The 139253-nt window shown below is 53.5% G+C and overlaps 6 protein-coding genes across 12 annotated transcripts; 1 reads left to right on the plus strand and 5 right to left on the minus strand.

The window, feature by feature from the left end:
• Positions 1-5961: 5961 nt before the first annotated feature.
• TMEM81 (transmembrane protein 81) lies at positions 5962-6759 on the minus strand (the record flags this gene model as incomplete). The annotated part of the gene is made up of 1 exon (XM_084301948.1): positions 5962-6759. One exon carries the CDS (start codon positions 6757-6759, stop codon positions 5962-5964), a length of 798 nt encoding a protein of 265 aa, XP_084158074.1.
• Positions 6760-8234: 1475 nt separating this feature from the next.
• RBBP5 (RB binding protein 5, histone lysine methyltransferase complex subunit) lies at positions 8235-19779 on the minus strand. Of its 2 annotated transcripts, none has more exons than XM_084301979.1 (14): positions 19737-19779; positions 19121-19146; positions 18860-19032; positions 18275-18415; positions 17686-17848; positions 17107-17216; positions 16830-16949; positions 16405-16558; positions 16232-16303; positions 15562-15679; positions 14898-14967; positions 14000-14229; positions 13523-13717; positions 8235-10172 (listed from the first exon to the last, which is right to left on the minus strand). In XM_084301979.1, exons 1-14 carry the CDS (start codon positions 19753-19755, stop codon positions 10147-10149), a joined length of 1617 nt encoding a protein of 538 aa, XP_084158105.1. In that variant the 5' UTR covers positions 19756-19779; the 3' UTR covers positions 8235-10146. The 2 variants fall into 2 exon arrangements, with proteins under 2 accessions (XP_084158105.1, XP_084158104.1); XM_084301978.1 differs by having other exon boundaries at positions 8235-10175.
• A 1558-nt stretch (positions 19780-21337) lies between these two features.
• DSTYK (dual serine/threonine and tyrosine protein kinase) lies at positions 21338-46371 on the minus strand. Its single transcript, XM_084301701.1, has 13 exons — positions 46044-46371; positions 39513-39898; positions 33192-33855; positions 30630-30904; positions 30132-30215; positions 28735-28911; positions 28357-28486; positions 27931-28087; positions 27074-27206; positions 26294-26407; positions 25717-25831; positions 24570-24704; positions 21338-23680 (listed from the first exon to the last, which is right to left on the minus strand). Exons 1-13 carry the CDS (start codon positions 46291-46293, stop codon positions 23493-23495), a joined length of 2808 nt encoding a protein of 935 aa, XP_084157827.1. The 5' UTR covers positions 46294-46371; the 3' UTR covers positions 21338-23492.
• A 2467-nt stretch (positions 46372-48838) lies between these two features.
• Positions 48839-71124, plus strand: TMCC2 (transmembrane and coiled-coil domain family 2; the record flags this gene model as incomplete). Of its 6 annotated transcripts, none has more annotated exons than XM_084301769.1 (5): positions 48839-49000; positions 54204-54710; positions 69103-70040; positions 70211-70346; positions 70687-71124. In XM_084301769.1, 5 exons carry the CDS (start codon positions 48839-48841, stop codon positions 70996-70998), a joined length of 2055 nt encoding a protein of 684 aa, XP_084157895.1. In that variant the 3' UTR covers positions 70999-71124. The 6 variants fall into 6 exon arrangements, with proteins under 6 accessions (XP_084157895.1, XP_084157898.1, XP_084157897.1 ...); XM_084301771.1 differs by lacking the exons at positions 48839-49000; positions 54204-54710 and adding exons at positions 59600-59732; positions 61219-61334; XM_084301774.1 differs by lacking the exons at positions 48839-49000; positions 54204-54710 and adding exons at positions 60461-60477; positions 61891-61997.
• Positions 71125-81918: 10794 nt separating this feature from the next.
• NUAK2 (NUAK family kinase 2) lies at positions 81919-91946 on the minus strand (the record flags this gene model as incomplete). Its single annotated transcript, XM_084301949.1, has 7 exons — positions 81919-83054; positions 83153-83285; positions 83429-83548; positions 84592-84657; positions 85365-85516; positions 86577-86697; positions 91743-91946. The coding sequence occupies 7 exons, from the start codon at positions 91944-91946 to the stop codon at positions 81919-81921; spliced, it is 1932 nt and encodes a 643-aa protein (XP_084158075.1).
• A 9276-nt stretch (positions 91947-101222) lies between these two features.
• KLHDC8A (kelch domain containing 8A) lies at positions 101223-111142 on the minus strand. Its single transcript, XM_084301828.1, has 7 exons — positions 111038-111142; positions 106929-106995; positions 106350-106766; positions 104540-104704; positions 103043-103258; positions 102593-102694; positions 101223-102441 (listed from the first exon to the last, which is right to left on the minus strand). The coding sequence occupies exons 3-7, from the start codon at positions 106723-106725 to the stop codon at positions 102248-102250; spliced, it is 1053 nt and encodes a 350-aa protein (XP_084157954.1). The 5' UTR covers positions 106726-106766; positions 106929-106995; positions 111038-111142; the 3' UTR covers positions 101223-102247.
• Between the last annotated feature and the right edge of the window lie 28111 nt (positions 111143-139253).

Below are 139253 nucleotides of genomic sequence, written 5' to 3' on the forward strand. Positions count from 1 at the left end.
ACCTTTTTTATTTACAGGCTAAAACCCTATAAAACAGCTCACAAAAAAAAAAAAAAAAAAGGAAAGGAATACACTTTAAAGTAAAGCACTGCAGATCCAAGTCTCATTTTTGGAACAAAACCCGAAGGGCCTCTTTCAGCAAAAACACCGTAAATAACCCCAACTGTTCCCCCGAAGCTGTTTTGTAAGCTGCCAGCCCCAAGGATTTCCAAGGCTGTCGAGCGAGCACTGTTCCTGCCCAGCCCCAGGCAGACCCAGAGCCTCCTCCAGCACCAGCTCTCCCCCCAGCACCCCTGGGTGCAGCAGGACGGGTGCCCAGGAGCTGCTGTGAGCCCCGAGGGCTGTCAGGGGGATGGTGTAGAGCAGCCGCTTCTTTTCCAAGGAGCCCCAGCTGCCCCAGGTTGAGGTGCCTGATAACAAGCTGATCGCAGGGAGGACAGGACGAGGCCCCAGGAGGCCGGGCTCAGCTGTGCTCTGGCCCCTCGCAGGCTCCTGCCCCTCTGCCCCGTGCTGTGCAAAGCCAGGGGCGAGCTGCTCGGTGCCGGAGCCCCGTAATTAGCTCTGGGAGTCGGGCAGCAAAAGGGCTTTGTAAAGGGCAGGGAAGCGTCATCAAAGCACCCAGCAGGGAGCGGCCAGGACGGAGATGAATCGCTCCCCGCTCCGTCCTCTGCGAGGGCACTTCTGCTTTCTCGAGAGCCATCATTAAATGCCACCGTGCATCACAGGACTGAGCAGAGACGTGTCCTCCCTGGTGAGCAGGAGGGGCCTTTGGGAACACGAGCACGCCGTGCCGCAGCGATGCTGGGTGCAGGGTGCTGTGAGCACCACTGACACCCACCCGTCCCAGCTCTTCCCATGGAGCCAGAGCCACACGCTGTAACCCCACCACCAGCTGCGTTTAAGACCCACCACTGTTGTGTTTTTTGTTTTTTTTTTTTTTTTCTGTTTGTTTGTTTTTGTTTGTTTTGTTTGTTTTGTTTTGTTTTGTTTTGTTTTGTTTTTTTCTAGGAGCACCTGTGTATTTGCAGAAAGCCTCCCCACACGGCTTGCAGGTATTAAGGCAGCAGTCGCTGCGAGGACAGCCCCTGCTGCGGGATTTGGGCAAGCCCTGGCCCAGGAGAGGGGTTTTTGTAGACAGAAATACCAAGGGGAAATAGCTCGCTGCCTTTCTGTGACACCTGAAGTCCGAGAGCTGCATCCCAGCAGATCACCCGACTGCTGCAGGCAACCGCAGGGCCAGGCAGGAGGAGTGCCAGAGATCAGCGCGCAGAGAATGGGAGCCCAGGCACTGCCTCGGTGTAAAAGCAGCATATGGGGGTTGTTTTTCTCTTTGCTGCCATTCAAATTCCAGCAGTTAAGGCAATCTAGTTATTCAATTTAGATAAGCTTCAGTAGCTAACAGCAATTTAAACAGCTGCCTATGCCTCACCATTCTGTTATTACCTCCTCCTTTCCAAGTGCTAATTCCATTAGCAAATTGACTTCCTCCCTCACACAATCTGTCTGGCTTTAGTATGTACAATGCTAATTGCTTCCTAATACCTAGGACCATCAGCAGGCAGCAGAAGTTTGTACCACAAAAAAATCTCTGGCTGGGAACTGGCAGCAAGCAGTGTTGGGTTCGCATGCAGCCTCTGCAGTCCTCTCCTCCAGGTGAGGCAGGCAAACAATTGCTGAAATAAACGGTGGAGGACGAAGTTTGGGCACTGTATTACAAAGTCAGGGCAGGGAAAGACATTTTCCTACAGATCTGATGCTTACTTCGGGAAGAACAGATTTGGTGACTCAGAAAACGTGCAGAACACGGGAGGAGATGGGAACACATAGGGAGGAGGAGAGAGTGATGGTTCAAAGGGTCCTTGCTTCGGCTGCTTCCTCCCTGTCCATCTGAGCTCCCATTTCCCCTCTGTAACCTCTTACCCTGCAGCACAGCCTGCTCTCCCTCCCTTCCTCTCCATCCCCCAGCAGACCTGCTAAAGCAAACATTAGGAAAAACACTTCGGATTGTTGTAAAACTCAAAAGCTTACAGGGAAAGTACCACTTCAGGCAGCAGCCACATCAATAAGAGACCTCATTCCATCCTTTCTGATGCTGGAGCCTCGCTCTCCATCGCTGCCTTCCATCTTTAAATTAACTTGAAAAAATGCATTCATCTTTCCCGCTCCCCTTGGCAAAAAAAAAAAAAAAAAAAAAAAAAGGAAGGATGCAATAAAAAGACGAAGGACCCTTTGGGCTCCCACTCTGACCTCCTCAGCTAAGCAGGGAGAAAATGGCTTGTCCTGGACCTTTCATGTAATCTCTCTGCATTTCTAAAACACAGCTGCCCACAGGAGCAAGCCCTGCATTTGCATTACAAAGCACAAGGAGACCCTTCCAGATGGGTCAGCCTCTCTTTGTTGGTTTTAACCATCAGCTCCCAAACCCAGCACAAGCCTGTTCCTGCTAGCAGGGGGTTCTTCAGCACAGAGGGGTCCCCACAGCCTCCTCTCTCCTACCACGAGCATCCCCAGCTTACAAAGTTGTTACCCATTTCTTCCTATTTCGCGAGCAAACAGAGCTCTCTAAATCCTGTGCACAGAAGGTGCCTGCTGCAGTTTTTATTAACTGTTTGTGTTCTTGCCCAGCTCTATTTAAAAGGGTGCAAGGGTCCCTTTGCATATCTAGGGCTGTGCACCGTGGGCACCCACCACCAGGAAAGCCATCGACAGAGAGATCCGGACTGGATGAGCACAGCCAGGCACGCAGCAGGCTCCCCAGGGTGCCTGAGGCATGAGTGCACAGCGGGCAGCTTGCTGCTGCTGCTGCTTTGTACAGGTTTGGGAAAGAGAATTCCTTGGGGGTGAGAAGACGAGGCACCGAGAAGAGCCAAAATCCAGGTCTCACTTGTTAGAGCCAGCTCAAAGGGCGGTGTTAAATCTGGGCAAGAGGCTGAGTCAACGCATTTCACTCTGCTTAGCCTTGATTTTCTTAGCCTTCACTCTGCCTTGCCATGATTTTACTTCAGCTGATAAGAAATACATTTTAGGATAAAAGAAACCCTTTAACCTACAGCAGGTATCAACAGGGAAGTTTAACAGCAAATCAGTGCAAATCGCGGAGTTTGCTGTAATCATTTTTTCACGTTGATCTTATGAGCACGCTTGAGATACAAAGATAGGATTTCAGCTCTTATCCCCGCAGCAGAAAGAGGAAGCCAGTAAAAGCCCAACTACATGGACCTGGTCCCCAAATTAGGGAGATGTCGCTGAGCCTCGGAGCAGTGAATTCAGCAGGAGAGCCACCAGCTTCGGGGATGGGGGAGCTCTGCCAGGGAGGAGGAATTCTGCATTGAAAACCATGAATTAGTGAGTATCGAACGGACTCGTTGCAATCTGCTGCCCTTCTAACCAGGTCAAGGGGAAAGACATCTCCAGAGCCAGCTCACAGGAGGTCCTAGAGATAGTCCAGAGCACTGGAGACCACGTTACACTGGAAATGTACCAAGAGAAGTCTGCCCAAAAGCTTCCCCAAACATCTGCAACCCAGGTGGACTTTGTGGCAGGGGATGAGCAACACCACAAGGAAGAGAAGTGCAGCAAATCATGTTTAAATCCCTGCCTAGATGGACATCTACGAGTTACTGGAGATAAGGAAACACCCCCTAAAAAGCAGCAATTCCAAGGCATGCAAAGCACAGCATCAGCCCACGCTTCTCCAAGCTGCGTTTCAAAGAGCAGCAGCTACGGAGCTTAAAGCAGCCTGAGCCAGCTCCTGTCTAGGTCCTGGTTCTGTGCTTTGGCCATTCAATGAAAAAACACCTATACACCTAACCCTCAGCATGCCCAGCACAGCCCCAGCCCCTCTCACTGCCTGGGAAGGAACCTGGGCATCTGTTTGGTCTCTCTGCAGGGCTTTCTTTGACTGCTTGCTGCCACAGCGATGATGAATCCAGTTTCGTGCCCAGTGAGAACCAAGGAGCAGAAGCAGCCAGAGATGTGTGCCCACCACCAGCCACCCCTGATGGCCCAAAAAAAGCTTAGAGCTCCTTGTCAGGCGCATCGCTACAGCTTGCTGCAGGACACGGCTGCTGCAGAGCTCCTCGGCCACTCGTCTGGAGCATCAGCAAAAGCAGAGAAAGCCCAGAGGCAAAGCAGGGCTAACGGGAACAGATGGAGGCTGCTGCACAAAGGCAGCGAGCGGTCCTCGCAGAAGCAACACAAGAATGCTAAAAGACAGGGCCTGGAGAGGCACAGAAGGTGGAAGCAGGCTGACCACAGATGAGGACACCCACAGCGAGCTCGAGACTGGGAAATCCTGGAGTAGGGCTCAGAGGAAGCAGCGTGTGCTTCTGGTGAAGGACCAGAAGCAGAGGAAGGAGTTGCAGAGCCAGAAGGAACAGCGGAGCGAGGACAAAGCCAGCGCTGAGCACAGAAGAAACCAGAAGAAGGGGACCACGCATCTTCCCAAGGGCTCCCACGTGCCCCCCAGAGCCAGGCTGCTAGGAAAAGAGGCACCTCCTGTCCCTGCTGAACGGCTCCCTTCACGTTTACAGACTTCTGCAGCGCCTGTGCCCACCAAAGTCCTCCCACAGAAGCAGGGAGCTTGGCAGAGCTACAAACTGAGAACTCCAGCCCGATCGTGGGCTTGCTTCTCCGCTCAGACACAGCCAGGCAGCCCCGTGCTCTACAGCTCATTGTCTCAATAAACTTATTAGCTACTTAATCATACATGAAGACTTGGCTCACTGCATTTCAGCTTTTGTTCCTTATGCAGGAGGCTCTGCAAACAAGGCATTTCCTTGTATACCCAACTCTTTCTACATTAAAGCATTTTTTTTGTTCTGGCAGAAAGGAAAAAAAACAGTACACTTTGATCTTAAATATTAGAGCTGTATCATTATTTTCCACAGAATTGGAGGTACTACGCATTCCTGTACCTTAGCTCATGGAAAAAAGGAAACGGACTTGGTAAATATAGTTGTTTACTCTAAAATTGAGGCAGAAACTAGAAGCAGAAGGCACTTAATAGGTCCCTCTGTGGATTCTGCGACCAAGGGGGAACCAGTACTCCCTACTGAGTTGCTGCATGTTTTATACTTATTAGTCACCAGGACAAATGAAAGATCCACAAGCCCACTGAACTCTTCCCTCTCCTCCCCCTTTAAAGATTTTTAGGAGTGAGCTCAGCTCGGAGCTGTGATTAAAAACACCCCGTTACGTTCCCAAGCAGCCGTGCTCAAACTGAAGATTGGCTTCTGCTTCCTACTGCTCCCTGCCTCGCTGTTCTGAACTACAAAGGAGAGTGGAAGCTCCCAGCTCTCACTTGAAACTTGCTTCCTGAGCTTCAGCGGTGGGAGACAAACATCTGTAGAGGCAGCAGGCAGCGGTGGCTCACCTCGTCCCTGCACACCCAGCTCCCGAGGATGGAGTGCTTGGGTTTGATGGGGACAGCAGGCAGCCTGGAAACCACGTTTCTGAGCACAGCTGCTGCACCCTCGCTTCTTTGTGCCTCTTCCTGGAGAACACCACCTACCAAAAGCAGCCATCTGGGTCAGCCCGCATCGCCACAGCTCTGGGCAAGGCAGAAGAAACAACAAGGCAGAAGCAGGGTTCCAAGTTATCAGCTATAAAACAAACAAAGAAAGCAACTAGAGGTAAAATAAAGGCTGGTTAGAGGAGTGTCGGGCAGTTTTCTGTGGCTCAGTGCCCTCTTAACTTCTGTCTGGACCATTGCAGGGGTAAAGAACATCAGCCACCCTTTCACACCATGCAGGGAACAAGAGCCTTGCCCCACCTGGAGACACTGCCTGCACTCCACCACTAAGACCCACGCTCTGGTGCTAACTTACCAACTCTTTCATTAAGTTTCTCAGTCTGGTAACAGACAAACTGCCAAATTAACAAACCTCACCACGAAATGCTGCGTCGATACTAATATTGCTAGATTTATTACAATAAACAAGACAGAGAACAGCAATTGCCTTAAAACTCAGGTTGTGTCTCTGCATCACTTCTCCTCAAAGTCTTCTGCAAGGAGCGGAGAGCCACTCTCAGCAAGACAACTCCTACCACTCCGCTTCCAATTCCTACCAGGGATGTATAAAACGATTTTCTTTGCCAGAAGTGCTGCTGCACTTCTACGTTGGTGTTGTTTCCTTTGATTCCTTCCACCTCATTCGCTGCTAGCTGCTGCTCGTGAGTCAAGGACTTCTGGAAGTTCAGATCCACAAAGTCCTTTCGGATCACTCTCACCCCGAAGTAGACTCTCTTGATGACCCTGAACGTCTTCAGCATCCGCACATCGCAGCGGTACGTCCCCGCGTCCGACTCCCTGGTGGGGGAAAACTGCACGACAAAACCGGGGTTTTTGAAAGGTACAAAGAGGACGTCGTTCATGGTGATGAGCCCTGGGGCGAGCCTCCACGTGTAGGTATAGGCTCGGCTAACGAACTCGGCCGTGTCCGAGCTCAGGCAGCTGAAGTTGAACGGTTTGCCCACCGGGACGGTGAAATGGAGCAAACCACAGCCCCAGGTGGTGAGGCAGGGGGACCTGCGCATGGTGCAGTTCCTCCTCTCCCCGGCCGGGGTGATCTTGCACATCTCCTCCAGCTTGAAGCCCAGCCCACAGGTGACGCTGCAGGACGTGGCGTTCACGGCGACTTTAGCGACCACCGACTTCAGCTCTGCCGGGATGGTGACTCTTTGAAAGGAGACCACCAGTGGAAGGTAGAAAGCACAAGATAACACCCCAAGGGTGCACCAGCTCCCTAAGGCCTTCATGGCAGTTATCAGTCAGATGTGCTACTCTAAAGCTGCACAAATTCAGCAGTAAAAAAATAATGATAATAAAATAAATCACTCTCTGTAAGCCTCCGTACTCAGTGTTTCTGAAGTGCCACCAGCATCACCTTTAAGACCTAATCCTTCCATTAGGAGAAATCCTCTAACGAGACAAGCTTGAAGTGTAACACTGCTGAAGGTGCAGCACATCGCTGTGTCGGTCAGAAGGAATCTGAGTTCTGGTTCTCGTAATGGAGCAGCAGAACGTTTAAATTCACCTTATCTGGCAACTGGGATCTATTTGACAATTTAAAAAAGATGAAGTCCTCCCTCCTTAAGATTTTATGTGCTATTTTAATGAATTGCCACTCTATTGTTCCAGTTTAATTTTCTTATGAAGCTATAAAACAACAGAAGTACTCATTACTGGCACTTTTAAAGGAGCACTATTCAGTGTGAGGAAATCATGACTTAGGTAGCACCTGTGGTTTTATCACACATGCCTATCCCAAAAATCCAAGGCAATGCCCAAGCGACCAAGACCACGAAAACAAGATTTTGACTTCACTGCTATCACACTACCCAGGGATCAAAGGCCAGGTGACCAGGGCTGTATCACCGATGCCCTTCATCTCTACACAGGGCTCAGCAAAGCAATTCCGTGAGCTCACGTTCCCAGGTGACGATGTCACAGACGAGCTCTGCTTGGGATTCAACAGCACTGACCTCCGGGGATCTCCTGAGCCCCATCCGCTGGTCACGTACAGCCACTGACTCCAAAGAGCAGTCTCGGAGCCAAGATCTCCACATTCAATCTATGAATTTGTAAAACTGAAATCCCTTGTATGCTGTCATAGCTAGAGAGTGCATAAAGAGGAAACATCCCAACATAACTCACCAAGTATTCAAGCATCCCAAAAGAATAATGCACTACTAAAGTTCTCCTTGAAAAAAAAAGTCGAAGTTGTTTCTTTCGATGCAGTAATGAAACTATGGTCAAGCCAGTTCAATAATCAATTGCCTCTCTACCAGCAACTGAATTATGGATTACAGGAAGGGTTAGATCACCTTGTTCTTAAACAGCTTTGCTAATGAATACCCTTGCTTCTTTTTCTAAGACCACTTAATTTATTAAAATGATAACTTTTGAAGATCTAATCCAGTTATATTTCACATCCAGTTACCCCGGCTACACGCAGCACACTTTGTGCTCAGCCCCCCTTTCAGCACAGCTGTCTCATGTGCACTCAGGTGCACAGCGCTTTTTATTACATTAGAGATTTACTACTGCAACCAAATGCCCCATTAAAGAAAAAAGATAAAAGAAAAACTAAATTGAAACAAAAGGAACACAACACACCAGCTGTGGTGAAGGTACAATACATCTGCATTTGCACCAGAGCTGTGCTGTGGGGTTCCCAGCCACTGTCACAATATAAATGATCATGAAGCATGGAGAAGCCAAGACTTAACCATTGACTTTAGGAAATAAAACATACATCTTTATTTACAGACACAAAAACTAATATCACTATGTGCTACCAGCAAGCCAGTATCTGACACATACTGTACAAAACTACGCATACCAAAAAATAAAATAGAAGATGGAAGAAGATAAACCAAGGACATATACACTGTACAAAGAAGTTTTAACAGAAATGAAGGCTGGAGTCTGTGGCAAATAATAGGCTTTAAAATAATCTAGAGAACCATTGCCTATGCATCTTTGAAAGCTTGTGAGCTCAGCCACGCCACATACGGGTGGATTTGACATGACAGCGTTCTAGAAAAGATGTGAATCGTACTATAAGCAGAAAGAACAAAGAAAATTAATACTGTACACGTGGGAACAAATTTCATTAAGCAGACCACTGTACCAAAGCCGGAAATGAAAATACCAGTTTTAAAAAATCCTTCCGATTTAAAATGCCTCCTCTCTTCCCATGCTCGTATCTCACGCTATTACTGCACACTTCCGACCATAAATTAACACATCTCTTTATTACTCCTCTTCTTGGCTTTTAATGTCTGCAGTGTACTTTGAAAATTTAAATACATAGAGATATCTCAATAATTACATCTAGGGAAAAAAATGAAGTAATTGCATAGGAACCGTCAAAGTCACTACAAAACAAGGGGCATTAGGAATGAAAACTTTCTTTTAGCAAGCTGTTGGTCTAGTGCAGAAGGATCAGGCTGTAGGTACTGGATAGAGAAAGTGTCTCTTGCCATTCCCACAAAGAAAATATTACAAATGTCATTAAGAAATAAAAGGTTGAAGTACAGCTGGGAAGAAGCTCCGAGCATTCATCGTTTTTCTATTCTTGATCCAGAAATAGAAGAGAACTAAAACAAAAGATTGCTTTTAAAAATTCGAGTTCCATATGTTTTGTTTTTCATACAATCACATTGTTATTCATTTCATCTTTACGTCTTGGAAGGATTACTGAAAAAATACAGTTGCAGTTAGGATAAATATTGGCTCTGCTTCTTCTGTAACTGCTAGTATACACCAGCAAAGGAGGAAACCGATTGTTTCTGGTAGTACATCTTAAAGGAAAGAAACAGAATAAAAACATTTGCAAGGACGGAAAGGAACTGCCAACACAGCTCTTCATATTACAGTCTAGATGAAAGCATATAAACTGAGTATTTTATCTGCAGCTACTTTCCTTTGTTCCTTTTCCCAGAAGCAGAGTCATCCTTCATGTCTAAAATATCCACTCTATGAAGATTCATTTTTTGTGGACTTCAGAGGGTGTCTTGATTCTTCACTTTACATCTCTATCCACTTGAGATGAAATCAAACTTGGCACATAATCAGTAGCAGTGTTTCACTAAGCATGTCAGCACAGAAGACATCGCACTGAACTAACAGAAAAGCTAGGAAGGTAGTGCAGCTAGCAGAGAAGGACCTACAGCTCGCTGAAATGAGAATGAACAGCAGAGAAAGGGAAGTCTGTAGGATGCAAAGCCATATGGTATCAGGAATAAACACCATACACTTCAGGTATTCTTCAATCCAGGAACAAAAGAAATTACTTTTTAAAAAAAAAAGGTTGACAAGCTCTGGAGTGGCAACGTGTTGGGTACCAGCTCAGTTGAGAAATAGTGATATATGACAACACAAAGGCAGTCCAATTAAGTCTCTTTGCAAATCGCATGACCTGAGAGTCAGCATCTTACACTGTTCGATGAAGAGGCAATTAAGGAAGAATGAAGGCCATTTCCTCTTCAATATTCATTTCTTATAAAAGTCACTCCCTGAATCCATGAACAATCAGGCTGCTGCATTATAGTCAGTCCATTCTGACTGAGCATTTCATCTATTTTCCATATTATGGTGCCAATACAGGAAAGAACAGGGGAAGATAAGGAAGAATGTCTTCATAGCAATTCTGAGATTGCACCACCTGCTAAAGAGATCAAAGACAGGTGAAAAATAAATCATCAGGCTCAAACAGATGTGACCAGAAACCAGAGACCACCAAATGTTGCAAGCATTTCCAGACAAAAACAACAAAAAAAAAAAGAGAATAGGACTTTCTAGATAAAGTTATTCTTTCCAGAATTAGATACAATCAACAAGACAGTACCTATGACAAATTGAGATCTTCGGTATTTCTGCATTTGAGATCACATGCATAGGCATGGACAAGGTGGCTAAGAACCTCTGAGCTTTTATTCCACAGAGGCGCAAGCAAACTTACCTGGTAGAAAATTTTTGGATTCATCAATCCCAAAATCTCAAAGCAGAAACCCAACTGAAATGAACGTTTTACCCAATTTGGGGTTATATCAGAATGCTGCACGATTTTGTTCCAAGACCATAAAATAGATCAAGCTTCCCAGTTTGTCTTTACTGAAATCTGATTTTGACACATCTGCTTTAACACTAGGACATTTACTGCCAGGCTGCACAGCCCAGCCACAGAGACAGCCTGCAGCAGGCTCCAGGTCCCAGCCACGCAGCTTACAGAAGACACTGTATTACGGCAATTCAGACAACAGCTGCCAGAGAAAAACTGCTCATCGAGAGGCTGGTTTAGGGACTGATCACTTCCATCAGAAAGCAACAGCACAAGGAACTAGCGGAACTGACAGCTTCATGCAAGAGACCCAGAGAAGCCGGTCTGGCTCCAGCACTGCAAGCAGAAGGCCACTTCAGTTTGCAAGCACGCATTTGCAAGTGGTGAAACGTCAGCAGACACAAGAAAAATTAGCTGCCCAAAACAGAAGTTGTAAGCACAAGCCATAAAGAGAACAAAGGAAGACAGACATGAACTTCATGAGAATATGACTGAGCTTTGATCCAAGTGATGTTGTGTTTTGTTTTGTTTTTTTTTTTTTCAGTGGACTGTTACTTTCATCACACCTCATCCAGATGCTTCCAATACTAATTGGCGGGACCTACTGCATGACCTGTTTGGTCAATGGTACTGTACAAGGGAGCACAATAACAGATGCTACTGAGAGAGAAGTCCACCACAGCAATACTGATTATTTGCTATGATTATTTGCATCCGAAGCTCAGCAGCAATAACAAGTGAAAGTGCACAGTTGTCTCTTAAAGCAAGTCAGACTGTAAGTATTGCACAGAAAACTATAAGCAAAGCCACACAAAAATCCTCCCAAATATGATTTCCAATCATGTGCAAAAAACACACAGGTGCCTGTCCAGAATCTTGCTTCATTTGAAATATGGTAGAGGAAATGGGAGTGTTTTCCTACAGCTCTGTAGAGCAGATTGATGCAACAACGATTACAAGCTGCCAAGAAGAAAGCACACTGAGATCTGTCTACAATGATAGACCAAGCAAATTAGTAAAGAGTGATAAGAAAGTTACAGAAACATACACCTTGGGGAAAAAAAAAGGAAAAACATATCTGCTATTTAAACCATTTATCTGAAAGTGATTACACACGGTTCTCTGAAGTGCTTACACAGTTGCTTAAAAATGGACAAGTTAAGATACTCAGCTTTGTTTGTTTGTTTTTTGAAACAATTAACCACTGAAATTTGTTTGGGAAGCCACAATGTTAAGTTTCCAGTGCACAATCCTCTCTCTTTTATGTCTTTTTGCATATGGCTACGTTAATTAGCAGCGTGATAAAAGAAAACAATCAACAGGCTTGCTGATGAAGGGTTATACTCATCTGGTGTTCAGACTAGTCCTGTCCACCCAGCATGGCACAAACAGAGAAGTCAGGATGTTTAACAGATGCCAGCAGACATCTGAGAATCTGTATTGACCCAGACAACTCCCTGTGATTGTACTTCTAAGCACATTGGATTGCCCCTCATGACCTGAGAAATCGAGAGAGAACTGCCCTGCCTGGTAACCCTGACACTAGAAGCTAATCTGTGCTGCTCAGAAGGGCTAAGGATATTCTCGGCTATTTGTTTAATTTCTACATTTTGTAAGGTGCATTGTGAAAAGATTAAATAGAAGCCCAGAAAACATTCACCATGTTTTGCCACTTATAGACAGGTTTCTTTTATCACATCCCCTTTTTCTGCATATAGCAGTTACCAGTACTGGAATAAGCAACATAACAGGAGCAGAGCAGGAAGGACAATGAGCAAGGTGGGTAACATAGGACCAGCAGTGAGGGAAGGAAGGGGTTAAAAAACAAAAATCAAATCAACTCTGTGCAGTCTAAAATCCACAGCAGCAGCTGCTGAGTTCAAGGAAATGCAAAATTTGATATATCAATTATATCATATCTTTGAATCCCTTTACGTATCAGCCCTACGTTCTCTGTGGGACACACATCATTTAATCCAAACGTGTACTTCCTTTGCTACACCTGAGTGAACTTTTCCCAAACATGCTCAAGTAGCAAATGAGACAGATGGAAAACACTGTCACCAGCTGGGCCCTAACGAAGGTGACTGCAAGGCTTGTTCTAGAGTAAGCAACCAACAAAACACAATTTTAAAAAAATGTGGAAAGAGCCAACAAAACCTGTCCTCTATTACAGCATCTGTGCTTTCCGGGATTTAACTAAGGCTATTGCATATCTAGGTATAGAAAATTTTTATCTTAGGGTCCATTGATCAAACAGGCAATGCTCAGTCTTTTACTACACTCCTTTAAGCAACACTACACTTTGCCTAGTGGAAAGTCACAGGTGCGTATTTTGGCAGAAACCATAAACAACAATATTCTAGTTCAGATAGGAAATGGAAAACCCCAGTTACGAGGTCATTTAGCTGAGTCCCGGAGAAGAGGGAAATAAAACCTCTCCTAAGTCAACGGACAGTATTTCTAACCTTCAAAAAGTTTTTGATACCTGCTTCATTTCCTAGTTCTAATTACAGAACTTTTTTTTTTCATTATACCATCGATGGCACAAAACATCAATTTAAGCTTCTGAACCCTTCACTATTTACATTTTTGCTGTCAAAACCTACCCAGCCAAACTGAGCACAGTTATTGCAAATGTAAGAACTGAAAGAAGTTAATAACTAAATGACTAATGTCAAAGACACTTTACTTTTGAAACAGTGCTCCGTCTATTAAAAACCCTACATGTGCTTTATATTATGCAACACCACATGCATGGATATCAGTTTTACTGAAACTATTAAAAGCCCCTCTGCAAAAAGAAGTGTAAAATTTTGCCTATCCTTGACAGCAGCTAAACATTTAGTGAGCAGGTGCCATTTGGGAAGATAAAACGCTATGACTATATTAAGTCAGGGTCTGTACAAAGCAAGGCCACCAAGCAAGCAACGACGCTCACACTGGGTCCTTACCTGTCAAAGGCTGTCCCAGCTCCGCCTGCACTTTACCCTTCGCTGCTCCTTCCAGAGGTAAAGCACCTCTGTCCCCTTTGTAGAGTTTCGGTTTAAATGGAGAATCTTTGTCTTTACCTTTTGATCCTTTAGGCCTGCCTGCTTGCTTCTTCTTGGATTTACCATCTCCCTTCACACCCAGCAGCGGATGGACTTCTGTGGAAAGCAATGTGTTACCAAGAGGAGTCATCATTAGGACACTGAAATCAGACGTTAAATACAAACAACATTAAAAACTAGTTTCAGGATGCCTGTTCTCATTTCTAGTTTGCAAAACACCAGCACACTTTGTAAGTAGGTGGCCATTAATCATTGTTGTGAGAAGTAACTTCACAGAAAAGAAAATCAATGAGTGACCACCTAGTATTCTGTATAGGCAAAGCTAAAATCTATGTCAGATGCAAAATAGGCACTAAAACAATGGCAGCTTCTAATCACCATCATTAGGTACTCCTTGTAGTTCAATGTTGGTGGTTTTGGGCTTCTTCTTTGGTGCCTGAGGTCCATCGGAGGAGGACTGTCTCTTCTTCTCAGAACCTATTCCCTCATCGCTTAAAGAACTCTGAACAGCATCAGGGGGAGGCCCATAGGGGTTTTCTTCTGGATCTTCCACTTCAGGAGCAATGGGTAAGTAAAGCAGAGCCTTGGAGTCCTCCAGTTCTTCATCACTATGAAAGAAAAAAGTAGGCTGCCTTTTAAAATTAATGATCTTTGACATCTTCTCATTCACAAATCAAGCCCCGTCTCTGCAGGGAGCAGTCAGACAGCCACACTGTGTAGTTGAGCAAGGCATTCAGCAGCTTAAGAACTCTGTACAAATAGATACTTGATACCTTAACCAAAGACATTAAGGAGGAACATGGAAATGCTGCAAAGACAAGGCTTGTCATTCTTGGAGGGAGTGCATGCCACATGAGTGCCACAGTCATAGACTGCCTGGTTTCCTGTGCAAGACTGATGGTGATTAACAGGGGACTCTGGGACAGAGAACAGAAAAAAGACAACTCTTGACTGTCAGAGACGCACTCAGTATTAAAAAAAAATGAAGAACAAAGGAACACGGTTCATCTTGGTCTTATTTCTTTCATCTTCCTTGCCCAGAACAATTAACAACTGAAGCCTACACCTTGTTTGTGCTGTAACTACGTGAAATGTAGCAATCCATCCAAAGATGCACCTTAGCTTCTGCAAAGGGCTCTTTACACAAGTAACTCTTTCTATCTGATACAGGAAAGACACAGAAAACACAAGTATGTGGGGAGGGCTGTTATAGTATACAGGGAATACATTAGTGCTACATTTTATATTCATACTTTAAACAAAATTATTCTTTTACCTGCTACAGAAGGCAGCAATGGGATCTACACTAGTTACATCCACTTCTTCATCTTCTGCAGCATCAGCACCTAAGAATCAGGGAAAAAAAGAATTAAAGACAACAAGGAAAAGAACAAATTACTTAGAATTTGTTTTAATGCTTTGTTCCCACAAGCCAATGTTATGTTTTAATATTAGAAAGTCCTAGAGAAAGAGTAATCTAAAAGCGTGAAGTACTGCAAAGCCTGGTAACGAGGAGAGCTCTGCGGTGTGCTGGGAAGAATCCTTACTTCTTTCTATAGGTTAGCCTTTTCCAGTACACAACTTTTTGGCACCACCAAGCGGCCAAGTTGTGCTGCTACTGATTCAAATTCAGCATCGCTTCTGGTGAGAGCAAGCCCACACACCCACGGGTCAAAGGCTACTGCCTTCGACTGAAAACACAATGGAAAGGGGAGGCTTTGTTAAGCAAATATGGCACGGCAATTAGGAGGAATCACACTGATTGTCGATTTAGATACCTTCATTTATCCACTGCTGTTTGACTTTTACTACCCATGTACACTACTGTGACCACTAGTTTTAATTTTTATTATGATCATACATTTGGACTACAAATGATTTGATAATAACTGAACTGCTGACCACACCGTTGCTGCACAGGAACAAAGTTTAGGCATTACCTGTCTGTTCTGGTTCGCTCTTATCTTCATCTTCAATGTCAAACTCAGACTCTCTCTCTTCATATTCTACATTCTCGTCCAGTTCTTTGAAGTCAGGTGCAAAGGCACTCCAGTTTTCCTACACCACCACAAATTCAAGATGAATTTTACTTTACGCAACAGCAACCACAGCGAGGACTCGTGCACTTACAATCTCATACCACATTAAAATCCCCCAAGCCATGTGCAACATCACAGAAGTCATAGCTCTATCATATGCCAGATAGGAACTGCATGAATCAGCTCCTACTGAAAATATGACCACACTCCTTTGATATGGCAACGTATGTCATTATCCCTAAAACCAAAGTCGTATGTTAATACTAACCACTGCAGTTTTGACACACACACACTCACTCAGACTTCCTATACTTAACACATACAGAAGGACGCCATCCCCTGCACAAAATGTCCCTGTGACTTAACACAAAGCTTAACTAGTTCCGCAGTTGAAGTATATGCACCCTTCTCACATTCAACTCGATGGCAAACATCTTTCAAGTCAGGCAGGCGAAGCTAGGGAGCTTGCTGAACTGGGATTCAATAAAGGATTTCAACATGCAAATATTCAGTCTGCTAGGATGGAAACCAACCAAGGAATTCTCTTAAGGAAATAACCTGAAATGCTTACCACTTGATTCTGAGCCCATATGGATACAACGCCACTGGAAATAGAAGCTATGATCGGCCGGACAGGATGCCACTAGGTTGATGTGAAAGAGAAAAGAGGAGGAGCTTAATTGGTGAACAGAACTAAGAAAGCTTAGTTTGCAAAATAACCAGAAACTCAGCACTAGTTCTTACTGCTACATCCAAGAGCAGCTCTCCTCTGGTCCCATGAAGGATTTTCACTAGGTTTCCAATGCTTTTCTCCCAAATGTATAGAGCATGCTGTCGTGCCGAACCTGCTACTATATATTCGCCATCACCAGAGAAACAACACTTCTTCCATGGGGTCCTACATACAAAAGAAAAAATTCAAAGTAGGCAATTAAACAACAGCACAATACAGAGGACTGCTCTCCAGACCAAGACCTTATATCCTCCCATCCACAAATAACATTTACATTTCACATCAAATTGTGACTCACAGGATTCAAATAAACACACCTGTCCATTACACCAAACAAAATACTGAGTTACCCTTTGTGCAGATGCTCCCATTAGTACAGAACACACAAAACACAACCTTTTCAAGACAGGCTTTCACTCATTCTGCTGCCTCTTACCTGTTCACTAAATCCTGCAGCTTCTGCATCGGCTCAGGCTCCCCATCTCGTCCACAGGTTAAAATTTCACGGCCATCATACACCCTGATTATCCTGTCAGCTGTGTTTATCAAAAAGCAGCTGTAGGAAAGATTACACAGAACATGCATTGCATTAAAAAATAAGAAAATAAAGAGTCAGAATATGTTGCATGAAATAATTGTGGCAATTCTTAAGGCCTTGTATAGTCAGTAGCTTTCAGATCATCTTTAAAGATACCACTTGATAAATAACTCACCTTCCTTTCCGAGCAAATTCAATTGATTTAATAGCTGTAGTGTTGCTGGTGCCAGTTGTCACTCTGAAGGAAGCAACAAGATCCTGAGTGTCTGTTTTTAAGACCAAGATCTGAAGATGAAGGAAACAGAAGACAATCAGTGCCCTCATTATGACTCACCCCACTTTCGGTACCTTTCACATCTGCTGCTAACCCTGAAAACAGAAGCCTCAGCAATCTACACAGGAATAGCTGGGGCTCTGCAACTGTAGTTTTAGTTTCTACTATAGTTTCTGCGACACTTCTGCAACGTTAACATTGGTTTATTTACACTGGAAAAGGATCCAACAAATACAGTCAAAGACAACAGGAACACAAAGGTCTAACTCAAAGACTCTACAAAGACGCTACAGATCTTCAAAGATGAAATGTGACAGTGCAGATGATCGTGTCAACACCATATCGAATTATTCAAGACACATTGAGGAAGCCTTACTTGTACATTAAAGCAAAGAACGCAACCTAGAGACATCAAGCACCTTGATAAAGACAGGAAATAATCTAAGCTACTGCACCCAGTGCCTCTTGCTACAGTCTCACCTTCCCCTTGGCATTGCCCGTATAAATGTATTCCCCTCGCCTGTCAAAGGAGGCCACTACGTTGAGATCAGAATCGTCATCCACAGGCAGAACAACATGCTTGGAGTCTGACAGAGTCAGCATCACCGGCGCAGACTTCATGGGACAAACCAGAACTCTGTTTCTGCAAAGCAGAAAAGGAAGAGTTAATAGTTTGTTCTCCAAAACAGTTCTCACATTTAGAAGTATAAAAAAAAATCTCAATCTATGTTGAGCTACGTAGAATACATTTTCTCTAGTCTTACACCGCAAAATGACATTGAACTGGTATCTTATTTCCTTTCCTTTCTTTCTTTGGAAGCTTCTTTAAGTTTATAAAGTTAACTTATAAACTAGACATTTCTATGCACAGTTTTAAGAATCATTCTCACGTTTACTCTACTGCCTTCCTGATACTTTCATAATAAAAAGAGCCACAACAAATCCAATCACGTAAAGAAGACATGCTGAAAGCACTTACTTTGCAAAACACAGTGAAATATTTTAATAACTATTAATTTTACCCAAAGGAGAACATTCAAACTTTTTTTTTCTTTTCCACAGGACTTACTGGTCTCGAGGGTGGTACTGAACTTTCAAGATAGGCGAAGGAAACCGAAATCTCTGGTCACAGTCTCCAGAGAGCACATCCCACTGTGACACGATGTTGTCGGTTGAAGCACTCACTAATTTGTGACCATCTCGACTCCAGCTACAGTGACAAGAATGAATTCAAGTACAAGTTACTTCTCAAATGCATACAATGTGTCCACCAATAGTCACTTAAAATTATCAGACCTAATTATTGGGTTCAGCTATAAAAACGTTACTGTGAAAAACAACTTCTGAACTCTAAACAACCCCAAACTTAGCAGACATACTATATTCTCACGCTATTTTAAAGGGCTACATCCTAAAATGCAACTCTGTATCCCACAATGTTCTGTGTTTCAGTAGCTAACAGGAACAGCTGTCAAGAGCAGTCGGGCTCTCGCAGCACCTGGTCCCCAGCAAACACAGACACAGGCAAATTCTGACAAAAAGGAGAGCAGCCTCTCACACCTGGTGGCTCCTGAGGAGGTAGCTATTAGCTCAGAGAGCACTCAGCATGCAGTTACAGCATTCCTGGGGAAAAAAAACATCAGTCCTCTCTCACCACAAGGAGCAGACGGGGTGAATGTGGGCGCTGATGATCTTGGCGATGCCCCTGGTCAGGAAGTCCCAGATGACGATGCGCCCGTCGTTGCAGCCCACGGCGAGCAGCGTGCCCCAGCGGTTGAAGGTGCAGGTCAGGGCCATGCTGATACAGTCCAGCGTGCCATCGGCCTCCTGCGGGGAACAGGGTCAGGGTCTGCCCGAAAACCACTGGCAGCGGGATGGGGACAGGGACAAGGGGTGTAGGAGAGGGGGTGCTTACCTCGGGGTAGTTCTGCCCGAAGGATTCTGCAACGAAATGCGAAGACAGCACCGGAGTTGGAGAATCATTAGGGTTGGAGAAGCCCCCCAGGGTCACCTGCTCCAACCACCCCCTGCCACCACTGAGCCGTGTCCCCAAGCACCAGCCCCAACCTCTCCTGGAGCCCCCCCAGGGACGGGGACTCCCCCACCTCCCTGGACAACCCGTCCCAACGCCTGCCCGCTCTGTCTGAGCAGAAATGGCTCCTCATTGCCCACCTCAACCTCCCCTGGCACAGCTCCAGGCCGTTCCCTCTGCTCCTGTCCCTGGTTATCTGCGAGCAGAGGCCGACCCCCAGCTCCCCACCCCTCTCAGGGAGCTGCAGAGAGCCACGAGCCCTGCCCTGAGCCTCCCCCCCCCCCAGCCCACCCCCCTCAACCCCCTCACAGGACCCCAGCCCCTCCGCCACCCCCCCTCAGCCCCCCCTATCCTCAAGCTGAGGGGCCCAGAGCCGCTCACGGGGCTCCACCACCCCCCTGACGCCCTCCCGGTACCGGCGGGGACCCCCTTGGCCTTCCGGGACCCCCCGGCCCCGGGTCCCCCCCGCCCGGCCCGGCCCCGCCCCCCCCGGCCGCACCGAGCAGCTCCAGGTTCATCGCGGCGCCGTCCCGCTCCCTCCGTCCCCGTCCCCCAAGGACCCCTCCGGGGGCCTCCGCGCCTCGCTGTGCCGCCCACGCCGTTCGCCTGACGGCTCGCCGCTCCCTTCCTCCGCCGGATCCTCAGGTTCCTCTCCCTCCTTCTCCGCTCGGCTCCGGGAGGCTTCGACCGGAGGCAGCCGGGCGGCGGCGGCTCCGTTCCGCTCCGTTTGGCGGCGGCGGGGCGGGGGCGGCGCTCAGGCAGCGCGGCGGGCAGCCCGCTGGGGGAGCACGCACAAAGGTGCCGGGCGGGCGCCGAGGCCGCGGCCCGAAGGTTCCGGGGGGCGCCGCTGGCGGCTCAGGGAGGGGGTGGGGGGGGTGAAAGGCGCGGCTTCCCCGCGGGTATAGCAGCAGGAAATAAAAATTAAAAAATATTTAGTAAAAACACGACGGTTTCGGCCGGTCTGATGGTTATTGTGCTTTTTTTTTTTTTTTTTTTTCCCACACGCAGTCGGCTCGTTGCGTTTCCCTCACGTTTTCCTGTCCCCGTCAGGGGCGGGCCGCACAAACACAAAACAAAACGCGAAGTCAAATAAAACAAACACGAAATAAAACACGAAACAAAACACAAAATAAAACGCAAAACGAAGGCCCGGCCCCGCGCCCGCCGCTGTCACGGCCCCAGGGAGCTGCGAGCCCCGAGCAGGGCCCTGGGACATGATGGGGGGGGGGTCTGTAGCGAGCCCTTAGGGGCAGTAATTAACCCTCCTAATTAAGGTGTTTGGGCCTTCGGGTTCTGCAGATGCGGTGCTACAACGCTGCCACGGCCCTCCCAGTACCACCCAGTGTCCCCAGCTCCCCCTGAAAGCCCCCCAGTGCCCCCCCGCCCCATGCCCTCCCTCATTTTTTGGGGTTTTCTCCCCGCTCACCTCTCCCCGCTTTGCGTCTGCAAGGGAAGGCTGAGCAGGGGGCTGGGGAATCCCAAATGTGGAGGCAGTCCCAGCACCTTTCCCTCTGTACTTACACCTGGCTCCTGCCTCCTCGCCCACCTGGAGCTGTACACCTCACAGTCGCTTTTGTAAACACAGCGGTTTTGTTATATTTTCCCCCAAATCTTCAGCCTGAGCTCCCCTTTAAGCAGGGCAGGCCCCCAGGCAGGGAGTTACTGCTCACAGCAGTCAGCCCCAGGTGCTGGCAGTTTTAGCCCTGGTTTACAACCCCCCAGTTTGTTCCCATACACCGCAGCAGCCTGGTGAGGCAGGGATACGATGGACAAGGCCTCAGTGACAGGTACCCTTTCACAGCCTCATTTTAAAACATATTTTAACAAACATCTCCAGCAGACAAAGCTATAAAGGTAGCCTTGTCTGGGAGAAGAGAACCTGCTCAGCTCACTGCACAAGGTGAACAGGACTTGGGCTTGGTCCCACTTCCCCATCTTGTCATGCAACTGCACACCAGGATGGGATCGGAGAATGTTCAAGTTGTCATGAGCTTTGTTTTCCTTGCTGTAAGTGAGGGCAGTGGGAAAATAGTGATTTGAAGGATAAACAGAACATGTGAAGCCTCTCAACTTCTTTTGAGCCAGGAAGAACTTTATACCCAAGGGAAAAAAAAAAAAAAGTGCAGAGGAGCAGCAGTGCTAAGTCTAAGTAAACCTGCTGGTTGGTGATGCTGGACATGCAACAAGACAAACCAAATGGAAACAAGACATCAACGTAGCTACAAACACACAAAAAAATGCATCAGATAAGTGCCTGGAGATAGTACATTGGAAAAGCTATACAAGACGTTTCTGGAATTGCATATACAGAGGTTTAAATTTTATTCATACATTTATTATTTACATAAGCTATCTCTATTAACCGCAAGAGACTGACGTCGACTCTCCTAGTTGTAGGTAAGGTTACTAACCACCACACACAGTAAAAGAGTTAATACTATTAGTGTCATTGGTGGCATGGACGTGCACCAAGGCAGTGAAATGCCTCGCAATTCTACTTCGGAAAAGTATTTGTTCTTCTGCGCATGTGGTTCTTGGTCGCTGCACCTTGGGCTGGGGCAGCTGGAGAAGCTGTAGCTGTACAGAACCGCCCTGGTAATGCCATCCCAGACCAGAAAAATGCCCACACATGCAGGTAAGTAAAAAATGTTTATATATATATAAAAAAAAAGCATTAATTCTGTTTATTGCACAAAGAAGGGAAGATTTAAACTAAACTAATACTGCAGGGTTATGTATCCCTTTCCTTTGCTCAAGCTGTTTAACAGGCAGATTATCAGTTGTATTTTTGCTGTGTACTAGACAATAAATTCCAGCAACAGGGTGCAGGAATTCCACATGCCTACACTATTCTGGATGCAGCACGTTAGCTTTCCTGGGAAACAAAGCCACTGGTGACTATCCCCTGCAGCTGGGAAGAACGGTAAGCTTAGGGAGAACTTGCCAACTCACTATTTCCTCACGTAGTAAACAAGGTGCAGTTTCTATTTCAGCCTCCACCCCACAGGTATGTTGCCCTAGAAATGCAAAAGACAAGGGGCAAGGATATTTTCAAGAGAAGCCCTCTTCGTAAGGGCACCAGGATCATCCCAACCCATACCTTCCTTGCAAGGATTTCCCTCCCCCCATTTTTTCTTTTCAATACAGCCAAATTAGAGATCCCAGAGTGAAGCAATCAAATCAATGGACATGGCCACAATACACAGCTACTGAAGAATGAATGACCTGTTTTCCCTCGACTATGCTCTCACCAAGCACGTGAATTTAAAAAAGCTGAAGAAACCTTATTTTAAAAATACATCTGTCGTAGCTAGCACAATTTAAAACTGTTACTGCCTTCACAACGAATTCAAAGCCCAAATTTAATTAAAATGAATTGGCATTTCCCCCATGGACAGTCATTATATGTAATGACTTTATGTTTCTCTATTACAATATGTAATCTCTGAGCAGTCTTCCATTTTACCAGAAGACTGTAAAAAAGAAAGGTCAGGTTTCTTCAGATATTTAAATAACGGTTATGAAGCAAAACTACCAGAAAAGAGCTTGTTTACAGAACTCAGGGGTGAAGGGTACACAAGAGATAAATAGCTTATAACTTGGGGTATTTTAACTGCAGTGGAACAGTACATAATCCCCCTTAGGTAAAACATGGAAGCTTTGCTCCTGTCAATGTAAACATTTGGAGTGTTGCAAGAAGCTAATACAGATAGACACTCTTAGCTTCTAAACACCTTCAAGCCTAAAGCCTCTTTTTTTTTTTTTTCCACTCTGACTGCACTGTAATTGGTGCCAATCTAAGTGATTGGGATAGTTCCGTGTTGACTGAAGGCCACCTAGGGCCGTCAGTTAATGGGAAGAGAGCTTTTACTTTACTGAGTAAAGACTGTCATGATCAGCTCGGAGCAACACAGATGCTACCCAAACACACGAGATGCTTTTCTTTGACTGGTGTTTGTGTGGGATTGGCAAAAACCCCTTTCAGTTCAAGGGAGTGGATTTTCTATTTTACTTGTGCCACTCCGTAGTAAAAGCTGCAGCGGGGTAACTAGCATCATTAGGGTGTCCCAGGGAGATTTCTCTGGCCTCTGTTCAAGATGAAACATGCCCAGAGTCGCACCTCTACAAGCAACCTTTTGGTTGCTATTACCTGTCCCACTCATGTTAGCCACAAAAAGCTGCATCTGAAGAAGCCATCTGCAGAGTTAGGGGTTCAGAATTCTCCCATAACCAAGAATTCTTCTGTGCTTCCTTTTCAAGTAGAGTCATCCAACCCTTTATTTGGGTGCTCAGAGCTTGACTTGCAGAGCCTGTCCATGATCCCCTGCAGCATAGGTTGAACAATCCCCAAGAGAGGGCGCTGGGAGGAATCTCCATCCCAACAGGCTTCCATCAGCTGCCAGCACTCCTCATCGAACACAGGAAGGCGCTCTGGGCGAACTCCTGCAAAAGGGAGAGGCACCCAGTTACCATCAACAAGGATAGAAAACTGTCTGATGATGTTCATTTCTTTGGTGCAGGTTGAAAAGCTCCTCTTCACTATTTGGAAACAAAATGAGTACTCTCCCCAGCTAAAAAAATAAAATAAAATAGTACTTTTGGGAGCAAGTTCATCATGGGAACAAGCAATGAGTGCAGTGTACTTGGCCTTCTGACCAAACACAAGATTCACTCATCTGAGTTAATCTTTCTCACATGAGAAGGGGAGAGATTATACGGACAGCAACTAAGGACACGAAGCAGTAAAGCGTTCTGACATCACCTTGCAGCATGAAGGATTAAGCTACCTCAAAACACAGTACCCAGCTAACCCTACAGCAGCCTGATGCGAAACTAAGTTTATATTTTGGGGAACAACCATCAGCCTTTAACTCAACATGCAGCCCACCACTGCCAGCTTCCTGGATGCTGCACATTAAGCACTTGAACGTACAGATCACCACGGCCTCCAGGAGCTGTGAGGGATTAAAGCATTCTTGAGGGGATCAGGCCATGCTTGGCTGATTCTGGGATCCAGTTTACATCATAAGCATTGTACTGCTGTGCGGGGGTTAGTTTAGGTGGTGTGTTAGCACAGCTCCTGTGACACTATGGTGAGGAGGTAGTTAAAAGAAAGCCTGCTCCTTACATCCCTGCTGATTTCAGCTAGGTTTTCGGTAGAACGTTTCCAAGATATAAATAAATTTCAATTTTTAGATAGTCAATGAAAGAATACAACTTGTATTTTTACCTTTCAGTTAACAAGAGGATAAAAATTTAATTTCCTCACCTCCCCTCAAGTTTTACACAAGCACCATGTCACCCAACAGAGTTCAACATAAGCCATTTATACCTCTTCTAACGTTGTTCCAGAGGTGATCTTTGCTCGCACATCTCTCAAAAGCTTCTGGTAACTTCACATGTCCCGAACAAATGTACCAAAACAGAATGCCAAATGCATAAACATCCACTGAGTTATCGTATTTTCCTGGGACAAATAAATATATCTGATCAGCAGGGCAAAAAAAAATATCTTCATCACTGGAAACCGAGCAAAACCACTTCAGTGTTCCACATCCTCAGATTAAAACCACAACTTCATTGCCAGAAGGCAGGACTTGTATGAAGCCTAGCAGCATAACAGGAGTTACTGCTAAAAGCGGAGGGATGAAACGAAGACCTTCCCTTCTCAGAGAATTTGTACACTTAACGTGTACCAGCAGCTCCCCAGCTGAGGCTCATAGACCTAACAACAGCCTCTCAATCCAGAAGTTTGGCAGGTACTGGTTTATAGCAAGGTCACCCACTGAATAAGAAAAGATTGAGCACAGTAAGTGCGTAAGGGCTAAGCCCATACTCACGTCTTTGTAAGATCAAGATCTAGGCTGCTAGTCACAAGTATTTCATTGTTAGTGCTGAGAACCACTTGAATAATGTTTTCTAGGTTAACACAAATAGGATTGCTTCAGTTTGGTTGCAATTTTGTCAAAGCAAGGAAACCATCTCAGGCCAGAAGGACTCTGTTGAACCTGAGGTGGACCTTTAAGTGCTACTGCAGGATGCTTGCATAGGAAACTTTCAATTTTAGAGAAAGTGCCTGCCAGAAGCACAACACAGTGAATGTAAACATATGCTACATGTTCACAACAGCTCAGAAACCCTTTACTCAGCAGCTATACAAAAACCAGAGGATCCTTTCTGAGGTATTAACCTGTGAAAGCCAAATATTTCCACCTAATAACTACTAATTTTCCAACTGTAAGAGTTTTGATCACTTCAGCAAAGCTTCTGAATCCAACAGGTCTCTCCTCTTTCAAGTAAACAAAGATTTAAGACTTAAAAAACAGAAAAACAATACATATTATGCATTGTAAGCAGTCTTCTGACCCATTTTTAAATAATTTTTCCCTTCATAAGCAAGTTAACGTCTTCGTTTAAAGTAATGGCCTGCAAAATACAAGCCAAAGAATGACAGTAGTGGATTAAATCCACACGCATACCTGTAAAAAGTTCAGGAGCCATGTGAATAGGTGTGCCTACAATACTGCCAGACATCATAGCTTCTGGTTTGCAGAACCCCAAGTCAGTGATTTTGGCTCGATTCTTTTTGTCAAGCTGTAGAAGAATTCATACAAAGGCAACTGATAATCATACTTCCCAGCAGTATCACTGCTTTTTAACATTACAGTTTTAAGCTATGTCTGTCTGAAGGGTTGAGCATTTGTTCTCAAGGAAGCTTCTCTGATTGCTCGGCTGCTCATTGACACTTTCCTAGCTAAGCTCAGCAACAAAACATGTCTTCACTCGTCTTCTACAGAGGGTGTGGTCTGGGCTTAATAAGGCTAGGAACCAGAAGCCTTACTTGTAGCTCAAGCTCTCTACCTTCAAGAAGAGACTCCACTGTTCCTTTTCCCCTAGGCTGACTGAAATTGAGCTAGACCAGTTGCTGCTAACGATAAAATCTTTCAATTCGTGATATATGAATAATGCTATTACTTCATTTATAGCATGCTCCTCCCTCCCACTTAAAGGGCCTCATAAGACTTCTGGATTAGTCAGATCAAAAGTTTTCCTTACCAAGACATTTTTAAGTTTGATATCCCGGTGCACAAGTCCCTGACTGTGAAGATAACGGATTCCTTCAACCACATCCAAGGCAATCTGTAATCGTGTTTCTAATTCTAGCCCAGCCTGGAAAAATAAACACAGACAATTTCTACAAGTGGAAGTCACTTTTGCTTACTCTTATTTATCAAGAAGACATCAAAATCCAACTCCTAACTCTTGCAAGACCATCCTCCCAAAAAAATTCACCAGGCAACAGAAGCAAGGGGAGCTACTCCTATTTTCCCAATGCACTGGTTTTACCAGGTTGAGAGGTGGTGGTCTTGCTTATTACCTTTTAACAACAATAAGCATGCTGCTGTAGCCACAGCACACTTGAGGAGTTTACAAACCTTCAGGAAACAGAAGAGCTTAGTGAAGCCCAAGGAACAGGGAGACAGGAAGGCCAAGAGCAAAGCCACATGACTTCTGACATTGCAGCAATACAAGATGTTCCAGCACACGGACTGAGGCCAAGGAATATATACCACTGCATCAATGAAGTCTAGTTCTGATGCTGTGTACAGCCCCAGAACACCCCAGAAAAAAAAATAAAAATATCTGCATAATAAAAAATCCATAACCCTGCATTTAGCATACAGAATTTTCCCCTTCAGAAGAGGGACGTGGCAGACAGAACCACACCTCTTGCTTCCTCCCTTCAACACAGCCAGTTTCACAGATGAACAGATATTTAAGATTTTTTTTTTTAATGTATATATTAAAATGCACACACACACAGACTGCTGTTACCTTCAGTCCTGTATAGAGGTCTCTGTGCAGTCGTTCCATTATCAATAGGACGGCGATGCTGGAACCTCCTCCATAGCCATAATCTATCACAGAACCATGGAGATGTACGAGCCGCTCGTGTGACTGTAGAGACCTGTAACAAGTCCAGCACAGAAAGGTGGGTGTTTTCATCTCCTCTCCAGCCCCAAGCCTCATCTTCTAAAGGAAAAGCACCCAGTAGCTGCAACTTCAGTACAACAAGAGGACGATCCACCTAGACCAATGCTATCCCCGTGCCACGTGTGTAATCACAGCACCCGCAGCTCTGATGACCGTAACAGTATAGTACCATCTGATCTAATCAGATTCAAGAAAGCCTATTAAAGCTTGCAGTACCAAAGAAACACTATTATTTCAGCTGCCTCTACTGCAGCACCCGCCTGCAGCAATTTGACTGAAGACTAAGGCAGTTTCTGTAGTGCAGACCCATCATTTTATTTTGTGACCTTAGAGAAGACAAAGATTGGAAAAAGAACACCAGAAATCCAGGGAGAAAGAACTGTTTGCTATCAAACTCCACTAATTCTAATTTAATCTGAAAACCAGCGAGCATTGGAACAGTATAGATACCAGAGAATCAGATTAGGACAGGAAAGAGCTTGCCTGCCCACCGCTCTGTGCCTGTTACATTTTGCAATGACACCAGCAAACTGTCTTGCCTCTGCTAGAAACTGCGGCTTGGCATTTCACGAGGTCAATTCACTGAGTGTGGAGTAGAAATACAGCAAGCAAGGCTCTGCCTACGCAAATAATGTTTGTTTGCAGCAGTGAATGTAAGGACATCTGTATGGAATGAGAAAAGCACTTACAACACGCACCTCATATAGTGAAACTCAAGTGCAAGGTCATTCCAGTGCTTCTCATCTGGAGGAACAACAGATTTCAGTGCACAAGGGAAATGCCCTCCCCAGCTGTCACACAGATAGACCACGCCGTACTGTCCTCGGCCCAGCTCACGGCCCAGCTTTGGTTTGCCTGGAAGGCACAACAGCCACGTAATCAGAAATTAAAATGTGTTTATTCCTTCGTGTTCTACGAGAGGTACACAGGCAGGCTGGCAGCCTGCAGCTTTTCACAGGCTAGCAGCTGCACAGCTCAAGGTACTCAGTATGTGTCAGATGGAGGCTCGCTGAAGTGGTTTAGTGCAAAGCAAAACATCCCTCCCACCCGTTTACACCCACTGACTGCTTCAGAACTAGGAGGGCGTAGAAGGGAACGCTGAGAACATCAAGCAGAGCGCTCACCGTGTAACAGCACATCCTGGAGGGATCTGCTCTCCAGAGAGAGTCGTGCTAGCCGAGGAGCGTGATCTTTCCGCACCTTCAGCCACAGGTCTTCTGTTTTCTCCAGCCTGCCAGAATGGCCATCTTCTAGCTGTAAGAGGTATCACACACAGCTGTCATCCTGCCTGATCCAAACCCCTAGTGGTATAAGAAGGCTGAGGATCCTACTTAAAACATCCCTCGTTTAAAAATAGGATCTTGTATTAGGGCACTTGCTCTAGCACTGCTACCGAGAGAACAGCAGTGTTAACTGCACAAACTGCTCTTCCAGCTATTAAAAATCCTCTAAGAGCATCAATGTGCAAAACAAGATCTCCATCTTAACAGCCCCTCACTCACCTGTCGCAGGGAAGCTGCAAAAGCCTCGTGGGAACTGTTTAGCCTGGTTCGAAACTGGCTGCAAATGCTCTTGGCTAACTTGGATGCGCTGAGGCTCTCGATAGCATCCTGGGCAACTTTCCTCTTCCAGTCGCTGGTGATGGCAGGGGGGCTGACCCACGTAATCCGCTGGATTATCTAGTAAAAAAAAAAAACAAACAAAAAAACCCTGTAACAATACCAGCATTTGCACACAGAATTAGGTTAGATAGTTACCTTGCAGTGACTGATTTAGAGATGTTGATCAGAGTATCGTTGCGTGCATACAATACATAAGAGATCTGATCTTTCTAAATATCTCCTCTGCCCATCCTTACAAGCCAGTCACCCTTTCAAATCTGACCAGGAGGGCATGGAGTTACACAGCCACCACCTGGGCAGCCTCAGTTGTGGTACAGGGCAAGGGCTGGATCAGTCCCAGCAAGGGGGGAACTTGATCAGGCTACAGAAATATCTGGAGCCATAATGGAATAAATGCCCCTGAACAAAGGGATCTTAAGGAAGACAGTTCTGAACTGCTTCAAAGCTCACAGCAGAACAGGCTGCTTTCAGCTTGTAAGCACACGCAGTAAGCCAGAGCCTCGGGAAGAAAGATGTTCCTCAAATGGAGGAAGCTGCAGTGACGCAGCTCTGTGGATGGACACAGTGGTGTGGAAGTCCTAGGTGCTGGTATGCATCACTTCCCTTAAATTGCTGGGTGATTAAGCTGCCCTTCTCCGCCCTATATTAGAAGCCACAAAAATCCTGCTCCTTCACACCCAGTCTGGATCCTTCCCTGTGCCACTGAAGGAATCTGAAGGTTTGTTACTACTCAGTCCACGCTGCACCTATTTGGGAGAAAACCCACATTCCTCTCAGCCATCCATACAGAAAACTCAGGAGGGGGAAGGCCATGTAGGTCATCAACAGCTCTTAGAGCAAGAACTTCAGAAAGATGGGTATTTAAACAGACAAATTTAAAGCAAAGACCTGAGAAGTCTGGTCTGATCTGGAGGGAGAAGAGTGAATTGAACTGAATCGAGAAGCATTACAAAACAAATGAAAAATGCAAGAAACCCTCAAACGCAAGCAATTATCTGAAATATAAACAGCAAAAAGTCTCAAAATACTCTTCTTTTTCCTTTGCTGTTTCAGAACCAAAGGAAGAAACATTAAAGGGGTATTTGCTTTAAATTAAATATTAGCATTCCCAGGAATAAAACTATACACACAGCCTTAGTGCAAAGCAAGAAAGCAACAGCTTTGCAATGCATGTGCCCAAAGCCTAGGTTTAGAGGAAACACATGAGCATTCAAATATTTTTTGCACTAAGAAATTCACTAAGCTGACACCTACCAGAAGTAATCACATGTGCATACCTGTTTGATCTGTTCCCACAGCATCCTGGTTACTGTTGAGCCAGAGTGGAATGTGACTTCAACGTGATAGGCAGCATTCAGAATCTGGAAAGCAGGGGAAAGATGAAAGTATGGGAATTTTGCGAGCTACACGCACTATAATACTTGCTACACCCTCCAAAAAAAGAGAAAATACGCTATATGGAGCACTCCACGATTCACTTAGCTCAATTCATTTATTTTTATTAAGCTCATAGGTGTTTCTAGGCTGTGATTTGTTCCCTTTACACCGATTTAGGAAGGGTAAGTGCTAGGCCTGCAAGTGAAAATTTAAGAATAAAACCATTCCCAAGTTTTAGCACCTCCCTTAATGACACCAGTCCCCCACACACCACAAAGCTGTGTTTCTCTAATGTCACTCAGCATCTACATTTCCACCCACTCTTGCTACATCAGGATTAAAAAAAAAAAAAAAAAAGCCTACTCTAGCATTCCAGATAGCCATCTGAGCCACCGTACCTGTTTGAGATAATTGCTTGTGATGTGTACAGAAACATCCTTCGACTTCTCCAAATTCCTTGCAGGATGCACTGAGACCTCCCAAGACTCCTCCAGGCTCTTCAGACATCTCTCCAGAGTCCCTACAAAGCTCTCTCGGAGATAGTCCACTGAACTAATCAACTTGTTGGCAACTGCTTGGTTTAACCGAGAAATAATCAGTTCCTGAATTTGCTTAATACAACACTTTATGTCCTTGGAACTAACAGGTTCCCCATTCTCAGGAATTATGATATCTGCACAGAAGAAAAGAAAAGAGGAATCTTTTGTAATCAGCACATTGCCATTACAGCATTGGCTACTGGAAGCTGCTGTGAACGCTTTGCAAAAGAGCAGCACAGCACCACTCCAGACAGCTGCTCCAAAGGCTTTTTTGCTATTTTGGTCCTTCAGAGGCTCATTGTTTGCTTTAAACTCAGATATAACCTGAAGCAAGCAACATTTAGCTCATACAAAGAAGCCTATGAGCAACAGAAGAACCCACAGAGCAGCTGTTTGCAGAGGATTGAAGTTTGTCAGTCTGCCTGTCTACTGCCACAGCGCCAGTTTTACACGTGGCCCCCAAACCGATCCTACAGATCTTCCTTCAGTTCACTCTGCTGTGCCAGAACACACAAAAGCATCAGAGTAACTTCAAGAATGCACTTATGCTTACTCCGTTTTCAAGGAAGCTAAAAATCAAATCTGACCACGATGAAAAGAAAGTGTTGTGATGTTTGCTCCCGTTCCTTGGGGTTTGAATGTGCAGGATGCTGCAACGCCTGACGGGCTCCATCCGAGCGTTCTGCAGCCACTCCACCTTCACAGTGGTACAGTGAGAACAAGGCAAGCCTCACCTCGGAAATGAGAGGGCAGTTACAGAAGCACAATGCTGGTTTTCTATCTAAAAAATAACAGGTCAGGAAATTCTTCCAAGCCACGCCACAATCCATAAGCACTGCTGGATGTCGGATGTTATGAAGAAAGAGACACCAGCTGAGCTGGTTACCCAATTTCTTTTTTTCCTGGAACCTTGAGAAGGTTGATTATCACTTGGTATTTTTAAACAAACAGAGCAAATCACTGATTGTGCCTTGCAACCAGTCTGAACAGAACCAGATTACTACGAGGAGCTGCAGATCTTGCCTTTGGATTTTGCCCAACAACAGTTCTAGCCGACTTCAAACAAACGCAGCGATCGGCAGATGGCATTAGCTCCTCAAAATAACACCTTCCTCCTTTTAGGATATTACTCCAAATGGAGCGTAGCATCTTGTTGGCTCTCAGGAAGTGATTTTTCTTGTTTCATTGGTGTGTATAAACAAATATGTACGCAGGTGTTTTGGCCTGTGCTGTCCCATTCTGTAAATACAGAAACCTGAACTCGGGCACAGCAGTGCCCCAGCTCTGTATGGGTGAGTGTCTCTTCTAGTGAGACAGACAAAGTACCAGGAATGATTATTACCCCTGTGATAATGGAGTAATGGCAGCCCTAAACAGGTAGAATTGACACACACTGACTGTACCCTTAACACGTGCTAGTTGGTTTTTTTTTTTTTGTCTCTCCTAGCACACAAATTGGTGTCAGGATTGAAAGCAGCTCTTTATGAGGAACACATTTTCCAAGGGCACTACAAAAAAAAAACATTTCAAGAAACAGGGAAGATCTCATCGATTTCCCACCTGCAGAAGCAAAAAGATCCAGATGCTAACCTGCAGGATTAATCATAATTCACCATTTCTCTCGCCTCTCCCTCCCAGGACATAGCATTATGGTTTGAAATTCAGGGAAAATAGGGCAAGACAAAATTATCTACAATTTTGACCTCTCGCACCACAGAGAATAATAGATGGCACGTCACCCCTCACACACCTAACACCCTTACAAATCCTTCCAGCTTTTGTGTTCCTAGAAATACCAGTACTAAACGATGCAGTGAGAACCCCCACATTTCCCAGAACCACACACCAAATGGCACGTACAGGCCTCAGGAGCACACTATGTTGATTTATTTTTTTTTTTTTAAATAAACTTTTACCTACCCAAAAGGGTTTCATCTTAGCAGGTTCTATACTCAGAAGTCTAATGCAAATCTCTCCCGAAGAAAATCGAGCAAAAACCACAAGTCAAGTCTTCTCTGCTAGAGCTAAACTTTTTTTCCTTAGGACAGGTTTATTTCCAAGTCCCAGCACACTTGCTGAAGTGAAGTTAAGACTTACTTTCTTCTTCTGCAGAACAGGGAATTAAAACAGAGAAGCAAAATACCCTACCCAAAACCATGCAGCGAGCTAGAAGGGGGAAAATCCATCTGATTTATAAGAAACCAAGACCTCATATTTTGAGACCTCAAATTTAAGGACAGTGCTTTCTAGCCAGTAGGTACTGCAGAACTAATCCCTTTGTGTATCAGTTCTGAGCTGGCTGGCAGAGCCACCTGCCTAGACAACCACTCAACCATCCCTTAGCAGACTGCAACCATCACCCATGGTCTCCCTCAAAGCCCCTAACCACTTTGTTCCAGTCACCCTCCGGCCAGTAGTTACCTTTGAATTCCATATTAGCAGCATCTTCCAAGAGCTCCTCTTTCATATTACTGAGAGTCTCTATGATCATGTCCTTCATCTCCTCTTGTTTGCGGTTGGCAATGTTCATCAGAGACTCATAGAGCTCGTTCTCCTTCTTGCGGGTGTACTCCAGCCTCTTGGGGGTGATTTGCAGGTCCCGCTGCATGTCGAAGGCCTGATTGATGAAGATGTTGAGGCAGCGGCAGTGCACCTCGTTCAAGCTGGTGGCTGCTTCCACGAGATGCTTCTGAAGCACCTGCCTGGAAAAAGTGCTGAGGAGACGGAGCTTCTCAAACTGCTCCACCAACATGCTTTGGGCATCGGCGTCAGGACTGGGCGCCCCGCAGCTGCAGTGGTTGGTGCTCAGGTACTCCAGGTCCATCAGCTGGCAGTAGAGGGAGGACTTTTCGCTGTCAGTTTTTCTGGGAGAGATCAGCTCCACCCCTGACTCCGGCACCTTGAAGAAGAAAATGGGCAACGAGAACTTCTCTTTGATCTCGCGCAGTTCGTTCTCGTCGGAAGACGAAAGCTCAGCCTCGCTGATGGCAAAGATGACCACGAGCAAGACCTGGTTCATGTACTCTCCCAGGGTGGCTTCAGCAGACTGCAATCCGCGACACGGGGCTACCACAACGTCCACTTCCTAACAAGCAAGAAGGTAAAAAAACAGTTTGGTACAGATCCTTTTTAACAGTAACAGAGGCAAGAGTGCACTGCAATTCATTCTCAAAGCTCAAAATACGCTCACACCCTTTAGAACAGTTACGGGGTCTCACACACAGCAGCACGCCTTAGCACACAGCCTACCTGTAAGGCTGAGGACAGCCCAGTGGCAGAGATGCAGCCAGGAGTTAATCAGTGCCCACTGACTCCAAAACTCTTATTTTGCACCAAGCGCCCTTAAAGTTTGGCCTAGCTCAGAACAAAAACTTAGAAACGGTTTCCCAGGGAGGTGCTGTCAGAGAATTGCTGTTGTTCTGTGGTTTATGCCTGCCCCATTTTGCAGCAACCTCTCTGAATAAATACTCTTAACCTCCCATTGATGTTTACCTGATCTGCAGCTTGTTGAGATGTTCGTGCTGTCAGTTTTCAGCGTAGCAGACAGCACTACACCACCCACCACTGCCACCACCACCCTCTTCCAAAGAGATCCCAGCCAAAGGACTGGGAGGAGGAACACATGGTTGTGACAAGCTGAGCTGTGACATTCTGCAAATCCAGCCAAAGCCGACGATTTTATTCATTTATTCTCTTACTACCCAGAGTTTTGCTTTCCTGCTGACACTAATTCTTAGCGATCCTACTCAAAAAGCACACTTTTAAGACCGCTCCTCTCTCTTACAAGCCAGGAGATGGTAATCACCCTTGGGTATGTGAGAACAGCGTTGGCATTTCATGCATCACTTCACTAAAATAACGAAAGCGAGTGTTGAAGGCTTTGAACTGAAGACAAACCGAAGTCCCCAGCTCCCAACGAGGGGCTGTAATTAAGCCTTCTTCAATCATTTCTCCCTAGAGCTACTTAAATGCCTTGACCACAAGTACGAGCTGCTCCCCCAGATAGCAGGAAGTCATTAGTGCCACGGGACTGAGCTGCAGCAGGGGCTGTGCAGCCTGCAATGCTCCCCGGGCCGGTGACTCAACGCCAGCGCCTGTAAACAAAGGAGGAAGCCAGCGCTGTCTCTAGGAGACAGGGAGAAAACCAACAGAGAACAGAGTGCAGAGCAACTGGTCCTTCTGTTGCCATAGAGGCCTCTCCTGGCTTTTCCAGGGAACGCTAGCAGCTCTTCTTCCCCCGCCTTTATTTTTCTGTCGATGTCCTGCAGAAGTTCTGACACCGGTGCAGCTGCTGGGGATGGGGTCTGTACGGGGACTACCTGTGAATCACAGCGGATTCCTGAAATTCCCCAGCTGGTTCTCACAAGGTCACGCACTGCGAACACGCTTCAACACTTCTGACATCGCTGTACGCATGGCATTGCTGTGAAGGAACCTCAGTCGTAGCTTCTTTAACTAAAAGGTCCTCTTTTCTATAAATACCGGAGCTTTCTACCTAGAAATCTGAGCACCAGGTACGCAAAGTCACAGCTCTTCCACTTCAAGCATGAAGTGGACTTGCGAGGCCAGGATGACCTCTGCCTCCCACATCCCCAACCCAAAAGTTAAAATCCAGAAGGAAGCAGGTCTCGAGCTCCAACACGAGGAGCCGAGTCCCACTGAAGCACCCCGGGACCACTGCAGTGTGCCATTTTTTAAGGTTAAGTCAGCAGCTAAGTTCTTGTTAACTCGTTTGGAAGTGAGGATTGTTTGCCACATCCCAACAGGAGCCTGTCCTGTTTCACTCAGCTTTGGGCAGCTTAATCAGTATTTAGTTAACTGAGGTGCTGAGAAGCGAACCCAATTGGGTCAGATTTCTACCCAAACACCTACCAGGTTATGATTGAAGGCCCAGCTCAGTCTTATTCCAAGGCAGTTGGCAGACCCTGCCTTGCAAGGACCAGCTGTGAATCACTGCAGCCAGGTGCTCTGCTTCTGTTCCATCGAGAGCTAATCTCACAGCCTGCCTTTTAACCCGAGAATCTAGGGGTATGTATTAGCATATATTTAGAAAATTTTAAGCTCCTCCCCCAGCTGATTTTATTTCATTTTACTCATTTATTGAGATCTTGCCAACTTCTTGTTTCCCTGGGGATTTTGGTCAGAAGGCAGGTAAGTAGCCTAGAGAACCACAGGTAAGCTGAGCGATACCTCCGGTCTCCAGCAGATACTGCTGCCCTTCACAGACCTACAAAGCTTGTGTTTTGGTTTTGTGCACTGACTGACCCCAATTTCATCAGGAAATTGTTCTACCTTTGCTGGAAGGGCCAGCCCAAGCTCTACACCCTCACCCAAGAGCCTGAGAAGCAATGTTCTTTTTTCTGACCACGAAATCTTCCCCTGGAAGACACCGCTACGCCAGCGAAACCAGAAGCGGAGCACAGATCTCACAAAGAAGGAAGAAATTTCATGCTGCTGGTGTTTTCAGTATCTTCTGCCCTCGGTTATTCCTGTGTAAATGGGCAGAGGAGGGACAACCCCAGGTTCTGGATGCTGGTACCCAGTAGGAGCATCTCAGCATGCCCCAAAGCACACCAGTGCTGCGTGGAGGGAAGAGCATCTCAGGCAGAACAGAAGCCTTTCAAGTTTCTATATCACTGCCACAGCCAATGTGTCAAAAATCTCCTCCTGGAGAGTATTTTAAGCAGGATGTACTTAAAAATAACTCCATAGGTATGTAACCACATTTCTTGCTGCTCGTAACAACTACTAATTAATACGACCTGAATCATTGCTACAGCACCTTCAGAAACACAACAATAAACTCCAACTTCATTTTCTGTCGCAGCTCACATAGCCAGCTTGCATTTCTTCACGCATTTTCCAACTCTGCCAGAGCAGCTGAAATTTCTTCTTTCCCTAAAAGCCCTGGCTAAAACTGTGAGTCCAAGGCTCAAAGTAGAACGAAGCACACAGCAAAACGAGGGCATGAAAAAGGAAGCTTTCAGCTCGGCTACCCTGCTCTGATTCAGCTGCACCATCCAGAGGAAAAGCACTGCCTCGCAGAAGTCTGTCTGGGCATCTAGGCACAACTGATAAGACTTAGGGAAAGAACCGACTTGTTTACTTCCACTGCAAATCTAATAATCTGTCTGGCTTGAGGGATTATTCCCCATGACTTAGATGCATTCCTGCACACAGCAATCCCCAAGGAACAGAGCAGCTTTGCCTGTGTTTTTCCTTCCCTGATCATTTACAAGAACAAAAAAACACAACTAAATTCACATACCTAATGGCACAAGCTACTGTTCTCCCAGCAGACAACCCAAGCAAAGGATTTTTTGGCTCCCTCCTCCTCACCTATTTCCGCAAACCAAGTTGTGATTAAGACATCCTCCAGTAGCACAAAACACGCATGGTCCCAGCCCAGGCATCGAGGGGTTATCAGACCAGCAGGGTGCTACACTCGCGTACTGTTTTTTACGTTGAACCCCATCACATTCCACACTTTTGCGATCGAATCCATATATATTTCAGTCCTGTTAACCTTTCCCCACTGGAGCAGTGGCTAAGGAGTTTAGATTTAGCAAGCAAGTGCCTGCCCCACGAAGCATGAGTCAGCACCGAGTGTCTGCACACAACCACAGCGTGCAGCCCAGGTGGCCGAGCCAGCCCGGGCAATTAAAGGCTTTTGGGAAGAGCTGTTTAGGCCTGAAGGGCTGCAGAGCATTCCCCAGATCCTACAGCCACTGAGGGCCCTTGAATGGTATCCCACTGCAGATAAGTGTTCCCATCACGCAGAATGATGGAGATTTCAAATGTCAAAAATCAAAGGCAGTACACAAACAGCATCCTCATCTCACACTGCCCACAGGGAAGGACCTGGAAACATTTAAAGACCAGCAAGACTGCTAGGTCTCCTTGCCCTCCCAACACCTAGAACATAAAGTTACCACGAAGCAGTACTATATTGTAAGCACTCTGCTATTGGGAAGAAAAAACAAAACACAAACCAGGAATTCGATGTGTCAGGTGGGGTAAAATTCAGATTTCTTTCCCTCCCTCTCTGCCCAAAAGGGTGCTGAGCTCCTCCAAGCTATCTGGTTTCTGGGCAAGGCTAAATCCTTGAGATCTGCACTGACCATCATGTTATTGTCAAGCACGCAACTGTTATTAGGCTACCAGCTTTGTTGCACAAGTTAATAAAAAGCAGAAGCTCCCTCGGAGTAGTTTTGCAGACAGAGTTTTGGATCATGTCCAACAAACCTCATCCGTGCCTGTTCCAGATATATGTTCCATTAATTACAGAAGCCGTGTCCATGACTAGCTGGTATTTTTAACTTTGTTGTCTTGGTGCATGCTAGGCAGAGCTAGAAAACACACATTAGCCAGAAGGGTGAAAGAGACACGGCTCTCAGCAGGACACCGGACCCAGTAACTTAACAAGAAGCTATCCCTAGCCCCATGAGCTGCTAAAATGCCTAAACCCTCCTAAAACCATTAAAAATATAGCTTTGTTATTCCTTTTTAGTCCCTAAAATTTATGTAAGGAATCCTTTGACTCAATCTGAGGCTAGCTGTGATTCACCCTCCCTCTCCTTTTAGTGGAAGAGCTTGTTATTTCACCAACCCTTTTCAAATTAATCTGAGTAGCTGTTTTCATCTAAACGTCCTAAATATAACCAGGGCCAGACAGAGAGATCTTTGTCGCTCATGAGAAATATAGATGTAAGGAGGGCTGTGAACAGCACTGTGGTTAAACTGGCCCATATGAAGCCATCTCAGTGAAATTAATGTAAAGGTAATACCCTTATGCAACAGCAGGGCAGGATTTTACATGCAGATCCAGAGCAGGCATTTACATTGCAGCACCAGATCTGGCGCTCTTCAGGAAGGTGGTGGATGCTGTGTACAGTCTGTAAACACGGCATTTCTGCTCTTTCAGTGGATATGGAAAGCCACAAACACCCTGCAACATAGCATTGACTTGGCTGCTGCCATTAGGGTAGGCTTAACTTCAGCTGCAGTCTGGGTTTGTAAAGCTTTACAAGCTGATGAAGACAGACCAAGTCTCCATTTTGTGCCTAATTACAATCACTTCTCAATTCAGATGCCCCAAAAAAATGTTACCTTGACATTTCACTCTTCAGCTATAGAGTTCATACTCTTACTTGTGTGAACACAGATCAGATTCCTTGCACAAGAACAACTTACTGGTAAGAATAAGTTACTGTGGATGTTTGACTGCCAGAGTACAATGCTCTGGGTTGTGTTACACTGCAACAAGACCTCAGTGTGAGATCTGAAATGCAAAGAAAGCTTATCGAAGCTATAAAAACAAATGAAATTCAACACTCATCTTTGAAGATATTTGCTAAGCACCAAATGACAATGCTTCCAGGACAGGAGCGTGGGTCACAAGTAAGTGAAAGGTGGCTGACAAAGCAACGTACCAGCAAGATCACACACACAGCCCTGAGAACAGACTCCCACCTCCTTCCTAACGCCTTCACCCTCGATTGACATCACAGCAGCAGCAGAGCCGCTCTCATGAAGTCAGCTCATTCTATCAGAAGCTGGAATTAAGCAGCTTTATCCTTACAAGCCCTTTAGGATGGAGATTAAAAAGACACCAGGCTTTCAGTTTTAGTTAAGTAGGAACATTCCTGTGCTTGAGAGTTGACACCACGAGTTTATTAGGGACATAATTTTGCGACACCTTAACGAATTCATTACCGCAGTGGTGCACAGACACCCAGTTACCTTTAGGAGTGAGTAGGGCAGCATGACCTCCAGCTCTGCTATCCGGTGAGCAGGATCCTCGCTGTCCCCACCAATTTCTAAGTCCTCCTCTGGTATCGTGTCCCACTGCCCCCGGTGGGCTGCCATCATATGGACCAGTTCGTACTGCTCAGGGAGAGCCAGACTGAGCCGCGTTTGCGTCCCATGCGTGAAACGGATCCGGCGCCTCTTACAGTTCTCCTCACTGCTGATCTTGGTGGTGGGGAGCAGCTTCTCCCCCAGCAGGATGTTGAGTAACTGGCACTTGGCGTTACAGTTCTGGCCCAGAATCAGAAGGCAAGGGTGCCAGCTCACGGTGCGCTGGAGGTGCTCTTCCTCGTGGCGAGGGAAGGAAATGAAGTTCTGCCCTGAAATTGAGGACAGACTGCATGAGAACGGGTTGGCTGAACAATAATTCTCCTATCTCTAAGGCAGCTGGATGCTACAGCACAGACATCGCTGCCCCACGGCAGGCCACGCAGCACCAAGGATTTGCCTAAGCACCCTGGAGCTCACGTCAGCAATTGAAGTGCTTTCACTGCATCGCCACGGCCGTCCGCAGCCGCCTGGTTCGCACCAAGTCAGGCCCATTTGTTACAGCTCCCCCCCGGTTATTTCACTAGAAAGTGTTTACACAGAGCTCTCTTAAGCAGCTGAGTGGAAGATTAACCCTAGGCCCTACAAGCCAAGAGGAAACAACTGTCCCGGCTGCAACCAAAGGGCTGATTTCACCCGGGGGGTGCAACAGCGTTTAACCTTGCTCCAGAGCTCAAGGAAGCCTGGAGGGGCCCTACAGCGACCTCTCCCCAAGTTTTTTTTTTACAGCAGGAATAAATGCACCAGCTATGAATTGGGAACAGCCCCAGCCACACTCACAAGGGGTACACGCTTCACGTCTAAGAGCATCCTCGACAAACTCATTGACCAAAGGCTGAGAACGGCGGCGTGACAGCAGCAGCACCTCCCTTCCAGCCTCAGGAAGAGGCACTCCTGAGAAACTAAAAGCTTCTGCCAGCGATCCCCCATGATGGAAACACAACCACGGCACCAAAAGAAGCTGTTGTGCCTTTCACCAGCCTGGCAGTGCTGAGCCCAAGGGAAGATGCTCTGCCAGCAGCCAGCAGGCTCTCGGCGCGGTCCGTAACACATGAAGCAGCAGCTTCCTCCCCCTGGCTGCGCTGCCAACCTCTCTCCTTCCCATCCCAGAGGACACAATCTATAGAGCTGATCTAAATCAGCTCCGTCGGCCAGATATTATCAGCTTCACAAACATCTGATCTGCAGAAGGGAACTGCTGAGCATCTCATCTGTCTGCTGCAGGGGAGCCAGAACTCCCCGCAGTCGCTCTCCTCACCCAGTTTCAATTTAGTCCACGATGCTGCAGCTCCCTGGGTTTGCCTTACTAGAGTAAGGCTGGAGAAAACACTCTCGGCATTGAATTTAGCTTCTGGGTTCTTTTAGAAGCGCTAAATACAGCTTTTCCCACGCTCAGGCATCTCAGCTGAAGCCTAAGCAGCTTGGCGTTACCTTACACACGGCCACGGAATAATTCTGGTAGTACAAAAAAAAATAAATAAATAAAAATAAAAGGATAGAAACAAATTCCCCATCTGCTGCCCTTCAGCACAGTTCCTGAGTACAAACCAGCCACTGTTCCACCGCAGAGCCCGTGCTTCCAGACCCCAAGGCAGATGGCACCCGGGAACGAAACACCAAATCCTAAAGCGGCCGCCAAGCCTGGGAGCTGCCTGCCAGGCACCAGGCAAGGCAGCGAGAACGGCACCGAGCAGCACCAGCAGGGATTTTGGGGAAAAGGTCCCATTTCACCGTGGTTATTAGAGTTCCATTCGTGAGTCACCTTCTGGCACCCAAAATTGTTTCAGCATCTCCAGGCCCAGGAAAACAAGGTCCTGATCCAGCAGGACACTCGCACCGCCGCTGAGCGAAGGGCAGGCAGCAGGCACTCCTTTGGGCAACGCTCCTTTATTTTAGCTAAAATAATTCAAACCAGGAGCAGCACCCCTTGGAGCTGCTTGTGTCTTAAAGCCAATTTCAGGCTTCTTCAGGATCTTACCCCAAGATTTGCCTCTCCTCCCAGCCGGAGGTCTGGAGGGAGGCGTGCTGTAGGAACCCCATCCCACGCAGGCACAGCCCCTGCACCTCAGCCCCACAACCTGATCCCATAAACCTGGAGACCCCCTGAGCCCTGCCTGGGGAATCCTGTCCCCCTGGCACACCAAAAAACCTCTGCAAAAGGTTCCGGGAGGCAGCGCTTCTTGGAGCTGCCTTCAGACAAGCCTTTCAACCTATGCGGCCACAGCAGAGGCCACAGCAAGTGGCTGAGGGGCAGGATCTGCCTGGCAGTGCACCAAGAAAGCAGCAAAAACCCAACTGGGGCACATTTAGACCTGCATCGGAGAGATCTCTTTGATCCAGTGACATCTGTTGGAACTGTGCTGGAAGCCAAGCTCGCCCTTCAGGTATCGAGCACAAAAAAGGAGATCTGAAAGGAGCTGTACAGGCCACGAAGTCCCCTTTATGGGGGCTTTTAACAAGGAACAAGCAGATTTCACCCTCTGCTCGTTCTGTACTTGCATATAAATGCCAACACAAGGTGCTTGGTGTCCAACAGCTCAGCTGAAATCACTGAGGCACAGGAGGGATGTAGGAACACCACCTCTTTCAGACACCTTCCTCACACACCACCTCCCTGCGATGGCCCCCACGGGACGAGCTGCCTGCAGTCGGTTTCGGCGAGGAGCTCAGGACAAGCTGGGGGAGAGCACAGCCCCCCGCGGCGCGGAGCAAACAAAGAGCAGATTCAGCACTCGGCTCTCCAGGAGACGCGGCGAGGTTCCCATCTGCGCCAGCACCTCCTGTCCGGAGCAGGGCTTTATCAAAGCCTTCCCTTGGTGCTGCGCTGCACCCGTGCATCGTACCATTGGGAGACATGTGATAAACACTTCAAACGACTGGCTGCAGGGGAGTCCTCAAGCGCGTGCATCCGATTAAAGCCCGTCGGATGAAAGGCAGCCTGTGCGAGAACAAGGAAGTCTCTCACCAAGGCTCGCCCCAGAATTCGGCCCAAGTCTCGGCAAAACAAGCTGAGGTTGGAGCTGCCCAACCTGCGGATGGCTGCAGGACACCGAAGATGTGCTTCGCTCACCCCCTTTTTAAGGAAAGCTGACTGTTTCCATCTCGTTTCTCCACCGTCTTTATTTGAGGAGTTTCTGCACGAGAACCCTCCCTGCCAGCCCTCCATGCAGCACCCAGGCCCAAAGCTCACCTCCTGTCCGGACCTGCCAGCACAACGGAAATCCTAACGAGCCTTTTGGGGAGCACAGGCAGAACCATCCCATTTTAACCCATTTTATCCCATTTTAACCCTTGCTCAGTACAGCACCAGGACGAGAACTCCTCCAAGCCCGTTGGTTAACGCACCCCCCCCTCCCAAAACACACGCGTGGAACCATCAGGTTACCAGGCCCAGGGTTCTCCCCCAGCACACACAGCCTAAAATAACACCACAGCCACTACCCAGAGTTCTGGAGATGCCGCAGTTACCTGGGCAAAAGGCACAGCTCAGATTACTTCCCAAAGTAAAGCAAGAAACGTCCAGAAAAAAACTCCTCGGGGCCCTAGGTCAAGGAGTTTCAACTGCTTCAAGCACAGAACAAACAAAAACACAGCTCGTACAAAGCATGGGTGCTGGTTATAGAAAAATACAGCTAGCACAAAGCACAGTTGCTGTTTTTTTCCCTTAGTACCTTTACATATAGTAAGAAAAAAAGTTATTGAATCCCTAATTAAGATTTGGTTCATCCTGACTCTGCAGAAAGCCCGTCAGCTAACAGCACCAAGAAGGAAACCAGGTGAAAACTCAAAAGGCAGCGGTCAGATCTGCCCAGGCTGAAGGCGCAAGGTTGGCACAGCACTTTAACAAAAACCACCACGCTATTCACGACAAAGCAGGCACTATTCTGTTCAGTGCCTCTCTTTCTGCAGCTCTTTGCTCCCTTGAAGTTATTTTCCCTCTCTTACCCTAAGGAAGATGCCCTGGTGCTAAGGCCACAGAGGAATCACCCGGTCAGTGACGCTCCAGCGTTGCCAGATATTGCTTGGCACCCTCCTCAGAGGGAGGTGGGCCACATCTGCTCCTTTCATCGCCCAGCTTCGCAGGTCCCTGGGGCTGTTCTCAGAGGGAGCAGCCCAGGCTGTGTTCAGGTTGCTCGACCTCTGTTGATTCAGAGGGCAGTTACGTTTCCAGGCTGCTCCAACAGCTTCGCAGGTGTCTCAAAAGCAGAATCTACACGTTTGTTTTGTTTCCAAGACATCGAGGTTTACTTTCGCAGTTTATTTTTCCACTTCAGCTGCAGGCAGGCAGTGTCCTGTCCGTTTCACTTCCCATTTCCAACTCGTTTCACAAACCATCAGCATCCACACCTCCACGCTCCGCAGCGCCCTGCCAGCAGGCTTGGGAACTGTTTTATCAAAACGCCTCTCACTTCGAAACCACTTGGAGGGCAGAGTCTAGGAAAATGAGTCTGGAGTCGGCACAAAACGGGCCTCTTAAACTCATTTCCCCATGTTGGAAAGGGGAAAAACGGTTGTTAACAGAGAAAATATCCCCTGAGTTTCAGAGAGTGGTGGAAATCACCAACTAAAACTGCCGAGAAACAAGAAGCTCCGTTCAGAGGTGGTTATTCGGGCACAAAGCCTGTATCAATGCTCTAGATTTCAAAGGTTTGTGTCTTTTCGTGCCTTTATAATGCACACACACACACGTAGAATCGCATTGGTTCAGTTATTTTGCTGGTGCCTCACTGCAGGCAGCCAGCCTCCACCCTTCACCAAGCCCTGCTCTTCATCCTCTCCCTCCTTCCACACTCCCCTGGGGTTTGCCACCTCGGCTTCCCACCTAACCCGGAGCACATTTATCACCTCGCTCCACACCCCCCTGGAGCATCTTGCCACTCAAATCCGCTGTTTTCAAGCCGATTTAAGTTTTATTTTGAAGGACGGTGAACGTTATACAACTTCTCCTGTCTGGAAGCCCAACCCAAGAGCCTACGCTGTTATTAGAGCTTGCATGAACGAGACCTAAAGCAGTCCGTGCCGCCTGAAGTACAAACTCAAACCAGGTCAAGGTGAGGATCTGAGAACTAGAAAGCCTCAAGCACCCTGTGGTAAGAAGAATGGGCAGGATACTTGGTGAAACGCATATCTATGTCAGGAAGATTTAATCAACGAGGCCTCCACACCTACAGAGCCCCACAAACAGACTTTGGGATGCAGCTGGTACGTGGCCAGCAGTGCTGGCCCAGAAGTACCCGAGCAGAAGAACACCTCCAGCTGGGTGCTGCCATTCCAACAGCGCCCAGACTAATAGAAAGCAAGCGAAACCCACCAGTTCCTGCTTCTTGGAAGTCACAGAAAGATGTAAACAAACAGCCCAGGTTTTTAGACTGCCATCCACCTCTGCTCCCAAAGTTCACGTGCAGCACTTCACTCCTTTCTGACACAGCCTGACAGAAGAGCTCAACAACACTCCAATTTTCAAGCCAGAATTGTAAGCATAAGACAAGCACAGACGAGTAGCCAGCAGAGATGACTCATGAACCATTTGGAAACGCATAAAGAAGATCTTTATATATATTTAATGTCACGCTCAGCTCTCCTCACAAGACAGTCTTATGGAATAGGAAGGACCTGTGCTCGGCAGGAGGCCTGCGAGCAGCAGCAATGTTTGTCAACAGCCCCAGATGAAGATCAAGAGGGTGAATGAATGCCCCCGATGACTGACGGCTGCCCACCCCGCACCGGGGACACCTCACCTTCCTCCCACCACCCCCACGCAGGCTCCAGCCCCCTCCTGTCCTCACCGAGGCTCCAAACTGCCCCCACAGCCCCTCTCACCTCCACCCCGATTCACCTCGCTTCCCTGCACGTGCTCTGATCCCACAGCCCCCCTCCGAACCCCAGAGCGCTGCCTGCAGCCCCTCAACGGCACCCTGCTATAGGGCTGCACCCCTCAGAGCCCACCTACGCCCCCACAGCACAACCAACCACCCCCTACTTGCCCCCTACCCCATAACCTAACAGCCCCCGAGCTCCCACATCCAACCGCACCCCTCAGACCCTACCTACACCCCCACAACACCCCCAGCCGTCCCCCATCCCACAGACCCCTCATCCCCAAAGCTGGCCCCCCTCAGAGACCCCCTCACCCCACACACCCCAAACCCCCAACCACACCCCTCAGAGCCCCCCTCACCCCCACAACCCTCCCAGCCGCCCCCCCACCCCACAGCCCCCTCACCCCCACCCCAACCACCCCCCTCAGGCCCCCCTCGCCCCCACCCCACACCCCCACCCCTCAGAGCCCCCTTTTTCCCCCGCACCCCCTCACCCCCCCACACCCCCACCTACACCCCCCCAGCCCCTCCCAACGCCCCCAAACCCCCCCCCATCCCCCTTCACCCACCCCAAACCCACCCCCGGCCCCCTCCTCACCCCCATCCCGGGCGGAGCCGTCCCCAAAAGCGGCGGTGACGGAGGAGGTGGGGGGGGGGGACCCTTCTCCGGTCGCGGCGGAGGCGAAGGGGTGCCCCTGGGAGTACTTGACGTCGCGGAAGAACTTCTTGGTCTCGCGCAGGTTGTGCTGCAGCCGCGCCAGGTGCCGGTTGTAGTGGCCGAAGGAGCGGCACAGCTCGCGGACCACCCCGCCGGGCCCCCGCCATGAAGGGGCGCCGTCGCCCTCCATGGCCCGCGGGTCCGCCCCGCTATCCCCTCCCCACCGCGGGCCGCGCTCGGCCCCCGCCACGCTGCTGCCGCCTCCTTCTCCTTCTCCTTCCTTTCTCCGCCTCACCGCCACCCCCCCCCCACCCCCTCCCCGCCTCCCCGACCCCCGCCGCCGCCGCCGCTTTGCTCCGCCGGGGCAGCGCCTGAGCGAGGAGGGCGGCGGGCGGCGCGGAACCTTTATCGGGGCGCCGCGGGGCAAAGGGGGGGAGGAGGGCGGGCGGACCCCGAGCGCGCAAAGCGTGCTGGGAGTTGTAGTTCGACGGTGCATAGGGGGCAGTGCGCCGCGCGGGGAGTGCCGGGAGTTGTAGGCTCGCTGCGCCGCCGCGGGGGGTTGTGGGAAGTGTAGTTCTGCGAGGGCCTCCCCTCGTGTCATGGCGGGATGCTTGAGGCCTCCCCCTATGGTGCTGACCCCGCTGGGGTTTGGGGAGGCGCTGTGAGGGCTGCGGAGCCCCGCGGTGAAGTGAGGGGCTCCCCTCAGCGCAACCCCTGTTGTCCCAGTGCCACTGTCCAGTTAAAGCAGTACAAAACCCGTGTTTTTATCCCCAAATGGAATAAAGCACTTGGAGGTCCTCGGTCCTCAGCTCCTGCCTCGCGGCCCCGCTTGGGTCACCCCACGAGCCCCGGGCCCTCTCGGGGGGTGCAGGGCCCTGAGGTGCTGCCCCGGCATCCTCCCCGGCCCGGAGAATCACAGAAACGGGGAATCACAGAAAGGGGGAATCACAGGAACGGAGAACCACAGAAACAGACAAGTCTTAGAACCATAGTGTCATAGAAACACAGAACCATAAAACCCCAGAACCATAAAACCCCAGAACCTCGGAACCATAGAATCACGGAACCGTGATTGTAGCACCACAGAACCACAGCAGCACAGCATCAGAGAACCAAGGAATCAGAGAACTAAGGAATCAGAGAACCAAGGAATCAGAGAGCCGGAACAGCACAGAGGCACAGATTCACAGCTCCGTAGATCCGTTGCTTGATGGAATCACAGCAGCACGGGATCCCAGCACGGCCGCTTGCTTGCAAAACCCCTCCTGTGCTGCTCCCCCGGCCTTTATTTCTTGTAGACAGCCAGGCGAGATGCCGTGGGAAGGCAGAGCGGGGAGCTGCCACACGGCCTGGCCTGTCCCAAAACTCTGCAGCTGGCTGGGCTGCTCGCTGCTGACCCCGAATGGGGCCCACAAGGATGGGGACACGGCTGGGGACACGTTGGGGACGTGGGTGGCAGCAGCAGGCTGGGCCCCAGCCTTGGGGCTGCACCAGGGCAGGGGCAAAGAAGCACCATGGGCAGGGCAGCCCCGGGCATGTTCAGTGCGGAGAGACGGGGAAAGAAAGAAAAAGAGGAAATTAGAATTAACTAATTCATTTAAAAATGAAAATCTGCCAGAAAATAAAAGCAATCAATTACAAAATAATTTAGAAGGTAAATTTAATGCCAGAAAATAGAGATACTAAATTAAAATAAGTTAATTTTAAAATAAAAACTGCCCCTACGTTGCTAAATGAAAAATAATTTAAAATTTTAAACAGAAATAAAAATATGAAATAAAAAACAACAACAACAACAACAATAATAATAATAATAATAAACGTAAAATAAAAATACTAAATTATAAAAAGAATTCATTTAAAAATAAAAAATCCAGAAAATAAAAATACTAGATTACAACGAATTGATTTGAAAATAGAAAACTGCCAAAGCGATATGAAATTAAATAAATATTTTTAAAATATAAACCACCAGAAGATAATAATAATAAAAAAAAAAACTTAAAAATTAGTAATTTATAAATGAAAACTCGCCGGAAAATAAAAATACTAAATTAAAAAGGACGAATTGATGGCTGAAAAATGAAAAAAAAAAAAATCCGGAAAACAAAAATTCTAAATTAAAAAAAAAAAAAAAAGAATAAATTTATTAATTTACAGGAAAAAAAAAAAAAAAAAGCCAGCAAATAAACCCACCACATGAAAAAAATGTGAATGACTTAATTACAAGACCTCTGACCTCCCCAAAGGCTCCCGCCCGCAGCCCCCAGTTCACCCCCGCTGCCCGCTCCCGGGACCGTGCCCCCCCCCCCTCCTTCCCTATTCCCCCCTCCCCTCCCCAACCCCTCTTCTCCCCCTCAGCCAATCCCCGCCCTTCTCCCCGCCCTCCTCGCCTTCCCATTGGCTGCGGCGGGTGCCGCTCAAGGCGGCGGCGGCGCCCGGTACCGGCGGCGGCGATGCCGGGGGGCGCGGGGCCGGCGCGGCGCGGGGCCGGCGGCCGGGCCGGGCCCGGCGGGGCGGCGGCGGCGGCAGCAGCGGCGGGCGGGGGGGGGGCGGCGCTGAGCCCTCGGGCCCCGCAGCGGCCTCCCGGCTGCCGCCGCCCCCCGCCGCCTCCTCCACCACCTCCACCACCGTCTCCGGTGGTGGTGGTGCTGCTGCGGCCGTAGGCACCGCCGCCGCCGCCGCCGCCGGTCGCTGAGGGGCTGTGGGGGGGTGTGTGTGGGGGGGGGGGCGGCATGAAGCGGTGCCGCTCGGACGAGCTGCGGCAGCCCGAGGAGGGGGCTGAAGGCACCGGGGAGCCGCCCGCTGCCGGGATGGAGCCCAAACCGGGGGAGGCGGCGGCCCCCGAGGTGGGGGGCGGAGGGGCTGTGGCCAGAGCCAAGCCCCCGGACCTCAAGGTGAGGGAGCGGGGGGCACCGGGGGGGCACCGGGGGGAGCGGGGGGGGAGGGCCCCGGGGGTCCTTTTGGGGGTAGCGGTTGTGGGGTGGGGGGGAGAAGGCGTGGTGGCACCCCCACGGTGCTGCTGGTGTCACCTTGGGGGTGCGGGGGTCACACCGGGGGAGGGGGGGGTCACACCGGGGGGGGGGGGTTTTGGGGTGAAGGTGTGGTTGGGGTGAGGGTGGTCCCGGGATGGGGATGGTCCTGGGATAAGGGTGCTTTTGGGATGGGGATGCTCATGGTTTCAGGATGCTTTTGGGATGAGGATGCTTTTGGGATGGGGATGCTCTTGGGATGCTCTTGGTTTGGGGATGTACCTGGGATAAGGATGCTTTTGGGATGGAGATCTTCATGGTTTGGGGATGCTCTTGGTTTGGGGACGCTTTTGGGATGAGGATGCTTTTGGGATGAGGATGCTCATGGTTTGGGGATGCATCTGGGATAAGGATGATTTTGGGATGGAGATCTTCATGGTTTGGGGATGCTCTTGGTTTCGGGATGCTCATGTTTTGGGGATGCTCATGGTTTAGGGATGCTCATGGTTTCAGGATGCTCTTGGTTTCGGGATGCTTTTGGGATGGGAATGCTCTTGGGATGCTCTTGGTTTGGGGATGCTCCTGGGATGAGGACAATCCCACAGCGATCACAGGGTGGAGATGTCCCTACAGGAATGATGCTTTGGGATGCTCCCACTCCCAGCAGGTCCCAGTTGGGACGCTTCCAGGACAGGGATGCTCCTTCTGTAGGGTGCCACCGGGGATGGACATGCCCCGGGGTGTGGGGCATCCATCCCCAGGTTGGGGATGCCTCACGGTCCGTTAGGATACACACGGGGCTCAGCACCACTGAGGCCATCACCCCGTTGCCACCCGACCCCAAAGAGCAGCGATCACAATAGGGCAGGGTGGGAGAGCTGGGGGGGACCCCGCTGTCACCACCAGCCCTGGGCAAGGGGGCTGCGGGCCCCCTTGGGGGTGTTCAGGGGGGGCTGCATCACCCCAGCAGGCTTTCCTGGGGTCCAGGAGAGGGTCACAGCACTGTCCCCATGCGGGGGGCCTGAGCAGACCCTAATAAATAACCCCTGGGTCTGGTTAATGAGGAAGGGGTCCGGGCAGCTGGTCGTGGCTGAAGTTTGGGCAGAAATTGCTCGGGGGGTTGGGACGGGAGCAACTCGAATCCTCAGCCCTTAAAAAGGTCCCTGTGGGGTGGATGGGTTTGCCCGCAGAGGTGAATTCCCCCGCTCGGACCCCGGGGGGGTGGCACTTCCAGGCTGGGGGTTCAAAAAAATTGGGAGAAAAGTGGGAAAATGGTTCTGGGCACCCAGAGGGAGCCTGGCACTCGGGAAAGGGACCCTGCTGGTGGGGCAGCCCCGCTTTGGCGAGGTCTTAGGGTCCCCTGTGCCAGGGAATCACACATCCTGAGGTGTTTGGTGTCACCTGGAGCTTTTTGGGGTGAAGAGCAGCTGGCTGTCACCGGGACGCCACCCGTGTCCCTTGGGTGGCGCATCCAGCCCCGGCCGGAGCTCAGCCTGCCAAAGTGCCATTGATTTTATCGATGCAGGGACGCTGCCCTGGTGGGGGTTTGCCCTCTTGATGCTCGCCGTTAACGCGTTGGCAGCTCGGCAATTAATTGCCCGAACCCTTAAAGTCGCTTTGCCGGGCACGGCGCGGGACAAATCGCAGCCCGGTGCCGCCCGCAGCCTCCGCGGGGGATCGGGGCGCTCGTCCCCGACCCCGCCACCACTGCGTCCCCTCCCGTCGCTGCAATCGGTGGCAGCTTGAGGAAGGAAACCATAATCAGAAGGATTTCCTGCCCCAAACCCCGCTGGAGCTGCTCTTCCCGTGCCGCATCCACCTTGGCAGGGGGTGCCTGGCCACAGCCTGGCCTCGTGCCCCGCACCGAGCCCCGCGAGCTCAGCTCCCAGCGGGCAGCCGGCGAGCGTCAGATGTCAACTTTGTTTTTTTTTAACGTTTAAGAACCTTTTTGAGCTGGTGACCCGGGGACAAAAGGCTGCTTTGTGTTGTCTCCGTCCCCAAACCCCAGCAAAGCCGCGGCAGCTTCGCTTTCCCCAGCCCCACATCCAGCTCCGTCGCGCTGAGAGCGAAGGCTCCATTAGGGGGAAAAAAAAAAAAAAAAAAAAAGAAAAAAAAAAAAACAACTTCTGGCAAAAGCAGATGCATGACACATAGTTCTGCTTAAAAATATGTTGGGTGGCAGCGATTTCTGTGCTCTGCAGCAGAGTGACTGGATCCATACAAAACACTGCAGAGGGAAGCAGCCCGGCCCCGCGGTGCCTCCCCGGAGCCGTTCCCTGCTCGGCCCCACTCCCACTTTTCCCCAAGCGTGGCCGAGCTGAGCGCTCTCCCTGGGTTTCCTCCTATTTTCCCACACGGTTTTCCAACTGCTCTGATGGGGCTGCAAGTTGAAGCCTGACAGCGTTTTTGCTAGTTTCACCCTCTCGATCTTCACGGCTCCGGCCTCTCCCTCCTTTAAACCCCAAACCCAAAAGAGCAGCAGGGACTCCAAGGAGCTGTCCTGAGCCCTTCTCCATCCCCGGGCCTGATCCAAGCCCATATAAATGGAAGAACAACTTCCCAGGGGCTTTCTGGAGCCTCTCCTGGAGCAGGGGACATGAAGGACACGGGGAGGTCCCACCCTGGGACGTGCAGCCCCTTCTGTGGGTGCAGAGGGTGCCCTGCCCCGAGCAGTGAGGCTGGGAGATGGTGGCTGGAGGGTCGGGGGGAAGCCTGAACCCCCCATTTCCTCGTGGCAGCTCCGTCCCACGGGCTGGGTTCATTTTTCTTGCCCCTTCCCGGGGCAGGATGCAGAGGACGCCGCCTCTGCATAAAGGTCGCCGGTCCCTATTCCGAACGCCGAGGTACATTTATATTTAATCCCTCGCCCGAACAATTTTCCCAGCGTATTTTGGTCTGAAAAGGACACTGCCAAGGTGAGCTGGGTCCCCTGTGGCTGGCGGAGCAGAGCTGCTGTCAAGCAGCTCGAGCAGCAGCAGCAGCAGCAGCGTGGTCACCGGAGCAGCTTCATCCAGCACCAGCTCACCCAAAACTCTCGGGGTGCAAGCAGGGACCCCACCGGGTCCCCCCTTTTCCACCCGGGGGGCTTCACGCTGAGCCCCCAGCCCCCGAGGAGAGCATCCTCCTGGGCAGAAGATGTTTGGCCGGGACCCCAGCACCTTCCCAGGGCTCGTTCCAGGCGAGGTGGAGGAGGGAAAGCTCCGGGTGCTGCCCCACGGCGGGGACCCTGCCCTGGTCCCCAGCCTGGCTGCGAGGTGCTGGTTCGAACGGCTCCCCCCGTGCCCTAAAATGCTGGGTGTTGGATGGTTTGGGGTGGTTCGGGGTGGTTTTCCAGCCCCTCCACAGTGCTTGCAGCGGGCTGCCAAGGCTTGGCTGGAGCCCCTGGGCTGTAAATAATTGTTAATAACACCAAGAGTTGAGCGGGATGGCACAGCGTGGGGCTGTGCCGGGAGGTGACGGCAACAACATCCCCTCCCTGCGCATCCGAAACCCAAAAACGACGGTCTGGGCATCGGGACAGGACCCAGCAAGAGCTGAAAAAAACATTTAGGGAGGAAACGGGGACGTTTCGGCACAGGGGGAGCATCAAGGGCAAAACCCAGCGGTCCCCCAGTGCAGGGGAGCAGCATCCTGGGATGAGCCTTCCCCCTGCCGTGCTGATGCTGTAGAAGAGCCCTCGTAGTAGGATTCTTTTTGGTTTCCTCCCCGTTTTCCCTAATGCAGGGCAGGGCAGGGGTCCTTGCTTCCCCCTTGCACCTCCCCAGGGGCTAACGGCACGCCCGGGGCCGCGCCGTAGCTTCGGTGCTGGGAATCCGGGGGTTTGGCGTTATTACCTACCTAAACGCTGCCTCTGTTTCCATAGAGACCCTATAAATAGCAGAAAATTTAAATCACAATTTCCCCGAGTAGCAGCAAGCCGACACCGTGGATTTCGCCTGTACTTCTGGGGGACAGCCGCAAGGATCAGGGTTTTCATTACGGGCGGGGAACGGCGGGATTAAGGGTTTTCCCCACAGCCTTTAGCACCACGGGGGCTCCGTGCTGCCCGTGGCACCCCAATTCCTTGGGAACATTGTGGCTGTGATGCCAGTTAGGCCCTTATGGGCTGGGACATCGGGGTTTTCATGCCTGGGGTGTTAGGGTGTGGGGTCCCTGCCGTACAGATGTGAAGTCCCGTGGGCACCCGCAGTTCCCGGAGCCTGTCCCAGACTCGTCCCCTTCTCGAGAAAGCAGGATTTTGCCAAATCTGCTGGGGCTGTTCCTGGCTCCCAGCTCGGAGCCTGCTGCAAGCTGGTTCTCAGGCACGAGTAAATGACGGCACCGCGATTCCAGGAACCAGCATCCCCAGGGACAGGTCCCAGCCGCACTGAATCAGGGCTGAAATGTCCCCGGACCGCAGCAGGGTCAGGATTGTCGGCCTCAAGGCTCGGGCGCTTTGCTTGGCACCGTCCCTGTTTTGGAGCTGAGAGCAGCGGAGCAGCCTCATGCCACGTTGTCTGCTGGTCCCTGGCTGGGAGCTGTGGTGTCACTGTTATACGGGTCTATGCTGGGCTGGGGGGCTGTGGAAAATCCCATTTCGGAGAGGAGCTGGCTCTTGGCAGCGTGTTGGTGGCCGAGGCTCTGAGGTTTCTTGACCAGTGGGTTTCTTGCTGAAGGAAATGCTGCTCTGCCCCTGCTGCCTCAGGTCGAGGTGTCTCAGAGGGACGTGCGGCTCTGCACGGGGCTTCCTGCAGCTCTTGGGGCCGCCAGCACCCGTCAGAGACCTTCCCCTGGTGCGGGTGATGCTGCTGGAGCCGTAGCCCTGAGCCGCGCCGAGCCACCTCACGTGTCCTCAGCCCTCGGTGCCACCAGCTGGGCGCTGATATCCGACAGCCACAGGTACCCTGGCGGCTCCCTTTGGGTGCGAGGGTCCCCAGCACCCTCCAGCAGCAATTTTACCCCCTCAGCATCCCATCCCATGGTGCTGGCACCGGCACCGTCCATCAGAGCCGTGCCGGGGACATCCCTGGGGGGACCATTTACCACTTGCCAGGGCATCTGTGCCATCAAACTGCCAGCCCTGGGAGCGAGGCGATGCCAGCCTTCGCGGGCAGTATGGGGGCATCATTTTCTTCTCTTCCCCTCGCAGAAAATCCAGCAGCTGTCCGAGGGCTCCATGTTCGGCCACGGCTTGAAGCACCTCTTCCACAGCCGGCGGCGCTCGCGCGAGCGGGAGCACCAGAGCTCGCAGGACTCGCTGCCGCCGCACTACGGGCTGTCGGACCACGAGTCCCCCGACGAGAAGGAGCGCTCCCCCGAGATGCACCGCGTCTCCTACGCCGTCTCCCTGCACGACCTCCCGGCTCGCCCCACCGCCTTCAACCGGGTGCTGCAGCAGATCCGCTCGCGCCCCTCCATCAAGCGCGGCACCAGCCTGCACAGCGGCAGCCGGCGGGCCAAAAGCGGCTCGCTCGAGCCCCAAAAAGGCAGCCCCCACCTCGTCCGAAAAGCCCCCCAGGACAGCAGCCTCACCGCCATCCTGCATCAGCACCAGGGCCGGCCCAGGTCCTCCTCCACCACCGACACTGCCATCCTCCTGGCCGAGAGCGGGGCCGTCTACCTGCTCACCGAGGACACCGAGAGCCTGGCCGATAAGGTAGGGCTGCTCCAGGGGGGGCTGGAGAGGGGCACGGGGTGGTGAAACGGTCCCTCGGGGCGCAGGGGGGTTGTGGAGGAGCCAGGGGTGGAGGCTGCTGGGGTCTGTGCCTCTCCCAGGGCTGGGGAAAGCAGGGATGTGCTGACACCCGCTCCCAGAGCGAGATTTGGGGGATGGAGGAGGCCGGGTAAGAGTGGGATCCTGTTAATGAATCCCACCTGAGGACTGAAGCCACGTGCAGCGCTGCTCCCGTTCCTCCACGCGCTCAGGTTTTCTCCTGGAAGAGCTGTGGCAGGATATCACAGATTTTTCACTGTGCTGTGGACAAATATTTCCCATTTGTGCCGCTCAGCTGTTGCTTTGAGGCGTGAGTCAGGAGGTGACTGCTGCCCTACTGCCTGGCAGACACGGGTTGGATCTGCTGCTAACCCAGAGAGGGCTCGGTGCGCAGAAACTGCTGCGGGGTGCTGGTGCTCAGCCCCGTGGCCCAGCCCGTGGATGGATTTTGAGAATGAAATTTGTGCTGGGAAGCACTCCCAGCACCCAGCCCCTGCTGTTAACCAGGACAGCGGGACACTCGTAAAGCCTCAGGCCACAGCCAGAACGAACCCAAGTTTGGACAGACGAGACAGCAGGGCCACCAGCTTGGTTATTCACCAAGAGGGGATGGAGATGAGCAAGGAAAAGCCAAGACACCGCCTCGGTTCTTGGCTCAGAAGGGATGGGGATGAGCAAGGCTGCGTTCAGAGCCGGTTATTTGATAGGGGCAGGGATGGGCGCAGGCAGAATGAAAGGAAAAGTGACCTTTGGGGACAAAACTGCCCGGTGGGGCTGCTGGTGCCCAGCAGAGGATTGCTCTGTGCCGGGCTGAGGCTGCAAATGGGTGCCCCCCCCCCCCCCCCGCTGTGATTGTTAAACCGCGCTGCGCATAGCTAACGGCGAGGCTGGTGTTTCCATCTCTCGTTTAGCCCTGTTAATTATGAAACAGCCGAGATTAGCACAGCCACACGGCGCGCTGAGGACAAGGTACGGGTGGCGGGAGGCGAACGGCACCCGCAGCAGTGCCGGGAGGGCAGGGGGCTGCTGCCAGGGGCTGGGCTGCCCCCGTGACGTCCCCTGCTGCTGCTCAGCCCTGCCAAAACGCGCTGGGTTTGGCGGTGCCACAAAAACCTGAGCCCAGCACTCAGAAATAAAGGATTGCAAGGATTCTCCGCTTCTTTTCTTAGTGTCTGCAGCTGGCGGGTGTCAGCCGTCTGCAGCCCCAGCAGCTGGCAACATCCACTTTTTATGATTTAAGCCCCAGCAGCGGATTGGCAAAGCTGTGGATCGGGGCAGGGACGTGGCCAGCTGGGCTCAGGCAGCCCCTGCCTGTGTTGTTGGGCGAGCTGCTGAGTTTTGGGGGGCTCAGCAGCACCAAAAGAGAGAGGGCAGCGGTAGCAGGTCACAGGAGGGAGGCGGCAGCATGCGGCTAAGATGCTTTGCACGGCCAGGAATAGCTCTGTAATAGGATGAAGGCGGCTGGGCAGAGCTCTGGGGTGCGCTAGCGGAGGGGGTGTCAGGTCCCGGGGAGCAGGGCTCGGGGCGATGCTTCCCCCGCGCCCCCCGAGGCTGCTCCTCTCCCCTTGGTGCTCAGTGCCCGAGAGGGAAATCTGACCCGGAGACTCCCGTTGCCCCGTGAGGTAATGGAAAGAGGCTGACCAGATCCTTTTTCTTTCTCTTTTCGCTCGGCTTTTTCTGCTCCGCCGCCTCGGGCTGCAGCTGACGCTGGCGGCTGGTGCCAGCGCCGGTCCCTGCGACAGCGGCGTGGGGCCGGGGGCACCTCCAGGACGTGGGAATCTGGCCCCAGAGGGGAGACACGTCACAGGAACCAGCTCTTTAGGTCCTCCTCCTCCTCATTTACAGACCGGGACCGCCTGCCCGTGTCCCAGCAGCCCCACTCCTCCCCGCTCCCTCTCCTCCAAGCTGTGCCAGCGCAGGGCCAGGTTCAGAAAACCCAAATTTCTTCCAGCTGGCCCCTGGCTTCTGCCCTGCGAGGAGCCCGGTCCTGCTGGTCCCCCTGTGGTTGCAGACGAAGTTTGGAGCCGGAGCAGCTCGCAGCAGGACCCACACCTTGGGGAGGGGGAGCAGAGCGGGTCCGGGACTGCTCACGGAGCAGCACAAAGCGCGCAATAAAGGGATGAATAATTAACTGCTTATGGCACAAAGAGTCGTAAGGAGAGAGGCAATGCTGGCGCCTTTGTGGAGCAGTGGAAAAAGAGCTATTTAGAGAAACAAGAGCTATGTGATATTCTCGTGCCATATTATTTTTCCAGGGCCCAAAGGAAGGCCGGCCTCCTGCCCGCTGCCCCCTCCGTCTGCCTCCTCCATCCCTCCGTGGGTACCGTGGCCAGAGAGGGTGCCAGAGAGGGTGCAGAGCCCACCGGCCTCACCTGGCCTTGGCCAAAATACTTCCCCTTCCTTCAGCTACAAATCCAGCAGCCACCGAGGTCCCGGGGCCCGCAGGAGCCTTGCAGGATGATTAAAGCGTTTGGCACTTGCACGCTATTGGAAATCAATCCCTGCGGGCAGGAGGAAAACCTTCCTGGGGCTTGGGAGGAAGCCCTCAGCTCTGCAAGGGCCGAACCAGCCCCTGCGTGCCCACAGGCACCTGCAGGGGGGACCTGGCAGCACCAAGGGCACCACGGCCCCATTTCACCCTTGGACTGGAAGCCGGAGCCCCAGGGGAGCGAGGGCCCTTGCGGAAAAGCCATTTTCCCCCAGAAACTTCATGCTGAATTTTCCATGACCGCCCGAGCGCGCTGGATTAATCCCTCGTGGAATTGCTCAGCCTCAGTTTTTGAGCAGCTCTCTCCTTTTCGTTTCGTTTTTCCCATTCGGCTCCTGCCGGCTTTGCTCTCCCCACCTTTTTGAGCTGGTTCCTCGCTGAGTCCCCATGGTCCCCACCAGCTCCCGTCCCCCCCCCCTGTGTCCTCCCCACCAGAGGGGACAAGGCTTTGCCTGGGGGGGACCCACGGAGGGGTGAGCGGCTGGGGGGGCACGGGGACAGGACCGCGGCACCATCTGGGTGCTCAGCGCCGGGTGCTGGTTCTGGCTGGGGCTCGGTGTAACTGGAGAGCTGTCCCGTGTGCCCCCACGCTGTCTGAGCCATCCCGTGCCCTGGCACAGCAGCCCGAGCAGTAACCGGAGCCACACGGGGCCGTACTCAGGCCCCCAAGAGAAGGGCTGGCACCGTCACCGTGCGCCACAGGCAGGGGACACGGCTGGGGACAAGGCTCCGCTTTGCGGGGCTGCCCCCACCTGCAGTGCACATCCTTGTGGCTGCCTCCAACCGTCCCCGTTGGGCACAAAAAGCAGCAGAGGTGAGGGTGGGATCAGAGGGAGGTGGCGGAGCTGTCCCCTGCCTCCTGCGGGCAGTGGCACACGGCTTGGGACCTGCGGCTCTGCGGCTTGGGGCTGCTTTGAGAACTGCAGCTGTGCCCTGCGTGCCCAGGGGTTGGGAATAGGATACAGGAGGACAGGATGGGACGGGACAGGACAGGACAGGACATTTCACTCAGAAGAGACCTTCAGATGTCACCTAGTCCATCTGCCTGACCTCCAAAGCCTGCCCTGGACCAGATTTTGCTCCCCACGGAGCCCCTCGGGTGTCCTGGGGGAGCCCTGCGGGGCGCACGGCTGGGTTTCCAGCTCCTCTGCTCCCCCAGGCGTTTTTGGGGTCCACCCTCGTGCCTCAGCTGGGATGTGCTGCTGGGTTTTTCATGCAAGGAGGTGACAATTTGCGGCCGCGGTGGCACACGTGGTGGTGGCAGCAGCAGCAGTGGGGCAAAGGGAGGCTGCGGGCGGCAACGGGGGCGTGCTGGAGAGCTGCCCCCTTATCTCACTAATCTCCTCCTGGTGACCCGCCAGCACCGGGCAGGCGGACAGGAGGTGATTACCACCGGGTTCAGCCACCGAGCCGGCAGCAGCGGCTGCGGGGCCCCCCCTTGGGCTCCGAGCCCCCCCCCTGGCAGCGGGGTCAGCAGCCGAGAGCTGGTGGGGTCAGAGCACCCCGGGGGAAACCACGGAGGGGCCGTGGGCATGGTGCTGCCGGGGAGCTGCGCGGAAGCCTGCGGGGCCTGCGGGATGGGGCACGGCCAGGTGAGCCCCCAAAAAAAACACAGGGGCAGCGGGGCTGGGAGGGGGCCAAGGGGGGAACCGGGGGCTGGATGGTGCCGTTAGAGGGCAGCGTTACCGCAGCAGCATGCGTGGTGACGGGTGGCACGCGGGTGTCTGTCCGTCCATCCGTCCGTCTGTCCGTCCTCGGTGTCCCCAGGGAAGTGACAGCACCAGCTGCCACCGCTGCCAGACACCCCCGAGCCCTCCCGGCGCGGATGCTTCCCCCGTGGGACAGCGGGGACACAGCGGGGGGCAATGGGGGGCTCCTCGTGTGTGTCCCGGCTTCAGGCTTGTGGCTGGAGCCTCGTGTGTCTATAGGGTGGGTGCTTTGGGGTGGGGGGGTCGGTCCTTGGAGCCCGATCCCCGGTGTCCTCAGAGGCACAGGATTCACCCCGCTCTCCTTAGGTGCCCTCTGTGTGCGTGGCCGTGTTGGGGTGAGGCCGGTTGGAGACCCCAGCGTCCCCTGAGCACCCACCCCGGGGGTTCCACTGGCTTGGGGACACAGAGGGGATTTTGGGGGGGCTCTGGGCGGCCCCAGCGGGCGAACAGCAGCCGGGTGCTGTCAGCCTTCGCCCCGCTGCTCGGGGCACTCAGGCAAAGTTCAGCTCCCCTTTGCTTGGCACCGACTGGGCTCCGCTGGCATCCCAGCGCCTTGGGTTTCAGGGCGGGGAGGGGACAGACGGCTCGCTCGCCTCCCACGGCTCCGGTTACCCAGAACTTGTCTCAGTCGACAACTGGGACAACTGGGACGGGCGGAGGGACGGCGGGGACCCTGCGCAGCCCAGCCTCGGGGGTGCTGAGCAGGAGATGCCGCGGTGCCAGGAGCTTGCTGCTAGGAAGCTGGGTTTGTTCCAGGGCGCTTCTGGAGTATCCTTTGTGCACGGGGATGGCACGGGTGGTGTGGCTCGGGCAGGGGGATGCTGCCGGGAGCTTTGGGTAGGGTTTCTCCTGGTTCCCTGCCTCAGTTTCCCCAGCTGGGAACGGGGCCAACGCTTCCGTGCGCACGGTGAAGTTCCTTGCGCCTCTTCAGGAGGATTTGGTGACAAAGGCAAGGCACGTCCTCCCTTCCCACCCAGACCCCGGGCAGGTTCTGGTGGTGCTAAAATCCCAAAGGAAGGAGCTGGAGGAGGCCAGCGGTGACTGCAGCAGGAGAAGGGGGAGCGGCGACGCCTCCGTGCGGCCCCACGAGTGCCGTGGCTCTCGGGAGGAGCTGCTGAGCTCCTCGGCAAACCAAGCCCCCGGAGCTGGACGTGGGCAAGTGCTGGCCCCCATGTCCCTGTCCCCACGTGCCACAGGGGAACAACAGTCCCTGCGTGGTGGCAGTGGGGGGGGGGGCTCGTCGCCTCCCTCCATCGGGCTGGCGCTTTGCGGAGCGGTTGGGGAAGAGCAGATAATAGCTGGGAAGACAAAGACACCCGGGATTGCTGCTTAATTAATTCAGGAGAAGGAGAATATCAGGCTCTCGTACTGATTCACCCCCTAGCAAAAGACATCGTGTTCCTCAGCCTTCTCTGACATATGGCTGTTGTTTCCAGCCCACCCCCGGCTCCTGCTCGCCGACAGGCAGGGGATGCCAAACGCACGCTGCCGCCTGCCCCGGGAGGCAGCTGGGGTGGGGAGGGGTGACCTGATGGGGCGGATGGGGTGGGCGAGGGTTTGTGTCCATCCCACGGCCTCTCAGAAGCAGCAGCTGGAGGCTGCGGTGGGGCCGGGAGCAGAACTGGGCTCCTGGAGGCTGAGTCAGGATGAGCAGAGCAGGGTCCTGCCTCCGGACTCTTCGCCCTGCTGCGTCCCCTTCTCCCTACCTCCACCCCCAAACCCTGCCCATATAAGCTGCTGCAAATCCCCCCCAGCAGCACGAGCACCAGCTCAGCCACCAGCAGCACCAACATCCAGCTGCAGCACGGGCTGGGGCTGCTGCTGCCACCTCTCACACCGCGGGACCCAACCGGAGAAGTGGCAGCACCACCCCTAGAGCTCCCGGGGTTCTTCCCTCCGGTAAAACAGCCAGAATTTTCCCCCAAAATTCTCCCGGCGCGGCCAGGACCCTAGTTGTGAGGGGTGATCCGAGCAGAGGAGCCCCTCGTGGTGACCACGCTGTGCTCAGCTGCTGTCCCCTGGGTGCCGAGGGCGGCGCGGCGAGGCAGCACACGGCGGTGCCGCTTGTGCTCGGCGCTGGGACTGGCCCCTGCGGCTCCCAGCCTGTTGCCTCTCCCCTCTTTGGGCTCCCTCCCCGCTCGCCAGCCCGTGCTGCCTGTTCTTGGCTGCTTCTCAGCCCTCGCCGAGCCTCCTCTGCAAGCGCACGGCGCGCCTTCCTCTGCCCCTTTCCGCTCCTTAACCGCAGCCATGGCAGAGGGAGAGCGAGCCCTTTGCAGGAGCGAGCAGGGCACCCTCATGCCCGAACCTCATCCTCCCGACTCCTGCCCTGGGAAGAGGATATTGCTCTTAAATTCCCTGCTGGGTGTCTTTGTAAGTACCCCCCCCCCGCTCTCCTTCCAGCCTCCGGGTGCCGGCGAGGCCCTCGGGGTGCGCAGGGGCAGGGGGCAGTGCCCGGGTGCTGGGTCAGGATGTGCGCGGGGCTGGCTGGCTCCTAGGGTCTTGTCACAAGCTTTCAGGTCCCATTTGGGGCAGGTCCCCCACTTTGGACTCCAAACACAGCGGGGGAAGCGAGGGTGAGGAAGAGTTTGGCTCCCGAGAATCCGCCTGCAGCTTGCCCAGCCCTGTCGCAGCCACCCCGCCGCACAGCTCGGCTGCTGCTTCTCCTTTGCTTTTGTCCTCGCTTCTCTGCTAAGCTCAGGCACAGCCAGCAAAGGCAGAGCCCGAGCCCCAAATTCGCCGTGTGTCGGTGCTGGGTGACCCGTCCGTGGGTTGAGGTGCTCGGGCAGGGCTGCGGTAGGCAGTCGGGGCTGGGTTCTGCACCACGCAGCCCCAGCAGGCACCAAACGCGCTGAGATTTTGTGGCGATCCAGGGATTTCCTTCGCACGGGAGCCGGGATTTATTTATTTCTGAATTTGCTGCTTGCAGGCAGGCCTGAAAAACCCTAGCTCCCACTTTCTAAGCAGCCGACTCAACCCTCCTCAGCAGAACCGGTGCTAAGGATGAAGGGGAGTCCGCCGCCGCCGGCGTCTCGGGTAATTTCCTTGCACATCTCCCCCCTTTTCCTTCTAGCTGGGGCTGTGCCGAGCCCCCCGGGGGTGACAGCCAGGCTGCCCGAGCTGTCCCAGGGCTGGAGGGTGCCGTGGGCTTCTCACCCGTGCAGGAGGGAGCCGTGCCTTGGGGATGGAGGTGCTGCAGCCCTGCCTCACCCGGCTTTGCGGGGCATTTATAGGTTGCGTTCCCACTGCTTCCATTATTTGCTGGCCCTCCCCATGCGCTGAGGAGCTGCACGCAGGTGGGTTCCTCTGAACCAGGGGGGCACAGCCCCGAGGAGCCCCCTCCTCCCCGACCGCAGTGCTTTAACCCAGGGAAAGGCGAAGTCCGGCACCGAGCAGCGAGGGGGTTTCCAGAGTTCCTCGTGCACCCGGGGATTTTTCCTGCCCTGCTGAGGCCACGGTAGAGCAATGGGAAGTGACCTCGGGCTGCTGTGCTAAAAGGAGAAGCGGCGTTAGGAGGTGTTGGAGCCGAAGATGACCGTGCCCCACTAATAGGAGATGTGTCACGTCCCCAGGCATCCGCTGCCCGGGGCTCGGCCCGGCTGCACGACCTGCCCTGGGGAGGGCAGATTCTTCCTCAGAAGAAGGGCTCGGCCCCCTATGGTAGGCACGGCTGGTTTCTGCTCCTGGGGGGTTCAATTTAGGGGGGGAATCGGCACTTCTCAGGGGTCTGTGGAACCCGCTGCCCCTCGGGCATGGTGCTGGCACACACGCAGCTTGCTCGTGCTGCCTCAACAAGACGCAGGGAGGAAGTTTTTCCTACGAAATCCATGGGGACAAACCTGAGAAATACGGGGGCTGCTGACGGTGCGGGGTGTAGGAAGCACCCATAGGGGTTTTGTGGCCTGCAGGGTCCCCCCCTTGTGTCCCCAGGCACTCGGCTGGCGTGGGGCTGCGTGTCCTGGGGCTGGGGCGTGGGGACCGAGCGGTCCCCTCCAGGGCCACTTCCCAACCTCGGGGCAGGAGCCCCGACCTGTTCAGGCAGACAGACACCCGCGGTGTCGCAGCGGGTCCCTCGGAGGGACCAAGGGGTTTAGCGGGGTGCTGAATTGTGCTTTGGCAGCCTCGCAGCACAGAGAGCTGTGGGCACGGTGCTGGTGCAGGAGGATGTGCTGAGGGTGGCTCCGGGAAACGCGTCCCTGCCCCTGTGCCCGTTTCCTCCTGTCGTGCCGCTCCCTTATCTGCAGCCACACGCGGTCCTGCAGCCCAGGAGCACCGGCAGCACACAGCCACCCTCCTCTCAGGCCTGCCAGAGCCCACGTCTGTACCCAGAGCACCTCAGAGGCGGCAGTGTGAGCTTCCAGGGCAGGGACAGACGCAGGGACAGCCCGAGAGATGACGGGAGGCGAGGCTGAGCCGTGCTGCGGGCTGTCTGCTCGCCTCGGCTGCGGGAGCAGCACGGCCTTCCCCATTAAACATGGATCTGGGTCATGATCAGCTCATCGCCCTGGTCCGTACAATTAAATGCATGGCTCGAAATCCTTCCCGAGCTCTTGTTGTCTTTATGCCTTTTTTTTTTTTGGAAAAAGAGCCTGACCGGAGAACCGCAGCTGAATCCTTGGCGCTTGGCGCTGCGGCCGTGCAGGTGCTCGGGTTGTGGCCGCAGGTGGTTGGAGGTCGCAGACAAGCCCAGCATCATCACGGTGCTCTCGGGGCTTTGGGCTGGCACAGGATAAGGCTCTGGGCTCGAATTCTGCTTCCTTCAACCGCTCGTATTCGGTCCTGGGAGCTGGGAACAGGCTCCAGGTCTCCTTCCTTGCCCAGGACTTTGGCTTTGGCCAGCACAAGCTCCACCGGCCCCAGCATAAAGCGGTGGCTGACGGGGGACTGCAGGCTGCCAGCAGCTGCTGCAGTACCCGAGCCTGCCACAGCCCTGCTCGCCTCTCAGCTGTGCCATTTAATACTGCTTTAATTGCACGTGGGGGAATCACGGCTGAGAGAAAGCCGAGGATCAAGTACCTGGAGCTGGCGAGCGGGCGGAACGGCTGCGCTCGGCGTTGCCTCCTCCCGTGGCAGCGGCTCCCACAGTCGGTGCAAGCTTCCCCGTCACTCCGAGCTGGCTGGTTCCTGGCTTTCTGTCTCCCAAACCCATTTGGTGGCTGTGTTTTTTTTTTTTGGTTTGGGCTACGGGAACCCTCCCGGGCTGCTGTATGGCTTTTGGCACAGCGCGAGGTGGCATTGCACCGGGGGCTGTGGTTGTGCCGTGTCTGCACGGCGCCTGTTTCACTGCACCCCCAGCACGTGCTGGGGTGCAGGCACTGTGCAAAAATTGCTTTGCTCCTGCAAAAACCTCCAAAAAGGGGGGCCCAGCACCAGGGTCCCCAGCACCACAGCCCCGGAGTGACTCCGGGAGGGGGGTGGTGGTGAGGTCCTGGTGTTTTTTTCCTGCCGTGCTAAAACTGGGGCTCTGGAAGCTGAGAGCGATTCCAAAACGTGGTGGGTTTCGTTCCAAAACATTTCCCAGCGTAAGCCCCCAGCCCCGAGCCTCCATTACCACGCAGAGCCAGCCCCGAGCGCGGTGGGTGCCCACGTTCAGCTGGGGACAGAGCCCCCAGGGAGAGCGGGGAGGGAGCGGAGAGCAAGCCCTGCGCTTGCAGGCAGCCGTGGGCGTTAAACAACGCAGGCAGAGAGCGCGGAGCTTGCGCTGCCCCCGTTCCCCCTGGAGACCCCCCCGCAGCGGGGCTCACCCCGGAGAGGTGAGGATCCCACAAGCTCGGCCTCGATCGGAGCCGGTGCTGGGCTGCAGGATGCAGCTGGTGGCTGCTCCCTGCTTTCTCTGCTGTATTTTTTCCCCCCTGGAATTTGGCTTTGTGTGCGTCTCAGCTGGGTTCTCCCCAGCCCCTCGCGTCCCGGGCTGTGACGGCGCAGATGGTGGCAGAGCGGCTCAGCACCCCGTGGCGGGGCACAGGCAGCGTGGTGGGGCTGGAGGCGGTGTGAAGCTCCCGCTGGGGAGGGGGGGGGGAGGATGGATGAGGGGTGTTTCTTGCGTTACAGCCCTGAGAGCTACAGTCGGTGAGAGCTGTAAACAGCTCGGGTGGATTTACTGAGTCGGCAAGCCCGCGGCACACAGCTCAGCCCCGATGCTGCGCTCGCTGCCCGCGCGCCTGCAAAGCTCGTGGGGCCACGGGGACGGCTCTGCCGGGGGGGCTGCAGCCCTGAAATCGGGCTGGGGGCTCCGACAGGGGCCGCAGCCCCCTCGTCCTCCCCGCTGCTGCCCCTAAACCCCGTGGCTGCCGCTGCTCCCGGCCATGGCAGCCCGCGCATCGCGGCCGGGCGCTGCGCCACGGCGGGGACGCGGCTGGAGAGCCCACGCCGAGTAGTCCTGGGGGACCTGACCCTGCCCGCCATGGAGGTAGGTCCTGAGGTCCTTTGGGTTGGAATAGCATCGCAGGGAGGGGGGCAGAGAGAAATTCAGGTTCTCTCGGTGGTTCTTTTCTGGTGCTGCCCGCAGGACCTGGACACGTGTCCGGGTGACCGGAGCCCAAGGTGCGATCTGTGCCGGAGCAGCAAGGGCAGGGTGGGGAGCTCTGCTGTCAGCTGAAATCCTTACCGTGCTGCTTCCCTGTAATTAAAAAATATTTTCAGGCTGGGAAATGTGCGGGGGCAGCTGCTGCCCTCCCCTTTGTGCAGCCAGGGCTGGTGCTGGCCAGCAGGCAGGGCGCAAGGGGTACAGGGCTGCCCACTTTGCTCTGTGCTGTGGGCTTGAGAGTGGGAAGTGTGAGTCAGGGCTCCTGCTTCTATTTTCAGCTCCTGGGCTGGGTAGCGTGGTGGGAATAGCGGCTCCGCTCCGGGAGGCAAAGGGCTGGGGGTGCACACGGGGATGGCACAGGCTGGGGACATCCCGAGCGTCCCCGTGCCGTGCTGGGCTGAGCGCGGTGCCGAACGCACGGGGAGGATCCCAAATTATGCTTGTAAAGTGCTTGGAGCCCCCCGAGGAAGATGGGGGGGCTGTAAGCATACGGAAAGCAGAATAGCCGGGAGCTCGAGGAAGCGTCTCAAGAGTTCTGTGCTCAACTTTGGACCAATTCTGCGATTTCTCAACACGGGTTTCGCTCCCTTCCAGCCCACGGGCGTGCCGGCTGACCCAGAGCCCCGCGCTGGGGACACAGCTGCAGCCCGGCCCCCAGAGCCCACGGGGCAGCTCCTGGCCCCGAGCTCCTCACCTGCCACCTGGGCTCTCTTCCACCAAACCCGCAGCGGCAAATAAAGCGGCATTGCGTAACTGTGCCCGCCTGTAGCCCTCCGAGCCCTGTTTGCTCAGCTTATTAGCCTGAGCCTTTCTGCATATCTCAGCTCTCCTGGGCTGAACTCTGGTGATAAGAAGCATTTTTCTTCCCGCGTCCTGCATTCCTCCTGCTTCCCACATCAGCCCCTGCTCTCCTCTCCGAGCGTGCCCGGAGACCGAGCGGGAGGAGCTGAACGCTTCCATCTCAGCGTGCCTACCAGAATGTTTTCTGCACGTAGGGAAAGTGTGGCTTTTGCTAATCCCCCCGGTAAATCCGCTGCACAGTCATTTGGGCTTGCTGGGATTTAGCCGGCACTGCCTGTTAATGCTGCAGAGGTCTGTGTTGGCTTTTTTTTTTTATTATTATTATTATTATTTTTGGTTGTTTTTGTTGCTTTCACAGCAAGAACCTGCTGGGGTTATCGGAGGATTTGCCCTCACACAGGGCAGAGCTTTCTGTGGTGCGTGGGGAAGGGATTTCACCCCGGCCACGTCAGCGCAGATGGGCAGCATCGGGGCCGTGCCGCTCACCGCCACCCTGCCCTCCCTTCCCCCCGTGCTCCCAAATACACTCCCACAAATAAATCCCAAAGAGTGGATTTGCAGGAGCTCAGCGCTGCACGAGGTCAGGCCCAGCTGGGGCAGTTGTGAGGAGGGGGCTCGGTGCTTCCCAAACCTTCCCCTGTTTCTCTGAACCCCCTGGGAAACGTCTGGGGTCTCCCCACCTCTCTCCAGCCGTGCCTTTTAAGCAATTTTCCTAATTAAGCAAATTGCAGGCAACCCAGGGAGCCTGGCAGCAGTGCTCTGGAGGTCCTTGCACCCCCCTGCAGCACCCCACGAACGAGGGCTCCTTCACCTCCCCGCCGTCACCGCTGCTTTGGTGCACAGCTCAGATCCCCACAGGTATCTCCCAAAAGCTCTGCTCGCCTGGCTCCTTCCAGCACCAGCTCCCCGGCACGGCTCGTGCTGTGGGCTTGTACCCGATGTGCCTCGTAAACGCATGGAAATAACAAATTCAGCTTCAGGATGAGTGGAACAGGAGGCTCTGCCACGATAACCCCGTGCGTCGTAGAGACGAAGCCTTCCTGGCTTCGTTGGCCCCCTTTGGGGTTCCCGTTTCGGCTTCTCCAGAGCCGCCTTCCTTTTCTAAGGGTGGTTTTGTTCTTTGTGTAAAAAAAAAAAAAAAGAAAAGCAATTTCCTGCCACTTCCAAGTTCTGCCCCTCGATAAGAAACAAAAGCGAAACCCTTCCGTGGGCTGCGGGGTGACCGAGGACAGCCAGGAACAGTCTGCAAAGCCTGCAGCTTTGCTGGGTGGGTGCTTTGGGTTTTTTTTCAGAAAATGCTGGTCCACCAGGGGTGAAGCCACTTGCAGCTCTGTCCCCGGAGCTCTGCGCAGGCTGGGGGCTGCTTGTCCTTCCCCTTTGCTCGCATCCTCCCTGCCCCAGTAGTTCAGTAACGGAGAGAGAAGAGGAGCAGAGGGGCTGGGGGGTGCCTGAGCTCCCTCCCTGCCCAGCTGCGAGGCTCAAACCATCGCAATAAGACCCCTGCATGAAGCACCAACGTCCCGGTGGTCCCCAGCAAGTGCAAGCCCTGCCTCATTTCCACCCTACACACTCCCCAGAGCCACGGAGGCAGGCAGAGCCGCCTCGCAGACCCGCTGAGCAGCGAGGGAGGAGGAGACGCAGCAGCAACGGGAGGGAAAAAACATTTTCAGTGCTTCTCCGAGCCCTGCCTGGGACTCGCCACAGATGGGATTGTGGAGACACAGCGCCTGGAGAGCATCCCTCCCTCCTGCACAAGGCATTTCCTGGTGATAACACGCCCCTGCCTGACGATCTCGCAGCATTATCCCTATTAAAGGGTCATTCGGGGAAAGTGTGATGGAAATGAGAAATTATTCAGGGCTGCCAACAGTATTTAACTTTCAAGCAGCTCTTAATTAGAAGCCAGGAGCCATTTATACAACCACAGAGATTTGCATAGGAATCCGCCTGTAAAACCCAGCCAGGGGAAGATTTGGGATTTTCGGGCAGCGAGGGCTGGGGAGCGCGGGGCCGGAGGCTGGCTTGGAGGATTTGGGATTTGAAGAGCGGCCTCGGGCAGGTGGATTTTTTTCCCAGTGAAAATTGTCCATCTCGAAACGCGCTGGTAGGTGGCAGCACGCGTTTGCAGAGGGGTGTAGGGATGCCAGGGGAGAAATCCCAGGGAAAGAAGGCAGCTGGGTGGCTCCGAGCATCCCGCCTGCTGCTGCCGAGGGTTCGGGAGCCGCTTCTGAGTCAGGGGCTAGGGCAAAGCTTCTCCTTTCCTGGGTGACTCCGCTCCCTGTCTAGGCTAAGAGCCAAGGGCTGAGAGCACGCCTGAATCACCTGCAGGTTGCTCGGTCCCTGCTCAGCTCCGTTCTGGTGGCAGGGCGATGGGTTTCCATTTCAGCGCCTCCCACGGTGCTGGTGCCCGGTGCTGCAGGCAGCCCAGAGGCAGCCACGGGTGTCTCTGCTCTGAGCGAGGACAGAAAGCCAGAGCTGAGCTCCCAGCGGTGCATTTTCCTCGCTGAAAGCCCAAACCAGCCCTTAAGTATAATTAATTTGGTGCTGCGTCCTCCAGCTGGCTTATTCCTGGGATGCCTGCAGCAGCGGCACGGCTGGAAAACGCTCGAGCAACCAGAAAAAAGAAAAAACAAAACACAAAATAAACCCACTTTCTCCAAACCTCCTCCCTGTTAACCATTCTCCTGCTCCTTCCTCCCCACCCCACCGCTCCCATTCCCCCCGTGCACCCCCGTGGCACTCGGGGCTCCCCATCCCCGGGGGCTTCTCGGGTTTGTCCCCCGCTGAGCCCTGCCCTCGTGTCTCTGCCCGCAGCTGGACAAGGGGGACGTGACCGCGCTCAGCCTGCCCGCCGCCGCCGCCGGCCACGGCGATGCCGACGGCCCCATCTGCCTGGACGTCCCCGACGGCACCCCCGACCCCCACCGGACGAAAGCTGCCATCGAGCACCTGCACCAGAAGATCCTCAAGATCACCGAGCAGATCAAGATCGAGCAGGAGGCGCGGGACGACAACGTGGCCGAGTACCTGAAGCTGGCCAACAACGCGGACAAGCAGCAGGCCTCCCGCATCAAGCAGGTCTTCGAGAAGAAGAACCAGAAGTCGGCGCAGACGATCGCGCAGCTGCACAAGAAGCTCGAGCACTACCACAAGAAGCTGAAGGAGATCGAGCAGAACGGCCCGTCCCGGCAGCCCAAGGATGTTTTCCGGGACATGCACCAAGGCCTCAAGGACGTGGGCGCCAACGTGCGCTCCAGCATCAGCGGCTTCGGTGGCGGCGTGGTGGAGGGCGTCAAGGGAGGCCTCTCGGGGCTGTCCCAAGCCACCCACACCGCCGTGGTCTCCAAGCCCCGGGAGTTTGCCAGCCTGATCCGGAACAAATTCGGCAGCGCCGACAACATCGCCCACCTGAAGGACACGCTGGACGACGGGCACCCCGAGGAGGCGTCGCGGGCGCTGAGCGGCAGCGCCACGCTGGTGTCCAGCCCCAAATACGGCAGCGACGACGAGTGCTCCAGTGCCACCTCGGGCTCTGCCGGCGGCAGCAACTCCGGGGCAGGGCCCGGGGGTTTGGGGAGCCCCAAATCCAACACTCTGGACAGCCACCACAACAACTTCGACACCATCCTGGAGGAGCTCCGGGAGATCAAGGACAGCCAGTCGCACCTGGAGGACTCCATGGAGGACCTCAAGGCGCAGCTGCAGCGGGATTACACCTACATGACGCAGTGCTTGCAGGAGGAGCGCTACAGGTAGGACCGGGGGGGTTGGGGTGGTGATATGCATCGCCCAGGGTGGCTCTTTGGGGACCACGAGGCCCCTTCCTGGAAAACCAGAACGGTTTTCCCAGCATTAGGGCGAAGGAGGAGGGGGGCTTTTTGGGGTCCTGCCCGCCCCAGAGCTCCTCTGTCCCCATGCCCAGGTACGAGCGCCTGGAGGAGCAGCTGAACGACCTCACCGAGCTGCACCAGAACGAAATGACCAACCTGAAGCAGGAGCTGGCGAGCATGGAGGAGAAGGTGGCCTACCAGTCCTACGAGAGGGCGCGGGACATCCAGGTAGGGCAGCGCCAGGGCTCAGCACCACGCTGCGCCCTCCACCCGCGGCACCAGGGGGGGACAGGGCGCGGGGAGGGGGCAGCCCTTTTTCTGTGCCAGCACCTTCCAGGTGAGGTCCTTGCTGGGACAGCATCACAGCAAGAAGCTGGTACCTAAACCATGTCCCCAAAATACCTGTCTGTGCCCCAGCACATCGCCATGAGGTCAGGCACATAGCGGAGCTGCGCAAGCAAAACTTCGCAGTCTCAGAGCGTGGGGACAAACCCCCAGATCCCCAAATCCTCAAATCCCCAAATCCCTCGTCGCCACCGGTCGGGTCTAACACGGCTGCGTCCCGCAGGAAGCGGTGGAGTCGTGCCTGACGCGGGTGACCAAGCTGGAGCTGCAGCAGCAGCAGCAGCAGGTGGTGCAGCTGGAAGGGGTGGAGAACGCCAACGCCCGGGCGCTGCTGGGCAAATTCATCAACGTCATCCTGGCCCTGATGGCCGTGCTGCTCGTCTTCGTCTCCACCATCGCCAACTTCATCACCCCGCTCATGAAGACCCGCATGCGCATCCTCAGCACCGCCCTGCTCGTCCTCTTCCTCTTCTTCCTCTGGAAGCACTGGGACTCCATCACCTACTTTCTGGAGCACGTCCTGCTCCCCAGCTGATCCACGACCCCGCTGCTGCAGCCCCAGGGGCTTTCCGTATCCCGTGGAGGAGTGGGACGGGAGGGGAAGGGGGGATGGCAGCAGTCTGCAGCCTTGGGGTCGTTTCTTCGCACGCGGTTCGGTCGCTTTCCCGGCCCCTGCTGCGCCTGGCTGCCATGGCTCGGAGCGTGGCGGAGTCGGTCCCGCAGGATGCTCAGGGAGGGCAGGATGGGGAACGAGGAGGAGTTTGGGAAGAAATTGGTCGTTTACATGGGGTTTTTCTAGGGGTTTTAGGCTGTTTTTTGAGGTCACTCCGGTCTGAAAGCCCATGGGAAGGTCTGCAGAGCCCGCTTCGGGGCTGTCGGGAAGGAGCGAGCTGGACCAAACCTGGCTCCGGGGGGTTACTCAGGGCTGGGTTTTTCCTTTCGCCCTTAAAGACCAAGGTGGTAAAAAGTCCAGGGATGGAGCAGAAGCGAAGCACGTGGTGAAGGAGAAAATGGGTCCAAGGCAAGTGTCGCTGAGCCCGGTGAGCTCGCAGCGGGACGTGCGCAGCTGAGCAGCTCCTGCCGACCCCGCCAGAGACAGCACCAGCACTGGCACGAGTGAGACCCCCTCTGCTGGTTTCATTTATTTATTTCCCCCCCACACCCACCCTTTGCCTTTAGTCGATCTGATCTCTTCAGGGACACCTGGACTTGCCAGCATCACGCCTCTGAGTCCTCCAGCCTCTGCAACGTGTCGTGTGTGTGTGCGTGTGCGTGCGCGTGCAGTTTTTAATTTAATTCAAGACTCTGTTTCCATTTGTGAATCAAAGCTGGTAGTGCCAGGGGAGGCGGGCAGCTGCCTCCCCAGCCCTACACAAGAGCACAGCATGCTGTCTCGGATGTTTCTTAAATTATTTCCTACATATATATTTCTGTACTACATCTCCACACACACACGTATATAAATATAGAGAGCGATACAAGCTACACGCACGGTCAGATCCTCCTCTGGTGCAAATGGGTGCAACTCCGCCGAGGTCGGAGGCACTGAACCGGTTTGCCTCAGCTGAGAATTTGGCTTTTAGCATTTCCTGCTCGGTTGGGGTGCTGGGGGGGCACCCCAAAAGGGGCAGGGGTGGCTGCATCCCCTCCGGCGCCGGCACCCCTGGGAGCGTTTTGGCCACCCGGTGGGCCCCAGCTCAGCGCGTCCACAAGGAGAGAAGGGGAGGGGAGCGAGGCTGGAGGAGAGCTGTGCTGGGAGGTCAGCCTGGTGTGCTCTGAACCCAGCAGCAGGTTGGGGTTCAGCTGCTTTTGTTGACCTGGGAAGACAGCGATTGGAGCTGAGCTGCAGCTGAGCAAACACGGCGGGGAGGAGGCAGCGGCGGGGCGGCGGGGGTCCCACGGTGCCTGTGGCTGGGGGATAAACCCCGCTGCCAGGCATCCCCTGCGCCTGCTGGAAGGGCTTCCAGGGGTGGCACGGGCTTGGTACGGAGCCCACATGGGCAGGGGACACGCAGAGAGCACGCAGACACCTCCTGCAGGGGACACCCTGGGCACATCCTCGCTGGAGCGAGCGGTCACGTCGCCGCGGGCTTCGTGTGAGCACCCAGAGCTGTTGGTGGGCACGGGGCTGGGCAGCCTGCCCTTTCCCCAGGTTCTGCAAAGCCATCGGCTCGGGGTCGATGCTGGAAGGGAGCCCAGGAGGCCACCACCTGTGCCTCAGTGTCCCTGCAGCCCCGGGCTTTGCGACACAACCAGGGAGCAGGGCAGGGGGAAGCAGCGTAAACGAGAGGTGGAGATGGGGAGGAGGCGTTATCTTCCCCGAAACACCCCGCTGCCAAAGGGCGTCGCATCTCTGATCCACCACCAGCTCGGGCTGTCCCCATTCACCTCCCCTTTGTGCCTTCCAGGTGTTTTAGCAGCCCCCCAAGGCTTTTGCCCCCCGCTCCCCATTCCCATGCAGTGTTTCTCCCGTGCCCTGCGCCCACCAGGTGCGTCTTCCTGGCTCCTGCCCCGTCCCATCCCATATCCCATCCCACACGGGCAGTGGTACCCAGCACCCAGCCCGGCTGTGCACCCCATCAGGGTTGCCTCAGCACCAGGGCACCACTAATTACCTGGAAAAAAAAAAAAAAGGGAAAAAAAAAAGTGAATAATTGAACTTTTCAGGTCCGAGCTCTCCAAGACCAGCTCCCTTGCCCGCGTGGCTGTGCCCCAGCACCCCGGGGGGACGCAGCCCCCTGCAGGATGCTCACTGCCCCCTGCCCTCCCCGCTCCCCCCCGGGGGCTCCGCTCAGGGCCCTGGGGGGGGCTCCGGGGGCTGCAGCCACAGGGGGGCCCCTGGCAGCAGCCCAGAGACCAGAGGCTGGAGGGGGGGGGGGACGCATTGGGAGGGCACCCACCCAAGGGTGCTGGGGCTGGGGGGGATGGAACCTGACCCAAATTAGCCCGTGAACCCCTTCCTGCCCGCAGTAGGGCTAAATGGATGCGGTTTTAGGGGTGGGAGCTGCATCCCCTCACCTCGGCTGGCACTGGTGGAGCCTGGGCCAACTTGGGGCATCGCGGCGCTGTGTCCTGGATGTGGCCACCTCCTGAGAGCTCGGCAGCAGCTGAACCTGCAAAGTGGGGTCCCAACAGGGTGTGCCCACAGCTCCCAGGGGAAGGCACCCGCTGGATGGGTGCTACCGCCGAGGGTGCGGCCGCTGGCCTGGAGAAAAGCCCCCCCAGCAGGCTGCTGTGTGGTTTGGGGTGAGCTGGGGGCTTCTAGGAACCATCTCCGGGCACTTGCTGGGGCCAGCAGGGAACTGGGACAGAGCCAGCATCATCCCCATCACCTCTCACTGCCTGGCACCAGCCGTGTGCTCGGCCAAAGTGGCCCGGAGCAAAGCCACAAACTCTCCAGGGCCGTCACCTCCCTGTCCCCAAATTCCAGCAGGTCCTCCCCGCTGCTTTCTGCCCCCACTGTCCCCAGGGGAATTTCAGGACCTCTGAGACATCCCATCCCCAGCTGCCTGGGCTGCTCCCCACTTCCACACCACCCCCTTCAGGGAGCAGCAGGACCCAGGGGCTGGGACATCCCCGCTGCCCCCTCAGCATCCCCCCGTCCTCCACCTTTGGGTGCTGGCCAAATCCCTGCTCTGCTGGCCCCCGGGGCCTGCTGGCACCTTCCCCTGCCCAGCATGGGGGAGGCAGGAGCCAGGAAATGCTGCGCAGGAGCCAGGCACTGCTGGTGACATCGGTGCCGGTCACAGGGACGATGCCCAGGGCGATGTGCAGCCCGCAGCTCCCCGGGGAATCGCATTCTCCGAGCGGGCATTGGGGCTGGGCTCATAACGGCCCCCTTTGTGCCGGCGGGAGGAGAGGTGAAGCTTTGACGTCAGCCCGGGAGGAATTCCTTAATGCCATTCAGGCCTCCCTCGCCCGCCTTGCTAATTGCGTTTTATGTAATAGCTGCAGCTGGGCTCCCAGGCTGCTCTGAGGGTGGGAGGAGGGGGCAGCGGGGGCCCAGCCGAGCCCCAGCTGCCAAAAACGGGGACCCCATGGGGCGAGCACCGCCCCGGAGCCAGGGTGTCCTCCCCTCCACCTGGATCAGCTCCTTCCTTGGGCTGCAGCCTTCCCCTCTGCTCCCCGCTCGGGGCGGGTTTGCAGCCCTCATGTCACCTGTGCCACCCAAAGGCACCCTGGGGTGCTCAGCCCTGTTGTGTGGGTGCTCGGGCAGGGCTTGGTGCCGCGCTCTGCCTCCTGTGGTCGGCATGGCGAGCTGGCGAGAGGCAATGGCACAAAATTTTGGGGGGATCCAAGGGGTAACGGCACTTAATGGAGATGGACGAGGCGCTGATTTCTCTCACCAGGTTTCCAGCCGCACAAACCTTGGAGAATAAAATCAAGTATTGGACAATTTCAAGTATTATGGAGCTCCCAAAGGTCCCCACGGGATCCCTGCTGCTCCGGGTGCTTCTCTGCGTGCCCAAGGAGTGCCCGAAACCACACCGGAGGCTGCTCCCTCGTGCTGGGACCTGCCGAGCACCCGAGGCGCTCGCCCTGTGTTTCGGGATGCCGCTGGCGTTGCCTCGCCCTGACTTGTGCCACCCCAGCACAGGGGGACTTGGTGGCTTTGCCTGGCTCAGGAGCCTTCCTCCCGAGGAGGAGGAGGAGAAAAAGGAGGAGGAGGGGGGCCGGGGGCAGCTGGCAATCAGCAATGGGAAAGACGGCGGGACCCCAGACGTCCCCTCCCCCTGCCCGCTGGCTTGGCCAAGCTTAGGCTGTAAAAAAAAGAAAAGAGCTGGTACCAAGGATAACATGCCTCGCATTCCTGCGCTGTCTCCGGGGGAATTTCGCCTGATCTACATGAAAAATACTCACTCCCCCCCACCTCCTTCCCCCCGAGGTCAAAGTGTCTGGAGGAAAAATTTCCGAGCGGAAAGGCTTCAAGCGGGGCGCAGGGGAGCCACCGGCAGCGGGCTGGGGCGCTCGGGTCTCATCCTGGTGTTGGTGGCCAGTGACACCAGTGGCACGGCTGGTGACACTGCCACCGTGCTGGTGACAACGCCACCGTGGCCAGCACCCACCAAGGCTTCGGGAATGGGAGATCCCAGCTGCCTGTGGCTCTGTGCTGCTGCCCTCGCCCCCATCCTGCTGCCCTCGCCCGCTCAGCGCTGGGGGATTTCTTCCTTCTCCCACCTGCGGCCCCTCTCGGCTTTCCCGCAGCCGGGGAGAGGGGACAATAACCATAAAAGCTTTGAATTCCCAGCCTGTGAAGTTTGCGGGCTTCCTCTCCCTTTCTTCTCCGCCGCCCTGATCTATCGCTCGCACCTGCGCGGGCGGCGAGGGGACCAAACATCAAAAAAAAAAGCCACAAAGGCCGGGGGCTGCGGGGGGCTCGCTGCTCAGCCCGCATTCCTCCCCTGCCGCCCACTCGGGGATTTCTCTTTCAAGCATCCCCAGTGCATCGGGGTGCCCGTCCCGTGCTGGGGGACAGAGGGCAGGGAGCGAGGGGAATGGGGCAGCGGCGGGGAGGGATCCGCTGCTGGCGCCGGGAGCCAAAAGCGCTCGGCAAAGCCCCATTTCCTCTGAGTCACCGCAGTGAAAACCTCAACCTGTGAGCCCCAAATCTCACCGTGAGCTCATGCAGCCGCCGGCGGGGGCGGCGGGCAGGCAGCCCCGGTGGGAGCTGAGCTCCGGTGCCGCCTGCCCACGCCGTAACCCTGGTGCCGTGCCGGGAACCGGCTGCGTTCCAGCCTGTTGCAATCTGTCCTCGGGCTCTGGGGCAAGGCAGGCGGTGCTGCTCGGCAGAGGGGTGAGCAAATCCCCTCCAGGCGCTGCCATCACCCTGCAGGCTGCCACTTTCAGCCTCCTGGAGCTGCTGCCCTCGGCTGGAGGCTGGGGCCCGGCTGCACATCACCTGCGGGCTGCCCAAAAGTCATTTTGGCACCCGTCGGCCTCGCCACGGGGCAGCTCCTGGTGACACCGAGCTCTGGAGGTGATGCAGACCCAGCAGCCCGTGCCTGAGGATGGAGAGCACGGGGAAAGCACCGGGACTGTGCCCCAGTGAGCACCGTGGTGCTGGGCACAGCCCTGCAGGATCTGGCCCCTCTTAGGCTCACGGCCAATCTGAGGATTTAATTGTGCATTTAATAATAAATCCATTTCTGGGGTTGGGGGAAAGAAAGGCGTAGGGAAGCAAATGAAAAGGAATTTAATTAAGGGCAGTGCTGGGAATGTCTCTACCACAATAAAGATAAGAAGGATCAATTGCTTCTTCCTAGGATCAAAGAGAGGGCTGGAGGGGGGGAAGCAGGGCTGGAGGGAGGGTACAAAGTACAGCGGAGGGAGGGGAAGGCAGGGAGAGAAAGGCACACAAGAGAAAGTGAGAGAGAGACAGCGAGATAAGATTAGAGAAATAATTGATGCTGCAGATCCCTGGGGGCCACCGGGACCCGCAGGTCGGCCGGGGCATGCTGGAGCTGCTCGCTGGGAGGTGGGAGAGGGGGCTCCGTGCTCTGTGCTGCCCCTTGCCCGCTGAGGGGTGGAGCAGGGGCGAGGAGCTGAGGGCTGGGGCTGCTGCTGCCATCCCCCTGCTGCTGTGCCCTCACCAACACCGCTGCGCCCAGCTCTGCCTGCTCCGCTTCCCGCTGGCGATGCAAATCCTACAGCTTTCCCAGGCTTCAGGGCTGGCAAGTCCCGCGGGCAGGAGCTCTGCAGGTGGAAGCGGAGCTGCTTTGCCCCTCTCATCATGGCTCTGCCCGATGAGATGCCTGTGGGACACAGAAAAGTGGCAGAGGTGGCTCTCACAGGACACGACTACTACAAGGAGAAGGCTCAGGGTCACGTTTCCCCTGGAGGCTCTCCGGCAGCTCTGCTGTCCCCATCCCCATCCCCATCCCCGTGTCCCTGGGCACCCTGCCCCACCACAGCCACCCCCCTCCGACCCTTTGGCCACTCTCAGAGCATCTCCCACGGATGGGGCACATCTGGGGCGAAGCCGTGACACTGCAGTGACTCAGGTGGCCCTGGGGACACCGAGGGGCGCAGCACCTTCTGCCACCTCTATGGCACCACGATGGCACCCCTGCAGCACCGGGACAGCCCGGGCAGGCATCCCTCTGGTTGGGCATGGTCCCAATGTGCAGGGGGAAGGCACAGCCTGGCCAGGCCACCCCCCAGCACCACGGGGTGCCCGTCCTGGCTTGAGGGAGCTCAGCCCTTGTCTCGCAGGGGAAGGAGAGCGGGGCTGCGGGAACTGCAGGGGAGGGGGGTTCCCAGCCCGTCTGGTCGCCTACCCATGCAAAGAAGCACCCGGACAGGTTTTTGGGGAAGGGCTGCAGCTCTGGGTCCCAGATTTGGGAGGCTGGTGCCCAGCCAAGCAAGGCAGCTCGGCGGATCCAGCTAGGCACCGCTTTGCATCTTCAGGCACCCGAGTAACTGTGGGACTCCGATTCCCCCGGGTGTGAAACGGGGCCGCTGATACCCATCTACCTGCAGGACCCACCGCGGAGCTGCCGGGAGCCCCGGTTCTTGCTGACGGTGTTTGCATAGGCTAGAACGCCGTTTTGCATGGGCTGGGACGCCCCTGCCACGTTAGAAGTTCCCCGGAGCAGGTTCCCCACCCGGCTGGGAGCGCTGCCCTGCGTGTGAGCGGCGCTGAGCCCGAACCCAAAGCCGCCGCCTCCGGAAAAACGGGCTCCATCCTCACCTGGGCTGCTTTTCGCAAGGAGCTGCGCCCTGAAAAAGCGGCTCAGCCGGCTGGGGTGGCAGCCTGGCAGCGAGACAGCACCGGGCTGGGACACGGCCCCGCAGCAGCCGGGCGGTTGAGCCAGAGCAGCTCGTTCGCCGCATCCACGCGGGAGCCCCGCCAGCTCTGCGCCTCCTGCGCCTGCTTTGCGCACGCAGGAAGGGTTTGAGAAGCTTTTGGGGTTTCGTTGCTGTATGGTGGCTGTCCCTACAGCCGTGCCCGGGCTCCCCCAAGCTCAGCAAGGGACGGGCAGGCTGCACGCTGTCTGGTTTGCAGGTCCCACGAGCAGTTTCTGCGTCCCATCAGCTGATGGTGGGGGTGAGGGGAGAGCCAGAGGCAGGCACGATGCCGGGGGAGAACCCCACAAATTATGGGTGTGAAAGGGAAGGGGACAGCCAGGCAGCCCCCCTGCTGCATGCTGAGCTCCAGCAGTGCCAGCAGAGCCAAGCACCCTGCCCTGGACCCCCTGCACCCCCTCCTCCTTCAGCACAGCCTGGGGACCATGGGGCACCCTGCTTGGGGACATCCCCCCTGCACCTCCGCTCCTGGGCCCCAGCAGGGTCTGGGGTCACATTTTTAGGTCTCGGGGTGGGATGAGTTGAATAAAGGCCACAGAGCTGCACCATTCCCTGCGCTCCTGGGGAGTGGGATCAAAGTTTTCTCCCTTTCTTGCTTTCTCCCTTTTTTTGCTTTCTCCCTTTTTTTTTTCCGGCCGCTCCAGGCTGCAGCCGAGTGCCCTTGAAAACAGGAGGGCTTTCATGTGGGGATTTCTTCTCTTCTGATCTTCAAAGAAATCCAGCAATCAAACAGGTAATATCGGAGGCACCTTTTTATAAAAAGCACCACTTTGAAAGCATCGTATGCAAAAGAAACGTCTCAACTTTGTTGTGTTAATTGTTCTGGCACTCATCGCTGCTCCACGACTCAGAAATATCTGGCTCCAGGCCCGCGATGCGTCAGACAGGCAGGATCACCAGAGCAGGAAACCTGAGGGGGGGAGGAAAAAAAAAAAACAAAAAAAAAACAGACAACAAAATAGGAGATTTTGGTGAGAAAGAGCGGCGGCGAGGCTTTGTCGGAAGAGTTTGGGCGATGACAGCAGGAAGCTGATAGGAAAACCCACGGGGTTTTCTGCCAGCCCTGCCCGAGGGGCGACGTGCTTCAGCTGCGGGCTGTTCCGGGGGGGGGCCCAGCACCCGGCAGGGCACGAGGCTCTCCTCCCATGCCGTGTCCCCCCGGGGTTGATCTGAGCCCCAAATTTGGGCTCTGTGCATCCGGGCTCCCGGCACAAGCCCGGGCAGGATGGGGCCAGGGCTGACTCACGCCGGCAGCGCCGCTCCTGGGCACGGCACGGCCAGGAGATGCAGGGGCCACTTGCTGCCCCCCCTGCACCCCAACACCCTTTTCTCCCCTTTCTTAGCCCCCCCGGACCCTGTGGATGCTCGTGGATGTTGCACGGGTTCGTGGCTCCCACGGCAGCCCCAGAGGAGCTGGGGGTGCTGCTGGGGGCTGGGGCAGGGCGCAGCGCATCCAGCCGTGGGGGACCCCAAGCCCAGCACCCGATGGAAAATCCTAGAAAAAAATCCTCAGAAAGGTCTGCGGCACCCATTCCTGAGCAGGGGCTGCACCGACTGCCCTGGTAAGAAGCCAGGACCCCTAAAAATGACAGCAGGAAGGGGGCCAGGCTGCATCCCACCGCCGTGGTGCTCGCTGTGGGCTGGCTTCACCCACGTAACCCCCCCTGACAGGGGCAGGGAAAGCTGACGCTAATTGTGTAAATCTGCAGGGCCAGCACTGTGGGAAAGGTGCTGAGCCCCTCGCCCACGTGCAGCTGGGGAGGGGGCTTTGCCAGGGAGCTCCCAGGAGCCTGGGAGGCAGGAGGGGGGAGCTGGGGGGTTCAAATAAGTTGTGGCTGCTTGGGATGAAAGCCCTGAACAGCACGGCTCAGGTCCCTGTGGTGCACACCCAAGGGTGCCAGAGCTGAGCCCAGCTCTGAAAGCACCACGCCAACCTCTCCTCGCAGCCCTGCAACGGGACGGCAGCACCCAGGGATGCTCCAGAAACCAAACCCACAAACGGCTGCTCAAATCCTGCCTCGGGGCGCTCCTGGCATTGCGAGGGGCTCTGCCCTCGCACCCATGGGTGCTGCGGGCCCTTGGCAGGCAGGGAGCGATAGGACTTTGCCCTGGCTGGCCCAACACTGGTTTAAGCTCTCTGCTGGTCCTTAATGGGCCTGGAAGCACGCGGGGAATGCACGGCGGGGGGCAGAGCGCAGCGTGCCCCCCATGGCTTCAGCAGGGGCCTGGCACGCAGCCCCCCCCCCCCGTGGCAGGGACCTGAAATATCTCCTATTTACTGGGGTGGAAAGGGGAATTGTTACAGTGCTTTGGAGAGCAATAAAAGCACTTTGTGCTGCAGCAGAAGGGGACAAAGGAAGCTGGGGAAGAAAGGGGCAGAGAGGAGACCTCCCCAAAGGAACTCGAGATGCTGTGCCCTGTTACAGATGGCACCTGCAGGCACAGGGAGATGGGATTCTGCTCTCCAGGGCCAGATCCTGCTGCTGAAGCTGCTCCACAGCTGTACAGCATCGTGAAAGCAGGAGGGAGCTGGGTTCTCCCCCCCGGCAGGGGCTCAGCACCCCACAGCGCCGGGGGGAGAAATGCCGAGGGTCACCTTTGAGCACCCCCCAGCCACAAGGCAGGGGAAGAACAATCAAGACAACAGCCAGCATCCACCTTTTGCTTTTAATTTAATGGTTTAGGTTGTAGGAAGGGGAAGGGAAACGGCCAGCAAACACGGCAGAGGCTGCAGAGCTTTGACTCGCAGCACAGGAGCACAGCCCAAACACCTCTGCCCCCCCCCCAAAAAAAATAAATTGGGTGGCTGTTTCTGAGCCAGACAAATCCAGTGCTGTTGAAGTTAAACATTAACCTCAGACAAGAGGCAATAAATAAAGCAGTGCCTTACAAGAGGCACCTCTTTTTTTTTTTTTTTTTTTCTTTTCTCCTTTCAACATTAAAAATTGGCATCAGAGCACATTTTCAGGCTGTGGTTTTGGCCTCAGCCAGACCCAGGTTTCCTGCAGAGCCAGGGTTTTCCCCTTCTGTGTGCAGGATGAGGCCCAGGCCCACAGCATCAAAGCACGTGCATTATTCCAGTTGGGTTTCTCAGGGCAGGAGAGGGAAGGGCTGGAGCTGGACCCTGTTACCAGCAATCCCCAAAAAAGCCTGGACGGCACCTCTCAGCCTCCTGCCAGCACCCTGCTACATCTCTAGCTTGGTTGAGGTATATCACCTGCCCTATCCGTTATCTTGTGCAGCCAAAAAAAAAAAAAACAAAAAAAAAACACAAAAAACAGTGCAAAGAAAAAAAAAATCCCACCCCCCCAGCTCCTTCCCTCCCATGAGATGAACCTGCCTGGGCGGCAGGGAGGAACCCGATCACCCAAAGTGCTGCTGAGCTGGCTCCTGGAGCACCCCCAGACCCCAGGGGGGCTGTTGGAGCAGCTCAGGGCTCTGGTCCCATTATATCCCCTCCCCTGGAGATGCGCCCAGGCCATCCCCCTCCCCACACTGCAGCCCCTCCAGCGTCCCGCAGCCGCCACGGCTCCCTCCCTGCGCATCCCAGCGCCTCCAAAATAAATACGTGGGGCACGGGGCAGCAGCAGCAGCCACCCCGGGCTCAGGGGAGCCCGACGGGGACACGTGGGGTGGCCACAGGGTGTCCTCAGCTCAGCTTGATGCCGATGGCCACCGCGTGCCGATAAGCCTCGGTGACATTGTCACAGCTCTCCAGGGAGAAGCGGCTCTCCCCCAGGGGGCTGGGGCAGTGCGTCATGGTCCAGCGGCGCAGCCGGCACCCTTCATCCACCTCCTCCTCCTCCAGCCGCAGGAGGCTGTCGGCGGAGACGCAGCCCCGCATGCCCACGCCGCCGGGGGAGACACGGGTGGGCAGGTCGAGCTGGTCAAAGGACTCGGTGGAGAGGATGCTGTCCTCGCTCACCGCGCTGGCCGGGCGGGCGCGGGGGGCTAGGGGGGCTCTGGGCAGGGACACCTCGCTGAAACACCCAAAGCCCTGCCCCGGGGGGGCGCCTGGCTCGGTGCTGCTGGGGGAGTACTTGCTGCTGTGCTTGAGGATGCCTTTTCGGCCAGAGGGGAGGCTGGGGGGGGGCTGATCTGAAGAGGGGCTGTCGGCAAACACGCTCCCATCAAGGTCCAAGCTCCCTGTGTCCAGAACATCCCCGGACTCGCAGCACTCCAGGGATGAGTAATAGCCCGACTCCCTCTTCGGGGGCTTTTTTAGGATTCCCTTCTTGGGCACAACCGCGGGGACGACGACGCTGCCCTCGCTGCCAGCCAGTGCCTCTGGGGACAGGATGTGGATCAGAGCCACGGCAGCCGCTTCTCCATCCTCGCTCTTCATCACCTCTCCCGCAGGAGCTGCTGGTGGAGGGCCGGGCACCTTCTGTTCGCAGGAGTTCCTCTTCTTCAGGATGCCCTTGGGCCGCTTGAGGATGGACTTGGAGGGGTTCTCGGGGGCCTGAGCCGCCTCCTGCAGCACGTGGGAGACGTCGTTCTCCTTCTTGGACTTCTTGAGCGAGCGCTGCCGCTCCAGGGCCACGCCGGGGATGTGCTGCTTGAAGAAGCAGCGCACCTTGGAGCTGTTCTCGAAGAGGGGCCGGGAGGAGCGCCGCAGCCACTCCGCCACCGTGGCCAGGGGGGACTCGCTCTCCCGCAGCATCTCCTGCTCCCCGAGGGGCACTCGGTAGCCCCAGTTGACCCACCAGTGCGTGGCGATGTCCTCGATGGTGGCGCGGCGCTCGGGGTTCACCATCAGCATCCACCGGATCAGCCCGCAGGCATCTGGGGCGGGGGGAAAAAGGCAGGTCAGGCACCAGCCGAGCACAGAGCTAGGACGGGGTGGGGGGAAAAACCACACAGGGGGGCAGGGGGCTGCCTACCTGACAGCTTGGTGGGCTCCCGGTAGTCCCCGCTCGTGATCTGCTTGACCAGAGTCTTGTAGTCGTGGCCGTCGAACGGCATCGTGCCGTGCACCAGGATGTAGAGGAGAACGCCGAGGGACCAGCTGTCCACCTGCCGCAGGGAGAGGTGACCCTGGAGGGGGGCAGCAGGACCAGGCCACCCCCCACCACCCAGCCAGAGGCTCACAGCAGCTCCTGGGGCGCAGGACAGGGCTCACACACCCACCCCAGACCCCCCTGGGGGGCACAACGTACCTCCGGGCCCTTGTAGGGCCGCCCGTTGATGATTTCGGGAGATGCGTAGAGAGGGCTGCCGCAGTAGGTCTGCAGGAACTTGTCCTGCTGGTAAACGTTGGACAGGCCAAAATCTGCGATCTGGAGAGGGAAGATAAGGCCGTTAGCATGCAGCAAGGTTCAGGTGGCTGTGCTGCTCCCCCTGCCATCAGGGAGCTCTCCAGCTCTGGGCTTGGCAGAAACCAGTCCCCCTCCCTTGTCACCCTGGGTCTTGCCCTCACTTTGGGCACCCTCCTGATGTCCCTGGGGAGGGCAGCATCCCAAGCTTTCCCCCCTGCCCTGTTCCTCCTCCAAGCAAGCTCACCGCAGCCTCCTGCTCCCAGCTCTGCCCCTCCAGCCCCATCACCCCCACACCACGAGCAGGGGCAGCTGTGCTCAGAGGGAGCATCGCAGGGCTCTGCTCCAACTCGATCACGGCCACGAGAGGCTGCTTCTCTCCTCCTCTGCCCCAAAAGCTGGCACGCAGCCGTTCATTGTGCCCATTACATGCCACTTCTCAGCGAGCAGAAGGTACAGTCCCTGCTCACGGGGTTACCACTAGAGCTAACACCCAGCCCTTTCATCTCCAGGGAGGCAGGCACAAAAGGAGCAGCACCACCAGGATCAGCAGGGCCCAGCTGCCCCACTCCGTGCTTACTGGAAGCAGGACTTGCACTGGGAGCCGTCCCACCCAGCCTGCCTGGGTTGGAGCTCGGCACTCAGACTTTGCCCTCTTATCAGCTGCCAAACAAACCCTGGTGGCTTTAGCAGCTGGAGCTCGGGCTCTGCCTCTGCAACCTCTGCCCTGGCAGCCAAAAGGGGGATTTGGGAGCCCTCCTGGTCCCCATCTCTCGGGCTGGCTGCCTCAAACCATGGCAAGCAAAGCACAGGCGATCACAGCAGCCTGTGGGCCAGCAGAGCTTCCCCAGGGAGGTGGGGACCGGGTGCCCCAGGGCATACAGGGTGTCACAGCCACCCCCAGCCCTGCTGCCCTGCTCCCCCTGGCCCCAGAGACACCTGCAAGGGATGGGGCAGGAGCAGCACAGGAAACCAAGTTGCTCCTCAGCCCCCAAATTGGGCAGCATCCCTCCCAGCCCTCAGCTGGGCAAAACCCCAAAGCGTGGCCAGACCCCGCAGCCCCTCACCTTGATGTTCCCATTGGCATCCAGGAGGATGTTCTCCAGCTTCAGGTCTCTGTGCACGATCCCATTCTGCAAGGGAAGGCAGAGCCAGGCTCAGCTCACAGTGTTGGAGGAAGGGAAGGGATGGGGAGGTCACTGCCGTTCACCCACGGGCTCACCAGTGACTGCTCGGGCGTTGACCCAAGTCACGGCGGTGAGATATCAGGAAATAACCCCAGGTTTGTAGTCGAGGATGAGCTGGAAGCCACGTCCCGACCCGGGTGCTACCAGCAGGGCTTTTCCCACATGCCAGCACCCCGCACCAGGCTCCTGCACCCACTGGGTCCCACTCCCCAGTGCGAGCCCAGCTCTGAGCTCTGCTGGGACCTGCCCAAGCAGCACCCCGAGGTGCTCCGGGCTCAGGAGGCACCCTGCAGCCTCCCATTGCTGCCGAGGTGGTGACCCAGGGCTGGGCCCGCAGCCCTCGCACACAGCCCTGGGCGGGCCAGGGTTTGGTGCCACCAGCGGGGTTAGTCAGCCCGACGGCGCAGCAGCCGCTCGGCGAGGCTGAGCCTTCCCAAAACGCTGCTGGGGCACTTCCCAAGGGCCTCCACACCCTGCAGATAAGGGGCAGGGTTAACCCCACTTCCCAAGAAAGGCGGGCGAGCTGCCCCCACCTCCCAGCCCCGCGCAGAGCATCCCTGCCACAGCTCCAGCACCTCTGACGCAGCGGTGCCGAGCCCAGGGGAGCTGCCCTGCCCCGAAAATCCCCCGCAGGAACACGGCCCCCCACGCACCTTGTGGCAGTAGTAGACGGCCGACACGACCTGGCGGAAGAAGTGGCGTGCCTCCTGCTCCGACAGCCGCTGCCGCTCGCTGATGTAGTCGTAGAGGTCCCCCTTGCTGGCGTACTCCATCACGATGACGATCTTGCTGCTGTTCTCAAACACTGCGCACAGGCGGGGAGGGGAAGCACAGGGCATCAGGGGGGGATGCGTGGAGCCGAGGGACTTCAGCTGGTCCCAGAAGCCCCGACTTGACCCCAACACGTTGCTTGTCCCCCTCGCTCTGGTTTGCAGACCAGGTGTTGGGTTTGTGCTGCTCTGGGGTCGGATGGGGATGGCCAGAGCTACCCAAGGGGCCTCCTGCAGCTCATACAGGGACAGGCTCTGATCCTCCAGGAGGAGGCTGGGACACCCCATTCTTCCCTAAACAGAAGCTTCCCTCCTTACTTAGAGGGAAGGGGTCAAAGGCACAGCCGGGTGGGCTTGCCATGCCCCACAGGGCGCGTTTTCCCCCTTGTTTGGGGGCAGCTACCTCACTGCTCCTGAATTCCTGCACCCAGAGTGACTCAGCCCTCACAAACAGCACACGAGCTGCCCGGCAGCGTGCTGTTGTTGGGAGGACAACAGGGCTCTGGATACCTCACGTACACCACCCAGGTGGCAGCAGCCCAGCACCGGCCGCACGCACGCACCGGGCACACCGCGATAAACCCTGCGCACGCTGGGCTCGCTGCCAAAGCGCTCGGGTTTGAGCAAAGCCTGACCCAGTCGGAGGCTCGCTCCAAATCTGATCGTGTCTGGAGCTCGAGGAGCTGCCTTTCGGCTGCTCTGGCATTGTCCTGACAGCCTGGGAGCAGAGCCCAGCCCCTGCCACAGAGCAGAGCCCAGCGAGCGGCACGGGGAGCGATACGGGCACCGTGGTTTGGTTTTGCTGGGCCCCAGGGGAAGGAAAGGGAAGGGCTCCAGCACTGAGGTTAGCTCCTGCCCCGGGCTGAGAGCAGAGCCACGGGGATTTCCACCGCAGGGATTGCCACCGCTACGGTGCCAGGCTCTTAAAGACCACACAAACTCCCAGGGTGTGCGGGAGGGCACGGGGCAGGTTCTGGAGCTGGTAATTCCCCAAAGAGCAGCGGGGCAGGAGCAGGGGAGGCACTGCCCCTGCCAGGGCTGCTGGGGAGGTCAGGGAAGCGGCTGGAAAGGAAAGGGGGTGGCAGGGGGGCTCACCTTCATGGACAGCAATGATGTGGGGGTGGTTGAGGGACGACATGATCTCGATCTCTCTCCGGATGTGGACAAGGTCCTGCTCATCCTTGATTTTGTCTTTCCGGATGGACTTGATGGCCACCTGCAGACAAACACACACACAGTGGTCACCCAGATGCCAGGAGAGGACACCACAGCCCCCTACAGAGGGGGAGCCCCCTCTTTTGGGAAGGGGCTCTTTAATGCTGTGTTTTGGCTTAGAATGAGAAGAGTGCTGATAACACCCCGATGCTTTAATTGTTGCAGAGCAGTGCTTATACTAAGCCAAGGACATCTCAGCCTTTGCTCTGTCCTGCCAACGGGCAGGCTGGGGGGTGCAGTAAGAGCTGGGAGGGGACAGACCCAGGACAGGTGACCCAAACTAGCCAAAGGGGTATTCCATACCATCTGACGTCATGCTAAACAATATATAGGGGTGGCTAGCCGGGGGGAGGGGGCCGGACTGCTCGGGGTTAGGCTGGGCATCGGTCAGCGGGTGGTGAGCAATTGCATTGTGCATCACTTGTTTGTACATACTATTATTACTTTCGTATTATCCCCATTGTATCATCATTATTATTATTGTTATTATTATTTTTGTTATTTTTTTTTTTCTTTTCCTGTCTTATTAAACTGTCTTTATCTCAACTCACGGGCTTCACTTTCCATTTCTCTCCCCTGTCCCAGAGAGGGAGGGGGGAGGGTGAGCGAACGGCTGCGTGGTGTTTAGCTGCCGGTCGGGTTAAACCACAACACAAGGGATGAGCAGCCCAGCTCCCCACACAGCCGTGCACTATCCAAGGGCATCACCTCTCCACAGGAGCAGCTTAGCAGCCAGCTTCAGCTGTGAGGGTTTTACAGCTTCCAAGCCCTGGTGCTGAGCATACAGGGGCTGCTCATCCCCCACAAGAGCAGCTCCAAGCCCCCTGGGTAGGCAGCACTGCTAATTTCTCCTCTGTTTGAGTGGCTTACGGGAACCAGGTCCTAGGCTGCAGATGCTGCTGGACTGTGGCCAGAGGAATGTGACCGGCACACATGACCGGGGAGATAACGACAGCTCCTTAGGGTCACGGAAATGGAAAAAACAGGTTTTGTTTTCATCACGAATGTTTGTTTCGAGGAGGTGATTACGTAGAGGGAAGGGAAAGTTTGGTGTTAAGGAGCAGATCCCGCCCAGAAAGCGCTGCAGCCGGCCGGGGACCCCTTTCGCTTGGGTTTCCCAGTTATCCTCAACAAGGAAACCGAAAGGGGAGGGGAAAGGAGAGAAAGTGCTGGAGAATAGATGCCTTCTAATCCTTTTTCAAAAGGGCTGGGGAGAGACAATGTGGTCCCAGGGCTGAATTTACAACTGAATCCAGCAGAACCTCTTTTCTTGTACCAGACAAGAATGCGGAACAGCGTTAATCCTGAAGGGACCCACGCTGGGTCTCCCAGCAACGCGCAGAGGGGCCGCAGACACCCAGCGGCCCCAGCCCACGCTCACAGCTGCGAGACGTGCACGTGGCCTCGTCCCCCTCTCCTTTAGGGGAGCCCCAAACCCTGCTGTGAGACCCCCAGCCCACCAAGGTCAGGAAGCCCTGCTCCTTCCCAGCACCCCCAGCAAGCAGTACTGGGAGAGCTGCACAACCTCCATGCATCGAGCAGACTTTTTCCACCCTGACTTGCTGCTATGTCGCATTTCCACCTTTTTTGCCACCACAAAGTGCCCACCTGACGCTGCCCAAGCAATATTTTCCAATACAGCTGCTCTGAGCAGAGCCCATCTCACACTCAGCGAGCCCCCAGGTGCTGAAGCAGCGAGATCTCAGCTGCCACAGCTGCGTCTTGGAGCTCACACCAGCTTTAAGGGCTCGGACAGGCATGCAGGACATGGGCTGGTCGAGTCCCTTTTGGCCCTGGAGAACATCTCTGGGGCTTCAGGCCAGGGCAGGTTTGTCCCCTGCAGCAGCTGAGGCTGGTGGCAAGCACACAAGCAGAATGGACTCTGACCAGGAGAGGTTCAATAACCCCGCACAAAGCAATACTGAGGGCACTTAATAGCTTCTTGAAACCCAGGTATTCTTCCCCGTGACCTTTGCGCTACGCTAGCAGGTTAAAGTTTAACGATTTTTGCTCCAGCCCCTGATTACCTGACCCCCTGCAGAACGCAGGGAGCCAGCCTGCTGCCCTCTCCGTTGGCCCACTCGATTCAGCTCCCCCTAAAAACCTCAGCACCCAGCCCTGCAAAATAGCCCGAGCATTTTGGGGTGCATGCAGCACGTTGCTGACTGAAATGCAAACTCTGAGCCAGGCCTTAGAGCAAGACTCACTGTCTGGCAAAAGGCAAAGTGGCTGCAAGCAAGGGAAGCCCGAGGAGATGCCCCTGGCTGTACTCAGAGCAGTGACCGCCGAGGCTGCAGCACCAGCAGGATGAGTGCTGCTCAGCCCTGCAGCCATAACGGGGATAACACAGCAAGGAAAAGCCACTGTTAGGGCCCACATCTCATGCGACAGAGACTGAACCGACCCTTTAGGGTGGGATGATTTATCCACCTGTCAATCCCTGCTGGGGAGGTTAATCCCTTGGTTTTCTTGTCCTTCCCCAGAGGTACTGGGCAGCAGCTTTGTCCCAAGATTTCCCCTTACCTAACAGGGCTGGCAGAAGAGGATTCCCTCTAAGAAAGGGGAAGGCACCCTTGAGATTAGGACCAGGAGCTTCAGGGACAGGCAGCAATGCAGCCTACACCCTCCCTCCACCACCGATGCTATATGATAAAAATTCCCTGCAGCAAACAGCCCCCAGAACTCCCGCTGCAGGAGCCTGGAGAACAAAAAGTACTTTCCAAGTCAAAAAGGCTTCTAATTTAAAAAGTTTTTTTTTTTTTTGGGGGGGGGGGGGGGGGGGGGGGGGAGGGCAGAACAGGTATTCTCAGCAGCTGCTGGAAGATGCATTAAGCTACAACCCCAGGCAGCCCTTCAGAAGTTGTTCCAGATTGCAAGTGCAGCGTTTCACGCGCCATGAAATATGGATTACAACCCGCTACGGAAGGGACCGGGGCTCGCCCCTTACAGCAGATCAAAGGAGGCTTCGCCGCCTCGGAATATTCCAGGTGCTGCCTTCCACTCGACACCACGCAAGCCCCCAGATCCGTTTCTGACACCGCCAGCCCGTCCCACAGGAGGTCCCGGTTTCTATTTGATTTCTATTTGACTTGGCTGCGGGCCAGGGCTGGGGAAGGAACGGCAGGCAGGGAGGGAAAAAAAAAAAAGGCCAGATGCTGCCATGCAAACAGGTGCAGGAGCCAGTTTGCACCACGCATTACTGAGTCTTCAAACCAAAACCAAGAGGTACGGGAAGGAAGAAAAAAAAAAAAAAACAACAACAATTCTTTCCCCACCTGCTCAACATTTCTGGGGTACAGAAGTTTTTTCTAAGGAGTGGGGAGGGCGCTCAGAAGGATCCATCAAAAGGCACAAACACCATTTCAGCTAAAGGATTTCTAGCCAGAAAACAAGACCTTGAGACAAAGAATGATCACAGAACCCCCACAAAAAAAAGTCTGGCTGATGAAGCCTGGTCCCTGCAGCCCACCAGCTGGTTAGACACACTTTGCTCTGAGCTAAGACCAGGCAGGTTAAAATTCAGAAGGAAAAGGGGAAAAAAGACAGCTAGGCAGTATAACGAGATGGTTCAGCATTCAGTGCATCTGACAGAGGCAGCTCCTGATCAGCCAGAGCCCTGCGTGGAGCAGCTCCAGCCTTACAGCCCCAGCCGGTACCGTGGGACCCGCGAGGGGTGGCAGGAGGCAGCAGTACCTGCTCTCACACCTCGCCGTTTAGGAAGTGAAAGCCACTTAGAGAAGGAGCAAATAATGACCCGGCTCGGGATAAGCTTGAAGATTAAACAGGTCCGGAAACGCTGAGTGGTGCGAGAAAGAATTTGTGGGAAGAGGAGAGATTTGTGGTTAAGCCTCCTGTTCCTACACGGCCAGCTTGCTGCAGTACTAGTTAGTCGAGCCCTTGACTATCTCTGGAATTTATTGAAGAGGCATTGGTCTGTGTATTTAATTTGCATCATAACAGACTTATGGTACCAGACAAACAAGTCCCTGTCCTAAGGGGCTTCCGCAGCTAGGTGAGCTCCGGCAGTTCAAAGATTCCCCGCAGAAGCTTTGTTAGTTAGGGGCAGAAAGGGAAAGCCAAGACTTCTCACCCATCCCAAAGGAAGGGATCCTCCCAGGCCAGTGGGTGGGAGCCGCATTTCAAGGCCCTGATTATGCAGCAGAACAGCAGCGCCTTCAGAACCAGATAGGCTAATGGGAACAGCAAGCCTGATTTAATTAAGAGCTGTTGCGTTACACGAAAACCTCTCCGATTTACAGTTGTTTTCCTCGACGTGCCTCAGTGGCATGCTAGAGATCTGAACCCGCACCCCTTTTGTGCTCAGGGCACCTTGGGGGGGCTCTCACTGCCCACCCGTGGTGCTGAGATGGTTGGGTTGGGGGCTGAGTGCTTTTTCCAGGTCTCACCCTGCGGCGTAGGGTGCTCAGGGCTGAAATGAGGCAGGGAAAGCACCGCCAGCTTTGCCCTTTGAACACCTGCAGCCTGCCCAAGGCCAGGGCTGCCAGAGCCAGCAGCACCCCATTTTCACAGGGCAGTGCCCCCCAGCTCCCTCCAGCCCCCAGCTTTGGGGCACCAAAGGGAAGATTTGGGGAAGGGGGCTCCAAGGGGGGATTCTGCCAGCCCTGCTTCCACGCAGACCCTTGGGGCTCTGCTCACACACGGCTGCAGAGTCAACACATCCCATCGCCACCCCAAAACCAGGGCAAGAGGAAGGGGAAAGCCCTTGAGACTGGAGAGCAGTGTTTGCTCTCCACCACTGCCTGCCCCTCTCAGCACCCCGGTCAAGTGGGCGAGGGGCTGCAGGAGGAAGAGGAGGAGGAGGAAGAAAATGGGGGGGGGAAACGAGGTCCCTGGGGGCTGCCCCCCAGCACCCTTGGGTGGCTCCTGTCCCCTCTCCGAGCCATGGGGGGGCTGCACCACCGCTGCCCCCCGGTTATCCGCAGGGGAAAAGTGGGGCTGGATGAGGGAAGGATGCTTGGGGGGGGGGGTAATGCTCGGGATGGGGGGCATGCAGGGGGTGTGGGGGGGGACAGGAACAGCTCTTACCAGCCTGCCGGAGCGCTCCCGAGCCTTCTTCACCTTGCCGTAGGTGCCTTTCCCCAGCGTCTCCAGGAACTCGTAGCGGTGCTTGAGGTTGTGCTTGTGGTGGTGCCGCTTCACCGCTTGTTTCTTAAGAGGGGGGGGCGGTGGCGGCGACCTGCCGAGCCCCCCCGGCTGCGGGGCACCCCCCGACCCCGCCACCCGCTCCATTCCCAGCTCCTGTCCCGGCTCAGCCCGGCTCGGCTCCAGCCCGGCCCCGCCGCTAAATGCGGGGCGGCCCCGCCGGCCGCGCCCCCCCCCGCACCCATTGGCCGCCCTCCCGCCCGCCCCGCCCGGCCCTCGGTGCAGAAAGGGGGCGGGAGGAGAAATTTGGGGGGGACCGGGGATGGGGTCGGGTAGGGATGGGGTAAAAGGGGAGCCCCCGGAGCCGGGGGGCGCAGCTGTAAGGTGTAGGGGGGGGATTTGGGGAGGGGGAGCAGAGGCAGCCCCCTCAGGGAGGGTTGTGGAAGGGGGGGGGGAATTGAGGGAGGGATGCGAAGTGGGTGCTGCAGAGCCCGGGGGGGGAAATGGGGAGGCTGGGGGCTGGGGATGGAGGGTTTGGGGAGGGTGCTGCGGGGAGATGCTCGCACCCAAAGGAGGGCCAAGGGGGTGCAGGGAGGATGCGGGGCAAAGCTGGGGGGGGCTCGCACCGGGGGGTGCGGGGACACGGGGATGGATGGACGGACAGACAGACAGACAGACACAGGCAGGTGGATAGGGTTTGCTGCAAGGAGCCCCAGTGCACCCAGCACTCTCTCCGAAAACGAAAATAAAAGTAAAAATAAAAATAAAAGTAAAAATAAAAATAAAAGTAAAAAGTAAAAACAAAAATAAAAGTAAAAATAAAAATAAATAATAAAAATAAAATTAAAAATAATAAAAAAATAAAATTAAAAAATAAAAATAATAAAAAACAACTAAAAATAAAAATAATAAAATAAATAAATGGGGGACATGGCTGCCTCCTGCCCCAGTGCTCCCACGCAAAAAAAACATTTCACGGACGTTTCTGGTTAACCCTGCAGCACCTCCCCGTGTGGTCTTCTCGCCCCTGTGGTAAATCTTTGTTTGGAGATATTAAAAGAATGCAGCGATTTCCCAAAGCAGCCAAAACAAAAGCTCTTTGCCCAGCTCTGGCATGTGCGAGGACACAGTGGATCGATCAAAGCGGCAGATAACCGCGGCATTACTCATCCCCGTGCTCCGACCTGGATTTTCCCACCGCTTCCAGCGGTCTGGGGCAGACGGGGTGAGGCAGGGCAGGGGCTGGAGCGTGCAGCCAGGGGATGAGCTCAGCCAGCCCCCTGCTGCAGGCTCTGGGCCCCCGAGCACAGAGATAGCGGCCGTGCCTCGGCAACAGCAGGGTGAGACCCCGGCAGAGGTCCCGTGCACGGCTGGAGCCCAGGTCGTGGGGCAAAGCCGTGCACTGGGCTCCTGCTCATCCCCGCCGGGGATCAACCTCACCGCTCAACGGGCTCCAGGTTAGATACCATGGAGGCAGAGTGAGGACACAGAGGTTTCTTGTATCTTGTGGCTGCGTGGCTCTGTTGTGCACAAGATTTTGGGGATGGCCAAGTTTTTGCAGTGTCCTGCATCCTCTCCACCATGAACCTGCCCCACACAGCAACCCGTGGGCAAAGCCGGCTGCCTGCTTTACCATCAGTTATCCCCCACGGCACGGGGGGCTGGGGGATGTCCTGAGATACCACAGCAGGGCTGCACTGCTGAATTATTCACTGTGCCCGTAACAGGAGCTGCTTTTCAATCTGAAGGTAGCGAGCAGGGCCCAAAGGGGAGATAAACAAGGCGGAGAAGAGATTAACCAAACTGCTGTAATTTCAATGTCAAAGTAAACAGATAGGATCCTGTTCAGGCACAGCCCAGAGATTGCAGAAGGGTGGCAGGGGAAGGAGCAGGCCTTGTTGCAGCAAGGCAGGCGAGTTCCTGGGGCTGGGATGAAAGCTGCCGTGGCTCCCGGACACGGCCAGCCCACGCCGCTGCCTACGGAGCCATCCCCCGGCGGCTGCGGGATCGCTCGGGGTTGAGCCCACCAGCCCAAGAAGCACTCGAGCACGCATTTAGCTTTGAGCACATGCTTATTGCTCTTCTTGATTTATAAGGATGCCTTCCAGAGGCTTTCCCTGCGATGAAAGGAAATGAAGTGTCTGTCGGGCTTGCTTCTCTTTCTGTTTCTACCGGAGGAATTCTTCTCTGTGATTTTCCGTGCAGTCACTGACACATAAGCTTAGGTATGCTTTTGTTCCAGACTACCTCAGGAAGCCTTTTTTAATGGAAATGTCAAGGGACACAGATCTAAGTCTGCTGGAATCCACTGATAAGGATCCTGCGCTGCAGCAGTGAGTGGCAGTGGTAGTGCTGCTTCCTCAGCAGCGGGGAAACCCGCAGAAAACCCCCTGCCCCCAGCCGCAGCCATCCTAAAGGTGGTTTCTGCTTTGTAACCAAGCATCTGCTAACACCAACGTGAAAGTCAACAGGGGATTTGGCTCCGTGTCAGGGAAACCTCCCCAAAGCTAGCCTGATCAGCCTGACGCTTTGTAAGGACAGAAGCTTTGTTCTCCTCCAGCCTCCTATTCTTTTATTGTTATTATTTCTTAATTTTATATAAATGTTGCAGCGTTATCTCTCTACTAAAAGCATCCCTGTCGTGGTCCAAACCTGTGGCTCTGCCATTGGGCTTGGTGCACACAGGCTCTGCTCACCTCTGTGAGCTGCTAAGGGGACAAACATGCCCCAGAGGACACGCTTGTGGCAGCAAGCCCACCAAAAGGGAAAGGAAGGGTCCTGCCAGGCATTAAAATGCCAAAGAGGACAAAGAGGCAGATGATCACCTCTGCTTAGCGGTCTTCCAGGCTGGCAGCATTCCTCACCCTCTGCTGGGTAGTGCTCAGGCAGGTGTGAAACCCATTCCTCCCCTGAAAACACCAAGGAAGCGATTTTTGCTCTGATCTTCCCCACTGGGTGCCCCATCCATCAGCAGAAGAAGGGAAACACATTAAGCAGCAATGGGAGCCTTTGGGAAAGTAATTTATGGCCTATCAAACGCAATGATTACAGCACAGGCCACCTCTGCAACCCACATTTCTGCAGCTGCCTGGGATTAAGGCAGCCTGCAGACACCCTTCAGCCCTCCACTCGGTGTCAAGCTCAGCTCATTTTTCCCGGTGATCCCTCTCGATAACCCCTCGGTGGGAAGGGTTTGTGCTCCAGCTGGCTGCTTTTTAGGATCATTTTGCCCAGCTCCATCAGCCCGATAAGGCTCTCGCTGCTCGGGCGGCCGGGTCCTGCCACCTCTCCTTATCACCTCCAGCACGGGCAGGGGGTGGCGAGCGGCCACGAGCTCCCTGCTGCGGGCAGCCCCCGAGATAAGCACATGTGCAGCAGTCAAAGATGAGGCATGACAGCAGAAAGCACAGCTGGGGTCTCATCCAGCTGGGCAGGGCAGAGAAAACAGCATCACCAGGCAGCTCTGCGTGTAGTCGTTTGGCTGGTGAGGCACACGGAGAAGAGGCAAAGAGCAAGGCAGGGGCGAGCTGGTTTGGGGCAGCGAGCTGGTGCAGTCACTCCAGGGTTGCAGGGGTGCCTGGATTTGGTTTCCTCTTCGCTCCTTATCAAAGCAGGCCATGGATGGCCACAATGCCTCGTTGCCCAGTCTCCTTTGCAGAACGAGTGGCCCAAAGTCAGTGACCCGCTGGTTTCAGCATGGGAATCACAGAGGCCAGGAACCAGCCGCTTCAAAATACAAACTTATCTTTGTGCTTTAATCACGTTTTCAGGTGGTGACATGGTTTTTGTTGTTATGTGGTATTTACCCTAGAAACTGGTAGAGGTGAGAGATGTGCAGTGGTCTGAATTAAACTCTAATTAGAAAGTTTGTGAATAAAAACCAAAATGGCAAGCCCTGATCAATGCAGCCCCTGTAGTTCAACCACCGCAGTACCTCCTAGCCCTGCTGCTGAACCTCCACTTCTGGAAACCCCAGACAAGCAGGGACAAGGGCTGAGCAGCAGCCCGAACACAATTTTCTCCTGGGTTTGCCATTTTGGAGCAATTCCCCAGGTTTTGCTTTCTTCCTGCATATATACAACTAGATCATTCTAACGCAGTTACTGGGAGTTTGGCGCACACACCAGCACGTGCAAGCTCCCCACAGCAAGGAGAGAAAATATAATCGCAAAATGATTATTTTTCTCACAGGTTCTTCTATAATACTGCACAGATTGTACGGGGCCAGGCTGCGCTGTGTGCCCAAGAACAGCCCTGAAAGGCTGCGGCAGGGATCGCCCGAGCCTGGGCAGCTCATGGAGCTGCAGAAACCCCGGGGCACTTACAAAAACAAAAAAAGCAAACTCCCCCTAAAAGCTGGAGCCTGAATTTTTGGTGCAGGAAGCATTTGTATTTCACGGCAGTGACTCAATATCCTCTCCAGTGCGGGCGGATGCCGACGGAGAGGCTTTGTCTCAGCAGGGCTGGGAAGGCGACAGGGCCGGGACAGCGCAGGGCACCACGGTGACAATGACAGATGGCCCCGGTGCCTCCCAGTGCTGCTGCAGCTCCAGCAGCATGGAGGAGCTCTGTTCCTTTCCAAATGAAGAGAAATTCACAGCTGTAGCTGTATGGTAGCATTCACAAAACCCTCATACTGGGTCCCCTTTTGGGAAGGGGAGCAAGGGGAGCATTCACCCCAAGGAGCAGCTCCCGCTGACCACCGGGGCCAGCCGAACAGCGTGGGGCTGTTGTGGGACTGTGACAAGGAACAGGAGCTATTTCTGCTCTGCGACCAGATATATTAGAGGTTGCTTTAAAGAAATTTCCTGTTTATGCAGACAAAGGCTGCTTGGGGACAATGAGCAGCGATGCTCGTTGGCAGGAGAGTCGGGCAGCAATCAGCGACCGGACCGCTCCGCTGCCGTGCTGGAACAGCCCTCAGCGCCGGTGCTGAAAAGCCTGGCTTCCAGCGAGCACGACTTCGAGTATCCAGAGTTCAGCCGAGGACACGACAGCAGCCGGCTACATGATTTGCTGAGCCCCGTTAGGAGCTGGAAAATTACAAGGGCTCAGCTGGGTTGCAGATAAGGGCGCGCACAGAACCGTGCCCACTGCGACTGCTGGGCATGGTGCTGTGCTGCCCGGTGGGCACGGTGCTGTGCTGCCTGGTGGCTGGGCAGGTCAGGAGGGCTGAAGCGGAGCTTTTTGAAGCTCCCCAGAAGCAGGAGGAGCTGTTTGACAGTCCTGCTACTGAGCAGTAATAAACGGTGCTACAATGAGTGGTTAAAAGCACTCAGCGTACGGATGCGTGAGCCCATTTCAATGCAAGTCACTGTAAGTGGTAATACAGATATTAAAAAAAAAAGGTACTGCAGACAATTCCCAATCCATTCTCAAGACTGCCGTCAACATTTCTCCAAAACAGGTCAAATTTACTACAAATTCTGGAAAGGAAGCTGGGTCGTAACCCAGTTATGTTGTATTTGTTTGCACTATTTCTAAACGATTCCTTCTGCACCACCACCCACAGCAGTTGCACCAATTTAAAGGCCAATCCCAGCCAACTGCTTTGTCATCAGCAGGGCTTCTGTGCTGAAGTCTAAGTGTGCCCGCTCCTGAACTGGCATCTAAATTGGTTCTCGGTGTCAGACAGACATCAGCAACCCTCACGATACGAGACGAGGTGGACATTTCATTGAATTCCCTGCCCCTGAACAAGGAGCACTGACTGCAGTTTGCTTTCAGCTGGCCTTGGGAAGCCCTGCCTGACAAACCAGGGCGGCACCAGCCAGCTGAGGCCACAAACCCTCTGATCTGTGAGCAGGAGCGGCCGTGGATGCTCCCCTGGAATGAAGCACGGAGGAACGAGCACCTGGGGCCGGTGCGCTCCGACCTGCTGCGTGTCTGCTGCTCACCGAGCGGGTGCAGTGGGTGAGCTCAGGCAGCTGCTTCCCCGAGATCTGTGCTGCTCACACCTGCAGCACCTGCCGGAGGTGATCAGCAGGTATGTGCAGCGCTGGTGTCATGCGGGACAAACCCAACCCGCAGTGCCCTGCGCCCCGTGGGACACCGCTGCTGAGCTGCCCGGGAGGACAGAGGGGCTTATCTTGCCCCCAGCAGCCACCAAAACTCACCCCGGGGCAGCTGGTAATTGCAATTCAAGGCCCCCGGACTGATTGCTGGGCTTGACCCCCCGGCTAAGGCTTTGCCTTGGCCCTCCAGGCACAATGGGATCCATCGGGTATCGGTGTCAGAGGTGGGAGTGCCATCACCCGCTGAGAAGATGCAACAGGCGTCTGGGGAGAGAAACTCTGCGGCCATCCAAGCTGGAGAGGTTCAGAGGAGCTCAGGGAGCTGCAGCAGTGGGAGCAAAAGCAGGATTCGGCCACAGAGGCATTGGCACAGAGCAGCAGCATTACAGACTGCCTGCTTGGAGGGCTGGGGAGCAGAATCCAGCCTTGTCCCAGCTATGGCAAGGTGCTTGGGCTCGGAGGCAGTGCCCGTTCATGGGAGCTGAAGCACTGCAGGAGACGTTTATCAGCCTTTTCACATCGTGTCGCTTGCCAGATCCTTCAGATGTGCTGGATGCCATTAGCAGGGGTCCCTGCACAGCCCCGGGGGGCCCCAGGAGCCACCCCAGCAGCGCAGGGTCCCCACTGCTGGCTGGGAGGTGCTGGCAGCACCGGGGCTCAGCCCATGGATGCCATCTGCCGTTCAGACAGCACTGAGAGGAGGAAGGGAAACCATCCAGCACTGCTCAGCCCGCACACGCATAATGCTGGCTCCCGGTCAAACCAACCCCACAAACATCGGGTGTCGCTGATTCACCTCCCCGCTCCCCAGCCTCGGCTCACGGTCACCTCTCTGTCACCTGGAGGGCAGGCAGGGCTCTGCTGTCAACCAAAAGCAGGGTATCTCCTGCAGCCTCCCCTCTCCCGCAGCAGTAGGAGCTGCAGGACTCACGGTGCCGTGGTGAGAACCACTGGGGGAGAGCCGGCGTCCTCCCACTCGTGTCTGCCAGCAGGCTGGAAGCAGCGAACGCTGCCGTCGAGCTGCAGCGGTACTGGGAAGGCTTGGAGGATTTCCCCTGCTCCCGGAGGGAATCTCAACCCACGGGAAGGGGCCTGGGATTTCCCACAGCCAAGAGGAGCCAGGGAAGGGATGCTTGTTCTCGGAGGAGGCTGGCACGAAGGTGGCTGTTGCTGGAGTCCCACGGTGGCTTTAAATAACCCGGTGCTCAGCAGCCTCAGAGCCTGCCTTGCACAAAGCTGGGTCCCCCCATCCCCACAGCCCTGAGGATGAGCCCCAGGGAAGGCCAGCAGCAGCAGGGGAGCCCAGGAGGGGCTGGGGGCAGGAGTGAGGTTGTCAGAGCCACTTTTGGGGTGCAATGCAAGCGCTGCGGATGGGCAGGATACTCATCTCCATCTCTGCAATCAGGTCGCTTGCGCTCAGGGTCGCTCACACAGCATGCGTAATGTCAGGGGTGGAGGCTTGAAATAATTCAAGATGAGTTTGACATCCCAGGTGGGTCCCATACAAGGGGTTGAGCACTGGCAGAGCTTGAGGATCCCGTGGCTGTGCTGTGGGACGAGGCTGGACCTCGGGCACCGAAAACTGACCCAGCGGGGCCGCACCGAGGTGATGCTGCCCCACAGGCAGAGCCCAGCACGGGGACAGGTCACCCCGAGCTCTCACCCTAGCTCTTGCCACTGATTACGGATCCCTCTCGTCTCACCTTCCTGCTGCTGGTGCCTCTCCGAGCTCACACAGTGCTGGTAGGCAGCGAGTGGTGCTAGCACAAGGGGAAAAAAAAAAAATCAAGCCACCAGCTGCAGAGGTCCCCGGGTGGGCGTTAGCTGGAGCTCGGCACAGCGGAGGCGTGTGGGAAGTGTCTGAAACCTCGGCAGCTCCCTGCCCGGGCACAGCCCGTGGGGAAAAGCGCACCCATGTGGGAGCAGAGCCCTGCAGGGCGACCTGCTGCTGGCCGGAGAGAGTGCAGCTCTGGGGATGTGCTTGGGGTCGGTTTGGGAACCAGAGCTTGGGCTTCAGGACAAAGGAGGCTGCCCTGCACCAGCTCCTTGCTCTGCTGCCAGCTCGGAGAGCTCCTTCCCTCCCTCTCTGAATGCTCGGCACATCTCCAGCTCTGACGGCCGACCAGCTCCCCCCCGCCTCGTCCCCAGCCCCTGACACCTCTTCATTAAGTCCTGCAGCGGGTTTATTCCCACGACGCTGCTTTGTCTGCCTCGCTCCGCAGCCTTTCTGGGAGGGGGGGGGAGAAAGCGAAGGATCAGCCCCCAGCTGTGCTGCAGCCAGACAAAGGCGGTGGATTCCTCCTCCCCTCGCTCCAGCCTCACAAAGACACCGGACCCGAGCCCCAGCCAGCGATAACCGGGGCTGGTGCGGGAGCAGGGGAGCACCAGGCTGTGCCGTGTGTGGGAAAGGTCCCCTGAGGACAAAGGCAAACACTTCGTTACCAGCCACAGACTCTCTCGGCCGTGCAGAGGCGGCTGCAATGGAGATGTGCTGTGCCGGGAGACGGGGAGGTTGTTCCACAAAGGGCGAAGGCTCCCTCCCTTCCTCCAAGCCCCCTCTCCTCCAATTTTCACAGCTTTAGGGATGTTTCGTGGGGTCGGGAGGCAGCACCCTGGGGATGCACTCATGGGGGTGCCCTGGACTCCTTCCCAGCCCGGACGGAGCCGCATGTCGAGGCTCAGCTCCCTCGCTGGGGCTTGTGTTTGCAGCCTCCCCGACGGGAACGGGGTGGCAGCACCATGGATGGGAACGTGACAGGGGACAGGCTGGTTGTACTTTGGCAGAGACAAGCAGGTGGGATGTAAATAATTAGCGAGCAGGTTGTTTGCTCCGCAGTCGGTGCTGTTCCCCTTTTATCTCTGCGCTGCGGCGCTTGGAGATCAGAGAGGGAGAGGGCTTGGAGCTGACAGCGCCGTGCTTCAAACGCAGCCCTCGCCTCGCTGCTTCCCAGCAAAGCCCAGGAGCCCCAGCACCCACGGCAGGGCCCAGGGGGACAGCAGCCAGGGGACACCGGGGGCACAGACAGCCCTGACCCCTGCCCCTGTCCCCAGGGGGCTCAGGGCTGGGAGGCAGCCCCGGCGCCACGGCAGCGGCAGCCGCACGGTGTCCCCCGTGCTCTGTGCTGCCTGCAGAGCCTGTGCCAGGCAGGGTCGCCCCCAGGACCCCCACGGTGCTCTCAGGTCAGGAACTGTCCCCAGAGAGGGATGGGGCATGTTGGAAATATAAAGGGGTGCCCAAACAGGGATGCATCCCTGGAAATATCAAGGGATGCCCAAGCAGGGATGTGTTGACCTCAGCCACAGCTGGCCCCATCTCCCCCTTTTTGGCCCTGAATCCCCCCTCATCACCTAATCACAGCAGAGGGTCCTGGCCCAGCCCTTAGCACAGACCGGGCTCGTCCGAGAGCTCTTCTGGAGACAGCTTTTAATGAGGCAGCTGCTACAAGCTGGAAGTGTAACCCGGCGGCTCAAGCCCTCCCTCCAACTGCCCGGGAAGGATGAACCCAAAGAGGGAGCGGTGCCTGGGGGCTGCTGGCCGTGGGGCCTGGGGTTTTTTGTCCTCGCCCCTGGAACAAGGCTGTCACCAAAGTCACTGCCTGGCCCTGGGGGCAGGAGAGGGCTCCAGCTCCAGCCGCAGGGCTCGGTTCTGCTCCTTTCTCTCGGGAGCGAACAGCAGATCCCAAATCACTGGAGGAGCCAAAATCCAGGCTGGAACAGAGCAGGTTGAGGCCACCTCTACGTGAACCCCTGCGAAGGCGTGTTTGTGCCATTCCTGTGCCAAAGGTAAGGGCCAGCCTCTTGCCGAAGCAGTCCTTTGGGCATTTCGCCCTCCCAGGAGCACCGGCAGCCCCGTGCTCCGGCTCCTGGCAAAGTGACAGTGAAATGCTATGGGTGCGCAGGGAAAGCCTTGCTACAAAGGCAAAAGAACGATCCCCTCAGCCTGGCTGCGGGTCCAGGGTTTCCCTCGCTGCAAACCAAAGGGATCTGTGCAGGGAAGCACACGCAGACCCCAGGGTGCTCCGAGGGCATCACGTCCCTTCTCCCTGAACCGCCGCGGACCTGGATGGGTTCTCCTGACCCTCAAACCCGTCGCCCTTGTGGTGGGTCAGGGTGGCAGCGGGGAGATGCTTGCCCAGAGCCCTTCCTGCTGGCAGGACACGGCACACACCAGTGCTGAGAGCGGTCCCTTCACCTGGATTTCCCCACGGGGCTCTGCAGATGACCAAGGGGGACCCTGGCCAAAATCTCCTTCCCTCTGCGGGGCCCGAACAGCAGCACCCAGGAGGGATGGGAGCAGCAGCTTCGGAGCAAGGCTGGTGTCAGCCTCCAGCAGGCTCCTGGGGCGGCTCAGGCGATGCTCACGCAGCTCAGCACCACCAGGAGCCGGCCCAGCACCAGCAGGGAGCGGGGTCCCCAAATCGGGGCAGGGCTCTGTTAGGAATCGGAGACGCAGAGGGCTTCCACCGCGTTGCTCAGCCCCTGGCTCACCCCGCCGACCGCCAGCAGGCAGTTCCTGACCACGATGCTGGAGCAGGCGCAGCGCGGGGTGGGCATCGGGGGCAGGCTCTCCCACTTGTTCTTCTCGGGGTGAAAGGCCTCCGCCGACTCCAGGACGGTCGGCTGGTTCCCTGGGGACACAAAGCAAGGGGGGAAGCACCGGCCAGCATCCCTCATCCGTACCCCAAAGCCCATCCCCTTATGGGGTCCTTTTCCCCTGCTCCCCGCTCGGTAACGACACCCCCCGACCCCCAAGTGTCACCGCTGCCCCTAGCGCCTCACCTAGCCCCCCAGCCACGACGACTCTGCCTTTCAGGTAGCCGGCCACGAAGTCTGCTCGCCTTTTCTTCAGGTAGAAGGAGCGCTCCATCTTCATCCAGCCGCCTGGGACAGGACAGACGGGCATGGCAGAGCCACTGATCCTTGGGAACCCCCCGATTCCCGAGCCTCCCACCTCCCTGTGGATGTGCAGTTGCACCTCGGGGTCACAAAACCCCGTGACACGGTGCTCAGCTTCCTCACCACCTTGCCAGGGAGGGAGCTGCCAAACCCAGCAGCTGCTGAACCTCTCTGGCCTGTGTTTTTTTCCCTTTCTTCCTTCTCTCGTTATCCCAGACTGCAGACCTCGCTGCAGACGGGGTTCAACACCCAAAACACTCAGCAGATGAGAGGTTCTGCTCTCCTCCCAGCCCCAAACCCTCACCGCCTGCCTCCCAGCTGGGACAGCCCCACCTTGCTCGATGTCAAACACGTCCACGGTCCTCATGAATTTGGGCTGCCGGTAGAGCCGGCCCTGCCGCAGGCCCCCGAGGCTGAAGAGTTTGTCCTCCGTGGGCACGAAGCTGGAGAAGGCCCTTTTGTTGGGGATGGTGGGAAACTTGGTCCACGATCGGGTCTCGGTGTCGAACACCTCGAAGGCGTTGATGGCGTACTTGGACTGCCTCCCGCCTGGGGGAGGGGATGGGAAGAAAAGGGATGAAAGGAATGGGAATGGGGAGAAAGGGATGAAAGGAATGGGAATGGGAAGGAAGGGATGAAAGGAATGGGAATGGGGAGAAAGGGATGAAAGGAATGGGAATGGGAAGGAAGGGATGAAAGGAATGGGAATGGGGAGAAAGGGATGAAAGGAATGGGAATGGGAATGGGAATGGGAATGGGAATGGGAATGGGAATGGGAATGGGAAGGGATGGTTGGCTTGGCCAACGGCACCAGCAGGACCCTGGGGATGCTCCTGGGGCAGGCTGAGAGCAAGCGAGCTGCCAGCTGATGCCGTCCTCACGTCCTAAATCACCTGGAATGAGGGCTGCTGAGCCTGGCACCTTGTCCCCCTCGCACTCCCTCTCTTTGCGCTGCAGCTTGATAAAATTAAAGCACTTCATTTCCCCGTGCGTCACACCCGCCGCTTCCCTCCGTGCCGGCAGCCGCGGGCAGGGAGCGCAGGCAGGTGTTTAGTATGCGCCCGTTTAATCAAGACAAACGCACAGCAGAGAAGGGCTGGGCGCTGGGGGAGCCTTTGCAATTCAGATGAGTTCAGCGCCGGTGCAAGGCAGCGAGCCCCAGCCCCGCTCCCAATGGAGCAGGAGAGCCAAGGCAGCTGCCACCGCGGCCGCCAAGGACCTGCTTTATTCTCCCAGCGATCAGAGGCAAAGGAGAGCAGCTGTTCTCCGCTCGGATGCTCCCCGTGCCTCTGAAAGCAGAGCCTGTGCTCACTGCTGGGCCCCCAGACTGTTTGCTAGCAGCAAACAAACTGCAAAATAGATCAAAAGAGCCTTTTTCTGGTAGCACCCTAAAGACAGCCGGTGCTATCTGGTGGTTTGGGCCATTGGGGCTGCTGGGTTGATCCCAGCTCTGTGCGTTTGGCTGTGAGCTAACGGCAACGCTTCCCTGCCGTGGTTCCCCTTTCTTTAAGGCTGAGGAAAACTGCTCCCTGTAACGGGCTCGGTCCTGCATTCCCCAGCGACAGCGGGACCTTCCCTGTCAAAGGCTGACTCTTTGGAAGGCGAGCAGTTCTCGGGCGATGTAGCACGGACAGAAGTGGTTTCACTCAGTAGCTCAGTCCCAGGACTGCAAACCGAGCAGGGAAACAAAGGGGGGCATCGCCCTGGCACCGAGCTGCTGCAGGATCTCTGAGCTCCCGGGGCGGTCAAGGCACACGGGCTCTCTCTGGTGCTTGCTGTGGAGGTGTGAACACAAATCCCGAGCCCACGCCAGCCCCACGTAGATCTTACCCAGCACGTAGATCTTGGTGCCTCGCAGGAAGGAGGTGGCCGCGTACCTGGGTGTGGGCATGGCCGCCAGTGACACCCAGATGTCCTTGAGCATGTCGTAGTGCTGCAGGTAGTTGTGCGGCCGCAGGTCGCACCCCATCCCTCCGGCCGCATAGACTCTGTAGTCTGGGCAGGGCCAAGAAGCAAAAAATAAAATAAAAAAAGCACAAAATTATTATATTGGTTTGAAACAGCCCCGTGCAAGAATGTACACATCCTCACACCATGCCCGCAACCCCACTGGGACTTGCTCATGGGACTCCTCATCCCCTCCCTCAGCACCCAGAGCCCCGCTCCTGGCACAGCCCCTTGGAGGGGACAGGGACACGGAGCCGAGGATGGCGTTGGCACCCCTGGGTGCTGTGACAGTGCTCGGGGTGCAGGGAGGGTGGGAGCCGCAGGGCTCTTTGCTCCTGAGCCTTTGGGCAGGAGCAGGCAGATGTAAGCCTGCGTCCCCTTCCCTTTGGTAACATCATTTCTCCCTTTCTTCCTTTGCCCCACACACCCAACAGGGAGAGGTTACAGCACTGCAGCAAACCCAGCACCTCTCTGCTGCTGCCTTCACCCCACGAGCTCTGGGTCAGGATGTGACCCAAACTGGAAGGGCTGGAGCCCAAATACCACACTCAAGCTGCCGGTTCCTCTCTGAGTTGGCCACGTCCACCTCTGGCTAGCAGCAAACTTGGGTCCCCAGAGCAAAACCCTACTGGCCACGGCACCCACATTATCTCCTTCAGCAAGCACGGCACCCTACAAAGCTCAGGAGATAGCGACAGTGGCCCTACAACAAAGCAGCTGGAAAAGCAGAGACCCAGCACATGGCTGGAGGATTTGGGGAGTTATTTCTGCTCCCGGCCCCACACACTGGATTGGCCCCTCCACATCAGTCAATAGGCAAGCTCAGGGAGAAAATCACCTCCAAGATGGTAAATATTATTTTTAAATAATCCTTGACAGCAGCTTTCAAAGCCGCTTAAGCAAACAAACGGAGCAGCTTGCAAAGAGGCTGCCCAGAGATCGGGCTGGTGACCCAGGAGCGCCGGGAAGCTGCCTGGCCTCAAAGCACGGCACAAGGCGCTAAAGGAAATCAATGCTCCACATCTCTGCTTATAAATTAAAAAAAAAAAAATGAGATGGGCTGATAAAGGCAGAGCCCTGCAGGCATTTAGCAGCGTGTGTTTAAGGCTGTGGTTAAGCTCACAGAGGGGAGCAGGCAGGAGCCCCCAGGAGCCCAGGTGCTTCCCTTTCTTGTGTACTGATTTGAGCCCACCGCTACGAAGCTGACCCCTCTGCCTGGTTCTGGGCCTAGACCAGAGCTGTGTCCTCAGGTTAAAGCTGGTCTACAGCTCGGAGACCTGCACGTCTCCAGCTCCCCGGCTCGGCTTGGGGCTCTCCCAGCTCTGTGCACCCACTCAGCTCTCCCCCAGTCGGGGACTCGGGCAGAAGTAGACCTGAACTGGCTGCAAAGCCCTGGAGGAGTTCAGCTCCAGACTCTGGAGCTTGGACCTGCGTGAAATCCAGCCAGCTACCTGCACTTGTGGCTCCGGGGCAGAGCTGAGCACCGCATTAGGCACCAAGAACAGCCTGCTGCCTTCAGCAGGTGGGATGGAACACATGGGTCTCAACCTCTACCAGCACAGAAAAGGTTTTGGGGGAAAAACACGACCCTGTGGTATTGCCAAGAGAGCTTCTGGGCCTGGTGCAAGGAGGGATGCTGACCCCCCCCCCCAGCAAGCCTGGAAGGATGCATCCAGAACCAACCCCCCCTTGCCTTTTGCCGTCACCGAGATGCCCATGGCCGCTTCCCTCAGCGAGTTCCTCTTCTTCCACTTGCCCTCGTCCACGTTGTACATCTCCACTATCTTCAGCGGCGTCTGGTTCACGCCGACCCCCCCTATCACCATGATCCTCTTGCCCAAGGTGGCCACCGCCACCCCGGCCCTGGCCGTGGGCATGGGGGGCAGCGCCGTCCACTGGTCGGCCTCGGGGGAGTAGACCTCGAAGCAGTCCATGGGGACACCGTTGTCATCGCAGCCCCCGATGGCAAACACTTGCCCGCCAGCCTCCACCAGGGTGGAGTAGACCCTGCAGCTGGGCAGCGGGGCGAGGGTTTTCCACTGGAAATCTCTGCTGTTGGCGACCTCCATGGTGGCAGCATGGGTTCCCTGCCCGCGGGGAGGTGCCTAGGCTGCAAAACAGAGTGGAGAGGTGCAGAAGCACGAAGCGTGGTCACCGTCCTTCCCCTGACAGAGCTGCAGGCAGCCAGGAGCAGAGCAAAGCTCCCCAAAAGCACCGCATCTGCACCAGCAGCCCCTCCATCCCCCCGGCACGGCGCGGCACCCTGCGGTACCTTTCAGTGCGTCTCCATTGATCCTGCAGCTCCCGGTCTGCCTCAGCAGCTCACGCAGAGAACGAGCCTAAAAATAAAACAAAACAAAAGGGGGGAGAAAAAAAAAAAAAAAAAAAGGCAGGGGAGGTTGGAGTCAGTTTGTGATCCTGCTCCCTGAGCATCCCCGCCCCCAAGCGACGCTCAAGCTGAGGAGGCTGCAAGCCGTCTGCTCACTTCCTCGGCTGCCTTCCTGCCTGCTCGGGAACTTTTCCTCATGCCCTCCTTTTCTCTGACCTGATTTCTCCTCCTGACCCTTGGCTAGGTCTGCCCACACACTCTGGGACACCCTGCTCCTGCCCCCACCCCGGCTGTGAACAGCGACCACCAGCGCTGGCCCCCCCAGCCCTGACCGGGGTCCTGCCAGCAGCACCAGGGCAGAGGCACCAGCCCTGATGCACACCTTTTTATCTTCTCCCTCTTCTCCCTTGGAACGGCCGTTAAGCGATGCAAATGAGATTAATTAGTGCAGGAAGGCAGAGAGAGAGCAAACGGGAGGGAACAAAGGCAGCTGCTCGCGCGGCGTGGCAGAAGGTGCATCCTGCACCGAGCATCTCCACCTTGGTTGTGCAACCAGCGTGGGCCAGAAACTGCCCTTCAGACACCGGAGGGGTTGTGTTCACCCTGTTTTAATCTCTCCTGGCACGCACATCTGGGGACAGAAGAGCAGGGTAGGAGCTTGCTGACACCGCAGGCACGCTCCTGGCAGGGCATTTAGCCGTGCAGGACACTGTCCAAGCATCCTGCCCCAGCACAGCACAGCCCAGACCCCTCCCCACACTGCTGTGCTCTAGGACGGTGCAGTTCCCTCTCGGTCCCCTTTGCAGACCCCTGAGACTTTCCCTGAGGATGCTGCAGCCCCATGGAGCCCGTCCCTGCTGACAGGAGCTGCCCGGTGGTGGAGCAGGGCTGGCTGCCCCCGTTTCTGCAGCCTGGGGTCTGGAAGCCCCTGGAGCTGACGTTTGGTCCCAAACCCTCTTTTCTGCCTCCTGGCTGCCAGCCAGCAGATCTGGTGGGGGATATTTCGTATTTATTCTGACACAGCACAGTGGATGGGCTACAAAGCAACTTGGACTCTCCCAGATAAAATACTTAAGCACAAACAAAGCAACAAATTGTTATGGTCCTCTTTTATTTTTTGGGGGGGGGGCAGACTCCTTTCTCCCACAAGAGACAGCCAGACCCATTTCCTACTGCTTCATTTAGACCTGAGAGGACACGAGTGGGCCTCCAGCCCCATAACCTGCCTGCCCTGGGACCAAGTTGTGGCTGCCCCACACCTCGCCTTGCTGCTCAGCTTCCTCCTCCAGCCCTGGCCACGGCTCCCCTCCGACAGCCGGAGCCTGTAGCATAGCAACAGCCACCTACAGCCGCCTTTCACCACATTTTGGGTGAGCCGGGTGGGGATCTGGGTGCTTTGGGGGACCACAGCACCGGGGCAGAGCTCCCTGCAAGGATCAGACCCCGCATCCCCGTGCGTGCAGCACACTGGGGTCACCAAATCTTCCTCCTACAGCTCCGCGCCTGCTGCGCCCACCAGCCAAGCAGGGAGGTGGATGTGGCCCTCGGGTTATCTCGGGCATCACCAAAAGCTCCTCGCCGCCTGCTTTGCCTCGGGGCATGGCCCGCAGGGAGCATCTGACCATGTTAGTTCCCCGATTTTCCCCTGAAAGTGTGAATTAGAGGACAGCGATGGAAAAGGATCAGCAGGCCGCAGACAACTGGATGGAGATCCATCAAAATTGCTTCACTTACCAGCCCGAGCTGGCACAAAACCCGATCAATTTAAGCGGGGCTGATGGAGAGATTCTTGTTTATTTGAACGTATTCCCCCACATAAATTTCACTAGCCAGCTGAGCGTTATGTGTTGCATAAAGAATTCGGTTCATCACACACAAACACTTCTTGGGATGCGAGCCCCCAGCAGCAGGACCCGGCGCAAGCACATGCGCACAGCCCCGGCACCGCGGGGGCCACGGTACAAAGGAACACAAAGCAACAATCAAGAGCAGCAGCGAGTCACGCCGTGCTTTGCATCTTCCCAGCAGCCGAAGAGAAAGGGGCAAGCAGCAGATGAGACCGGCAGCTGTTGTCCTCCATCTCTGCAGCACCTTGTCCTCTGATGTGCATCGCTGCCTGCAACTGGATCAGCTCGGGGATTTTTTGCCCTGGCAGTTTAAGCAGCTCCGGACCAGGGCTTTCATGAATAATTAATATTTTTTTTTCTCTCCAGGTGAATTTTCATGCATTGCCGTGGACAAATTCAGCACGGTCCAGCAAATTAGGAAAGCAGAGCCAGCTCCTATTTCCAGGAGCGTGTCAGATTTGCATTCTGACCTCCAATAAATCATTCTCCTGCCCTGTCCCTCAATTTCTTCAACTACAAAGTGCAGTCCTGGGATGAAACACGTCACTCAAACGCCTGACAAAAGCAGAACCTCACTGCTGCTGCCAGACAGCTTCTCTGCTGTCATTACAGATATCCAAATCTCGAGCATAATTTTCTAACTGGTCCTTTTTTAGCAAGGCATTGCCTAAAAAAATCTTTTCCAGCATATTAGCACACAAAGACCAGGAGCTAGATTCAAAGACTTGGGGGTGGGTGAGCATTTCTATTGGGTTCCCTGTGAGAACAGGCAGAGCAAAGACCTGCAAATTCATCCCAGCTGCGGTCCCAGACAGCTGGAACCGGGGCACCCAGAGAGCCACCGCGCTTAGCAGCATTGGTGCAAAGCCCTGCCTGAACCCAGCTGCCTTGCAGTAAGGATTCTCTATTACTTTATGCTCTTAAAAGAAAATCGAGGTCAGTCTGAAGCACTACACTTGCACCCTTTGTCTCCAGCTGCCCAGCATCACCCGCTGCCTCACTAGAAAGCATCACTGGTGCTGTGCCGTGGGACTTGCCAAAATGTGCTGCCCAAACGCCCAGCGCGCTGCAGCCACGTTCTCCTCCAGGGCAGAGGGAATTATCACTTAATTATACCCAACAAATCAGAGGCATTAACGTGTTTTTCCTAAATGGCTACATTAGAATCCAAATGAATGGTAATTGCTTTCCTATCAGAGGAGATGGCAGACGGAGCTGAGCCCCCACCAGGGCCCGCTTTAGTGGCATTTATTACCTCCAACGATTTGTGATTTAGAGACCAGGCTGTGCTGAATGTGCCAAAGTGATGAGCTGCCCCGACAGGGCAGATCTTGTCGCTGAACCCGGCGCTGCTGCCTGTGGCTGCTCGTGCTCTCTCCCCTGTCTCATCTCCCCAGGACTCAGCAGCTTTTATGCTCCAGGTTTGGATTTCCTCGGCTGGGGAGGGCGAGCACCAGGCCCAGCTGGAGCTGAAATCCCCACCCTGCATCCAACAGGCTTTTCTCCAGGGCGATACGCTCCCCTGAATGTTGCACTGCAACTGGCTGCGTAAGCGCAGGGTGAAAAGGCAGCCTATTTACAGCTCTCCAAATTGAAGGAAGTGCAAAGAGGCCTCGGAGCCACTCCCAAACCTTCTATTTTTAATGCTCAGAGGCACCCTCAGACATCACCACACGCTCCCCGTGCCTCACAGGCACATACCCTCTACCCAGGGAGGAACAGACAGAGACCCCCAACCTTACACAGCCCCCAAGCAGACAGGACCCACTATTTACTGATCGGGTGTGATGCCAGCCCAACCTGCTCCAAAGAACCTAGAGCCCCTGCACGGCCCCAGGAGCAGCCCTCTGCTGTGCCTGCTCCATTCCCTACCACTCCTCCCCTCCTTTCAGGGTTGCCAGAGATCCAGGTGAACACCACAAATGTCCTTGGCATCCTTTTGCGGCCACGCTCGAGTCTCAGCTCCGCTGCCATCAGCACTGACCCCCAATTTCTGCAGCTGGACCCAGCGACCCGTCAAACCCAGGGCCCCTCCACAGCCCGCAGGAGCCGTGCGCCCAGAGCATCACCGCTCCCCGCACCGCCTCCACCTGCCAAACACCCACGTGCTCCTCGCTGTCACCACGAGCAGGTTAAAACAAAGATGCAGACAGGGAAAGCTATCAGAGAGATTGCTCCCCGCTGAGAAAAAGCTCTCGTACTCACCCAGCTGCCATGCCAGAAAAGCCCTGGGCAGTCGTGCAGCGTGCCAGCCAGCGTGAGAAAAGGAAGGGGCTGCAAAGCTCGGCTGAAACCAGCCTGTCTGCCAGCCCCCCAGCCCCTGCGGGGATTATTCTCAATGCACGGGGGACTGGCGTCACAGGAGAGGCAGGAACAGGGGCAACAATGAGCTGGAAATAGCACGCGAGCACCGGGAAGGAATCACAGCTCCTGCTCCTCAGCACCACCCAGGAGTCAGCAGCTTCAGCTCAGCGCTGCCTTGGCTGCCTGCACTCTATTAAATAAAGAGCAGGGAGAGATGACACAGCACAGGCTGTGATGAAGACAGCGAGAAGGAGATGATTCAGGGCAGGGAACCCACTCCTGACCCAAGGAATAGTCACAGAGCAAGGCCAGGAGCAGGCAGGAGGGGGCACGGAGGAGGCTGGTGGAGATCCCCTGGAGTTTCCCCAGCTGCCGGGATGGGGACGGGGCAGCTGCCAGCCCTGATCCCCCTGTGTCCCTGCTCTCCCATCCCCACATCCAGGCTTTGGCAATATTCAGCTGCTTTCCTGCTCCTCGGGCACAGCACCCAAGGCACAGCTCGGGGCAGGAACGTCTCAGTTTGGATGGGAGCAGGGAGTTTGTCGCGAGCTGAAAACCAGCAGATGATGAGAACGGAGGGGAAATGCAGCGGGGATTTCCTTGATGCTGTTTCCAGCCACCCTGGAAGACAGCAGGACGCAGAGCAATCCGAACAAAGGCAACGTGGAAAAGTTTCAGATGCGGGAGCAGCACGTAAACCTGGCTGTTAATCACTGTAATTGAAGGGAGCTGCTTTTCCTCTAGAAGCACATAAATGTCACGGTGTGATCGCCCTCTGCATTGGCAGATAAACATCGGCACCGCGGGAGGAGGCCCCGTCCCTGCAGGCTCAGCACAGCCTCTGCTGCACAAAATGCCTCCTTGCTCCAGCAAAGACAGGAAACATGACATTCATGGGGTTGGGTGTCCCAGGAAGCTCCTGGGCCACATTTCCCACTTTCAGCACCCAGACAGGAGCCCTGAACCCCCCTGTCCCCTTCCTTTGCTCCTTCACCTGATCACAATCAGGTTCACAGCGGCCCAGCACCCCAAAAACCCTTCCTACAACCATCCGGAGGGCTCAGCACCCACACAGGCACGGCTCTCATCACGTCCTCACTGCTTATTTACATCCCTGAACAGGACCAGGGCCTTTGGAAGAGTCTGGCACCTTTGTGTCCCTCCAGCCTGGAAGAAACCCAAGTTTTCCACTCAAAACCCTCACCCTCCTGCGTGGTCCCACGGCAGCAACCTGCTCCTTGCTGAGGTCCCCTGCAGTCAGGTGCTGCGTGACCCAGCCTGGTGCCACTCCTGGGTGCCACAGACCCGCACACAGACAGCCTTTCATAAGCTTTGACAGTCCTATTACGGCGCTTGCCCACAAGGTCAGCCGTCACCAAGTCTGGGTTTTCAAGCGACTACAACTTTTAAGCAAAAAAAAAAAAAAAAAAAAAAAGACTTCTAAAAACACCGCTGCAAACCAAGGACTCCGGGGCTGCCTTTGCTCCTTCCTTGCTCAGACCCTGGCAGCTGAGGTTTTAAACGGAACACGCCTGAAATTCGCAGCCTGGTATTTCTGACCTCTCCTCACACTGAGTCAAGTTTCCTTTCCATAGTAACAGCTACCCAGAAAAATAACAACCTAAAAACCCATCGGGTCCCCGGCTTTGCCAATTACCCAGCCAGCAAAAAAATAAAAAAAAAAATAAAAAAAAATAAAAAGAGACTTTAGTTTAGTTTCAAGGACAGAGCAAAAGCACAGCAATTATGAACGGGGATTAACGGTACCTTTATGGCCAGCAAAGAAAAAGCAGCAGCACTCACAGCAGCTCGTTTCATCCCCTCTGGTTCTCAGCATCTCCTTGCAGATAGCCGCGTGTGCCGCTGGAGCTGCGAACAACCTGACCCCCCCCCAGGCTTCACCCCTTCCCCCAGCAGCAGTCCCTCGGGATCATTTTCAGCCTCATCATGCCGAATGCAATTTCCTGAGGTCGGTAACAGGAAGGTAGAGAGGTTGTGGAAGGAAATATTCCCCAGCTAACAGCCCAGCGGCTGTAAATCAGAGGGATGGCAGAAGCTTTAGCACGCTATGGGACGGGGAGAGATGTTTCATTTTCTGTCACTTGTTAGCAAAGGGAAGGCATGGAGAGCATCCTTTTTTTTTTTTTCCTGAGTGGGAAAAAGATACGATTTGTTTGCATTACATTTTATCTTGAGAGAGGGAGTTATCATGTCACCAGGAGAAAATAAAATCTGCCAGCTGTCCCTGGGAGTCCTGCTCCCTGCTGCGTCCTGCGTCCACTCCCCTCACCCCCCAACGCTGTCACTGCACTGCAAGAAGAGCTTCTCCTTTCCATGGGTCAAATACCCCAGATCTTTCCCCAGCCCCGCAGTCCCTCCGGTTGTCTGTACATCTCCCGTTACTCTGAATTTAGGCTGCATCCCTCCGGAGGGAATGCCAAGAGCACCCAGCTCTGCCAGCTGCTGCGGCTCCCAGGGCCTGGCCTGGGAAAGAGGCAGAAAATATCCTAGTGGGAAAACAAAACAAATAAATGGGAAAAAACAAAAAACAAAAAACAAAAAAAAACAGCCTCCTTAAAACCACTTCTTAGGGAGAAAACACAAAATCAAAGCTTCCTTTCTGGTTGCACATGAAAAGCCTGGTTTTGTGCTCGGTGCAATCTGCTTTGCCCCACGAGCCCCCCAGCAGCAATCCCCCCCCCAAGATGCTCTACTTACAGCTGGGGACCGCGGTGCTGAGCCCGGGTGCAGCGTGGGGCTCTCCTAAAACCGCCCTTCAACTCCAAGGCAGGGAAGCCCCGATCCTCAGCGCCTCCTCCCGCACGCATCCACCCCTCTCCTCCCCGCAGCCCTCGCTCGCTCAGGGGAAGGAGGACGCCGGCAGGAGCCGGGGAGGCTGCGTGGGAGGGCAGCGAGGAAAGCAGCAGAAATCCCTCGGCCCTACTCGCCTGCCTCCAGGAGACGCAGGACGAGCGGAGCCAGAGTTTTCCCCATCTGGTGCGGCGGCCGGGATCTTCCTCGGTGTCTGCAGCTGGGGGTGTGCGTGCGTGCGTGTGTACACACTGGATTACCAGCCCCATACTTAAGCCTTTTATGGCTCCCCACGCTCGCAGCCTTGTTACAGGATGTTCTGTAACAGCGGCTCCCCCCCGCCCGCCCTCCGCTGCTGCGATGACAAAACTACCAGAAACTGGAGGGAACGGGGAAAAAGGAGGCAGAAGGGAGCAGTGGAAGTGCTGCAGAGGTCCCAGGCTGGAGCTGCCCCACGGGGGGGCTGCCCCCGAGCCCCCTGCTCCAGGCTGCTGGGCTGGGGATGTGGTGTTGGGGGGCCCGGTGCTGCTGCTCGGGGCTGGGAAGCTGAGCCCCTGCTGAGCCCCTGCCATGGCAGAGCTTCTGCTCACCAAATTAAGGCTCGAGGTGTCCAGAAATGAGAACGCTGCAAGATGGGATAAGGACATTGGGACCTTTGGGCCCCAGCCCTCTCCAAAGCAGAGGTTTCCCAGCCTGATGACATCCAGGGCTTTTCTTTCCCTGACCTGCCTCTTTATTCTTTTCCCGAAGGTGATGCAGAATAACTTCAAGTCCAGAAAAAACATCTCTGAGCAAAAGATAAATATCCTTTCAACGCATCTTCCAGCAAGCCTTAAAGCTCCTTCCCAGAGGGGCATTCGCAGCTCAGCCCAGCAGATGCTCCCGAGCCTTCAGGACCCTCCATCAGCTCTGCAAGCCCTCGACATCCTCGGGGATCACTCGTACGGCCTTCATATGGTGCTGACTGCCCGAGCCCACTCTGCAGAGCTGGAAGGGTCCCAGGTGGTCAGATTGGAGGGGCTTGCTCCTTGTCACGGGGGTGACAGTCCCCAGAGGTGGCCACGAGAGGCTCCAGGTTCAGCTCTGGCCTGCAAACCCCTCGGTGCTGCCCCAAGGCCAGCCTGCAGCGAGGCAGCCAAGGTTTGCTCCCGCTGATAGCTCGTGCTGGTCCAGATAAGAAACTATTCTAAAGCAGCTCCAGCCATAAAATAAGAGAAATGAGGAAATCAACAAGAAGTTGAGTCAAACGACTACATAAAAGCAAATTCTCATCCCCTACCAGCTATTTTAATCTCCCGTTAGCTTTCCGATGGGAGGATTCAATTTACATTTAAATAAAAACCTCAAGCACGGGGCCCATCTAACACGAAGATGTTCATTACAAAGGCATTTACCTCTTAAGAAATTTTAAAAGACCTCACTGAAGTGGATTTTAACAGGGGGGCTATTAGCAGTCTGGCATTATTGGACAGTTAGTATTTGTAACTTGTTATTATTATTTACCAGACTGTTCACACATCAGGCCAGGCAGCTCTGAGCGAAGGTCTCCAGCGGGTTTCCAAGCTGCCCTGCTTACAGCCAGAGGTAAGAGCCAGCACAAAAGGTCTTCTCAAGCCACCAAAAACCTGCCTGCAGAACATTTCACAGCTGTTAGGAGGCGTAAGGAAGGAAAGGAGAGGCCCCAGGTTGCCGGCTGAACCAAGTAAATGGAAAGGGCAAATGGAAACCAAAGCTTGTGTTTTGCTTAAAACCACTCAGAGTTTGTTAGGAAAAAAAAAAAAAAAAAAAAAAAAAAAAAAAAAGAAAACCACCTTCTCATCCACCCCGTGTGCTCTCAGCAGCAAAGATGAGCAGGGCCTTTCTGTCTGTGCACTACTGAGCAAATGAGGTCCCGACCCAGGGCTGGCAGTCCAAGCCCCATGTCACCAGCCAGCTTTTGCTTATTTTTTTTTTCTCCTTCCCCAGCTACAATTCAGTTAATACAGGCATTTCCACAAAGTGAATGTTTTTATTTTGAAACACACGGTGCGAGCTGGCAAGATGCTAACTTATAAAGGCTTAGGTGCAGTCACGAGTAGTGCAAGTCTCAAACTTGCCACCAGGAGAAAGCCTTCCCATGCGGAAAAGGCATTTTCAGAAGGACACGAAAATAACTAGAAAGTAATTCCAGCCAGGAGCAGCACCCAGGGGCTGGGCTCAGCACCATGCGGGGAGCAGCAGGCAGCTGGTCCCAGGGCACAGCTGAGCAGGGACAAGCTGGAAGATGCAGTGAGGGCTGCAGCTGCCCCTCGCAGCCACACCATGCACCACTCACCCTCTTCAAGCTGAGGGCAGACCAGGCTTTACAAACCCCTCTGAAACATAACAGCAGCCTGGTTTCTCAAACTGTTTGGGAGCTCCTGCTTTAGGGGCTGGGGTTGAGAGCCTTGGCTCAGGACACGAGGATTTATCCCAAGTGGGATTTTTATTTGTTGGTGTTTTGTTTTATGCGGCTGTTTGATCTCGAGCCCTTCATCTCTTTTTCATTTTCCTCCCTGCTTCCCACATCCCGTTCCTCCTGTTGCTCAGTGTCATGGGGAGCTGCCCCGTCCCCTTGCAGGGCATCCAAAGGGTGAGGCTCTTGGGTTTTTGCAGTGAGGTAAGCGACTGTAGGGGGACAGGGAGGGTGCAGCCAGGCAGCCCTGACCCTCCTCAGCCTCCCAGTCCTACATACGTAACGCTAACAACTTATTAATCCAAATACCCTTTCATCTTCATAAGCATCTCATTCCCCGAGTTAAAAACAAAACAAAGTAAACCCCACAGACCCCTCAGTGACCTTTCACTTGCCACGGTCGGGTCTGAGATTGATCCAGGCAGGCTTACCTGCCCGCTGCCAGCGCTCCGCACCACAGCAGCACCTGCAAAAGGCAAGAGAAAGGAGATGAGAGATGAAGGCAGGGGAAGAAGGCGGGTTTAAACTGGACAAAATCATTGAGGCAGGAGCAGCAGCATGGCCACAAAGCCCCAGATGCTCGGTCCCCGGCTGCTGCCTTGCCTGGTGGATGAGCCAGACCTGACAGGCTGGAAAATAACCGTGTGTGTCTGTAGGACGGAGCCTGCGTGCCGTGCCACACCACCCCAGCCTCCCCACAAAGGCAGGGCTTCGCCCAGCAGATGCTTTCTGAACGGTGAAAATTGCACAGCTTTGTGCCCCTCGGGATACCTCGAGGAACCCATAGGGTGGAGGCAGCCCAGGGAAACTCCAGATTGGTGCTGCAGAAAGGGAAAGGTAACTTTACCGGGTTGCTTGGGAAATGATAAAGGTGCTGTCGGTGGTAAAGGAAGAGAAATAGTGCTGGAAACCTGTAGCAGTTTCCTGCAATTCAACATCTGTTTCCATGGGAACAGCAGGAGAGTTGCTGGAATTCCTGTAAGTTACACAAATGAGCCAAACAGCAACATTTTATTTTCTTTTTTTCTTACCTGCATCACTTTGGGTTGAGCCAGCTCAGTCCAACGAGCGCTCCTGCCAGGACCACTTCCCATCAGGTCTGGGAAAGGCGTGTTCAGCTGCAGCAAGCAGGCCAGGAGATGAAATAAAAAAAAAAAAAAAAAAAAAAAAAAAAGGAAAAAACACAGCCAAAAAGCACTGCCCCCAAAACCAGAAAAGCCTTCTTTCAGAAGAAACCAGAATTATGGAGATGAAGGGGAAAAAAACAAGCAACAGGGCCAGGACTTGCCCATGCGCATCTGGGTGCCAGCAGTGGCTGCAGCCCCCGGAGCAAACGGTGGGGGGCAATGCAGGGGGACCGTCATTTCTTCTGGAGATTTGGCAACCTGACAGTTAATTAACTAGTTAATTAATTAATTCTCCCTCCTGCAGGGCCCTGGGCTGGTTCCAGTGCAGATAGTCACCTTAATGCACGGAGACAGGAGCTGAGAGCTTCGGGATCTCTCAATCAGAATATTTAACCCGCGGGGAGAAGTCCACCAGCTGTGTCTGCCCGGCTGACAAACGCAGAGAGACATCATTTCAGCAGAGACAGGCACTTTGAAAAGACAGTTGCTGGGAAAAAAAAAAAAAAAAAAAACAAAAAACTACACCCAGTAACCTTCAAGATTAGCTACAGTTAGCAGGATTGCAGCAGCAGCACGGAAAGGCTTTGAGCTGTTTAACCAGTGAGGCTGTGTGCATCTGGGTTTGCGTGTGTTTTATAAAAAAAAAAAATGCAAGTTCGTGTTTATTTACAACTGGAAAAAAATAATGGTTTGTTTCTAGGGAGAGGGTTTATGTGAGACATAGCAGGGAATAGCTGGTCTCCATGAATGGTTACCAGAACGGTGGAATAAAGCAATGGTTTGCTGGTATCACCAGCTGCATCTCTTCTGTATTCACTAAGGGATCGTCTGTTAGAGTGGGAGATCACACCCGCCTTCCTGAGCAGCCCAGCAAGAGTCAATGTATTCGAGTGCAGGGCACGGAAACGTGCCTTGGGTCTTTTGCAAAACGCATCTAGCTCAGAGAAAGAGCTGAATGCCTAAGCAAGAAAAGGGACTTTGGACTGCGGGGTTTTGTTCTCTACTCTTCAAAAGAAGGAGGGGTTAATCATTCATGGACCAGGCAACGATAAGAGACAAGAGCAGAATGTTTAAAGAAAGGATTTGTAAGGGGTGTGTGGGTAAAAAATGCAAAATTCTGATTTGTTTCAACAGAAATACTATTTTAATAGATTTCGGTGAATTAATTCCTACTCTGACCTCAACGTTTTCATTTAAATTGAAGATAATCTTTTTCTTTTGTTTGGGTGGTTCTGGTGGGGTCTAAATATGTAAGTATTTTGTGCTGTCAAAAGAAAAAGAGCAGTTTCAAACTGAAATGCTTTCAGAAGCCAAGGTGCTTTGTTCCAAAGGTTGCCACAATGAAACACTTCCACATCTCAGAACCTGCCTTCCTCCTTCTGTTTTGCTGATCCCCAAAGCTAAATTTATGGGCAAATGCATTAATCTCTAACAATGTATTTTTACCCAATTCTCACTAGTGAGAATTTCTTTTCTTGGCTCTGACACCTGATGCTTTTGTGACAAGCCAGCAAAACCCTGCGTGTGTCCTTCTGCAGGAATTTGTTCCTGGCTTGGCCGGACCACGACTGCTTGGCAAACACCTCTGACAGGCATCTCCCTTGTGTGCTCCTTGCTCCTTATAAATTGGCTTTAAAATTGGTTCTCCACCTGTAAGATCTTGGGCACGTATGCACGTAGCTAAAGCCCAGGGCAGCAGTGAGTGGACTCCGAGCTGCTCACGTGGCTGCGGCAGCAGAGAAAAGCTGTCCCCAGGCAGAGCAAGGCAAACACTGGAGGAAGAAGATTCTCACCCATCAGACCCGTTCTCATCTTCATAGCTTTCCATCTCCAGACAACTTCCAGCCCCAGCTGCTGCCCATCCTGGGGGTGTCTCTGAGAACACAGCGCGGTGTTACAGGGAAGTCGATTATAATTGACCTCCCTGCTACAGCAGCGCTCCAGCTACTCCCCGTTTAGCAACCATTTGGCTGTCATCGCTCTCCCAGAGCTGTTTCTGCCAGGCACAGATCCTTGCTGACAGGTCTGTGGTGGAGGAGGCTGCAGCACACGGAATTGGAGATGTGGGGAGACGGCTCCGGAGCGCAGCCGGCCTGCAGCGGGCTCCAAGTGGCAGGGAAAATGCCTGAGATGCAGGGCCAGCTGCTGGGCTGGGGGACGTGGGTGGCATTGGGACATCTCTTCATCAGTGATCCTATTTAACCTTTCACAGGAACTTCACAAAGCAGGGTGAAGGGGCTGGGGGCAAAGAGAGCTCAGACAAGAAAACCTGCAGAGCAGCGATGAGGACACTGCTGCCATCTGAGGGAGGCGCCAGGCCCATTCTCCTTTAGATGTAAGGATGTCATGTGTGGGGCACAAATCCCCGTGGGTGATGTGCTCCTTAAATCACACCTTAAAAGAGTTTCCTCTTCTGAGGAAGAAAGAGAATGCACTTGGATTCTGCCTCCTGGGTAGGGAGAGAAGGCCAGCCCAAACCGTGCAGCCTAAATCCCTCCTTTAGGGCAAGATCCTCCAGCTCACTTTCAAGGATCATCATTTTCTTTCCTCATCAGACTATCCCACAGGCAGACTTCTTGTAAATACCAACAACTGGAAGCGAGTTAAGACAGTCACCACCCCAGTCCCCCTGGGACACAGCGTTTGCCCCACTTTGAGACCTACTGCTGGAGGTCACCACCATGTGGCCCATTTAGTGCGCCTTGCACTCGTTACAAGGATTCACAACCTTGTCTTACAGAGTTAAAAGAAAAGCCTTAAGAAAAAAAAAATACGGGAAAAAAAAATAATCACATGGTGACCTAGAGCTAGCATTAGCAGTTCCAGAGCAGTTCTTGGTATACCCTTTAGTACACAGCATGCATGAGTAGAGCAGCACCGCATCCTTACCTTAAAGATAGCCCCCTCCCAAGTGAATACTCCCTTTAAGTCTAATTTTAGTGGCTGAGACTACACCAACCTGGGAGCAGGGACTGGGAGGTGTGATGGAATGGGCACAGCTTACCTTCAGTGGGTCAGACAACACCTACACAACACTTGTTTGTTTTGGTGAGCTGCTCAATAAAATGAACAAGCACAATGTGTGCTAAACTCGCTCCCCAGGGAAGCAGGATTGGTTCCTACTCTGTTCTGGCAAGATTGCTACGCTGCCTCACTAATTTCCACTGAGCTAGAGGAGACTTGGCACAAACTGAACTTCTCTGGGGGTGGAGGAAGCTGTCTGTGTCTCCCCATTTTGAGTTTAAATGAAGGCATTTTTAATTCAAATCCAATACTAACGAGACTTGCAGCCGCGTACAGATTTTTCTTGCAGAAGGTTGGTCAGTAACAGGGTCAATACCACCACCTGAGGCTGGGAGGAACCTGAGGCTAGCTGTCATTTCCAACAAGCCCAGCAAGCCTACCTCCTGTGCAACAAAGAGGCAGATTGCGAGTTTCTTTTCCAAGCACAGCTTAAGCTGCAGCACCTCATGTGCCCAGGAACTTGCTCTAATCCTCCCTCCCACTACACTTTATTATTTATTTTTTTTAAAGTGAGGAATATTTGTATAACAAAGCGAAGACAATAAAACAACGTTGGGCACTAACATGCTTATTTCATATAAAGATCAGAACAGCACATGCTCCTCAGCATGAGGATACACCCCTTATATGTTGAGCAACAGGAGGTTAATGTTTTTGTCATCCATTGCCAAGAAGGATTTAGAAAATCCTCATCCTTGAAGCCAATGCTTTGATATCCTTAATTGAAAGGACAGACTAAGACAACCCAGTAAATACTGAACAGAAAAAGAAGTGGGAAAATACACATGGGGCACCCCAGCTAACCCTAAGAGAGGAGGAATTCCACCTCCTTCCATACCAGCATGTAAGATGTCCAAATGACAGCAACCAACAACTTGTTTCCTGAAAAGAACAAGGTTCTGAAGTTAATGCCAGTTATTTTTCAACATCAATTGTCTGCTGTGTGCTCTCCTTGCTGTCTCACAATGCCCTCAATTCTAGTACATAAAAAGGCGTGGAGTTCTACCTGTGATCCACAAGGATTATTTCAATATGAGGAGAATGACCTGGTAGTTTAACAACTTTTCTGCTGTGCCAGCCATAAACAGATCCGTTTGCAAGGCTACCCTTTACCAACACGAAGATAAGTATTTTCAGAAGCAAAGGAGCACTTCCCAGGACCCACAGGAAACTGGAATGTGGGGGTACAGACAAGAACTGGAGCATTCCAAACCTACAAGCAGCCCCCACTGGCCATTTCGTTTTTCCAGTGGCAATGTATTCTGCAGTTCAATGAAGATTTGAGAGTTAAACAGCAGTCCCACCTGCTGTGGAACACGTTAAACTTCATAGCAGGATGGGCTGTTAAATCCAGGAGAAATGGCACGGCCACATCTCTGCCATCCTACATAACCACATCAAAGCAACCATGCATCGATTGGATCATCCCAGACAAGGTTTTGCAGAGGAAATGTGAGATGGCTAGACAGTGGGGGCATATAAGAATTGCAGAGCAAAGCCTTAAGCATGAAGCAGAACCGACATGGTCCATCAGTTACTTAACAGGGAAGCGATTCTACTTGATGGCTAGCATTTACATAGCAATTTGAAATAGCTAAATTATTTTCCTATGAAAGCAACATCATGCAAATATACTACACATTCCAGCTTTCATCGCATTTGCTAAACTGGAAAATGAGCTTCATAAAGGAGGAAACCTCTGAGAATACAGAGCTAACACCACACCTTAGTGGAAATCCAGCAACCTTGATCCTACTTTGACTGTTACAGGAGTCAAACTCCTCATTTATTACCATTTATCCTACTTAGAAGAGAGGTAACCTCTTACCTCATATTAAAGGCATTGTGAAGATACGAAGTAAAGATTATAAAGTGCACACATAGTAAAGATGAAGGACTTAAAAGTTGAGGAAATCATTCACTATCTTGTACCATTAACTTACTGTGTTACAATTTACACAGGAAGGATTTTCCTCTTAAACCAAGCAGTGTCAGATGTAAGGATATTAAGTTTTATTTCTTGGCAAAGCACACATAGACAAGAGAAAATGAGCAGTTTTTAGAATCAAATGCCTTCAGCAATTTTAGGATGCTTCAGTGTATTCCTTCAGATTATGTGCCAGACCAAAAGTTCTGCATTTCTCCTGTGAAATGAAAAAATACTGAAAGGACTCATTTTGATCTTAACCCAGGAGTCATTTAAATCCAAGTGTCATGATTTATGAAAACATCACACAAAGTTAGATCTTCTTCAGATGGAAAGTAGCAGGCTATGTACAGCAGAGCCTCACTTCCACCACTCCCCCTTGTTAGTAGCATTTCTAGACTTGAAGGGGAAAGGATATTCTTCCAGAAGTGGTTAAGACATAATAACTCCTCCCTTGAGCCTTCATAGCTTGTATTATGCTACAGCCATCACCTGTCTTGCCAGACGGGAAGCACTTTGTTCCCTCAATTTATATCTGGTGTTTCTCAAATGTAATACAACCAGAGCTTAGAGGAGCTTTACTTTCTCAGAGACAGAATAATCCCTGCTGGAGGCAGTTTAGGAAAAAAAAATAAGCCGTACAGAACTCCAAACCCTTCTGAGTGAAGATCTCTTAACTGGGGCACAAAACATGCATCCAAGTGTCAACTTGGCTTCAGCAGAAAAGAAACAGTACAGCAAGTCACAGTTCCAGGAGCTAGAACCACTGCATAGAGTGAACACTATGTACAGACAAGTCACAGACTTTTTACCCTCCAACCAGCCTTTTAATTCACTACCTGAAGACCTTGTTCACACATAGCAGGGAAAGGAAAGAGCATTCTTCAGTTCTGTAGTCACTGCTACGCACTGCTTAGTGTCGCAGTGCTCTTTCTTTCCAGAATGCAGATCACGAGCAGACTGTTAGTATTACCATCATAGTCAGATGCACGAAGATCAGAAACACAGAGAGTGCAAGGACCACAAACTTGACAGTTTCAGATACTGAACACTGAACAGTTGCTTGCTGTGCTTTTTCTGCTCTGTTCTCCCCCTCTTCCTGTACTGCTGCTTCTCTGTCCTCTACCTTTTCTGGTACCAACATCATTTCTTCCGTATCAACTGTTTTCATTTTCTTCTGAGCTGGTGACTGCCTACTCTTTTTCTTTGGCCTCTTCCTGCTGGTTCTATAAGACAGACAAGCAAACAAGTGTTGTTTCAGGTAACCTGAACTCGCATCACTGACTCTACAGAACCAACATCTGTTATCTTTCAGGCATATCACAGACTATAATACAGACTTACAATTAGGCAAGGAAATGAATCTTGTAATTAGGGCAGAATGGAGAAAAAAAAAAAACAAAACACAAAACAACAAACACAAATGACAAAGCAGAACATCTAGATATAAAACTACCTTTTGAAATTAACCCAAGTACCACCTTTTTGTAACTGGAACAGAGAGACAGTGCAGTGCTTCTTAACTCTCATACTGGACACCTCATTTCCCGATAGAGATGCATCTGGGACATGGCACACAAGTAATTAACAAGAATGATATTCTTGAATATACTTGCTGTTTGTTGCTCTAAGAATGATAGGAAAATCCATTTTTTCTGAGCATCAAGAAGAGCTATTACAACTCAACACAACTGCACGAGTATCATTTTGACTCAGCTTCAGAAGTTTCTGAGTGCCCTAGCACATCCAGTAGCACAACAGACTCTTTGTTGTTTGCAGTCATGACAGTGGGATCACAGGAATCCCAGGCAAGACTTAAATGCTGCACTTAAGGCACTCTAACTCCAGGAAGTCTTGTTTATCTAGCTCCAAATATTTCTCAAGGCTTTTTCTAAGTAGGAATTTCCACAATCTCTGTGCTTTCAAAGACGTTTACCTGCAGGTTAACAAACTTCTCCAAAAATGTTAAAATAAGCCAAAATAAAGATGGAAGAGAGATTAAACGTATATAACCTGATTCCAGTGGGAGACAGAGAAACAGAAAAGTATGTTTCATCTTGGTCATCTTCATCATCTCCATCACTGGATGTTCCACTTGTCTAATGAAAAAAACAACACATTTATGCTTAGAGGTTTAGCAGACTTAACACACAAGATTATTTCTACCAAGCTAAAGTACCAAACAAGCTGCAGATTGCTAGGAATGAGGCCACTTTCATTTCAAGGGGGAGGATGCTCCATCTTTTGAGGTCCTGGAGTTATCAGAACAGGACTAATGAGAAAGCAAATGCATGTCAATGATCGCAGGAGTCTAACAGTGATGGTGCCCAGACATAAGAACCACCACGCTACTTCTCGATGAGAAGCAATTCAGTCAACGGCAGCTGCCTTGAAATAATCTCATTTAAAGTGGATTCCTTTTTTGCAGATAGCAAAAACACACCTTTGGGAAGTACTTAAAATCACCAAGAGATTAGGTTAAAATAAAGGTTGGTTGCCTGCGGCCTACTCTGTCTAATGTGGATGCCCGTGGAATATTAATTGGCATTCAGGATGTCATCGTACTGTTGTCCACCGTCTTCTCATCCTGCTGCAAGAAGAAACACTACTTTAAACAGATTTATTGCACAAGTCAGTGAGTAATGCACAATAAACAGTCCTTTGCCTCCAGACACGTCATCTAATCACAGCGGCTGAAACTCATCTGTAGGCAAGGAAAGCAGCACGGCACTCAACGTTCCTGCTATGCTGATGCTCAGAGGCCTCCCTCGGGACTGAAGCCCCATTGTGCTGGGTGCCACCGAGACAGAAGTCCTGTGACAAAGATTGATGGCTTTGTCCTTCAGGGATACAGCCATTCTCTCGAACATTATGCAGCACAGTCCAATCCTAGGGCTGAAGCCAAAACAAATACTGTATTTTTCAACAAATTACTTGCATTTAACATCACACATGTAAATGCTGGTACAAGTCTCTCGTTTCAAGATGATCCATGGCTGAATTCTAAATGCTAAGCAGAATTCATTCTACAACTACATCAAAAAGTTTCAAGAATTCTCTTCAAAAGGGAGTGCCATCTTCTTTAAGATAGCCATCTCCTGGGCTACATATTGTGCTGAGAAGGAAGTGAGATGCCTCGAGGGGAACATCTGGTTACCTCTCCAGCATTCTTCTGGAATGCGAGTTCACTTGCTCAGAGCTGACTCAGGATCCTTACACTGCTGTGAAGTGCATGTAGATGAATTCAGATAAGATGCAAGACTTCTAAGAAGTAGGAGACTAAGGGAAGCACTTCTGTAATGCTGCACTAGTAAATGAAAGGAGATTCAATGACTGCGATCATTTGGAGCAGGGCACTAGCCTGAGGATTGCACCTCGGAAGCATTTTATGATGGAGGAAATGCAGGAAGGTAGCTATTGAAGTCAACAATGCCATAATGCCCTCTTCCTGCAAAACAGCCTTAGGACTGCCTTGGGGACTGCTACCAGCTGATCTATTCTGTCCCTGCATCCAACGTTATCAAGCTTATCCTCTGGCAATATTTGTTCTAGCTGTTAATATTTCAAGACAGACTCATTAACGAAAGCTGTGGGTATGTAATTATAGCCTCTCATGGTGAGTTACCACCAAGTCCTGAACACCATACAACACAGACCATGCTCTTGTTATTTCTACTGATTTAATGAAACTCCTTGCATTTTTCCACCTGTGACAAATCTACACATACAGTTACAATGCAAACTTGATTTAAACATACGTTAAGAGCCTGAAATAATTTGCATTCCGTGAGTAAAGGAATCCTTAGGATAGCTTCTACTTTATCACTAATTGGTCATCTGATATATACTCTCTTCTTAATTAGCAATCCTTTATCCAATTGTTCTGTATTTAAAATTTAATGAGAGAGCATGTGCATGTGAGATGACCGATCACAAAGTGGCACCAATTTAACTGTTAACTACTAGTTTTATTGTAAATACATTCTATTTGCATTGAAAGGCACTAGATTATCCAAATAGAGTACAAGTAAGCTCAGCGTAACGGTCTGTTGCCAGAAACAGACCCGGCGTCCTCCGGTAATCATTACTAGAAAGTCAGAATTAGGAGACAGCAAACAGTGATGGTAACCCGATTTTGTTCCCTTCTAAGATTTGGGGATTGATGTATGCAAAGACAATTACTTTCCTCTGCCATTATATTAGTGAGACTAATCAACATCAAGTGACAGAAGGTCTGCATGCCATCCAGACATCTCCAGGTGTGAAGAGTATAAAGCAAAATAGAAAGCAGCAAGATGGACAGAGGAAACACCAATGACTTTCACTGTGCTATTAAAAATCAATATATTTTCCAACAGTATAACAAGAAAGTAGTACTTCAGTGAATATGGAATACAAGAACTGCAAGTTTACTAAGTGCTCATTCCTCTTACAGACGTTTCCCTGTAGAAAACGATCCCCACCATCATTTCCCTTCCAACTCAGGGACTAGTGGAAGAAGGAAAACAGCTTATGGGTAAACCAGCACCTAGCATGCAGATTCTAGAGGTCACCTTGGGCAAACCACTTGCAGCTCCATGCTCAAAAGCTACTCAGGCACTCGTAGCATTCATACAACATGGAGAAAAGCACATTGTCACAGAGGGGTTTTGGAGATTAATGCACTTAAAAGCCAAGCATCCACTTTTATGTGAGAAGTGACGATGCAAGAAGCAGCTATAGATCTTTAGCTTTACTGGTACTGATCTTTAGTACTATGGAATCTCTTAAAACAAGTTATCATTTAACATATGAAATGTAACGACTGCATCAGAGGCCAGTTTAGATTTTGAGTACACTGTTAAATCTCCATTTACAGTTACTTCAGTACTGCAGAAGAAGAACTTGCTTGGCATATTCCTAAACACCTCAGCTAGTTAACTGATAACACGAAACAAAGCCCAGGAAAGTAGAAGGCAGGCCATGGAAGGATGCTATAATTAACTGATTGGAGGTAATTGCTGCATTTGTCATGAGCTAATACAAAGAACATCAGTTTATATCAACTTGCAATTTCCTTCATTTAGCTGTAGATACATAAAATATTCACGCATTAGCAGACTACTTACTTCGCTAGTGCCAGATAGGCAGCCTGCTGTCACTTTGAAGTCCTTTGTTTCAAAGGTTACTCCAGTACTTCTGTCTGAACAAGGAGAAAGAAATAAAGAGGGCCTTAAAACGCAAGCAAATTAGCCTGAAATATCTAAAGCAGGTTGCATAATTTGATACTTTAAAAAGCCACAGTTCAGGCTATCTTTACAAATTGCATTGCTTAATTATCCTCTTGTGCATTCACTGGAGTATTCTTTGATTACAGATGTGGTTTGTGTGCATGTTAAAGTGGTGTGCCATCAACCAAGCAGAATTCAGGCAGGCACCCATATAGCATGGTTGCAGAAACAGAGCCAGCAGAAAGAAGCAGAGCTGAGCAGTGAAACAATCAAGCCTCTAAGCCAGAGTAAAGCATTGGTTAAGAGCCCATTCATCTGTTGGGGATCACATACCAAAAGCAAGTGAACAGTCACTTATCCAGCCCCAGAGCTCAACACAGTAGAACCAGTACATAATCTTTTCCTTTAAATCATTTTCAATCACTATACAAAGAGGCTGTGTTTGAACCAGCTCTGCTTTTGTTATGACAGCTGCTATACTGTCAGATTAGTCCACTGCACAGCTGTTGGCTTAGTGTTTTTTTTCAAAACATGTCTAAACCACTCAGGATTTTGGAACTTTTTTTTTTTTTTTTTTTTTTTTTTTAAACTGCAACAGAAATCATCCCACCAAGCTAATTGCTTAAACAAAGCTGGATATTCATTAGTCTGAAACATAAATGGGAAGTTCAGTTTCATCTTTGAAGAAAACTTCAAAGAACATTACAATAAAGAAAAGGTAGGGACAAAACAGCTGTTAGTACTAAGGAACTCCCCAAAAGGCTTTTTGAGATTATAATGTGGAATGTTGTACTTCAGTAAAAAGAGAATTATGTCTTCTAAGATTACTTCAAACACCTTGATATTCGCATAGGAGTTTCCAAGCAGATCAGAAAGACGAATTCCACTGGTTAGTCAGACAGCGGTTACCGGGATTATTCGTAATTATCTCTAGTATGTAGCTTGATCTGTAGCAAACACATGTACCTAAGTATCAAAGCAGCGCTCAGATTTGCTGCAACACACATTGCTAAGAGTTAGTGGTAGGAGAAGTGGAACAGTATGAAATGTGCAGTTTCAAGGATTTCTGGAAGGTATAGGCTAAATACTGTAGAGGGAGCTGCTTCGTAATTTCAGTAGAGACTGAGTATATGAGAGTGAAAAAACACTGTTCTCTTCAGATCTTGAAAATTAGTATTAGCACTTTTTATTAATATGGGTATTCTTCATTTTTCCCCCAGAGAAACACACTCCTTACTTTCAGTAAACTGGTTGCCCTCTGCCAAATTGGAAAATAAATTCATTTCAGTTCATGGTCTGCATCTTTAGGTCCCTAAACACCTCTTGCAGTCAGACCTGGAAGAGTTTTAAGATACGTCCCTCAGGAGTACCCAACACTAAGCAAAACATGCTGTTGCAAAGCCTTGTAGCTTCTGGTAACTTTAATTTTTGCCTTCCAAAAGTAATAGTACTGTACGTCATCGTTTTTGATCCACATTTTCTGAACTCTGATCAAAGCGTTTACTTTCATCTGTCTTCCCACAGCAGGTTAAGAGGGCTTCCATTTATCAACTGCAGAAGCTTATTCTCAAAGTGTCCTTGTGGAAGCTAAAATACATCATTTAGAACACAAACAACATTTACTGTGCCAGTAAACTTGTTTTTGCTGAATTCTGACTGCTGGATGCCGTCTCATTTACGGGGAGAGCTAAAAACCCCACTATTACCTTTACAGGAGTTGATTTTGTTTTGAAAGTCACTTTAGCCTTTCCAGAGGAAGGCAATATCCTCTTTCTCACTCAGCCCCTTCCCCAGGCACCCCACATTCATACGCTTTAGGTCACATTCTCTACAAAACCAAGCGTAATTCATTTAATGCGTACACAGCATTGGTCCTGTTGCGAATCCAGTTGGCTGTCACTCACTTTGCATGTTGACTTTCTCTGGGCTGTGCTCATCTGTGCTTTCTTCCGGCCGTTGTATCAGCATGTCAGTTGTAGTCTCGGCCATCTCTTCCAAATGCACAGCTTTTGGAAAAAAACAAAAACCACACATTTAGTGGAGATGCTTACCATGGTTTGAAAGACATCTGTCAGCATTTATCCTCTTGCCTCACAGATCACATACACTTAAATACAGACGTGTTTAAGAAAACTTTGGGATTCCTGCCACTGTTGAAATGGTTTCTAACTGCTTCACAATTCCATCCCAAGATTTCAACACCTTCTGCAGCATTTTCAGAAAGTTAGCAGCAAATTACAAGTAACGAGTTGCATTTAACTGATAACTATGTGTAATTAACAATTATATTTAAACCGAATAATATATTGTATACGCAAATTGAGAGTTTTCCAGAGCAGAAACAGAGGACATCTACGTGCCCTACCATTTTTTACTGGAATGCATCATGCAGAGATGAAGCAGTGGCAAATTACCTAGCCACTTCTCTACACATGGAAAAGTACAGAATATCCCTTCTAGCTCAGATTTTTCAGGGTATTTTAAGACCTTGGAAATGATCTGTTTCCCCTTGTTCATTCTCATTCTATATCCTTTATTTGTTCATCCAGAGTGCTTCTGCAGCAAGATTTTATTTTCTTTGCATATAACTCCCTGCAGCAGCCTTCATTTAGTTTATGCCTTCAGTGCTGAAGGTATTGCATTCAGCTAAGTGTAAAAGAAGCAATACAGATAGATTAAATACAGCCAAATAACACTACCAGAACTAAAAGGTAGATTGCTTATGTTTATGTGACATATCGTAAAAGGGAAAAGGCATGTAAAATCCACAAATCAAAAATCAGCTTTGTTGGGGCTTTATGAATACAATAGGTTATTTTCAGCAGTGCTCCTGCAGCACATTTCCATATATATTACAGACTAAATGAATCACTTCTAGCACAGAAATATTGTGCACAATTGCATGCAACAGCTGCTCTTTCACGCATCGGTCTCCTGTGACCCGATTTTGATTATAAAATGCGCCATCCTGATTGGGGAGGGGAATAAAAAACTCCAGAGAGCAGACACTGCTCATTTTAAGGAGCAAGAATCTTGCCTAAAGCCACGCCTCATTTGCTTCCCCTTATGAGAGGAAAGACTTCAGATCTGCTCTTTATGCCTTTCCAGACTTTTATGGAACAACGCTCTTTCCTCACTCTACACTAGTTAGCAAAGCAATTGGGACAAGATTAAATGAAACAGCTTCAGTGGCATTCAGTCTTTGTTTCCATTTCTGCACGGCAGCAAGAGACAGACAGGTACCAACCTCGGGAGATACAAAATCCTAGTTGTGGGCATATACAAACATCACTAGCAAATACTGGGATGAAAGGTGGTTTAGGAAGATGAGGTTTTTATGTAAACCGAGCTGTTTCAGCATCAGCACTCTCTTCATTAGAGCCTCTCCAAATGTTGGCAGTTTTCCCATTTAATTTCTCAACATCCCCTGACAAATGTTGGGAGGAAACCTCTGGAGCAACGCAGGAAAAGCTGGCAGGCAAGCCCCCATCACAGGGCAAAGCTGTTCACCCCCAGGCACCATCTCAGGGATCCCTGTTTATTAGTTAACAAAATATGGGAGGAAAGAAGATGGGCACATCCCCCAGCAGATCACAGTGGGAACAGATCAAGTAGATCCCAGCAGATTGCACTGCAGTCCATGCAACAGGCTAACTAAAACCACACCATGAATCTTAACACCAAGCGACCTGGAAAGTACAACCACTTCTCAGTGCACCGTTTCTAAGGGAAAATAAAGGCCTTGCACAGCACTTTAAAAGCTGTTTCGTTAATTTAATTAAGAAACTGCAACTCACCTTTGAGTTATATACAATTACTTCTATTATTTGTGTGTTTTCATAGTGCATGGCACATCACTACAGCACAGTTGCACATTACAAGATGATTTAAACCACGTAACCTCCACTTAAAAAACATCAGTGCGGGCCTAAAGTCTGTGCTTAGATTCACATTCACTTTTCCTCTGGTGAGATTAAAGGATAAAAATAATGTTAACGCAGTAAGTTTGATTTCTGCAAAGGTTCTGTCCCACTGGTGGGATTCTTTCACACAACACTTATCCCCTAGCAGGCTGAACCACCTGCAGTAACTCCCTATAAAGAACACCTGAAGTGCTCAGCAGCTTGCCCTGATGCGAGGGGAAGGTCGCTGTTCTGATGGACTGCGGTCTCAGCTGTGCTGACATCAATTCACAAATGGGGATGTTTACCCAGAAAACAGTACTCCAGTATTTCAGAATTAACTGTTTTACCTCTTCACATGGCCAGGTGGAATCCAATGGCTGGGGAGATGTTAAGGGGTGTCCCTTTCCTGGAAGCCCTCACCCTGTGATACAGCATCCGTGATCACTGTGACATCGGAACTTCCACGGCAACCAGCAGTGAAGTCACTGGGAAAGAAATTTCATTGAAAAGGGGAAAATTTTTCTACTGGAAGAACAAACGTTGGAACTGTTTTAAGAATCATATGAGTGATGCAATTAAATGTATGTGAGAACAAGCTAATCCACATCATCTGTGGATTCAAAACAAAATTTGAAAGTTACAATCAACAATTTTTGGAGGAAGTCCAAGGTGATACATCAAGAAGTGACAAGTCTTTGTTTTGTTGTTGTTTTTTTTTTTTTTTTTTTTTTTTGAAGGACAGAAAGAAATATTGTACTGCGGATAAAGGCCCAAAATAGCACAATGAATCAGTCCCACGTGTGTTCCAGAGGCCGTGGTGGATCACCAAGATCACCCATGTGGCTGGGAAGGGCGCAGTACAGCAGAGATGCAGGACACCGCAAAAAAAACACCAACGACAATTAAGAGATTAAAGGGATTTATTTAAGTGTCAAGGTGAAGAGAAGCAAGAACATAAATTGGAAACAGGATGACTGGATAAATTCCTGCAGATAGGAAAGAGTTTTTATAATGTAATGAGAAAAGCAAGAGACTCAAAGCCTCTAAGGAATAAGCCCAGCTCCCAAGGAACACACGACAGGGAAGATGTTTGCATTGTGCCCCTCTCAGGCAGCATTAGCTGGCAGAAGGCTTCAGAAGAAAATTGTGGCAATGCTATATACCTATTTAAAACAGTAAAAGACAGGAAACGGAGCGTGGAAAGCCATTTTGAAGTGCTGATATTCCCTCAGCTATGCACTACCCAAGCTCACTGACAGTATCTCATACTCGAAGAGGTTTTAGTGAGGAAAATGTAGGAACTGACACTTTCTGCAGAACTCATTAGAGGGCCTTTTACCCTGAAACAGACGAGTATAGACTTCTAACAAGGAAAAACATTTACTGAGCACCTGGCATTAAAATACGCATGCAAATAAAAAGCCATTTGGTTACAATTTCTTTTTTAAATACCAAGCAGATAACTTTCATTTTAACCACAACGTGATGTTTAAACATATCCTGCAGTCACCTTATAAAGGGCTTTCATATTGCATGTTTCAGTGACCACACTGTTGTGGATAATGCTTCCAAATATGAAGTGTTTTTTCACCCAGCCATTTTTTCTTAATTAAAATCGTATCAGCGTAGGCAGCGCAGGGTAATCAAAATAAATAGAAGTTGAGTTTTCTGTCATTTTTCTGGTACTGATTTTTGAAACAAAGGTAATCTTTGTGGAAAGAGAAGCTCGAAGGCATTGTTCTTGTGTATTATGATGAAACAACGAATTTCCATGGAAAAGGCACTCAGAAAAGAGGCAGTGAACAGAAAGGGATCCAGACCAAAGGAACTTGGGTGTGCACAACCGTAACTTAACTCATGTTAGAGGGTAACAACCACTTGGAAGCTTTATGTATTATTCTGGGGGAAAATAAGTTTATTTGAGGTGCTTTTGCAGTTTTGTAGGACTGTTGACATCTCATGCAGGTGGACGGGGGCACCAGGCTCCAGTCTGCGGCCTGCCCCAGGCCCTCAGTGGGGCGAACCAGAGAATCCAGCCCCACTGCGGGTCCCTGGGCCCGGCCCACGCTGTAAACTCCGGTTCCCAGTCCCCGCAACCCAACTCGGGCCCGGCTGTGGCCGCACGGCCCCGGGTGTAAAATGGATCCCCGCAGGGGAAGCCGTGACCCCGACGTGATTCGAACACGCAGCCTTCTGATCTGGAGTCAGACGCGCTACCGTTGCGCCACGAGGTCTGCGAAACCACAGCCCCCGCCTGCCTCCAAGAGCCTGCGCGCCTCCCCGCGCATGCGCGCCGCCGCCGCCCAGCGAGCTGCCCGCCAGCCTCAGCCGGCCACGCCTACCCGCGGGCCGTACCACCGGGGGGAGGAGAAGAGGGGGGGCGCTGCGCGGAGCCGCCTGGCGGAACCCACCTGACCCTCACCCCTCGGCGAGAATCCCCCCCCCTCACGTGGTCCGCTCCAGCTCCCGCGCTCGTCACTCGGATTTAAAGGGGCCGCGCCACGTTACATGCGATGAGTTGGGGCCGGGTGCGCGTTCTCAGCGGGTGCCGCTTCCCCCATCCCCGCCGCCGAGCCACCCCGCGGGGCTCATCCCCCCCCTCCCCCGCAACGCTTTACTGCCCGCCCCCTCTCCCCATTCGCACGTGTAAACGGGACCCGGCGTCACTCCGGCTGGGGGCGGCTCGGGGGCTGAACACGGGTTTGTTCCAGCGGCCGGGCACGGGGTGGTGGCAGGGGCGGGGGGACAGAGGGACAGACGGATGGATGGACGGATGGACGGCTGCTACACGCGCGGGTCTCGGGGCAAAACCCAACAGCGACCGGACAGAGACAGAGAGTGGGGTGGGAGTAGGATAGGATAGGATAGAGCAGAATAGAGCAGAATATAAGATGATAGGATAGGATAGGATAGGATAGGATAGGATAGAATAGAATAGAATAGAATAGAATAGAATAGAATAGAATAGAATAGAATAGAATAGAATAGAATAGAATAGAATAGAATAGAATAGAATAGAATAGAATAGAAGCAGGATATACGATAATAGGATCGAGCAGAATAGACCAGACCGGGACAGGATAGGGTAGGGTAGAGTAGGGTAGAGTAGAGTAGGAACAAAGTAGGGTAGGATAGAATGGAATGGAATAAGAGAGAAGAGAAGAGAAAAGAGAAGAGAAGAGAAGAGAAGAGAAGAGAAGAGAAGAGAAGAGAAGAGAAGAGAAGAGAAGAGAAGAGAAGAGAAGAGAAGAGAAGAGAAGAGAAGAGAAGAGAAGAGAAGAGAAGGATAGAATAGCATAGATTAGAATAGGATAGAAGTAGACTAGATGAGGATAGAATAGAAGCAGACTAGATTAGGATAGGATTGAACCGAACAGAACGGGGTGGATGGGATCAGATCAGCAGGCCAGTCTTTCAGAGCAAACCACAGCCGTGACGTGCAGATCATCTATAATTTACAGCACAATCTTGCAAACTGGGCACGCTACAGCAGAGGCCATGGGGCTGGGTGTGTTTGTTTGCAGCTCCAGGCCACCCGGTGAGCACCGATGGGGCAGTCCCGATGGGGCAGTCCCCACCCGTGTCCCCGTCCCCATCCCCGAGGTTTGCCCATCCCAGGTGCCCCACGGCAGCGGTCGAATTTCAAAAGGATTTCAATTTGTACTACCGAGGAGGAAAGGGAATTGTATTTGTATTGAAACCAGCTCAGGGAAGGGCAAAGCTTGTTGTGTAGCAAAACCCCCGATCTCCAAACGTCTGTAAAACCCATACTCCAAAAATTGTCCGAAATCATTTGGCGTAGGAAATACGACGGGGACAGAGCTGCTCTGTGCGTGGATACGTGCGCTCGTTTGCAAATGCCACGTTTATCTTCTTGCATGGCTTTCCAGAGATGATCATTTACCGTGCGACAGCACACAAGGCTGACCTGGTCTGCTGTCTCTCCGAAGTAGAGAAAAGTCATTTACTGGCATCATGAAAACAGCCTAAAAATAGCCGGTTTCTATGGCTACTGGGGCTGGGAGACTCCTGAGGAACAAGTCTGGGTAGGTCCCTTCGTGATGAAATCCAGGCAGCGGGATGAAAGGGAAGGACAATAAAGGAGGGTGAATGCTTTGATCCTCTTCAGACACCGCTGCGGAGCCGCTGCAGAGAGAGTTCTGTGCCTTGCGTCTGCCTGGGAACTGCAGTGATCAATACGGGCTTATTAGGGGGGAATTAGGCAAATTGGCTGGATCTAGCCCGATCCCAAGGCAAACACCTCCAAACGGGCAGCGCTTTGTTGAGCCAGGGCGTCCTCAGGGCCTGCTGCACGCCTGTCGGTGCCTCCTTCTGCAGGGTTTGGTTCTGGGGACGGGTCTGAGCTGCACTGGGGAGAAGTCTGGGGGTGTTGGGGTCCCGTCCAAGCTCATCTCCTTACAATTAATATTTTTGTAGCCACCTCACATCACTGTACAGGTTGGTTTGCTGGATTTATGCCAGCATAAAGCGCAGGTGGGTTCGGCCTGTATCTTTACACACGCAATGAACTTCTGAGCAGGGATTAATTCGCAGCGGTTCGAGCCCACGAGTGCCTCACCTGTGTGGTCAGCACGCTTATTTTTTTATTATTGTTTTTTATTTTGACTCTGCAAATCAGTATAAAAATGCATTCAAGAACCCCGGTGTGGTGTCCCCGACCTGCACCCTGGCCTGGGTTTTCTCCCTGCTGTTTCCCTGTCCCCAGCAAAACCTTTAAGAACATGGCAGAGGAGCTCGGGCTGCAGCTTTTTCCTCGGCTCACCTCCTGCCAGGTGCACGTGCACCCTTCCAGCTCGCTGCCCAAACCTCTCTGCATCCGAACCAGCTGCTGGTGCTCGGTCCCCTACCCTGCTCCCGTCGTGCAAACACACATCTGTACTGAAGTGAGCCAATATTTACAGAGGGGACGCACTCGGAAGGGAGCCTGAGGCAATGCTCTGGTTATGTTGATCATTAAAACTGATTTTTCCCCACACTCCCGACTCCCAGTCCTTAGCGCGGGCGGCTGCTCATTGCAGACGATGCTACGGGCTCCATCCCCAGGGCTGGTGCGTGGTTGTCCCTGCCTGCTGAGGGATTTCTCCCGGCCCTTTGGCACTGGAGGGGAAGCTCAGGGCGTGCTGGAAGGGGCCAAGCCGTGTCCCGTCCGTCCCCAAAGCCCCAGGCACCGCGGGCAATGGGCAACCTGCCAGGGCAGCCCCCCTCCTGCACCCTGCCCCTGGATGCTTTCCCTGGTGTAATAGGATTAAGGAAGGATTATTGCTAGTGGGAATAAATGCATTTTTTCAGGAGCACCACTCTCCTCTTCCTGAGGAGCGATGGTGGTGGAGGCTCCCTCCATAAAACCTGGGAAGCCGTGGCACGGATGAGGCTCGTGTCGTGCCAGGGGATTTGCAGAGAGCCCAGTGGTGTGCAGGGTGTAACGGAGAGGACAATTTGCAGCCCTTGCACTTCTGCACACCTCGCCCCGAGGGCAGCCCCAAGCTGCTCAGCACCCAAGACAATTTGGCAAGGGCAGTGTCAGGCTCCCTGAGGGTCCCTGTGCCTTCCTTCCTCTCCGGAGGGTGGAGAAGCCTCGGAAAAGCTCTTGGAAACCACTGGAGGGACAACTCCAGCTTGCAGCTCATTGCCATTGGTGCTGGTAAGATTTAGCTATTACGGTCTCACTCATGTGCAGTCGCTTCTGGAGTGGAGAAGCGAAAGCCGGGTGGATGAGCCAAAGGCGGCATGTCTGTCACTTGGGAGAGCAAGAGGAAATCCCGAACAAGAAGCAAAATCCCAGCGTCTGAAAATGCCCAGGGTTGTGCAAATGTGGGGGAGACAGAAAGAGACGGGGAGAGAGTGTTTTTCTTTGACAAGAGCTGTCGAATTCCCAGCCTTCGCAATCTCAGGAGCATATGCTGCCCTGCCAAAATGCTGCCATTGGGAAGAGGAGAAGAAAAAAAAAAAAAGAAAAAAAAAAAAAACAACAACTTTGCTTTTTGCCCACTTCAAATTTGTCAAGTGGAAGCTGACAGCAGCAAGGGGCGAGCAGCAGCGCAGGGCGCAGCTCTTGGCAGGTTCGCTGCAGAAAAGCGAGGGGCTGAGCCTGGTGGGAAACAGCGCGCGGCTGAAAGGACCTTCACCATAAAGCCCGAGGTCAAGTCATTATGACGGGGGGGGGGATCAAAAAGCACCACGAGCCGTTTATGAACACAATAGAGGTCAAGCCAGGAGCAAAGCATTTTGCTCGGAGCCACGGTGGAAAGCATATTGTTGCTCTGAGAGCTCCATCCATCCAGGGAGGTGGAGAGCTCTCCTTAAAAATAAATGCAGCTGGGGTGGTTTAGCATTCGTGCTGCACCTGGTTAATTCCTCGGGTCTCCGAATGCACACGGAATGGGTGTGGGTGAGCGGCTGCCTGTCTCCCATCTACATCCTGCATTTGTTCCATGCCTGTCTCAGGACCTTTTTGCTGGAAACGGGAATGCTGGAGATGCAGGGACAGCCTGAGCAGGCGCAGAGTGAGCACAGCTCTTCCAGCAGAGCTCCCAGCTCGTCCCTTAGCACCCAGGGGACACCCCCAAGCCCTGACGCACCCCCCCCGACACACACAAGGCTCCCTTGCAGGGCTGCTCTCAGTGCAAAGCCGAGCACCCAGCCCGACACAAGATCTCAGCACGGTTCTTGGCTGCAGATCTTCACCTGCCAGACCTTGATGGGTCTGCAAGCAGAGGTTTAGCACCGAAGGTTACACCGTAAGGAACTGGGCCACCCCCCCCCACCAACCCCACAGCAGTATTTTAGCCTCTGCAAAACCTGGCAGAGAGAAGCTGCCCGAGATTTCTCCCAAAGCTCTGCTTCTGATGGGCTCCCTGGAGCACACGCCGGCTGCCAGAACATCCCTGCTGCACCGACACGGGTCAACCCTGCTCACACCCTCATTAGTGGGGACCCTGCATGTGTCCCCCCAGGAGCCGGGCACCTTCAGCCAAGCCAAAACGTGGGTGCATAGGCATTAATCTGAGAGGCTTCGGCTTCCCTCGGGGCCTTGACAAAGCTGTTCCTCGTGCGCTGCCTAAGTAAAAGGCTGATGCAGCCTCAGAGGCCCCAGAGGAGACATTACAGCCTGCACTAACCGCGGCATTTTCCACCGATCCGTGCATGCCGGGCTGAAATCTGCTGAGCTCGATGGTGACAAATGACAGGGCCAGCTATCCCGGCTGGCCATCGCATGGCAGATACCCTGCACACCTCCTCTCCTGCTGAAACCAGGAGCTCAGCAAGGAAATCCCCAGCTGGGAACGCTGCCCTGGGGCTGCACCGCTGCGTTCCCCCAGCTCACATCTCCTGGGCTGGAAGAGGGGAGATAAAAAGTGCCCCGAGCCCCCCGACCTTGGGGATGGTGCATGGGGACCACGCGCTGCCCTTGCCCCGTGCCCGCTCCCTGCCACCCCTGTGTCCCACATCCATCAGCTGTGTCCCACCGCAGCGGGCACCCAGTAGGGAGGATTTAAAGCTCCTCGTGTTATCGGTGCTCCTGGCCGGCTTTTTGTGCTCAATCCTTTGGATAAGGAAAATAAAAGAATGGTCCTGTTGGCTCTGGGTGTTGGCTGAGCCAACAGAGCTCCAAAGGGGAGCTGTCACTGGCAGCTACAGCTCTGTTTGTTAAGGGCAAA

The sequence above is a fragment of the Netta rufina genome, assembly GCF_964035555.1.
Source record: "Netta rufina genome assembly, chromosome: 26".
Lineage (NCBI taxonomy): Eukaryota > Metazoa > Chordata > Aves > Anseriformes > Anatidae > Netta > Netta rufina.

Excerpts from the sequence above, each read along its gene's own strand:
- DSTYK (XM_084301701.1), bottom strand. The coding sequence starts at position 46,293 with ATGGAGGGCGACGGCGCCCCTTCATGGCGGGGGCCCGGCGGGGTGGTC. Across the intron at positions 28,487-28,734 it reads TTGCAGCTTCCCTGCGACAG|CTAGAAGATGGCCATTCTGG; the intron begins GTGAGTGAGGGG and ends TACCTCTTACAG. Across the intron at positions 25,832-26,293 it reads TCAAACTTAAAAATGTCTTG|CTTGACAAAAAGAATCGAGC; the intron begins GTAAGGAAAACT and ends ATTCTTCTACAG.
- KLHDC8A (XM_084301828.1), bottom strand. The coding sequence starts at position 106,725 with ATGGAGGTCGCCAACAGCAGAGATTTCCAGTGGAAAACCCTCGCCCCG. Across the intron at positions 103,259-104,539 it reads CACCAAGATCTACGTGCTGG|GCGGGAGGCAGTCCAAGTAC; the intron begins GTAAGATCTACG and ends CCCCTCCCCCAG. Across the intron at positions 102,442-102,592 it reads CGTCGTGGCTGGGGGGCTAG|GGAACCAGCCGACCGTCCTG; the intron begins GTGAGGCGCTAG and ends TTGTGTCCCCAG.
- RBBP5 (XM_084301978.1), bottom strand. Across the intron at positions 14,968-15,561 it reads GAGCGAACCAGAACAGACAG|GTGCTGATGCTGCAGAAGAT; the intron begins GTAATGCCTAAA and ends CCTGATTCTTAG. Across the intron at positions 14,230-14,897 it reads ATTGCTGCCTTCTGTAGCAG|TGATGAAGAACTGGAGGACT; the intron begins GTAAAAGAATAA and ends TTTCTTTCATAG.